Source organism: Dryas octopetala, chromosome 3 (assembly GCF_963921425.1).
Source record: "Dryas octopetala chromosome 3, drDryOcto1.1, whole genome shotgun sequence".
Classification (NCBI taxonomy): Eukaryota; Viridiplantae; Streptophyta; class Magnoliopsida; order Rosales; family Rosaceae; genus Dryas; species Dryas octopetala.
In genome coordinates, this window is record NC_141368.1 from 13,500,955 (window position 1) to 13,624,147 (window position 123,193).

General features: G+C 34.4%; 9 protein-coding genes and 4 pseudogenes across 15 annotated transcripts; 10 read left to right on the plus strand and 3 right to left on the minus strand.

Moving 5' to 3' along the window:
* The first annotated feature begins 30,048 nt into the window (after positions 1–30,048).
* LOC147291107 (E3 ubiquitin-protein ligase PUB23-like) lies at positions 30,049–31,350 on the plus strand. The gene has a single exon (XM_086235877.1). It carries the CDS (start codon positions 30,049–30,051, stop codon positions 31,348–31,350), a length of 1,302 nt encoding a protein of 433 aa, XP_086092003.1.
* A 4,734-nt stretch (positions 31,351–36,084) lies between these two features.
* Positions 36,085–46,629, minus strand: LOC147291108 (3-hydroxyisobutyryl-CoA hydrolase 1-like). Of its 4 annotated transcripts, none has more exons than XM_086236783.1 (15): positions 46,508–46,629; positions 46,340–46,405; positions 45,912–45,992; positions 45,650–45,718; positions 43,352–43,415; positions 42,519–42,598; positions 42,297–42,380; positions 41,112–41,196; positions 40,039–40,124; positions 38,812–38,933; positions 38,230–38,290; positions 37,948–38,046; positions 36,881–36,982; positions 36,760–36,801; positions 36,085–36,533 (listed from the first exon to the last, which is right to left on the minus strand). In XM_086236783.1, the coding sequence occupies exons 2-15, from the start codon at positions 46,376–46,378 to the stop codon at positions 36,396–36,398; spliced, it is 1,152 nt and encodes a 383-aa protein (XP_086092909.1). In that variant the 5' UTR covers positions 46,379–46,405; positions 46,508–46,629; the 3' UTR covers positions 36,085–36,395. The 4 variants fall into 4 exon arrangements, with proteins under 4 accessions (XP_086092909.1, XP_086092910.1, XP_086092911.1 ...); XM_086236784.1 differs by having other exon boundaries at positions 46,340–46,434; positions 46,508–46,585; XM_086236785.1 differs by lacking the exon at positions 45,912–45,992.
* A 2,139-nt stretch (positions 46,630–48,768) lies between these two features.
* On the plus strand, positions 48,769–52,198 carry LOC147291109 (transthyretin-like protein). 3 transcript variants are annotated; one of them, XM_086236578.1, is made up of 5 exons: positions 48,769–49,167; positions 49,944–50,001; positions 50,259–50,360; positions 50,995–51,151; positions 51,604–52,198. In XM_086236578.1, the coding sequence occupies exons 1-5, from the start codon at positions 48,941–48,943 to the stop codon at positions 52,059–52,061; spliced, it is 1,002 nt and encodes a 333-aa protein (XP_086092704.1). In that variant the 5' UTR covers positions 48,769–48,940; the 3' UTR covers positions 52,062–52,198. The 3 variants fall into 3 exon arrangements, with proteins under 3 accessions (XP_086092704.1, XP_086092705.1, XP_086092706.1); XM_086236579.1 differs by having other exon boundaries at positions 51,607–52,198; XM_086236580.1 differs by having other exon boundaries at positions 51,652–52,198.
* Positions 52,199–52,740: 542 nt separating this feature from the next.
* ATLEA4-1 (Late embryogenesis abundant protein, group 1 protein) lies at positions 52,741–53,633 on the plus strand. The gene is made up of 2 exons (XM_086236581.1): positions 52,741–53,189; positions 53,388–53,633. Exons 1-2 carry the CDS (start codon positions 53,112–53,114, stop codon positions 53,607–53,609), a joined length of 300 nt encoding a protein of 99 aa, XP_086092707.1. The 5' UTR covers positions 52,741–53,111; the 3' UTR covers positions 53,610–53,633.
* A 2,382-nt stretch (positions 53,634–56,015) lies between these two features.
* On the plus strand, positions 56,016–56,462 carry LOC147291111 (agamous-like MADS-box protein AGL80 pseudogene; annotated as a pseudogene).
* Positions 56,463–58,165: 1,703 nt separating this feature from the next.
* On the plus strand, positions 58,166–58,639 carry LOC147291112 (agamous-like MADS-box protein AGL80 pseudogene; annotated as a pseudogene).
* Positions 58,640–61,517: 2,878 nt separating this feature from the next.
* LOC147291113 (Heavy metal transport/detoxification superfamily protein) lies at positions 61,518–65,356 on the plus strand. Its single transcript, XM_086238555.1, has 5 exons — positions 61,518–61,683; positions 61,907–62,098; positions 63,996–64,000; positions 64,787–64,874; positions 64,986–65,356. The coding sequence occupies exons 1-5, from the start codon at positions 61,524–61,526 to the stop codon at positions 65,354–65,356; spliced, it is 816 nt and encodes a 271-aa protein (XP_086094681.1). The 5' UTR covers positions 61,518–61,523.
* A 2,514-nt stretch (positions 65,357–67,870) lies between these two features.
* Positions 67,871–68,746, minus strand: LOC147291114 (AT-hook motif nuclear-localized protein 23 pseudogene; annotated as a pseudogene).
* A 16,403-nt stretch (positions 68,747–85,149) lies between these two features.
* Positions 85,150–87,736, plus strand: LOC147291115 (uncharacterized). Its single transcript, XM_086238468.1, has 5 exons — positions 85,150–85,281; positions 86,191–86,598; positions 86,704–86,778; positions 86,864–86,935; positions 87,250–87,736. Exons 1-5 carry the CDS (start codon positions 85,237–85,239, stop codon positions 87,478–87,480), a joined length of 831 nt encoding a protein of 276 aa, XP_086094594.1. The 5' UTR covers positions 85,150–85,236; the 3' UTR covers positions 87,481–87,736.
* Positions 87,737–90,906: 3,170 nt separating this feature from the next.
* Positions 90,907–93,886, plus strand: LOC147291116 (pentatricopeptide repeat-containing protein At4g21300-like). Of its 2 annotated transcripts, XM_086237892.1 has the most exons (3): positions 91,078–91,981; positions 92,150–93,679; positions 93,755–93,886. In XM_086237892.1, the coding sequence occupies exons 1-2, from the start codon at positions 91,147–91,149 to the stop codon at positions 93,421–93,423; spliced, it is 2,109 nt and encodes a 702-aa protein (XP_086094018.1). In that variant the 5' UTR covers positions 91,078–91,146; the 3' UTR covers positions 93,424–93,679; positions 93,755–93,886. The 2 variants fall into 2 exon arrangements, with proteins under 2 accessions (XP_086094017.1, XP_086094018.1); XM_086237891.1 differs by having other exon boundaries at positions 90,907–93,679.
* Positions 93,887–96,384: 2,498 nt separating this feature from the next.
* Positions 96,385–100,220, plus strand: LOC147291117 (replication factor C subunit 3-like). The gene is made up of 11 exons (XM_086235878.1): positions 96,385–97,176; positions 97,316–97,426; positions 98,027–98,059; positions 98,154–98,329; positions 98,525–98,705; positions 98,802–98,938; positions 99,082–99,177; positions 99,536–99,605; positions 99,713–99,790; positions 99,893–99,965; positions 100,156–100,220. The coding sequence occupies exons 1-11, from the start codon at positions 96,385–96,387 to the stop codon at positions 100,218–100,220; spliced, it is 1,812 nt and encodes a 603-aa protein (XP_086092004.1).
* Positions 100,221–104,803: 4,583 nt separating this feature from the next.
* LOC147291118 (Sec23/Sec24 protein transport family protein) lies at positions 104,804–113,958 on the minus strand. Its single transcript, XM_086236864.1, has 11 exons — positions 112,906–113,958; positions 111,787–111,948; positions 110,913–111,055; positions 109,788–109,863; positions 109,533–109,708; positions 109,355–109,436; positions 108,556–108,633; positions 107,191–107,352; positions 106,804–107,067; positions 105,761–105,865; positions 104,804–105,146 (listed from the first exon to the last, which is right to left on the minus strand). Exons 1-11 carry the CDS (start codon positions 113,800–113,802, stop codon positions 105,006–105,008), a joined length of 2,286 nt encoding a protein of 761 aa, XP_086092990.1. The 5' UTR covers positions 113,803–113,958; the 3' UTR covers positions 104,804–105,005.
* A 5,570-nt stretch (positions 113,959–119,528) lies between these two features.
* Positions 119,529–120,456, plus strand: LOC147291119 (uncharacterized; annotated as a pseudogene).
* Positions 120,457–123,193: the final 2,737 nt, after the last annotated feature.

The window sequence follows — 123,193 nt, forward strand, 5'->3', positions numbered from 1 at the left end:
TCAACCCCCTGAGAATGAATCATAACATTGTTCAAGATTGGGATGAGAAGGAGTCACTAATCATGAATTTCACTGCAGTGTATGCCAACCAAGAGATACAAAGTGAGACGAATGCCCAACCCTGTCGCGGTTCGGTTCCAGGGAGGCAATATATTTACCGCTGGGGTCCATAGGGCGCTGAGGATTTTCGGTTGGTTTACTTTAGCCCTAATCCAACTTACACACGAAACATGTTTCGGCGGCGCTAAAGAATGTACTCGGAGTTGTTTAATCACATCTAGGACGAAGTGAGTTCGTACGATGATTTCTTCATCCAAAGGCCCGATGTCGTTGGGCATAACGGGTTATCCAGGGAGCAAAAGACGAGTGCAGCCATGAATCAACTAACTTATGGCATAGTCACCGATTATCTGGATGATAAATTCAGAATGGGCGCATCGATGAGCTTGATGTGCTCGAGGAGATTCTGTGAAGCTAACATGGCCGCGTTTGGAGGACGCTACCTTCGTGCACCAACTGCTACTGATCTTGAAAGGCTACTACGAAAAGGGCAAAAACGTGACTTTCCAGGCATAATCGAAAGAATTGATTGTATGCATTGGGTTTGGAAGAACTGTCCAATTGGTATGCAAGCGCGCTTTAAGGGCCATTACCCAAAACCCACAATCATTTTTGAGGCTGTAGCATAGTATGACCTATGGATATGACATGCTTTTTTCGGTATGTCCCGGGCCAACAAAGACTTGAATGTGCTTGATGCTTCTTCTGTCTTTAAGGACCTATACGCGGGGCAGGCCCCGAGTGTTAACTTCCTTGTCAATGGGAAACATTACGAGATGACATATTATTTAGCAGATGGAATCTATCCAAAGTGAGCAACCTTTGTTCAATCAATTAAGCAATCGGCTAACCACAAGCAGACATAATTTTTGACAATGCAAGCAGGTTATCGAAAGGATGTTGAAAGCGCATTTGGGGTTATGTAAGCCCGTTTTGCTATCGTTGCACAGTCGGCCTGATGTTGAACCTACACATCATGACAACCATCATGAAGGCATTTATCATCATGTACAATATGATCGTTGAAGAAGAGTATGAATCTGATTCGGATGACAATGCAGAAGAAGAGGCATTTGCAGTTGTTCGCCGTGCTGTCCAACAATATGATCGAATGCCAACGTCAGGAGAGCAGGGACCCAGTATCCTTTCTCTACTAGAAGTCAATTGCGGTGGACCCAGTACCCCTTCTATGTTACAATGCTATGTTTTTTTAATTCTATGTTATACCATATATGGTTTTTTAGTTTAATTTGTAATGAGCCGTTTCTATTATATGAATTATGATTTTTTTTTATTAAATTTGGATATTAATTTAAATTATTAAAAAATATTAAATATGGGGCTTATTTTAAAGATTCCATTGAGATAATTTCAATGGTATAATTTTTGAAATAAATAAACTTAATAATTTTAATTTGTAAGAGAATATATGAAAATATTAAAAACATATAGCTATTGACTTGAACCATTGTAAACAAAACATCTTAAGTCAAGTCAATAATTGACATAAGTTAAAATGGGGGTCAATTGACTTGTATTGACATGCCAGTTGACACTTAGCATTGCACATACCTCACTTCACATGTGTTATCGTGCGTGTCAATAGGTATTTTTAAATAAAAATAATAATAAAGGGAGGCCATTTTTGCATTATACTTTTCTCCTTTAATTTACACTCCTAATTTTTTTTATTCTTTATATTTTTCATTACCCGTATTCCTCAGTCTACCCTTTTATCTGTCACATTCTCTCACCTCATAATCAATAAAATAAACTCCCCTCAAAGCGACCACAATTCCTACCATCCCCAAACATTATTCTTCCTACATTGCCTTCGTCTGCAAATATCCATATCTTCATATTCTCATCGTCAAAAGCTGCTTATACCCACTAAATCTAGTAACAAATCAATACACTTATTACATTCACACTTTTGGGTTTGATTTGTTACCAAAGTTATTAAGACTACCACCCACTGAAAATTGGCGTATGAGGTGCTTTGGCTATATGCCAAAGTTTTAGAGCAACTTAATATAATGGAACTTTAAGGAACGTAACTGATTTGTTATTATTGTCTTTGTTGTTACACAAAATTCGATTGGTAGCAGGATCCAGACCTCGGTACGCTCCGACTGGCTTGGGTCAATGGTCCGCCTATTGATCCTGCAAATAAAGAAAGTTGATCAACCTCGGGGTCACTTAGTCATTGATGTGGTACCGGTCAAGTGGTGGTCTCCGATGGTTAAGTCATCTTAAGATAAAAATGAGATAATCAGTTTAGTATAACCAAAATGTACTTACATATGTGAACAATTGATAGTACTATTTATGGTACTGGTGTTGGTTACACCCCCTCATGTGGACAAGTGGGTGAACCTATTGTTGACACGTGAAAGATGGTTGAGGTGCTTTGTACAGGTTGACCCATTTGGGTTTGGATAATCCAGTGGGTAGTTCTCTTGGGAATGTGGTTCGGTTATCGGTCCTGCCGGTAGGTCACCAACCATCCATTTAAAAAGGTGAATTTTGGGACTAAACAATAAGGTCGCCCGTCGAGATGGATTTCTTGGGGCATATGGTCGGCAGTCTAGTCGTGTACCGAGTATGTATCAACAGTCTCAATTGAATATGTCTTGGGATGACTGACTTTCCAATTGCATCAGTTACAAAAGCAACTCCATCATTGGTGAAAATGTTTTCAATTGCTCTTACATGTTGGTGAAGGCTTTCGTTGAGATGCGTATCATGAGCAATATCTTTCAATGTTAATAAGTAATGAAACTAGCTAGTCTTCTTTGATCTGGTTAGGATGTTGCTTCTTTATTTTGTTAAAAAATCCAATCTTTTCTCTTGATCAAATAAAAAATATAAATCAATTGAAATAGGAGTTAATTCTCTTGGTTTGGGAGGGCCATAGTGTGGGTCATGTTTGGTGCGGCGCGAATCAGTGCTGCATTTATGGAAAAGTTAGATGTTAGTAATGAGAGAAGTAGGGAGAAAATGGTTTGAAAATAGTTTTCTAGAAAACTTGGCTCGAGCCACGTACTTTTGGCAGAATATTCAATGTTGTTTATGGAAAAGTTGGCTCAAGTCACTTTTGGCTGAAAGTTCAATTTTGTTTCTGGAAAAGTTGGGTCGAGCCACTTTAGGCAGAAACTTTCAGACGCGCATAAGACTTTAAATCTTCTTGTTTTTACGTTTCTAGCTGACGTACTCTTTAGGGTCATTTATGCATTTATTAGTCCCCTAATAATAGTAGGAAACTTATTTACTTTCCTAATCAATTTGTTAAAGTTTTCTTAGTATTTAAATACTGTTATGCGTTGTATTCGATGGTGAATGGTGATTAATAAAAATTGTGACTTTTCTCATAATTCTTTCTACCAACTTAGCATACTGTGGGATCAACAACGCATAGAGTCTTTTTTCCTTGGCTATTCTTGTTCTTGAGAATCAACAAGGATTAAGGTTGGTTTCGTTCGTGTCTTCTACCCATTTCTTATCACGCGCTGCATCAACGTTTCTCCTCTCAAAAACCCCTCCCATTTTTTCATGTATTTGGTTGTAGAAACCCTAAATTTGAAGGGAGAAACACTAATTAATTAGGTCCATATGATTGTGAGAAGAGAAAGTGAAAAAGGCCGGAAGAATATGAGAGGAATGGGTAGAGGAGAAATATAGTTTGTGAGTGAGAATAGAGGAAGAAGATGAAGGAATGGTGAATTTAATTAAAAGGGGGTAGACTTGGAAATATGGTGATTAAACATATAAAATGTAATTAAAAAATTAGAGGTAGTGCAAAAGTATAAAAATAGAGCGTGAAAATTGCCTCCCATAATACAGTACTAAATTGGAGAAAGATGAAAAGAGAGAAAGAACCATGGGAGAGAGAGAGAGAGAGAGAGAGAGAGAGAGAGAGAGAGAGAGAGAGAGAGAGAGAGATAGGGTATTGGGTGGAAACATAAACTATAGTTAGTGGGTGAATATATTAGCTAGTTATTGTGTTATTTTATTTAAGTGACTTTTTATTATTTTAACCTCTTTAAATAAAGTTTTATTTTTTAATAGATTTGTTTAACAAAGGGTATTTTAGGTTAACTCAATTTGGGGTAGGCCAATTGGCCAAGCAGTTGTGCTCCCCCCACTTCATCGGGTTTTGATCCCCCCTGTAGGCCTCTTTCCCTGATGTCGACACACGTCTCCCCTTCTCTTCCTCCTTCGACCACCCTTTCCCCTCCATCGATCACCACTCGCTCCCCATCTTCTTTATCTATTTCTCTTTCTATTGCTCCAACATAGACCATATTAGGTGACTGATGAAAGACAGATCAAGGGCAGGGGGTTGAGGGGGTCGCTAATGGACCAGTGCTAGCTACAAGGGAGACGCTGGTAGAGGGAGGCTAGGAGTGGTCGGCTCGTCCCTCTTTCTTGCTTTTTCTTTCTTAGTTTTAAAGAAAGAAAATATAATTTTTTAGGGTTATTTTTTTGATATTTATAAATATGGTTGGGTGTGCAGAAAATTTTTCCTAGGTATAATTAGGTGAGTATAGCAAACACCTTGTGGGAAGAAATGGATAACTTGTTTGATCGACCTTGATAAATTTTCCACCTCTTAGCATCTCAAACATCATTTCATGTTATTAGGTGATTTTTTATCCAAATTAGGTAGCAGATGATGTGTCAGTTGTTAATTGTTATAATAATTGATGTAAAAAGTGTAACCACCACCTACACTGCGTGGTTTAATTATGTGGTCCAATAATGTGGTACTTTTAGTATTACTCCCTTTTGTTGAGTAAAAACCCCATGTTTGGCGTGTTTGCATATTTCGAATAATTTTCAATTGTGGAGCATTGAAGCGTGGTATGTACGTGTGGAGAGAAGAGTTAAATGGTAGAATATCTAAGAAGATGTGCATGAGTTCATGTACCGGTATTAGGAGTGCAATTTCAATTGGAAAATCCAATTCTGGTCGATTTCGATATGAAATTCCAATTTTGGCATTACCAAAATCAATGCCGAAATTCGAAAATCTGAAAAATATTGGATATATTGGAAATAGAATCGATCTTTTGTAAATTCTAATCCAATTCGAATTAAATATGATCCAAAAAATTAGGAAACTTTCCGTAGGCATTCGAAGATTTGATCTTTTGCTATATGTTTCATAATTTCTTATTTGTTTCAAATATACACATACATATACACTAAAAAAGAAGACTAATACTATTCATATAATTATATGTGTAAAATCTAAATATTTGTGTATCATATAAAGATGAGTGTTAATGAAGTAATGAACACACACGCACGCACACACACATATATTTTGGGTATATGTGTGTTTGTTATATTCAAACAGATATTCAGGTGGAGCCTTAACCCGACACAAGATGAGACCCTATTAGGATAGTGGGAAAATTAGTCTGCCCAACATATGTTGTCAACCAAAAAGGAGAAATTCCCATGCATGGTTTAAGGTTATGCATCTATATATGTATCTATAGCTATTGGTTTGGTAGAAAATATGAAAATGTGAGAATTCCGAATTATTTTTTAAAAATTCTGAATTATGAACTGAAAATTCTGGTTATTTTTTTCAATCATATCTCTTTTCGGTCTTTTGATTTCATTTGTATTTATTTTGTTTCTATTATGTTTATACCCGTTTTTGACACCTCATGATTTAAGCCGTTGAATGGAGATTTTATGGATTTTTGAGAAAAATATGGGAGAAATTATGATAATTATAATTAATTATCTTGGACGTCAATCGGTGATTGGTGCATAAAAAATTAAAAATAATTAAAACGGAACCAATATATGCATTCTTCTACGTTATATATGAATCAGAAAATGAAAGGAATGACATGTAGTTGGAGTGGAATAGTGTTGCCTGTGTTGCTATGGAATCACTATATATTCTCATTGTTTTGTTTGGTTATAGATCTAGCTGGATGGTTTAGAATTAATAAAATTGATAAAGTAGTAGGTGCAGTCAGCATATCCTGGATTTTCAGTGGTTGCGAGGCTGCCATTGATAATGCCTTCAAGAGAAAAATTGCGAAACACATGCAGGGAGAAAGAAAGATTTCCAAACTGTAAAGCTAGTTCTCTCGATATATGATCGATATACCTTCACGTATACGTATCAAGAGGATAAGACATGAGAATTGCAGTGTTGTGAGTAGAGCTCTGATACCATGAAAGGAAATGAGATTTGAGAGAAAGTGAAAAACTATTTTATAAATTTTTTTTTAATGAATTTTCTGGTTTGACTCACACTTACATGTGTATATATATAATGTAACCCTCTGTAACTAAACTACTCTAGGAAAGCTGTTATGCATGTAGCTGTACATAACTGACTTCGATTAGGTTAGATATAGTGGCTAGGATGTACAGAAACTCATCATGTGAAGTGTGAACCTAGCCTACTCTATCATTACATGTAAGTAGTGTAAGTCCAACCAGAAAATAATTAATTTCTTCACTTTCTCTCTAGTCTCATTTCCTTTAAAAATTGAGTATTCTTATTCCAATGTTTGGAATGTTAGTTAAGGGTTAGAAAGGAATCATAAGTTCATAATCCTCTAAATCTCATAGTTATTCTATGAAAATAGAATTTATCAGAATTTAGAGTGATTTCACATTCTTACTCCCAATTAGATATTTACGAGGACTTTTAAATCTGTGGGTGTTGCACATAGATTTCTACTCAAAACAGTATTGTATTAAAAAGTAACTCTGATAAATTTCGTAATGAAATGTGTTACACTTGTTAAATATGTCATTATGTGAATGTACACACCTTTTTATTTTGACTTTGTGCATGTACACACTTTTTATTTTTTGGCCCCTTGCATGTACACACTTTTTATTTTTTTGGCCTCGCATGTACACAGTTAATTAAGTAATTGATAAGTTTGTCATAAATCCACATTAATTTTCGGATTTCATTTAAAATCTGAGTGAGTTAAGTTTATGGAAAGTATTTTATGTCACAAGAGTCTTTGTCTATACCAATGGCCCAATAAAACTATAAAAGTTAGTTTTTGGTCAAAGAGTTTCTATCTGTTTCCCTAATTTAAGTTTTAAACAGTTAGTCGACATCTGCAGCCTACAGCCTTGAGACAATGAGGTTGAGTTTTAATTTTATTGAACTCCCTTGTCACTGTTTGACAAAAAATAAAAAGTAGAATGAAAGAAGAATTGCCTTATCACTATGATGTCATATATACAATTCAAAAACTGAAAAGATGTTCCTTCCCACTCATAACATATTCTACTTTTGCATGAACATTAATTAAAAGCTAATTTCACACCTTTAACTTTTTATCCAGTTAATTAATTCTTAATATATGGTAGGTTTCCTCATGCAATTCCCAGGAAGCTTCGTTTGCCATATTTGTGATTAAACATGATACTTTTTTTTTTTGGGTCACTGAAACATGATACTTTTAAAGTCAAACATTATGTATGCATAATAAGTAGCTTTTATCTTCTGAGGTTGTTTATGTCGAGTTTACACTAAAAGAATAAAAGCAGATAATAGGTAACATTTCAAGATAAAGTTAATTGCTAGATGGTTTATTATACACCTCAGATGGTAGTACATGAATTATTCTATGCATGCATATATATATATATATTTTGCATTTCCCTCTCACAACATTTATCAAAGTTATATTGTCATGTACCACCCTTATATTACTAATTTATTAGAGAGAGCTACATTGTACTCGAAGTATATATACACGATCGAAAAGAAAAAGAAAAGAAATGTGCACCTAGCTATAACATAATTGTTCATCTTTTTACGCATGAACAAATATTTATAAAATAATCTGAAACTCAGACTGCACTGTAGAAGTAGCTTAATTTAGTGGAAAGTTTTTGAAAAATATTTTTTCAATTTATAATTGCCACATTTTTGTGATCGATTTTTTACTTGAATAAATCCCTGTATAATACATTAGAAAAATATGGTAGTAGTTTTTTTTTTTTTTGTAAAGCTATAACAAGGCAGAATAGTGTTGTTTTGGAAGAAAATGAAACCACTTAAAAAAAATGTTAGGTAGATTCAAGAAAAGGTATTAAGTTGAATCCCACTGAAAGATTTCGAATTTTTTCTTTTTGGGGAAGTCATCTAAGGACTTCTTGCTTCTGCAAAATTGCATTAAATGTCAATTTTTGCTCCAGATACTTTACATTAATTACTACAAAATAGGTGGCATACCCATTTGCGATGGCTTTCGTAGTATGTCTTCTCTTCACCCATTATATATATGCGGTTCAACCTGTACTAGAAATGAATAAAACTACTAGACACAAAAACTCTCTCTCTCTCTCTCTCTCTCTCTCTCTCTCTCTCTCTCTCTCTCTCTCTCTCTCTCTCTAGCTCCCTCTCTCTCACTCTCTCTTTTACTCACTTTCACTCTCTACCGGCCAGCAGCTTGCAATGACCATATAACTTTCTTTGAATTCTCTCCTCTGATACATATATACACACCTTAATTATAGTATCTGCCATTAGAGACTCGAGGTTTGTTTAAATATGGGAGGTGGTGATATGGAGGAACTTATGCATGGCCAAGCTCTCATGAACGCAGCCAACTCTCCCATCAAACTTCGTATACTTGTTATTGACAATGACACTAATTTTCTTGCACTAATCTCTGGATTTCTTAACTTGTTAAGACATGAAGGTACCTATTCTAAGGCACAGCCTTCTTTTTCATGATTTCTTATATGCATTAGTAAGATATGACTAGAAAATAGAAAAGGAAAACAATTACATTGTTCTTGTAAGCAATTTTCTCTCCAAGCTAGCTATACGTATATTTTATGGAGAAAAAAATCAATTTTGATGACTTTGAAAAGATCAAAGCTCAAAAAAAATTTCTCATCATCACTTAAAATATTTGTAAGCAAAGAAAAGTAAGTGATATATAAAGTTTTTCCCTCTTTTCGTTGATTTTTCTAGTGATCCAAACACCATCTTTAAGTTTTTCAAGTTCTTGCATACATGATCGAGTACAATTTGGACAGATCTTTGCATTCAACTTTGTAATTCATGTTAATCCATCCATGCACTTCTTTCATTCTAATTAGTTAATCTGAGAGCTCGATCTAGCTTTTCTATAAAAAATAAAAATAAAATCGAGAACTTCATTCCCAAATTTCTATTGGAGTTACAAAATCTTTTTTTCATTAGCAACTAGATAATGTTTAGTTTTTTTTCCTGTTATGGCCTTTTTTTTCTTTTTTTAGCCCTTCTATTTCACTCACTCAATCAAATTCAGAAGCCAGGCCGGAGTTGGATTGTTTAGCTCCACAATCTCTCTCTCTCTCTCTCTCTCTCTCTCTCTCTCTCTCTCATTCATTTATACATTTTCCTTTCATTTTCCAAATTTTGATTGTCACTCAGTCAATCGAAGTCAGAAGCCAAGACTAGGATTTTTGAACTTCATGATCTCTCTCTTTCTCTAGATCTCCCTCTCGATCTTTCTCTCTATCATTCATTTATACAATTTCTTTTATTTTTTCAAATTATGATTATATCTTGAATAATCGATCTGTACTTAGGCGGTTCTTTTTCAAATGAACCCTAACTTAATTATTAATGTTTACATGAATATAACTTTTGATATTATTTAGGTAGCTAGTTGAATTTGTACGTATTGACTAGTATTCTTGTCTTATTCTTTAATTTTGTACAGATGAAATAAGGTTTATTGATGGATATTCGTGTATACAATTAAGATTTTTTTATGTTATTAGTGAAATAATTTTATTACGTACGTACGTTTGCGCGCTATTGCATGATCGTCAACGGTGTTTGATTTATGCTTATTTTTCTTTAATTTAACATAAGTGCCGATTGTTTGGAATTAATTAATGAGTATCTTCAAAATCCTTATTAACCAAGGTTCACATATCTTCATTGACTCAATTTATAATGTGGTCTATGTTTGTATAATATTGTTGTGGTAAGATAATCATTCTTTTGCACTATATATGTTTCAGTTGTGACATATAGGAATCCAATCCAAGCTTTATCTGGTCTTCGGACTAGCACAACCTATTTTGACCTCGTTATGACTGACGTTTATCTGCCTGAGATGGATGGATTTGAAGTACACAAGAAAATTAAAGAAGAATTTAGGCTGCCGTTAATTAGTGAGTCAATTCAATTTAGTATAATCTCATTTCTTATATATATATATACACGTACATATTTATGTATCATATCCAAAGTGCATGTAGTTAATTGATTTGTGGCACATTTTTTTTTATATATTTTCTTACCGGCCTGTCCATGACTTCTAACTAAGTGTCCTTGCGGTAAAAGAGTTATAGGTCAGATTAATTCAAATCTAATTGAAAACGAAAAGTATATCCTTTCTAATTAACTTGAAGCTTGGCGAGCCTTTTGATAGCAAACATTTGTTGACACACTATATCTTTTACTGACATTAGTGGTTGTTTCCTTTGGGTTCTTTGCCATTTTAAAGAGAAAGGATTTTGTTTTGTTTTTTGTTTTCATTTTTTAGATTGGTATAGGGTTTTGGAGATTTGCGGGTTAGGGTTTTTAGCCTTCTAGTAAATTTAACTGAAAATTGGGGTTGAAGCTCTCTCTAACGCCATAATTTCTCTCTTTTCTTTAGCCTTTGTTATGATAGGATATACATTTTAAAAATTAGACCATGAGAATCTCTTGACATTGTATTACATCTAAGGCTATCGATTCATAACACATTAAAGCCGTTACTTTTTTCTACTGATTTAGCACCTCATTTCAATTTGATGAATGTAGTATGATTTTAAAGGGAAATCTATATATTTTGCCATTCATATTTGCAAAGTATATGATGTCTGAGAGATACCCATATACCCAATTATATCATTCATTAAAACATATATTTTCCTTTTCTAATGCTACATTATTTAATTAATTAGTTCATATATGTATGTATGTACCTATGTATATATGTATGCACTGGTCATATCTTTGACTGATCATGACTTGGTATTCGAATGCAGTGGTTTCGGAGGAAGACAGAGAGAGTATCATACTAAAGGCTCTAAAGGAAGGTGTTGCACATTATATAGTGAAACCAGTTTGCTTTAATGACGTGAAAAACCTGTGGCAATTTGTTGTGACAGCCAATGGGGGAAGAAGGTTTTCTAATATTGTTGAGGGGATAGCAAGTATTGGGGGAGGGGAATCACCATCATGTGGGGCAATATCTTACGATCAGGGTATGATAGCTGCATCATCCACTAAAAATGGTGAGACTGAGAAAGATGATGATGATGATGAAAATGAAAAAAAGAAGAGAAAAAGATCAACAAATGAGGAAGGCAAAGCTCCTGCTGCTCCAAAAAAACCCAAGGTCATCTGGACATGTCCACTTCAAGCTCGGTTTCTGGAAGCTGTTCATATTATAGGCCTTGAAAGTACGTAAGAGTTCAAAATTTGGCCATAGGGTTTTTTTAGATAATTAAGGAATTAACTAACTAATTACCAATTGCATGATTACTATTATTTTTCGCTTAGCTCGATTTGCCTTGCTAATTAACAACTAAATTCTAGAGGTTATTGTTTATTAATTTATTGATTTTCAATGTGTTCAGGGGCTGTTCCAAAAAGAATTCTTGAGGTCATGAATGTGGGAGGGTTAACTAGAGAAAATGTAGCCAGTCATTTGCAGGTTTGTTTTTATATATTGAAATACAAATTTAACTCAAAAGCTTAAGCTATTAGTTTGAAATTAAGGTTTCATAAGTTTATCATACTTATATTGGATACTTAGCTCAACTAATGTGAGACTAACTCCTAATGATGGAACATATGAACATGATTGTTTTTTCTTTTGTTTTTCAGAAATATCGACTGTTCTTAAAGAAAATTGCAGCGAAGATTGCAGGAAGCAAATCGTCTGTCGAAAAATCCCGGTACTCAAGGTTTGAATTTGGACAAAGAAGATCCATATTTCAACAACCAAGATTCGGAGCCAATCTCAGTTCGCTTAATCTGAATGCTGCTTCAATCCTCAATACTCGTCCTGGGATTCGTGCTAATGACCACGAAGCCTCCTGCAGCAACTCCGCTCCCAGATTTGAATATGCCAGGCAACCATATCAGCAGCCTTTTATGAGCAACACAAACCCTTTCCAGCCTGTAGCCAATTACTCATCAGTGAATGGAATATTTCAACCAGACAATAATGCTCAAAGAAATTGGACCAATTTTGTAGCTGGAGATGTTCCATATGGCCTTGGGAGCAATGTTACAAATGGACTTGCCAATAATTTTGGTGCAAACCCAATGCAGATGTACCAACAAAACATTCATCAAGCAAGTCCACAGCTTAATTTCATCACCAACCCATCTGGTAATAACTACAACAACAACTATGGCACAATTGGACCAATTGATCAGTACAATAATCCCATTAATTATGCTTCAACATGGAATGGGAATATGGGATCTATGATCAATGGTACTTCTAATAATGTGATGCCCTCCTACCCCAACAACAACAACTATGGTGGAATCCAAATGATCAATCAGAATCCGAATCCAATTGTGTCCAATGCAGGCTGGGACTCAGCAACTGGGGTCAACAACCAATTTGGTGGTTTGATGATGAACGGTATTCAAAATGATCCCAACCAGCTGAGTGTTTCAAATGCAATTTCCCGCTATGAATTTTCTGGAAATGAGTCTTCATCTGTTGGATTTAATGGTAATGCAACAAGCAACTGCCAGTTCTCACCAATATTTGCTGATCATGAAGCCTATAATCCACAAGTCAATGATAATAATTCATCAGCATTTGGTGATCATCGTCCACTGCAACAGCAGAAGCTGCAATATAATTCTTCATCTGTTGGATTTAATGGCAGTACAACAAACAGCAGCCAATATTTCTCACCAATATTTGCTGATGAAGCCATTAATCCACAAAACAACAACAAGAATTCAGCATTTGCTGATCCTGATCCACTACAACATCAGCAGCAATATGATCCTTCAGTGAATGCTTCCCACAACAGCTGCAATGTGATAGTGGAGAGTGGTTCTAGCTCTAATGATTTATCATCATTTCTGAACCGAACTGAGGATAACGGCCATATTAATCTGAGTGATACGTTTCTGAAGGACCTTATTTTGGAATCTCATGATCAGGTATATATGCTTATAAGTTTCATAGCACTAAAAAATAAATCTGTGAATATATATGTGCTTTTATTTTTTATTTGATGTATATTACACATTAAGTAATTTTTCAATTATTAATTGGTTCACAATTATTTTTCTGTAGGAAAAAGGAAATCAAGTCATGAATTCTGATGCTAATGCAAGTGGGCTCCAAGAGAATGCTCCCTTGAACAAAGAAATATCCCTTGGCCAGGTATATATGCAAGCATCACCTCAAATTTATATATTGATTAATGTTTTTTTTTTTTACAAATGAATTGGGTGGAGGAAAGTCTATATTTTCTTTAAAATGATTTGAAAACTCTAGGCTCACTTTAATAAACCGCTCAATGTACGTGATATCGTAGGAAGAATGCAATGGAGATTTCATGGACGACTTCGAGCTTGATGGAGCGATGAATTTCATGGATATGCCATTAATAGAAAACCTCTCTCTTGATGACGTATGTTCATTATGCCAGCTTATTTAATTCTCAACTTTATTTACTTTGTGTTTTTTCTTTTATAGGGTAATATACATAATGTGCATATATGTGTTGTGAACTAGTTCTGTATTAGTTAGGTTAAGTAATATGGCCTAGTATATACTTACTAGCTAGGTTTCTCCGTCTAATAATTTTAAGTCGGAGGTCTGGGATTTAATATAGTATCAGAACCACTACGTATTAGTCATTTATAAACCAGACGTACGCATCCTATTTTAATGAATGAACCATCTATATATTCATATGTATGACATGTTGAGAGTAATGTGGAGTAATGTCTCACATCGGAAAACTAGAGTTTGGCATATGTGTTTATAAGTTTTGAGCCTCTCCACCCATTGCTAATTGGTTTTGAGTTGGATGCTCTAATTCTATCATGGTATCAGAGCTTGGTTATCCGCATGTAAGGCTCAATGGCCACACATGCTCCCACATCACCCAATACAATTTGTTCATGTGTAAGGCTCAAAATATCGCCACACGTGCGGGGGCGTGTTGAGAGTAATGTGGAGTAATATCTCACATCAGAAAACTAGAGTTTAGCATATGTGCTTATAAGTCTTGGGCCTCTCTACCCATTACCAATTAGTTTTGGGTTGGATGCTCTAATTCTATCATGACCATCTAATTAAAGGATAGGATCACCACACGAGGGGAACAATTCAGTACTAGTCCCACACTGATTGATCCACATCATAGCTTGTGAGGTCAATTTCCCTTGATTAATGTTTGATAAAGGGACTTAAAGAGTCGTCTTCCTCAAACCCCCAAAAGACAAATTTATGACTTGCCACTAGATTAAAGTGCCTAATATAGTTATAATGACCTTAATACAAGATATTGAAAGTAGTGAAAAGTTCACTTACAATTACTTAACATTGGGTTTGTTTTTTGCTGACAGGATTGGGAAAATATAATGAACTCATTGTGGAACTGATCACCCGCTGAGAGAGTGATAATTAATCCTGCATAAAATCATGTGAAAAGTTCTAAAGCTTGATGGATGGAGAATCTGAAGTCGTAGTATGAATAAGAATGGAGTTTGCAACTTAATTAAGCTCTCCATGTTAGCTGTAAGCTTGACTAGTCAGCAGCCAATCTAATCAGCTTCTAGAAGTTAGTCTGTTACAGTTTTTGATTAGCCGGCAAGGTTGGTTACAAATGTGTTAGAAATTAGTTTTCTGTAACAAAGCTATATAAGCTCTCATACTGTAACATTTGGGTGTGTGTGAAATCAAAGAGAATTCTCCAGTTTATCTTTTTATTTTCTTGCACATTTTCTTAGCTTCCAATCATGAATTTTACTTACTCAATCACTTCATTCATCCTATATATTAATTTCTAGTGTGAACTGTTGTTGAATGTTTCTTAATTTTCTAACAGATCGACAACTAACCTAGAGTTAATACATGCAAGCTTATAGTACTACTTGGGAAAATAAATTTGGCAGACACTTATAGCCATATCTTGTTTTTATTTTTTTCTTTTAAGCTTTGAACATAGTTTTTAGTTCTTTATTGCATGTTGAAGATCTAAGCTAGCCTAATTTATATCTCAATGAGGTGGGAGATCGAGGAACACATGGAGATCATACATTCATATTTGAAGCTATAATTAATGAGTGATCGATGTTGGGTTGTAAAGGTACGTATTGAGCCAAGAAATAATGTTCTAAATGTAAAACTTAGACCTAAGTGCATGCATGCGATCAATGAGTATTTTTTTTAAAGAGATGTGGGCATGTTTGGCCATATCTACACTATTCATATGTGGGCATGTTTGGCCATATCTCTCACTATTCATATGTCTTTGCTAGCTTTGACAGAAATAGCTACAGTTTTTGGGTTAAAGAAGCACACTTCAGTATCTTCTAGATAATTCACTTGGGTGCTTCCTCAAACAGCAAAAGTACTTCTTACAAAAGCCCGTACTACTCCCAAACAGTTGGTGACATGAATAATGAGAGCAAGAGATGGAATTGTAAGTTGAATATTCCCAAGAGCATGCTCTTTGCGGATCCCCAATAGATGGAATTGTATGATGAATATTGACCACATGAACTAAATCTTCGTATTCATCCCCTTACAGATTTGTAGGTGTTTGACGTCCCCTTGAATCTTAGTTTGATCCTTGACGTTGAAGGCAAGATATTTACAGAAATGTCTCAAACATAACTAATTTTCCAATGATTAATGCATTTGATGATTTTATTTACTTCATTTTATGATCAATATACTACTACTTGGAAAAATGCATATATATATATATATATATATATATATATATAGGGAGTGCATGCGAAAAATTATTTTGTTTAACCGATACACCGTAAAGTGATGTAACCAATCAACAATGTCATAATATGGGTGAATGTTATTAATATTATACTTTACTAATATAAATATACCGTCCAATAATACTCTTACACGTTGGATTGATTACACCACGTATCGGTGTATCAGTTATATACAATAATTTTTCCATGCTAGGATGTCTCAAAAAATTGTGCCTAAATATATGTCATGGATTTTCCTTGTCGATCAATTAAAGTAGTTAAATTTGTTAAATAAATCTCATAATTATTTGCCGCATAAGTTTTTTTAAAGACTTGTCTGTTCTTTTTTAAAATCCTACAAAATTAAAATTAAATTACAAAAGAATAAGATTAAAAAAAATTCATCCCAAAATTAGAAAAACCTAAAAGTAACTATATATCTTTGGAAAAAAAAAAAAAACCAAACGACTTCATCACAGAAAAAAAGGGTTTAACTTTTTCATCACTAAATGTTCATATAAAGTTGAGCCCCAAGATTCTTCTAATTAATGATTTCATCACTGCAGGTTCATGTAAAATTGAGCCCCAAAATTCTTCTAACGACCGATTCATCACTACAAGTTCGTCCAAAAAACAAACAACTATCTCTTAAAGAAATTGAGCCCTAATTTAGAACCCTACGTCCTTTGTAATCACAAGTTTTATGTTTTCCTAATTGAAAACGACTCAAACAATTTTCAAGATAACATTATTAAGTTTTCTTAATATCAAAGCTTCTTGTTCTTTTTGTTCTGTATAAAATATTAAACAATAGTTTTGGTACTAATTAACTGAGCTCTGTGTCTTTCTTTTCTATTCTTTTTTTAATTAATTTTACTTGTTTGTGTAGAGAAGTACGTTGCGTGAGTTGGCTTGGAGTGGTGTACCATAGAGGTGGGCATCAAGCCGTCCGACCTGCAGCTCCGACTGCACTGTCGATCATTTGACCTCAAGCTGACCCACCCCGATAGAGGCAGCTTGGGTGGCGGGTCCGTTCTCTACCGCCCGCCAAAGCCGAGCCGCGAGAGAGAAAGAGAGTTGCAGATGAAATAGAGTGACATGCGAAAGAGAAAGTTACAAATGCCAGTCAATCTTCCTCCCCGACGCCCCATCTACCCGCAACACCCTTCATGGCGCCAGTTAATCTTCCTCCCCGCATCTTCTCTCTTCTCTCCTTTCTTCTTTCCTCTCCTCACTCTTCTCCTTATTCTCGGCCAAGCCGTTTCCGACTCCTCTGACCTGTCTATGACAAAGACCCGAGCTGACTCCCACCCGACCCGTGACCCGTATAGTTGGAAGTAGTTTGGGCTCCAAGCTGAGCAGCCCACTCGATGCCCAGGCCTAGTGTACCACTAGATAGGCAATCATTGGGCTTGGAGGCTTCTTTTGGTAATTAAGCTTGATGCCTTGATACTTGTAATTAAAAAGCATGATTAAAATATTTGAATTTATAGTAAATTGTTGATCAAATATTTAACCAAATTAATATACTTAGATTTTCTGGATGTTGAATTCTTTATTGCCCACTAGGCTACTAGAGGAAGGAGAAATTTTCAATAGGATCAATATTATACATGAACGGTATCAACTTTGATTGGCTTGCAAATAAGCTTGTGAACTCATTCTCTTCAAAGAGACTGAAAAGAAGTGTTATTGACGTAGAAGGTATGTGCAAGGTCCTACTTATGGTCCACTTGACGATATCGAAGGTGGATTGCAACCAAGAAACGAAAAATTTTGGTTTTCAAAATCATTATTATACTAATGGTAATCGAGAAAGCAATAATAAGCATAAGAATTCTTAGTCCAAAAGTTGTACGCTGTAACAATTTTTATTGCAATATCATAATAGTCATCGCTAATATCATAACAATCATATAGTTTGTGTTTTTCCGCTAAATTCTTTATCGCATCACTTATTCTAAGAAATGTCATATATAATCTCTCTTAGTGAATATCTCCAAGGATATGATAGTTCCAAAAAAATGTTCAACAGGCAACATTGCAAATTTTTGCACTTTCTTAACATACTTATTTTCTCCCTTAATACATTTAGACAACAAATTATCAATTGAAACCTCATAAATGTAGGTGAAAAACCCATTTTGGTTTAACTCTGAGAAAGAATTATGCTTCAAAAGTTGTTCAAGCGTCTCCAACACTTGGATCTTTTAAGATAACAGTTCACGTAACATTCTCGACCTGCTAGCTAAAACAAATTTATGAACATAAAGTTAAACCAATTCATTATCCTTTGGAAAATGTTTTTTCATTCCCACTCTTAGCCAAATAGCATTAAGGAGTAATGCATGATAGATGATCGTCACATATTTTACTTAAAAACTCATTCACACTCGTAAGTAATACAAACAGAACTCACCATAAAATTGTTTTGCAAGATACATGTGAACTAAAAGCTAAAGTTCTTCAACATAAGACGGTATCGAAGGTGGATTGCAACCCTGAAACGAAATATTTTGGTTTTCAAAATCATTATTCTATTAATGGCGATCAAGAAACCAATAATAAGCTCAAGAACATAACTCACATATTCCACACTCTTAAGTAATAGAAACATAACTCACCATAATCGTCAGAAATTTAATCCTCATTTTCAGAATAAAGATTATCTAAATAGTCAATCACGAACAAATTTATCTTTATGTTTACACCCTGTTGTGGTTTTGCCCCTTTGCTTGTCGGGCCCGGTCATAATGATTGTCTGCTTTTGTCTAAGTCTTTGCTTTGGCCTATGCTTCATAAGCAAAAGGTTTGTCAAATATAATCGATACAGTTGTTGCCTCTACTTCTTTATACTCACCGGACTCTGGCGAATAGACTTCTGCCATGTGTGGGCTCACTGTACTTCGACAGTGTGCGTCATTGGCAGGACTCTTCCTACTCGCCTCCCTATCTCGATTTTGCAACCATAATAAAGAATGCGGTCGTCTTTTCCTTGTGCAAAAATTAAATGAGTTCTTGCATTTTGCATGGTCGACTCTGTTGACATTTCATTGCTTTCAATTCTTAAATCATATAGCTTGAAAATATATACTTTTTGGTTAGTGGGTATGGAGTAATGGACAATCTTTTTCTTTTCCTTTGCTAAGCAAGAGCCCTTTGTGCTTTTTCCTGTAAGTACGTTTGTGTTCTGCAGTTTTTGCCTATAAAAATAATTTACCTAGCTACAATTAAGTCTTGATCTTGATTTTTGTTGATTTTGAATTAGTGTATTTACAAAAATGAGTTCTTGTATTTTGTAACTAACTTTTAACTAATTTATGTTTTCTTAAATTGGTTTAAGTTTATTTGTTCAAGTTTAGTTTTTAACTTGTAAGTAATATTTAGGATTAAATACATTTTTGGTCCACGAACTTTAGGCGGTTTCTCAATTTGGTCCACCAATTTTGAAACGTGACAAAAATAACCCCGAATTATCCAATTTGTGTCAATTCAGGATTTTCCGTCCAAATATCTTACGGAAGCTGACGTGGCCGTTAAACGTTGACGTGGCGCACATTCAGTGCGCCACGTGTCACCTCTTTTATTTTATTTTCAGATTTTTTCTATTTTTCTATTTTTATAAACTTTAAAAATTAATTAAAAATAGCTCCGGACTCATAAAAATACACGGAAAATTCCTACGATCTCGCCTTGACTAGTACTAATTTATTATGGGGCCAAATGACCAATTTGCCCTTTGAGAGTTTTCAGAAAATTTGGGAAGTTCAAATTTATTTCTAAAAAATTAAAATACTCTAGACTCTTTGGAAATTCATAGAATAATCTCCCGAGCTTCAAAAAATACGAGGTTTGCACCGTTGGTCTTCTAAAAACTAACACTACCTTTCTCGTGAACACTTACTACCCAAAAGACCTCCCTATAAAATAAATTTGAACTTCCCAAATTTTTTAGAAACTCTCAGAGGGCAAATTGGTAATTTGGCCGCATAATAAATTTGGACTAGTTAAGACAAGGTTGTAGGTATTTTTCATGTATTTTTATGAGTCCGGAGCTATTTTTAATTAATTTTTAAATTTTATAAAAATAGGAAAATAGAAAAAATCTGAAAATAAAATAAAAGAGGTGACACGTGGCGCACATTCAATGCGCCACGTCAGCATTTAACGGCCATGTCAGTTTCCGTTAGATATTTGGATGGAAAATCCTGAATTGACATAAATTGGATAATTTGAGGTTATTTTTGTCACGTTTTAAAATTGATGGACCAAATTGAGAAACCGCCCAAAGTTTGTGGACTAAAAATGTATTTAACCCTAATATTTATGTTTGTTTTGTGGCTTTGTATGTTGACTGTTGTTTTTTTTTTTTTGTTGACTATTATTTGATTAATTTGTTTTCTTTGTTTCTTCTGTTATTATGTTGTTATAGGTCATGGATATCAATCTTCACCCTGATGTTGAGTTTCCCGTGAATTATGTCAACACAACAGTTTCCCGATGGATCCCAAACCTCTATCAATAACCTTGTTAGCATTGTCGGTGCAGTTTCGTTATAGACCTTTAAGGAAAATACACCTGTGTTTCAAAATCATATACTAAATATAAAGTATATCCCCCTTATTTGGTAGATTTGTTTTGAAAATTATTATTTTTTTGACATTTTTGAAAATAACTTAAATATCATATTTTTATTTACATTTGAAATTAATATTTGTTTTTTGTTTCTTTAAAGCGATCTTATCGATTTATTTGCGGATGCCACTGGTTATCGATGCGGCATACTTGATATTCAACACATTAGGGTTTCCAATGGCCATGTTATCATTGGCTCATTTCGATTGAAACGTCTTCCTGACATCAAATCAATCCAAAAAAGTACCCATTTCAAGCACTTGATTACCCATAACTGCCTCTTTGAGTGTCCAGATCTTGCTATAAATCTCACATTCCTCATATTCCCATTTTTTTGCTTTAAAATTTTCAAACTCTCAAGTCCAAAAAGCTTCCAACTTTCTGAACTTCATAATTCTTTTTATTCCTCATCTTTAAAAACAACACTTTCATCTCTTCAACCAATTTCTTTTGTTCAAATGGCTCAAGTTAGAGAAATCGTGACTTCAAAGAAGATGGGTGAAGAAGCCAAAGCCTTCGACGATGCAATTGCCCCTTTGCTTTCTTGCAAGGCATTGGCTTAAGCTGAGAGTGAAGTGATATCATTCTCTGACTTTGGTTTCGCTAGGGAACCTGGTTTTATAGCAGCCTTGGGTCCTTATTTTAGGAACAAGATGCCCATTCTTGTGGAATAAATCATGAACACCCAATTTTTGGATCATTTCACATTTTATCATGGCGAGCTTTGGGGGACCTTAGTGTCACAAAAACCTCAAACAGTATAGCCTACCTCTGCCCCGAATTATGAATGGCTTTGCTGGTACAAACGGGTCGAGGCTGAGAAGCTCTTGGTATCAGGGATGCCATCACCTTGTCAACCAAAGTCTTGACCTTCGATTGCCCACTTCTTGCAGCGGCTTTATGTTTCTGGTCTTCGGCCATGAATTTCTTGTATCTCCCCCATAGGCTATTTACCCCAACTATTTTAGATATGGCCGCCATATTTGGTTTTAGACCACATGGCGAGTTTATTACTCCATTTTTGAAAAGGAGATCGACAAAGATGAGCATGTTAAAGTGAACTGGCGACATGTCTTTAGGAGGGACATCAAGGCTTCTTGCACAGTTAGCAGTTACGAACGTTCGCCAAGCATTATTACCAAGGGATTAGACCAGTGACTGATCATGAGCATTCAGCTTTCTTATTCTACTGGTTGAGTAAATACGTATTCTTCTCGAAAAGTAATAAGGTTGTGCAGGAGTTTGTCTGTCTGGCAGATGCCTTAGCATCAGGCAGAGCACTTGCTTTGGAACCCTTCGTGCTTGCGAGTCTTTATTGGTGCCTGCGAGATATAACGGTGAGGAAAATTGATCCAAATGGAGGTGGTCCGTTGTGGATGTTTCAAATTCAGAAAAAGATTTAAATATTTAATTGTAGTTATTTCACAAAGTTAACTATGGTTGCCCAACATAATAGATGTCACATTTTAAATAGAGTGGTAATGCTCACCACCAAATTAAAGTGGTAAGCAAATTTGCTCTCACTTCAGAATTCTGAAGCATCTCGTTTTCTCAAGCTAGCTTTTAGGCTCTACTTCTTGTTTTTAGCTCTGCTAGGGTTTGTTTTTCTTTGGTATTGATTTCCTTTGAGTTTCAACTATTGATTTTATATTCTCTTACCATGAGATTTGTTGTTAGAACTACTATTGTTACTTGTTTTAAGAATAATCAAGTTATTCATACTTTTTTTCATAAAAGTTCATTATTTTTCTGTTCATCCAATCACTCAAGAGATAATTCTTCGCACTTACGGTTCGAAAACACAGTCACTAAAACCTACGATTACTAAAGTCCTTGAGAATCAAGGCATGAAGAACCTCGGCAAGTTCTTGCTCCTTGCTTGTCGTACAATCGTTTGAGAAGTTAGTTAGATCTCGCGCAAAATCACCCAAACACATATCATTCTACAAACGGCTCCCAGCCGAAATCAGTGGCATGCCCGCATTTACATTAAAAGACGACAATGTTCTTGTCGACTTTCTCGATGATCTCTGCCGTGATTTTTTAGGGTAACAGCTTCCAAATATTCAGAAGAGAACCAGTGAGTCGATAGAAAAACGGTAACTTCTCTTCTCAGAAATAGTGTTTGGTTCTTGAAAATAGATGAATCCCAAAAGTTTTCGAATGGATAATATCTCAAAAATAACACTTTTATGTATCTCATAAGCATCTCTTATCAACACAAGCTATTTTTTTCATTTAAAATGATATATACTTTTGTGCAGAAAACACCGAAAAAGTTATCATCTCTCTCATTCTTTGCAAATTCTTTGGCTTTGGTTAGAAGTTCTCTTAAGAATGAGAGAGATGATAGCTTTTACGGTGTATATAGCATCCATCACCTGAGAAACGTTTACGGTGTATATAGCATTTATGGTATCTACCTCTTTGAAGTTCTCTTCTGAAAAACGTTATTTGTTCTTCAATAGCCAGGATCAAATGGATTAACATCCATCACCTCCAAGTCAGTCTCCAAGTCAGGTCTGAGGTGACAAACACACCATGCAGTTTTATTCAAAAAGAGGTAGACTGGCAACAACCTACTGAAAAACTGAGCAGAGTGTAAAGGAAAACGGAGAAAAGCGCATCACATTTTTAATTTTTATTTTGATGAAACCTTGAAAACCAACTTTTATTTAATAAGAATGGTTAGTTTTTAATTGTAAGGCCCTAAGCATTTTAAATCTCAATCAACTACAAAATGTTCATAAAAGAACTATGTTCATGCATGGTTGAGTCTGAGTGTCTTGAACATCTCAAAGAGATATTGCAAATGGTTTAGCTACCTGTTCGCTTTCGGGTTGATGATCCTGACCTTGCTGCTTACACTCTTAGTGGTTTGCCTGAAAAGTATAAGCCTTTCATCACATATGTGTAAGTACTTTTGAAACCAATCTCCTTTGATAAACTTCATGGACTTTTAATTACTAAGTAATTAATAAAAGAAACCTCCTTCAAGAAAACGAGAAAATTTTCCACTCATGCCTTTTTTTTTTTTAATGGAGGGCCATAGGTCCTAAAAGCCGGGCTAGCTAGGAATACTAAGAGGAAATTAAGTTAAACATAATTTTTTTTAAGTAAATATATATAGGTATAAACATAAAACTAAATATAGAAAATAACAATAATTGTAATTAATTTTAACTTTTTTTCAGGGAACCTCGGTGGGCGAATTAATTAAAGAAAAAGGAAGTACATAGAAGGGGACATAAACCTGACCTCCCAAACAAAGTATAATCCATGGCTAGAGCCAAAACCAAACAATAAATAAAAAACACTAATCAATTCTATAATTCGAAAAACCAACCAACTCATGAAAATAAAAGACAGGCAGCAAGCTAGACAACCAATGCAAACCAGAATGAGAAAGCCCATAATTAAGAAGCCAACACATTCGCTACCTGATTGCCTTCACGGTAAAAGTGAGAAACTCGAACCTATAAACCTTGCATAGCAATTATACGGATGTAGAACAAATGGCAGAACGGTTCATGCAACAACTCGATCACTAGAAGGCCAAGAAAAATGAACAAGCTTCAGCCCGGCCCAGTGTCAGAAATAGGCCCATGATATACCAATTCGAAGGGAACAACGAGACAAATCCAACTCATAGCCACAGGCAATGATCAAGGGCCTATTTTGGCCAAATTCCTTCGTTTAGGGATTCAAATAAGCAATTTAGTATTTTTAAATAAGTTTCCTAAATTGCACTTTATTTTCATTTTTATTTCCGTTTTAAATTTCGAACGTCTAGGGTTTTGAACGTATTTAAACAACCTTTTTGGTTGTTTGTACGATTCTTTATTATCATTTTTCAATCAGAAACCTTGAGATTTCTCTCATTTCTCTGGTGGACTCCAGATTCTTTATTAGGGTTAACGTTGGTTTTCCCTAATCTCTTTATTTGTGTGTTACGCTGCGTCATATACAATCTTGCAAACATTGAGAAACCTTCCAAGGAATGCTTGACAATATGCCAAAAGTAAGAAAATAGACAACCATGGTCAAGTCACTTTCTAGCCAGAGATGATGCCAACCATTTTGAAGTGCAAAATAAACTGCTCTAGTTATTGCTATTCCATGCCGCTTCAATTTCCATGCCAATAACCACAGACTTTTCAAAACACCCCAAAACAAGACCAGCATGGGCAGGACAACCATGGGCAACGCCCGCGTTGACCCATGCAAAGAACAAGAGGAACACACCAAATTACCTCTATCTTTAACCACATGTTAATTAATTTTAACTAATTAAACATAATTTTATTTAACAAAAACTAGACATGTGCATTATTTTAAAATGTTTTATTAATGCTTATATGTAGTAAATATGTTCGCTACTATCTTCAAACCTAGCCGAGTGTCCCTCTGCGGGGCAGATGAACTTATGTCATACTCACCCCTACTTTTGGTATAGATCACCTACGCATTGATTATTTGGATTGGATCCGAGCGGCCTTATAACTTATCAACTCCAATAGTTGTTATGATATTCTCAAAGTCTTCGAGCAGGTCAAGATGTTTCTGTTTTCTTATTTTGTGAACTCTAAATTTGCAGTTAAACTTGTTAACCCTCTTTATCTTTTGCACTTGCGAACTCTAGTTGTCATATATATATATATATATATATATCTTTTGCGAGCCTGGTTATTACTCTAATTGTATTTCTACTGTCTGACAAAAAAAAATTGTATTTCTACTGGGTTGTAATTTTGAAAACAATTGTTTTGTATAAATACTACAAGGTTACTACTCAAATATTAAGTAGCCTTGTGGGGTTGGTTTATATATGTAAATATTTTATATTTATTACTTTAAATTCATCGATGCTAATCAAACTCTTATCCAAACTGTTTGAAATTAAAAAAGAGCTTAACGTATTCTGGGGAACTTGAGACTACAATATATGCCTTGTCTATTAGGAGATATATATATATATATATATATGTTGTACGTACTCTTGGAATTCTTAGAGTGTGTGCAGTTGTCATGTATTGGGGTTTTGGGGCGTGACATTTGGGCACAAACTAGGGTACAAAATTCGAGCACCATAGTATTGCTCTAAAAAAAATTTGTGATTTAGAAAGAAAACCCATTTTACAAACCCTAAAGTAGCAATGTATTAATAAATTAATCCACGTTATTCATTGAGATTAAGTTTTGGTAGCAAGTATGTGTTACAAGTTTAGATAAAATGAAAAACAGCCTAAAATCAAAGAGAAAGATTTGATAAGAAATCCATCAAAGAATATAAAAAACAATATGAAAATTAGACCTTAGACAATTTGGCATCTTATTATCTTATTCGTTTCTGCTTCTGACCTTATTCTATTTCCACACATGCATGACATATTAAAACATAAGAAAATTTAATTTAAAAGTAAGCTTTGACTAGTGATTAACACGATGCCTATCCTTAAGTCTTAATTATTCTTACTTACCATCACATCTCTTTGATAAAATAAAAACCATCACATCTCTTATTGTTGGATTACATATAAAATTTTATTATAACACATCATATCATGTGATAACAAATTTCGTCTACTTATAATTAATAACCATATGATCTCACATACGTACACTCCTTTGCCACTACTTGGCCCAATCATTTTATCTTCTCTCTTATTACTATTTTTTCCGTCTAATTATAGCTTAAAAAATTAGTAACTTGAGCATCTGAGAGATGATGTTATATGATAATCCTCAAATGCTGGATTTTGGTTGCCTCTGATCATATAGGAAGACTTTTTTATTTTTCTTTTAATATTTATGGAAATCTAAATATTTACTAGAGATATTGAATTACTATCTTTTCAGTAAACAGATTAAATGAAGCAACATATATATGACCTGCATATGTATCTTTTAGTGATGCTAGCTCATCGGTTCAAAATCGATAAAATTAAAATCAATTCAATCTAATATTAATTAATCCAATATATTATGGGGTTGATTTTTGACGAAAATGGACAAAATTATCGAAACATCAAATTAAGAAGAAAAAACAAAAAAAAAAGATATATCATCATATAAAGTTGTATGAGACTTCTCACGGGAAAATAGGGGAGAAGTGGCGCGAGCGCTCCAAACCCAAATGTAATTCTATTCATTTTTAAAAGAAAAAAAAAAATTGATAGTATTATTCCAAACATTTGTAGGATACTTGACCTCTTCATAAAAAATTTCTAACTCTACCCCTAGGAGGAAGGGTAAGCAGCAAAGTTGGATAGCTAAACATCTCACTCCTTTGAATAAGAAGAATATATCTTGGAACTGGGTTTCTTCTCTGATCAAACAAGCATGACCAACTAAATATTGGATTGGAATTTTACAAAGTAAACCCGTCCACCGATCTATAGGTGTAATTAAGTTTTTAAATTTAAAATCTAATCAACTCGATCAAAGTCATCATCAAATTGGATTGATGGATTTGGATGAATTAGGTTGGAGTTTTAACAACACCGTACCCCTCATGTCAAATTAAACACCTATGTTTAAACCACACAGCATTACAACCCCAAAAGAACCAAAATCTTTGAGTTCTGCCAACTCGATCAACTTATTCAATTGATCAGACGTGGGCAACTATATTGAGACACCAACATTGTTTTATCCAATATATATTTCAGTCACCCTTAATTTCTCTATTAGTATAATCACAATTGTATTATAATCAATAAAAAGCGTACAAAGTTGATTGATTAGTGATCCATTCTAATAAAATTATGTGCAAATAATATATGAGTACGTTTAATTCTCATGTAGTTTAAATGTAGATATTTGAAGAAATATTAATGCAGTTCATACCCAAGCTTGTCAATTCGATCATGGCTCTTTTTTATATATATTATTATCATTACCATTTATATTAACATATTATTAGAGATACCTGATATATTATTAACTTAACTTTTAGTTATTCACTGTATAACAGTTTACATAACAATTCCATATTATAAGTAAATATACACATATATAAACAAATGAAATACTATCATATCCATTTGAATTTGAAAAATTAAGATAATTATTAGTACCTTTTTTTTTTTTGGACCAATTGGAAACCATTCATTAAGAAGCCACAAAGGCAGAAAATCCAAACCAAATACACATGAAGCACCAAACTAAAACAAACAATGAAACAAAGCAACATAATGCAGAAAAACATATATAGAAACTAATTCAATGGTAGTCCATCTGCTAATAGCACACCAAGCAGGGAAAATGGAGGGTTAGAAACCCAGTCCTCAGGACACATTCCCCTTCGAGCCAGCTATATATTAGTACCTTTAACATACTATATATTATCATATCCACTTTGTCAAACTACTATGATCATCAACTGTATTTTTGTATTAATCCATTTTTTCTATTATTCTGTCAAACTATCACGTTCTACCCTAATTTTAATATTCCTTTAAATCCGATTTTCACCTGGAGAGATAGAGTAGATGGTCAGCAAAACAGTTCAACGGCGCCTGACAGAAGCTATTGAATATAAAAATCATGGTTAGAATAATAAGAAACCATATTGAGAACATGTTTTGCCTCGCAGTCCTCGCCGTGTGTTTTGTAAGTAGTAGGAAATTCATGCATAGTTGAAAAATTGAAAATACCAATTTTCTTTTTTAATATGAGAAAATTAATCATAGGTTTTTAAAAATAAAAATAAATATGAAAATTAAGCCATGCATGTCTTGCGCAGCTTAAGATGTGACGTATGTATTGACTAGTGCATTAATAATACAGCAATATATACTACTACTGCTCAACGTTTCTAAAGTCAACTCCCCAAACGGTTGGCTATATTAGTCTATTTTAATTTGCACCCCACAATTCACATAATTTTTCCTTGCCCCTGCGTTATTAGGAAAAGAATCAAACGACGTTTTGTGTATTTAATTGAAATTTGAACTCAATTAACGTCCTAAACAAAATCAAGACCAACCCTATGTTATGAGTGTATACAAACGAGTTTGAGTTCCACTGTACGTATTTAAAAGAGAACCCCCCATTAATGTATCTTATTTTGAAAACTAGATAATCAACCCATCATTAGGTTAAAAATAATGCTATACTTATCATATTTTTATACCACATTTTTTTACCATCTCACGTATCATTACTTTATTAGACATAGTTTTTCTTTTTCTATTTGGATCTTTCTTTTTATTTTTTAGTATCCAATATATAAATGTCATGTAAGTTGCCACATAAGGTAGTATGAAATTGTGGTATAAAAAGGTGAGATATCTAGCACTACTGTTAGGTTAATCATGAAAAATGGACCAAGGTGGATACAATGAGACTTATTGCGCGCCTAATGAGTCATTATAATGCTGGCACAACCATTTATAAATTTAAAGATCGGTGTGATATATATTTTCATTAATTTACTAATGAGCCAATGAATTTGCATTTTGACACAAATTTATTTGTGCTGTCAATGAATTGGCTCCTTAATATATACATCTGACCTGAATAATTATTTCTTCACACCAATATATTCAAATTTGTCAATTCCATATTTGTGAACCAGCAATGTTTGTACACTTGGTACAATTGCAAGGAAAAAAATTGGACAAATCAACTCATATTATAATGTAATAATGATGGTGTTTATATATTGTCAAATTCGTGTCATGTTATACTTATACTATTATACTATCAATTTGACATCACACATTTACTTAAAATTAAGTCCACTTAATCAATAATTCAAATTAACAGTCTCACAAAGTTCAAAATAATAAATTAGGTCAGTTTTTTTCTTTTCGATATTCCCATATCTTGTCATTCAATGCTATGCTTTCGGAAGAGAATTAAATCTTAAACATGCATATGCTGATATGCCCCAACCTGAACCCACCAAAGACATGTATCAGTTACTCAATACCATGATGTTGCTTGCCATATATATATATATATATATATATATATATATATATTGCCAAGCAAAATAAGTTCTTCCAGCGCGCGGTGCAGATCTCATAATTATTAAAGTTTTGGATTCTAATGCAAAAATACACAAAATTTGGGGTCAGATAGGAATACACCAGAACTATAGTAGACTTATTAAAAAAATAAAAAGTAAAACCAAAAAAAAAAAACAAAGAAAGTTTCCGGCTTTCTTGTGGATTTATTGTTTAACAGCTACCAAATACATCCATATTATTTGACTTTGATTTTTCCCTCTTTTGGACTTTCCACACCCTCCTCCCTCTTACTTTATATGAAAGCTTTGATGTTAATTATAAAGTCACCTCATATCCCCAACTCCCTTTGGACCCTTTCACTTTGCATAGTTTTCATTTCATGCAATGGATGATGATCAAGAGATATTGGAGAGAAAAGCTTCAGATCCAGCCATGGAGGACTTTCCTCCATACCATTTCAGATGTCCCATTTCCATGGAGCTCATGAAGGACCCTGTCACCATCACCACTGGGGTCACATACGAACGTGTGAGCATTGAGAAATGGTTCTTCACCTACAAGAAGAAAACATGCCCAGCCACAATGCAAAGCATTGAAAATTATGATACAATTCCAAACCATACCCTCAAGAGGCTCATTGTTGCATGGCAAATCAAAGAGGATTCTAAATCTGCTTCCTCTTCATCAACATCTCCACCAAGGCCATCTTCTAAACACGATGAGATAAAAGTGCTTCTCAACACCATCATGTCATCCCCATTCAAGGTGAGTTCATTGAAAAAACTCCGGTCCATCATTGAGATGGGAGATGAGACGAAAAATGATTTCCTTCGATCCAATGGGGTCGAAGTTCTCGTTCAAATCCTTGACCAAATTCTCATGGAGAGCTCGGATTTTGTGACGTTCAGAGCCTGCGAGGAGGCTCTGAACGTTCTCCACCAACTTCCTATATCGGAGGAGGAAGAAGGGAAGAGTACGTTTGAGTTGTTATCGAAACAAGAATCCACCAGATCAATGTCCATCATGCTTCAGCGGGGAACTGCTGAGGCACGGCTTCATACAATTACCATATTCCGGAAAATGGCGAAAACCAATTACGATTGGAACTTTGTAACTCAAGATCAAGGTATAGATTTCTTTAAGTCCTTGTTGGAGCTTGTTTCAGATGAAATTTGTAGCAAGGCAAGTTCATGTGCCTTGGAGGTCTTGATTGAAATTTTAAGGGCATCAAAGAAAAACAAGTTGAGGGCAATTGAAGCAGGAGCAATTTGTGTGCTAATAGAGCTACTATCAGACTCATTCAATCGATCCAAGAGTGAGAAAATGCTGCAGGTGGTAAAATTGCTTTGTGAATGTGCTGAGGGAAGGCTGGCCTTGGTGGAACATGGCATGGGCATTGTTGCCATTTCCAAAAAGTTGCTGCTTGTTTCCAATGCTGCCACCAAGATTGGGGTGAAGATCATCTCGTTGGTTTGTAATTTTCACCCAACTGAAAGGGTATTGGAGGACATGTTGATTTATGGGTCAGTGAAGAAGCTTCTGGCATTGTTGCATATGGATGGCAGATCTTCTACCAAGGATAAGGTGGTGAAGATCTTCAAGATGCATGGCAACACATGGAAAAGATACCCATGCTTCCCTTGTGATTTGAAGGACTATTTGGGATTTATGAATGATTCTAGCTAATTAGAGTTTTTTTTTTTATCTTTCAATTTTTGTATTAAATTTCAAATATTACATCAATATACAATTTTCTCAAGAAAGTCTGAACTGGTAATCAGGTTGGGAAATATATTTGGAATAAGAAAGATTCTTTTATTCACAATCTGGAAACATGAATTTTGAAGAGTTGATTAGGTTGATTTTTATCTGAATATGTGATTGAGATTAATTAATAATCTAACAATATAAATATCTTATTTAATATAAAAAATAAAATCATCTGAAATTTAATATGATTTAAATATTGGTTCATTTGTGGTAACAGTATATTTTATTTCTGTTGATCACAAGGAACTGTGCTTCTCTAGATTTGCTTTAAAAATGTTATTTTTCTCATTAATATTGTAACGCGCACACGATAGATTCATTGCATAATTTATAGGTGGGTAAGAATTAAGATGACAGAATTTGGGGCTTCCAAGAAACCATGCCAAATCACACCCATAAGTTTATGGAGAAGTACAGTCCATGGCATATTCTTCAAATAAGCGACAGCTAATTGAGATCGAGAGTTCTGGCAACAGAACGGTGAAAAAATAAGCGTTCATATTTGGTATGGGTGATTTCAAATATAGAAATTTAGTTAATATAATTATAATTAAATTGTCTTATTGAATTACTAAGAAAACATAAATTAATATTTTTCTCAAAATATAAAACATAACATAAATACTTATATTGCCAAAATATAGATTTCATATGATTCATTGTGCATGGTTGTTTCAAATAGAGGGTTGCTATTTGCACACTTTTTTTTTTCTTTTTGCACACCCTTTCTTGAAAAAAAAAAAAAAAAAACACTCAAGAAAAAAGACCACTTTGACCCTCCCCTCACCCAGACACCCCATTCACATCTCCCCCCCCCCCCCCTAATACACACCTCATTTCCATCCCCATCCTTATCTCCATTTTTTCTTTTTTCTTCTTCACCGTCTGAGTAGATGGGGTCACTCCGCCGCCAACCTTGGCCATGCCTGCCATCGCTGGCCACCTCCCCGCGAGTAGAGACCACCAGCAGCTGCCAACCCAATCTACTAGCTTGCGCGCACCTCGTCTTCGCAACCGCCTACGCGCAGCACCCAGCCTCCATGAGCTCGCTGTCCTCCCACACGCTGCTACACCTCCGCCCGCAACACCTCGTCTTCCACCTCGAAGCCCAGAACCAGGCCCACGTTGGCTCCAACTCCAGCCTTTGCATAGCGGCGACTACTCAGCCTCTCGGGTCACCGCCTCCCCGCAACGCCTCTCCTTCCCTTTGGCAAACAACCATCAAACATGGCAGACAACCAACCATGGCAAACAACCAATGAACATCCACCATTAAAAAAAAAATGTAGTTCGACAGGTTCAGCGGACCAGTGCCGAATCGGGCTATTTCGTTCGGCAGTCATCCGTCAAATATAACAGAATTGTTCGGCGGATGAGTGACGAAACAGCCCAGTTCGGCACTGGTCCGTCGAACCTGCCGAATTGCAATTTTTTTAATGGTGTTCGGAGGGGAGGAGAGAGAGGGAGGGTGGTGCTGTGGAAGAAGAGAGAGATATGAGGGTGGTGCTGCGAGGAGGAGAGAGAGAGAGAGAGGTCGGTGTTGCAGGGAGGAGAGAGAAATGGAGGTGGTCGGTGAGGGAAGGAGAGAAGGAGGGAGGTGGTCGGGTGAGGGAGGGGGAAGGGCTGTGTTTTTTTTTTTTTTTTGTCTAAGTTGATGGGAGTGTGGTGGGTGAAGGGGTGTGTTGTGGTGAGAAATTTTGTGAAATGTACAAAATAAGGGTATTAGGGTAATTGGAGGGGTGTGTTAAAGAGAAATTTAAAATTTTAGGAGAAAATAGAAGATGTGTAAGAGAAAAGTGTGTACAAAAAAAAAAATGTGCAAATAGCAGCACGCTTCAAATATATATTGAACATAATTATTTCTTTAGGGTATGTGCATGTCAGATCATGTAATTCCGTAGCTCATCATTTAGCACGGCACAAATTAGATTGAAAATTGGAGGAAGATCCTATTTGGCTCCTTCCTTTTTTACAACATGATATACTTTCATGTTGTAAATATTAAATTAATACTAAATTAATATAGAGACCTAGAGAGCCAAGAGATATCAACATGCATGTAAAATAAAATTTACAGCAACCGCTCTAAGTCAATTTACATTCAACTTCTAAATTCCTAAGCTCTAGCTCACTTTAGGCCATGAACAAACCATAAATCCCATAACTTTGTATAGCTAAGTATATCAATGGACAATCCATTTCAAATTGATTATATCAACAGTTTTATAACTTTGATATATAGCTAAGTATCTAGCTAGCTTTATTGTCATAATCCAATTTTTTTAAATCATTACATATAAATGGAAAAGTATTAATTTGATGATGAAATTTTTTTGTCAAAATCACATTGATGTTTGCTCTTTTGGGACTTGAAGTCACATTGATTAGAAAAAGGCGCATGTCAGCTCCCGCGTTTTCAAAAATGGTACCACAATTCAAATTGAATATGGTGTATGGTTTAGAGAAATGTTGGTGAAATTTTCTCATCTGTCCTCTTTATTTTTAAAGTAATGTTGGACTGTTGGACGTACTTACTGTGTGTGAAAGCTATAATTAAGTTATGTTCTTGTAGGTCTAACCAGTGACCAAGACCCCAACTACCAGCTTGATATACAATTAGGACTACTTTCATTTCTTGTAAATTTACCCTTACTGGAAGGACATCGACTATAGGTTGCATGAATATATAATTGTGGTGCACCTCAAACAGAGGATCAAATCTTTTCTACTAAATTCAAGATGCATGTGAAGTGAAGCCATGGATGAGCCTCCACACCTATATCAATGTTAAGACACTAATTAAATTAAGTAAAGCGTTGTGACTTTGTGATGAACAAAGTTAAAGGACACACATTCAAGTCATTAGATCATCCATCAACGATTGAGATGTATAATGCAGTTTTTGTTTTTTTCTTTTTTTTGGCTGAGAAAAAAGAATTACAACATGAAATCATGAGTACAACCCGAAATGAGTCAAATGACTGTAAAGAATGTCCAAGAAAGGTAGCATCTGCCGTGAAGTTAGCATACAGAAAAATAGAATCAATAAGTTTTGAATCTTCGTCAACAACTATTTTCAAATAGCGTTCTCTTATTAAAGCTCATGTAGTTCAATACTTTCGGTTTTCTTCTTTCATATTAGATAAACTGAATTTTTTTATTTTTTATTTTTTAAAAGTTCTGAGACAATTTATTAAAGAATAAATTAAATCAAGAGAAACTTTCATTTAGGTCCTTTAGTTTTATAATATCCTGAATAAAACTTTATGGCTTTTAAAATTCTAACTAAAGTCCAATAATATTGTAACCATTCTATGTTATACAATATTGGTCCATTATTTTCTATTTTTTTCACACATACCAAGCGTCGAGTGGTCGGCGACCATTTTTTATTATTCGGCAATGTATTTTTATTTCTTTGTCAAGCCCTGGTTTCGGCTTTATATTAGATTTTTACTCTGAGATTTTGAGTTTGCATCCTCCACAAACCTCATTCTATACCCTAGGAAGGTATGAGGTTAACCCGTACCCTATACCCTCAAAAAATAAAAAAATAATGACATATTTCTTTGACAAGACAATGATCAAAGGATTTTATTTAGAAAAAATAAGGGCTTTATTTGAAAAGATCAAATAAAAAATGTTATAAGGACTAAACTGTAATTTTTCCTTAAATCAAAGAGTACTCTACTTCTCTTCTAGTAGTTGTGTATAAATGAGAAAGATAAAAACAAATATCCAAAAGCAAATATTAGATCAACTCAATTCTTTTGGAATACCGTAGTCACGTAACCAATGGCAACACAATCACTCAGCATTACTATGGACTCACTCAGCATGACCAAGCTAATTATTTGATTAATTAAAGCAAAGTTGCTAGCAAAAATTTTTGTGTTCCTAATAAACTTGAGTATCCCCTCAAAACGAAAAGACAGTCAATAGACTCACTCAATACGTACAAGAAGTTTCTATTTGAACTGGCCATCCAAGTTAAGCAGCAGGCTCCAGCAGCTGCTGCTAAAATATTAAATTGAGAACCACGACTTTTGGACACATGCTGTTCAAGAGGTTGGTTATTGGTGTGCCGAAGATACACATCTATGTGATGGAGGCAAGTTTTCAAATGTCTAAGCATTGAAATTGTAAAAATGATTAAATATTATATACAAATAACAAAAAGCAATTTGGGTTTCATTTTCTGACCCAAAAGTTTTAAGACTGACCCCTTAACACTCTACCAAGAACATCAATTCGTATTTACCCCCCAAAAAAAAAAAAAAAACATACATTCATGCAAGTAATGGCAACTTACTTTTTCTTTTCTTTCTAAAAATATAATTAAATTATCTTTTATCACTCTTTCTCTAAATTTAAATCACATCGCATCAGAAGCACACATAATATTTTATTTCTGTACTTATACCGGCATCTAACAAGCTTCTCTTAAATATGTAAAATCATAGTATTAGAAACACAAAATCCATAGGCTGCTTATACTCAACTAGTCAACTGGGTGATTAAAATTGCAGGATATTTCTGAGGATACCACAGCCTGTCCTTGCAGATATTGTTTACAAACAAGCTTGATAGTTCGAGTGTGCATAAAACTTCAATGCAAGACTGCACCTTAAAGTAAGTGTAAATTGCAAGTTGAAAAAAGGCTTCCCAATAGGCTTCACATTAATATCATCAGAATGCCTCTTTTAATACAATGTGTAAATACGCATCTTTATATGCTTTAAATCCAATTGTAAGTACTGATTTATTTCACCTAGACTAGCAGCCATGGGATTATGGAAATTTAATGGGGCTGATACAAGACCTACGATATGGCTGAATAGCAGGCATTAGTAACATGAATTAGAGTGGTGTGCCTATATGTACCTGCTGACATAAGATCTCAAACTAAATAGCCTGCACATGCTAAAAGGTTTGAGTAGGTAAAAACACCATGACATCACTCAGAGCTTCGCAATGGCAGTTACAGGCAAGTTGGATCTTGCAGGCAGCTTTAAGTCTTCCCATTCTTCATCATCCATCTTGGAGAAGTACTGCTCAACCATATGGTCTGTGATGAGATCCAATTTAGAAGGCTCCCACTGGATTGAAGACCAAAACGAAGGAAACCAAAGAAAAATTTAGTCCAAGTTGTAGAAATATATATATACACACATATTTGTACAATCCACACACATATATGCATGTATGCACACAAATATGTATACAACTATACATATATAAATGTGGGACAATTCTATCCTTATCCAACAATATATGCATACATTCTACATATGTATATATATGGGAAACAGAATGCCCATCTACCTTTGGGTTCCTATCCTTATCCAACAATATAGCTCTGCAACCCTGCAAATAGCAGCAAGGTTAAATCATCCAAAAGATAAAGAATAAATTAGGAAAGGAAAAATATGTGAGTAAGCTGAACCTCTCTGAAGTCCTTGCTGACTTCTCCTCGCAAAACATGACAAACCATTCTATATTCACGAACAAGGCATTGACCAACTCCCTGGAGCCTTCCTTCTCTAATCTAGAATTGCAATGCCAAAATTAATATCAAGTCTACAATTTGCAAGATTCAAGCTCTTACAACATAAATTTTCTTCATATTTGTCCTAAAACAATTAGGATGGTATGGAACTTAAATTTCTAGTTTTAGGTGACATTTAGAATACCTCATTCTCTGCTTAGGCAAAAGTAAAAAGAGATATTTCATAAATGTATATTTGCCTTTCCCAACAGTCTATTTGAGATGTTAATGTGGCCCTTCATGAGTTCATATCAAGGTGTATCACCAATACAAATATATAGGGCTGAATAATACTTGGGTCCTGAGTACTGACCAATGAGGACCTTTTCATCCTTAAAAGTTCATGTAGTCCAATAATATATTATACGTGTCATTTTTTAAATATTTACATGGGTTTCGGTTGTTGGGTTAGGACACGTAGGAAGGGAATGGGTGTTCGATTGCTTGTTTAGAAAGTTCTGTTTACTATAATGAGCATGTAGTAATATTATTGGACTCCAAGTATGTAAGGATGAGAATGTCCTGACTGGTCAGAACTAAGGATTGTTCTATAGGGCTGACCCATTAGTTTGTAATCTAGTTTGAGTTATTATTGAAAACTCTCTTTACTCCCTACAAAATGTTATCCATCTACCTTCAATCCAACAATAAGGAGATGACGACCATGAATGACTTCAATTTTTTGGTATACAATTATGAAAATACAAAGCATGACTTCATATCTTTAGAGTGAACTTATAAAACCCAATACCAAATGCCCTGTGCATAACAAGCCATCTATATCTTGCCTATGTAAGGAGAAGGCCAAAAACCCCCTTTCTTATGGAGCTGAGATGTAACAGATTACCGATAAGGCTTCAAAATTTAGGAATTGCTGCTATGTCATGCTTCAACACAAAGTAATCATATCATTTTGATACTTGAGAATTAATTCAGAGCAATTATAAAGACTGCTGCAAACATACCGATCTCAAAGAAATCTTCAAACTCATGGGCGATGCCTTCTTCAGTGATTGAATTGTTGAAGATAACCAATCATCCACCCTGTTCGTAGCCTCCTTCTCCTTCAATAGCAAGCATAAGGTATGGTCAAGTAAAGTTTAAATTCTTCACCAAGGACAAGTAGAAAACACTAAAAGTAAACTATTTTAGTACAAAGCCAAGTGACTAACAAACTTTCCAAGGATACAGAACACACTAAATATCAAACTAACTTTTCCAATATCTTAAATTTCAAATCGACTTACCAGCACAGATAAAATTTCTTCTACTGTTCTTCGAGAGAAGCACTTGTCAATAAGATCCATCCTGTAACCAAAAGAAATGAATAACATATTCCAAACTTGTGATTTTTTACGAATAAATAATCAGTTCATCAACAAACAATGGGTTTAATTGAACTAAAAGAATCATTCATTTCATGAGTACGCAATGCATAGCTACTAAAAGAATCATTCATCAAGATGTAGCTACTTTCCTTAATGTGCACGGCAAACTACCAATTTCATCAATAGAAATTTCTACATGCATAGCAATTTAGACATTCCAATGTGCTTCTAATTTTAATATTAAGAATAGTGTGCAATTTTAGGAACTAGGTGTTGGCCAAGGTTTTTTGGTGGTGATACAATTTCGTGAGCTGTGCTGCAGCTCCAAAAATGATTATATATTTTTGTGTATTCCATTGACAATTCTACAGTGACAAAATAGGATTCATGCAGAACAGTAACTTCCCTAAAGAGTTAGGATCAGAGACAACATTGCAAATGAATTACAGTCCAATAGATTCAGAAGGCCCAAACAAAAGGTATTAAAGAAGAAATACTAACCGGTGATAAGCACTTTTCGCTTTCAGAGCAGGATGCTGTGAGTATTCATCTATAATTGCTGAAATAGTGGCAAAATCACTTGAATCTACTTTGCATAGAGCTTCTTCTAACAAAGACAATCTCTGTCGACCAATGAAACACATAAAATGCACTCAAAATAACTAAGTAGCCTTCAGATAATTGAAGGGAAAATAACTTATTATTTAATTTAGAGAGAGAAATGAAATATAACCAAGAAAACATAACTGGTTTAACAACAAGATTTACAACATCTCTAAAGTATTACCAGGTCATGGTGACTCTAAATTATAATTATATTCTAGGGTCAAGAGTAAACTCTAAACTCGCAATAGACATGAATAAAGTGCATAGAGCTTTCTGATGGACAGTAATGCCTGCCTTCTCATTAAAAAAGAAAAACAAAAGTTCCCCTCATTTTTTATTATGTATAAGTTTAACACAAATCTAAACAGATTCCTTTACCCAAATTTCCTGCCAGAAGCTTCCCTTAGCAATAAGAAACCCCAACCCTGGTGTCCAGGTCACCTTCCTTTCCTCTCTGTCATGTCAGTTGAGTTCTTTTTGTTCTTTGATCTTAGGTTTTACCCATATTCTTTTGAACGTTCTTTGAGGAAGTTTCCTTGGAAATATGAAAGCATTTGTGGGTTTTAGTTTAAGATTACGCAAGAATTAACTTTTGTTTTCCAGACATTAACAGCACTGCAGAAAACTGCTCATGCCAGGATTTTGACTGCCATGACCAATGGAAATGCCATTGTTCACCCTCTTTCCAACCATTTTCACTTGAATTTTGCAGCTTATCTACCAGCAATTTCTCAGCACAATATTTCTTATAGAAGCCAATACTACAAGTTAGAGGTGTTTGGTGATATAATTGTTAATGTGAGAAGAGGGAAGTTAACAAAACTGAGGGTAAATATTTAAAGTAACAAAAGGAAAAGGAAAAGTTTATTGACTAAAAACACATGACAGTCAACAAAACTCAAGTCTGTGACTCATTGCAATTCTGCACCAACTAGGCATAAAAAAAGCTAGAAAATAATGTGCACAAAATTCCCAAAAGGAAGCAAAACCATGCTGATACTTGTTATGAAGTTATGATTCTCAACCATCATAATTCCTAAACTAATCAAATTATCATCTTGTTAAATGTCAAATATGATTATTGGTATAGAATAACACCAATAATAATAGGATGTAGCGTACCGTTGAGGGAACAAAGTGAGTTGCAAGACCACAAGCAAGCATTTCAGCACCATCCAATCTGGCACCTGTAAGACCAACATATTCTCCTGCCACATATTTAGGAGGGGGGAGATGAATAAGAGTACAAAAGAGTGTCTACAAAGTTCAATATCAAACACAATAATCGATACAGGAAGATCATTGATATATCATATGATTAAAAAAAAAAAAGCAACAAACAAACAAACATGAAAATAAAATTGAGAAAAGAGATTAAAAAACTATATAATCATTAGAAAAAAAAAATCCTGGATTTCACTACTTGATAAAAGATGGAGAACTAAAAGTAAAAATAAAATAAAAAATAAAAAAAGCCTCTAAAATAAATAACAAGAAAATCTATATCAATTAAAAATTTAATTATATTTTGTTGTGAGTCTTGTGACAAACAATAACTAGATAAAACAAAAAAAAATAACTTTTTAAATTGTAAATGAAAAAAAAAATAATGGTAGTATGCTTCTTATAATAACCAAAATCTTTTATCTTGTGACGAACACCCTTTTAATAAACAAGGCATATATAAGGTCATAACTCATAAGTTCGAGTAGTATTTTTAAGACTATATCATATGAGGCATCTAATTGTAATTTTTCTTAGCAAATATGATGGTAATATCTAGTTATAATTTTACTGGGCAAATATGATGGTACGAACTATGAAAGTAAAGAGTGTATTACATATGATTGTTGACTGCTAGACAAAGACAATACATTTCAACTGTTTAAAGAGTGAAGACTAAATTCAAATATTGCTCGCTAGCAATGTGAGGGTGAAATTACTAAAGAGGATGAAATTTATCCCTTCTTTTGGTAAGGGTTGGTATTTTAAGAATTGTTTTGTAAATTTGAGGTTTAAACTTTTACTCCTTATGATTTCCTTTTTTTTTCTCTGTACTTCCTGTTTACATTGGAATTGCTCCCATTTTGGCGCTTTTCAATAATCTTATATTAATCATACAAAAGGTAGTGAAGAAAAGCAAAAGATTCACTTTAGAACACAAGTCCAGAGATCGAAGATATAACAGGGATTACCAAAGAATCCAGGAAGTCTGGACAAGTAATAGGAGGCACCTACATCTGGAAAGAGTCCCAAAGCTGTTTCTGGCATTGCGAAGACCTGCATAAGGTTAATGAGAAATAAGAAGGACCAGCTACTTTAAAGAAGATAGCTTCCTAATTGCCTTCCCAAATGAAATAAACAATCTAAATGGATAAATTGGTAAATTGTCATGAAATGTATCACCGTAATTCCACTAGAAAACCGTAGCTTGTAACACCCACAGCAATGGTATAAATATCACAGTGCATAGATCAGATAAAAGTGGCGTGAAACTTCTTCAAACAATTGAAAAATTTTCTTGCTTTTCCATAAAGAATAAAACCTAGCATTTCTCATCTTCCCAATAAAAGTGTCAAACCAAAGACCCACATTATACATAAAGCTTGGGATTTTATTCATTCCCCCCTAGTCTTGCATAAAAATGGCAACTTCTGCGCCTTCCTTGTGTGCTTGTTATTTAAAAGTCTGCCATATAGTGCAAAAATAAAATTCTTAATTATCCACTAAAAAAATATTTCATTCTATACTTTAAAATGTCCAATGTATGCCATCAATCTTTTTCCACACATTTCAGCATACACCTTCTTTTATATCAAAGCCAATGGACTTTGGTCCCCAAACAGAAACCCTATGTTTTCAGTGCTTGAAGCTTGATCAGGTTCACAATGAAAAGATTTTCAATGTACTCATACAAGCATTGGGTGTCATATAAAGCAATAAAAGTTTACTTCAGTGTCTTGAAACCAACTGATAATTGCATAGCTTACACATGCAGCATTGAAATTTTGCAAATAGTGCACTCCCAATTTTCTTTTTTTAGGTCTGAAGGGCACTCACAATTATGCCTGTATAGTCGAGTCATATTCTACTGTGAATAACATAAGCAGAATTGCAGAAAATACAGAATTACCTGACCATAGTTCAACACAAAAAGGACAAAAAGAAAAAACAAAACAGAGAAAAACAAGCAGATTATATAAGCATACATATTTGAATTGCAAGAGCAAAGCATTAAATAACTAAGTGGGCTATAATAAACAAGAATCATCATTCCAGATTAAAAGTCAGGCAAAGATGCAATTTATAAATACTTCAAATCTAAAGGATGCAGCTGAATACTTTTTAACTTCAGACCAGAAAAAAGGTGGGAAACATACCGAATTCTCAGTTGCCACACGGAATCTACCATGTATTGAAGCACCAGCCCCACCTCCCATGACAATTCCATTCAGAATTGAAACCTTCAATGATGTTCATACTAACAGTAAGAAAAAATACATATTTCAAATATATGCTAACTTGACCAAGACTACATCTGATACCGAAAGTCATAATAGAAGTTAATATGAAAACTACACATAGAAAGTGAGCTGGGTCACCTGGGGTTTACTGTATGTTGCCATCAAGTAGTTTAAGATAAACTCCTGTTGAAAAAATTTGGCACCTAATCTCCAGTTTCCTAAGTGATACAAATCGGCAACATAATCATATCAGGATGGCAGTAATTTCTACTGCATCTTATAAATAAGGGTTTTTTCAAAATTGTAACCTAAACTTTGCCCCTTGTCCCAATTAGGTACCCAAAGTATTATTTGTCCCAATTTCATACCTAATTTTTTATTTTGTCCCAATTTGGTATATACTGTGACTTCCGTCAAATAGTACTAACATATGGCGTCAAAGTTAGGGGCATTCTAGTCAACCCAGGTTCATGAATAGAGTTAACTGACCCTTGATATAAGACTTGTGTAAGGCACATGACCAAAGTTTGTTAGTACTATTTGATAAAAGTCACATTCTATACCAAATTTGGACAAACTAAAAGTTTGGGTATGAAATTGGGACAAAAAATAGTTTTTTTTTTTTTAGGGGCGACAAAATAGTTTGAGTACCTAATTGGGACAAAGGCCAAAGTCCAGGTACTAAAATTGAAAAAAACTCTATAAATAAATAATAAAAGAGTTGATAAAATTCAGCAGTTTCCCAGTGAAAGGTGGCTAACTCAAGCTACAGAACCAGAAAAGGGAAATGAATAATAGTTGAAAATTGAAGGCATAAGATATAGATGACATGCACCTCAACTAGGCTATAGCTCATTAGTTGATGATTAGGATCAGTAAAGTTGTCTGATATGCAACAGAAGAAGCTAAAAACACAATTAGGTTTTTTTCTTAACAAAAAAAAAAAAGACGGATGACGAAAGGAGCTGTACCTTCATTAATATCACGAACCACAGCCGCTACATCACCACCAGCACAAAAAGCTCTTCCTTTCCCCTAAAACACACCAAAAACAAGAACAGATGGCATATAAGTCATATTGATTCCTTTCATTGTATAGCTGGAAAAAGGAGTATGCACATTCAATCATTAATTCGTTCAAAGCATTAGTGGATGAAAACGCAACCTCTATATCTTCCACAATACATTATACACCAAAGTAATATATGTTATAGTTTGAATTAACAACCTTGTGGCATTGCTATGAAGTGTGCAGAATTGAGACCTTGTGACTCATGATATCACGAAGTAGCTCAAATCCTTAGTTGGGAATGAACCAACAACCCTGGCTGAGATTAGTCAAGTGACTTGTCCAGGCTTTGTCAGGCTCGAGGTGAAAAAGATAAGTCAACAATCTTATTTATGTTTCACCAACCTCAAAAAGGTAATAAAATTGCAAGTTACTACAAATGAAATTTTGTGGTTTGTCAAAAAACCATCCTTGGAACTTTTAACTCAGTGTCAACGAATCCCTCAACTGTAGTCTTTTGGATTTACTACATGGGTTAGTGCTTGCTTATGGTAATAGTGTTAGAGATTGTTTGCTTTTGTGATATTGTGAGTGGTGGGGAATTGTTAGGTTGAGCTGAGGATATGGTGGGGTTGTAATGGTGATTTGGTTACGGACGCAGCGATAATTAAGTGAAGAAGACATGAAAACAATGAAAATAAAACCAGGAATATTAAGCCTGTTTTGGTAAAGGCCAAAAAATTGCTGAAATTCTCTTGCTCTCAGCCTTCCATCAGAAAAATGATCAAGATAAATTGCTATGTGGGGCTGCAAGTGGTAATAAAATGTACATTCTCGTTAAACTTATATTACACTTATCTTGGAGAAAACCCATTAAAATCTTAATTCAGTAGACCCTACATCTTCATAAGATTGTGGGTTCACCATATCAAGCCATGGACTTTGATGCTCATAGACTTTACACAAAACCCAAAAAATTTAGATATTAAAATGCAGCTAAAAAGTAAATGTAAGTACACAGCATAGGTCTGTCAAAAATAATGGTGAATAGATGCTTCAACATTAACAAACATTTTTTTTTAAGAGAAAACATTAACAAACATCAAATACCCCAAAGAAAAAAAAGCTCTATATGTCTTGTACTAGTTCTTTTTATATAACATGGAACTGAATTTAATAAAAACTGAGAGGTACAATCAAGGTGGACTAGAACTCTGCAAATAAACAAGCCTCAATATACATGAAACGGAGAGACCTTAGCAGAAAACAGTCAGAACGACACCCATCCAAAAACGAATCAGACAACCACACTCAAAAGACTTAAGAGACAGCAGCTTCCCCATCTAAATTTGAAGGGACAGTCGCAGAATTCAGAAGGAACTGATGCCCATACGGAAGCCCAAAATCTAACCTTATTTCATAAGCAATCCACAGACTCCTCATCCGTCCCATCAAAAATTAAACTGTTCCTTCTCATCATATCACCCAAAATAGGGCTAACAAGCACGCCACATCTCCACAGCACCTTTGCCCTCTCCCCTCCGCCAAAGGAGCAAAAAATCTCCACATATAAGGCGTTACAGGACAAGGACAGAACCCAGCTCAACCTAGCAGCTTGCGACAAATTATACAACAATCTCAAAGCCACTAGACAATGGAGAGATAAATCATCAATGCTCTCTGCAGCCCACCCGGGAGACAAAGAGAAGGGAATAAACATACAGAGATGGGGGGGGGATGACACTAAAAGTGGAAACTCTGGCCCAACTATCTTCCCAGAAATGAAACCCCTCCCCCATTCTAACTGCGGGAGAATGATTAGAGGAGAACACAGAAAGGCCCTGAGAGATGTTTTTCCATGGGCATCAGCCAAAACCTCTGACCACCTCAGTGGAGTCGCATCCATTGGAATGTAACTAAGTGCCAAAGTCTCCAGAGGAAATCTCCACAACCACTTCCCTACAAAAGGAAAGTTCCTTTTCTTCAAATTCCCCACCCAATCCACCTAAAATCCATGGACTAGACACAACTTCCAGCTAACCAAGTGATCCTTCTTTCCTTCACCTACTCCTTTGGTCCTTCCCACAAAAAAAAAAAAAATCCTAAGCTTCTAAATCCTTTTTGTCACCTTAACAAGCATCCAAACAATTGAGAGATAATAAGTTGGAAGGCTATCGATTATTACTAGATTCTTTCTTGTTTCTCTTTGATGCCGTTTAAAGATTATGCATGTGAAAATTAACACATGGAAGAAGAGTACCTTGACAATCACCAACTTGACATTAGCATCCTCCTCATAGGCAAGGAAAAGTTCCGACAGGCGAGAGATCTACAAAAATGAAACAATTAATAAACACCAATTAAATTCGTGTTTCACCAAAGCTTATATTAACTATACTCGATTCTAGTCATGAGGAACAGTAAGATGTCAAACTTCCAACTCAAGACATTGTAATGTACACAACCCACAGAGTGATTTAAAAAAATAAGGCAGTAAAATATCTTTTCATCATAAGGCATACCATTTCAAAGGAAAGGGCATTCAATTGCCGAGGCCTGTTCAATGTCAATGTCCTCACAAACAAATTCTGTTGTACTAAAACCTAGCAGATAACAAGAACAAAGAATAAGCTTCAGAAAGAAACACACTAGTTTAGTTGAGCACATAACGGAAAATGTTCAATTATATGGTAACCATGGAAGTAAAGCGTACAAAATGATCACAATTACTCAATTCAAGAGAATAATTGAAATTGGAATTTAAACATTAGATATGATGTAGACAGGGTACATGAAGCTCAAAGCTTTATTCCTAATTTTAAAAGAAAATATATATATACGAATTTTCTGACAAACCAAACAGAGCATAGTATGAATTGAGTTACAACGGAAACAAATACACACACATATATAATGTAAAGGGTATGAAAGCTTAGAGAATTGATTATACCGAATCTTCTTCGTGTCGGCTAGAGTTGAGAGAAGCCATGACTGTACTGGAGATGAGCTGAAACAACTGAGACACACACACAGAGACAAAGTTTTCTATGCTGATTCAGTGAATATTATTTTGAATTGCTCAATCTCTATACATATGGTGTAGAGATTGTAAGCATACCTTTTCAGAAGATAAAACCAACCGATTGCTGTTGTCGTCGGAGCTTAGCGTCAGTTCATTTCATCTAATCCAGTACAAATAGTAGAAACAGTTGGGTTGGGTCAGAGACGTGGCGTGGTGGATGTCATTATTTATGGGCAGCCATCATAATGTATTAATGTTATATAATAAATAATAAACTTTTATTTTTATTTTACATTTTAATTTTTTTTTGGCCATTTACATCTCTAATTTATTAATTTGTTTATAAAGCTAAATCAGAAAATATAGTGATAAATCAGGATATGCCTTGAAAAAAAAAATGATTAACCGGTTCATTTTTTAGTTAGTGTTAAAAAATTGTGTAAAAATTGACACTTAAAGAAATGTATTTTGTCTTTTGGTTTTATAGACATGTGAAAAATTAAATCACGAACACATAGTACAAGCATTTTGTTATTGTGTGATATTTACAATCAATCCAATTTTATTGCGGATCAGGGGTTTTGCTAAGTGACGTGGTTTTTTTTCATTGAATTTTGTTGAGTTTGTTGTTGTATACTTGTATCTGATGAGTTTGCTACATCTATTGAGTCTGCTGCATCTGCTAAGTTTATTGCATTGGCGGGGAATAAAGGCGCCGAGCTAGGCCGGCGAGTGGGGCTGCGACGATAGGGCAATGGTTGGGTGGGGAAGAGAAAAGAAAAGAAAAAATTACAATAAAAAAAAAATTTATATAAAGGGTATTATGAATATTTCATAGGCAAAAAGGTCATAAAAGTATGATTTGGAGCTATGAGGTCAAAATAGTTTCAGGAGTATTAAAAGGGGTTATTGAATAAAATTTCTCATTTGTGTTTTTCTTTTTTTAGTATTATATGATTTATCTGATACATTATACATCATTATCGACTATTTATCAACTACATCGATACATTAAAATTAATAGACAGCTTTTCAATCATTAATTGATGATAATAGATTAATCCACCATATTATTGCATGAAGATTTATAGATCATTAATTGACACATTATAAAAGGATGAGGGAGGAACAACTTATACCTTTCACATGTCCAAAATGCAAGTTTTTTAAAGGGTTTCCAAAACTAGTCATGTTTGCAAAATGATTATCTCTATACACTACTTAAAAGAAAACCAAAAACATTTATAGGAAAATTTTCAAGTAAGAATGTTTTTACTTTAAGAAAAGTAAGAACATCATTTTACAATTCAAGGATCGAAACCGCTATTTTAAAAATCATTCAAAGATTACCTATACAAAAAATAAGCCAAATAGAAAAATTTTTAGCCAGTTTATTATAACTAATATCATTTCAATTTTCTCTGACCATTTATATATATACAAGCTCATTCAAGTGTGGACGTCTGCACGTTCGCATTTGACACCGAGTGCTCGGTAGTGTAAAATTTTACAACTATTGAGCACTTGGCGCTGGTTGGTTGGGGTTTATGTTATGGTTTAGCTTCAAAATTTTAGGCTCCACCTAAAATTCAGAGCTAAACCCTGACATAACGCCTTCACCAAATCCATTTATATCTTAGGAGGAGATAAGGTGAAAAAATAGGGGGTTACCCTCAAAATTCGGCGAAGAAAGCAGCGCTTGTCTGTTATAAAAAAAATTTTGTCAAGCACTCGGTGAAGCTACCGAGCGCTTTATAGGGCATTCGCATGTTCGCACGTCCGCACCTGATCGAGATTCGATCAGGTGCAAACGTACAAACATGCACACCTGCCCGAGCGCTCGAAACTTGGAAGGGTGCGATAAATAAGGTTGGAACTTATTTATATATACATAAATGATTATCCGCTCACCTTAAAGTAGAGAATTTCACGCTCACCTAACCACCCAGCAATTATACAGCGGAGAATTCAATGATCAGGACCTTCTATTTCTTAGGTCCCTGTAAAAAATCAGTCAAATCCGTAATTGTTTGATCATTTAAATTGTGCAGATAAATACAATCTGTCAGATAAAGGGTAAACAATGTTGATAGTAATATACTGTCTAAATAGTTTCTGATTTGACTAATTTTTTGTAAAGATAATATTTGAATGATGCCCTAAAATATAAATATTTTAATTATTAAAATTAATTGCTGGTGATTATGTGAGCAAAAAATTCTTCCCCATGGTGAGTGAGTGAATGACCATTAGTTTATATATATAAATAAAGTGACATGCGAGTCACTTGGAACTTGGAAAGGGTGCGATAAGTAAGGTTGGAGACTTGGAGTCCATTTATCAAACTTTCTTTTTTCTTTTTTAATAATTTCTCATGCGCTTTGTGACTCTTTGTCCATTACCATTTTGACTGTTAGAGATCGACCTCCTTCTCCAGAGTCCAGTCTCATACTATCAGCCACAGCAGACGGATAGCTTGAACTTGAGCAGCAACAGAAGAAAGATTAAGAAAAAACCAAAAACCAAAAAATGGGATTGAAATTTGAGGAGTCGGAGTTCTTGGCATGCTGCGGAAGCACCCAATTCGCCAAAGAAATGGCCAAGGCATCCCCTTTCGCTTCTCTCGACGAAGCCGTGACTGCGGCCCGAGACATTTGGTTCAACAAGGTCGACGTCAATGGTTGGCTCCAAGCATTCTCAGGTCACCCTCAGATCGGTCACACCCCTTCTTCTTCTTCTCACTCCACCTCTGCTCAGTTCAGTTTCATACCCTCCTCTTCCTTTTTCTTTTAATTGTCAATATATGTCTCTTTTTAATTTGTTCAATGAAATATGAGAATTTTGTATTTTTCTGAAGGAATCTAAATTGGGTCTGAAAGTTTGAGATGATTGCTGGATAACTAATATGTACTAGTCACCTGACACTATGGTTTTTCTGGGTTTGAGTTTATGGACATAATAGGTAGCTTGAGTTTTGACTCAACAAAACTGTTCTGGGTTTTCATAGATTGAGTTGGTTCATGAGTTGGTTCATGCCATCAATGAGTTTGCTTTAACCTGCTGAAACTTACTGTGCTTAGTCATTTATTTGACCTCTTTTTCTGGATTTAAAATCTAGTTTTGTTTAATTTTTATTGGTGGCTCAGTACTGCTGGACACTAGTTACTTAGTGCTTTTAATGTGATTAGAAAATTTATTGAAGATTCAACTTCTATCCTCTGTTTAGTTTACGTTTGAATGTTTTGAACAAATAGGTGGCCAATTTCAGTGCTTAGTTTCTTAAGCCAATTTGTGTTTGATTTGGGTTTTACCTTCAAGATGAGGCCTTCAAAGTTAAACTTTTTTTCAGACCCCTTGAAGTTTTAATAGCTCTATGCTCTGCAAAGAATTATACTAATAAAAAAGGCAATTGGAGTACCATTGTTCAGTGCTAATTGATGCTATGTTAACCACTTATTTTTCCATAATTTTTGTTGTTGTTGTAAATATAGCTCTTTATACTCAAGTAATTAGTCTAGAAATCTTTGTGTAGGTGGAGTAAGGGAGAGCAGGCAACTGCTTTAGCAACTGCTACTAGTTCTAGCTCACAGGTTAGCATGCTTCAGCAACTTAATGCGTATATTTGAAGTCTTTATTTCCTCTCTCTCTTTCTCTAATTGTCTCTCTCCCCCTCTCTCCCTCTCTCTCTTAAAAAAATCAAATATATTTAAGCTATATCCGTACTCACTTCTTCCTGTTTAAGTTTGCAAAGCAAAAACCAAAAACTTTGATGTTTCCATTACTGTTTATTTCACTATTATGAACAATTTTTATTATTATTTAATCATGGTCCACCTGGCTTTGGTAGGAACTTTCTGAATGGAATGCTAAATATGGGCAAAAGTTTGGGTTTGTATTTCTTATTTGTGCATCTGGGAAGAGTACTGATGGGATACTTTTTGAATTGAAGGTAATTTTTTAACTAAAGTTTGTCTTTTAGTTAAATTTTCTAAATGCTAAAGATTCTTTCTGTGATCATGATGATCATGACAGAATAGCTTGCAGAGATATACTAATCATTAAGTGAATGATTATTTATTGAAATCAAATTCATGCAAGAATTTCAATTTATATTGCAGTATCATTAGGTGTGCACTACATCTTTTTTTAGTTTTCACATTCTGGCTGAATTAAAATAAGAGCAATTTATCATTGTTTTTTGTCTATCAAAAGTTTTATGTTCTACTTGTTGCCAAAAGAAAGTGCTTACAACAGACAAAAGATTGCCTGCATTTTAGTAATTGCCCTAACAGCTGCAAATGTTGTTCTTCTATTAGCAATTGCCCTAACAGTAAATGACCAATGCTTGAAGAGCATTTGATATTGTCCTTAATTTTTTTTTTTTTTGTTTATTAAAATTTTATGCCTGGTAACTCATACAGTAAATGTAAAAACCCTGTGAGATATTCATCAGACCTTGTGCTGATGTTTATTTTATGATGCACATGGAATGAGAGGAAAAGGATACCACTTTAGCGGGGACCATGCTCTACAGACTTTGCATGGATTGTTTCTCAAATTAAAAAATTTATGTTTTTTTGCAGAAACGATATCCGAACAGGCCCATAGTTGAGTTTGAGATTGCAGCCCAGGAGCAGATGAAAATAATAGAATTACGTCTTGCAAAGCTCTTTTTAACTAAAGAAAATGTTCCTTCAACTGGCAACAAGAATCCCATAGTTGTTGCGAAGAAAGTGGAAGGTACGTTTAATTTCTTTTCTAGTTCCCTTTCAAAATTGTAACATACTGTTCGGATTATGCTTATGCAGTTTTGGGCATTGCTTGTTTTCCTACATTTATAAGTTAAGACTTTTGTTAGGATTGCTTGTTTCAGGCATAACATGTTTCTAGGTTCACATAAATCGTATTATGGAAAGAAATGAAGAAGCTGAGTGACTGACTGATATTTTCTTTACATTCATAACCAATATATCCCTCTTAAATTTCAATCCAAAGCTATTTGAACTGCTCTTGGAATTTGTGCCCATTGCTGGCTTTCTGGCATATCCAGTAGGTTTCTCCAGTTGCCATGTAACTTTAAACATTTTAGAGTTCTAACTCATGAATCACTTTCTCCAGAGAAACAACCACTTTTCTTTCTTTGCATTTGCGGCTATATCTAAGTCAATGTTATGATGTTTTCTGAACCCTAGAAGATCGTGTGAACATTATTGGTGGGCATCTAACTGCTGGTTCTGCAGCTTCATCTGTACAAACATCTCGAACTTCAACTCGAACCCGTCCACCCATCACAACCCATGTCTTGGATGTTTCTCGAGGATCTCCAGGTGCAGGTATTGAGGTATGCTTAGAAATGTGGAAGGGTCTCCCACCTCGTCCTGTGTTCAGTGAGTTAGATGCAGGTGGTTGGGTATTTCAAGGATTTTCAACTACAGATAATGATGGGCGAAGCGGTCAATTGATGAACATAGTTGATGTAGTGAACCCAGGGGTATACAGGATAAGTTTTAACACAGGTAAGTACTGCCCAGGTGGGTTCTTTCCTTACGTTTCTATCGTGTTTGAAATCAGAGAGTCACAGAAGTTGGAACACTTTCATGTTCCTCTGCTGCTGTCGCCTTTCTCATTCTCAACTTACCGTGGAAGCTAGACTTTCATGTAGGTCAGTTGACAAATAATCTGTCAGTAATTTTACTTGAAATGTTCTGGTTGAAGATGTATGTAGTCAGAAGACTGCTTTGTTGATACGAAATAAAAATGCTTGAGAGCATATCAATTGTTTAACAATATCATCCTCCATGTGATATTTGCTTGTTTGGAATATGAGAAATGAGATAATGTTAATGGCAATTTTCTTTATTTTGGAGAGTTACTCTGTTCAAGAGATCATTGCATCTGGAACCATCCGACCTGGCCAACGTTGGTACATTACCTTGATGTGAACTATGTTCCTCCGAATCTGGCCCCTCTCCTGTCCCCTGCCCATGCCGATTTCAAATGTGGTTGGGTGGGTGACCATAGAATTGCCCTAATTATTTGCACATTTCCTCTTTCATCAAGAACAGAAAACTTAATTGGACTTGGTTCATTGACCAAAAAAACAAAAAATGGACTGGGTTCAAATTTCAAATCATATTCTCACTGAAAGACCTTATTTAAGGACCTTATATATTACATGGCCAAAAAAAAGGACCTTATATGTTATTACAGCAAGTCTGGCTCTTGAACATTGAGTCACACCATATAAAAATTTAGAGAACATTTAGGGACACCATTTTGTAGCAGACATATCTAATGGTGGAGAATCTATATCTTAAACAAAAAATATGAACATGTCTAAATCTAAGGTTAAAAAACGAATATGCATGACAGGCGGTGTCCGAACCACAACATTTTCCAAAAATTCATCTTAAAAATCGGATCTTGAATTAGCATTCGGGGAAGAGATTTTATTTAGAGTACCTTGATTGAAGTCCCTTCAGCATCACCCACAAGTTTGTAATAAACTTTTGTATGCTTGACAAGTGTCAACTATACATTCATATCAGAGAGAGAGAGAGAGAGAGAGAGGGAGACTGTGGGTGGTATCAAACATTCAAACCCATATATATGGTGCATTCTTGTGTTGCCTCATTAAAGCATTACATAGTGCAGCTCATTTAGGTTTGTACAGGCAGTTTGAAAGGAGAAAAAGGCAAAAATGCAGGCTGTTAAGGACAAGATAAATGAGATAGGCGCCATGCGCAAGGTCAAGGCAGAGGCCAGGGCCGAAGAGAAGGTATATTATATACAACAATACTACTTTGCTATTTACATATAAATAGTTGTTGAATATATTTTATGGATGAGTACTATTATTTATATTGTTCATGTTGTGTATCATCTCTCTAATAGAGGAGGTAAGACATTCGTAAGTGAGTTTCATACAGATTAATTCCATTTTTATGGATTTCAATAATATATGCATGGGACGCAGGCAGAGAAAGACATAGCGAAAGCGAGAACAGACGTAGCTCATGAGGTGAGATTGGCAAAGGAGGCAGAGGCAGCAATGTCGCTGCATGTGGCCAGAGCCGCGGATATTGCGAGAGCCGGGGAAAAGGCTGCGGCTGAACATGAAATGGCAAAGCATGGGGGGCCTGATGCTCATGTTGCTAACACAGCCGGGGTGCATCCTACAGGCCGGCGCCATGGCTAATAACCAAATGTTCTAATTTCTCTATCATTTAATTTCTGTATGTTTGTGTACCTACCCTAAGTATTAATTAATTTGTATTCTATTCAATATTATTGGAATATTGCATGATTTGTATTGTTCTTGCATTAATCTCCATGTAATTTTCTTTGTTAATTTCTTCCTCATAGGCTTTAATACCATTTTTCATTTGATTTAGACAATCATCTATGTTGTGTAATTATAGTAATGTATTCTATTTTTTTCCTTTTCTTTCTTATAACAAGTTAAAGTTGGGGGGTGTACTCAATCAAGACTTTTAAAGACTTTTGTTAAATTAAAAAGTCAGGAGGTACTCAATCAAGACTTTTATATACTTTTAAAAAGTCTATGAAAGTCAAGGGGTACTCAATCAAGACTTTTTAAAAGTCTATGAAAGTCATACGGTACTCAAAATGTCAATGACTTTCACAGATTTCTCAAATCCATAGACTTTGAAAGACTTTTGGCATTAAAGTATACATACCAAATCTTTTTATTTCTCTTCCATTCCCCCTCAAGACTTTGAAAGACTTTTGAGAAAAGGCTTCCCCTTTTCTCTCTCCGCCTCCTTTAGCATTGCATGCGCGCGTGTATGTCCCTTCCAACATTGATACACCTATTCCTTATATTGTCCCATCATTATGTCATTACATATAAATAGATCTGTCATATACGGTTCTAACTCCAGATTTCAGTGCTCTAGAAGTTAGTTTTATGGGTTTACAACATGTCAATTATAATATATTGTTCCACCCTTTTATTTTTTGTATGTTTACGTTGAGAGTTTCAAGGATGACTTGAGTTAGATTTATCTGTTAGATACAATAATAAAGAGATTAATTCAACATTATTTAAATTTTTGACTTATATGTTAAGTAGTAATACAACATTATTTCTTTCAAATTTTAAAACTTATATGCATTTCTCATTATGTATTATTTTATTTTTTAATTTAATTGTCTTCACACTTAGAAGCTCGTTTTCGTCAACGTTACCTGAATTTAACATTATCCATGTAACATTGAATAGTAAGTTTTGACAAATATTGAAAACCAGTTTTAGATCATTCAATATATTAGTAGTTTTCTTAACAATCTTGATTTCTTGGAGATTATTTTTTCATCAGCTTGTCATTTTTTGTTTGATTTCACTACTTTTTCATTGCCCTTCTGTTTGATTTCATTGCGTTTTCATTGCCCTTTGTGATATACGGATGCTATTATCTAACACTATTTCACAATGATATTTGTATCAAAAAGTCATTGAAAATCTATCAATGTCTATGAAAGTTTTTTAATAAAACTTCATGAAAGTCAATAAAAGTCTATAAAACTCTTTGAAAGTCTATCATAATTCTGAAAGTTTGTCACTTAAAAAAAGTCTTTAAAAATCTGAATTGAGTACACCCTCCTTAGTAAGTTACAAAGAGTCTTTCCACGCCTAGTTCCAGCATTGGGCCAACAGACACAGGAAAAAGTAAGATCGTAATTTATGTTGAGGAAGAAAAGAATCAATCAAATTCTTGTTGCTGATGTGGGGTATAATTGTTCTAACACTAGAACTACAAGCCTATACTTTTTATTTGCAGAAAAAATAAAATAAAAAACATAGCTTTGTCTTTTAAATTAATTTTATGGAAGTTGCAATAAACTTTGAGGGTATAAAATAATTATAAAAGCTAAAATATCATCGTTACGAAAATTAACTAAGTCAGAAATCATTTAGTCATCTAAATAGACTAAATGTGATCAAATAAATGAATGTCCACCGTGTTCTCGTAAAAACACACAAATGATTTATTATAATTAAATGGCCCTAAAATACTTTGGGAGATTTTTTTAAGTGCCACCATTATGACACAATTAACAGGTTGAGATATTATGGGTGCGGCCCCGCGATGACTAATGGGGCCGGAGAATTTTGCCTCCTTAACTCACTATTAGTCAGATCTTATTATAATGTGTAAAATAAAATTCATATTCTTAAACGAATTAATGCACCCTTTATTATTAAAATCCCTTAATGGTCTAACCAACCCATATCCATTTGGTATTTACAAAAATTGCATATCTCTGAATCTACATATACTATGCCTTTTTTAGGGCATGAAATACGTACATAGAGAGGTGGTGGTTGGTGTCTCTAGTAATTCAAACCCTTGGAATTCAAGTTCAATGAATCAACCTCACTACTACTCATATCTTCTTATAATGTTCATAATAAAATGCATATTCACAAACAAATTAATGCACCATTAATGGTCAAACCAAACCATATCCATCTGGCTCTTTACGAAAATTGCATATCTCTAAGTCTACACTCTACATACATATTGTCTTTTGGGGACAAGAAATTCCACACTTTTGAAATATCATTCCAGCTGTGACCATGGCAAGACAAAAAGTGAAGCTTGCATACATCACAAACGATGCTTCAAGAAAAGCAACATTGAAGAAGATCGCCGAGCTCAGCGTCCTCTGTGGAATTCAAGCGTGCGCAATCATTTACAGTCAGTTCGACACTAAACCTATTGTTTGGCCGAGCCCCTCTGGAGCCCAACAAACAATCACAAGGTTCAAGCAGATGTCGAAGAGGGATCAGAGAAAGAAGATGCTGAATCAGGAAAGTTTTGTTAAGCAAAGACTACTCAAAGCCAAAGCAGAGTTGAAGAAGCTGAGGATAGAGAATCTAAAGAAGGAGATCATGATTGCGCGAGGGCTCATCAGTAAAGGGCTGCACAATCTGAGCGTTGTGGAATTCAATGAGTTGCGTTTGTTGGTGGAAACGAATGTTGATGAAATTGAGGAGAACAAGATTTTGTTCCCAAAACCATGACAATGGTTGACAATAATGAGAATAAAAGTGGGGGGGAATAATGAGGTAGAATAAAAAGATTATTTGTTTAATGGGCAAAATGGGTATTATCAAATTGGATTGGTGTGATGATTGAAGAACTTGGTGCAAATTAATAAGATCGACTACCCCTCTTCTATGTTTCTAGCATTTTGGTTTTAAATCTTATATATCAATGTGTTTGATCTGCACGTTGATTAAATTGTTGAGAACTATACGCTCACAACGGATGCGAAAAGTGTCTAAGAAAATAACTCGTTAGGCTTCCACCATAAATATTTAATAAAAGAGGGAAATGTACCTTGGTTCACTTATTATGGCAGTTTTTTCATGTTAGTCCACAAAATTAATTTTTAGGGTTAAATACAAAAATCGTCCATCAAGTTTACAGTGAATCTCAATTTGGTCTATTAACTATAAAAAGTATCAATTTGGTCCACAAATTTTTCAAGTTGTTTCAAAGCAGTACAAATGTTAACTTCCATCTGAAAATTAACGGAATTGGTCACATGAAAATGTGATAAACGAACTAAAATATCTCTGAAAATGTGGTCATTTGCTGTGCACATGACCAGTTTTCGTTAAATTTTTTGATAGAAATTAATATTTGTACTACTTTGATACAATTTGAAAAGTTCGTGGACCAAATTGATACTTTTTATAATTAGTGGACCAAATTGAGATTCATTGTAAAGTTTGTGGACTATTTTTGTATTTAACCGTAATTTTTATCTCATGTTGTGGAAATCATGTCAAATTACATGGACCAAAAAATGTAATTTTATATTTTTTTAGCAGGTACCCCACACAGTCGTTGGAATCATTCAATTTTTTATTATTTTTATTTTCATTCATGGGAGGAATTGTTGCAGGTGTGGGGGACAAATGCTTTACCACTAGGGCTAGAAGTCTCTATTTTCTTTTTCAAAAGGCGTTGTCTCTTAAACTAATTAATTTTATGCAAGTTGTAATAAAAATGCCAAATTAATGTCAGTTTTTGTAATGCTAGTAATACCAAATTTCAATTTTGGTTATTTTGATATGAGTAATGCTAGTAATACCAAAATTCTGGCACCACCTGTACGTGTACCACATCTATGATAGAGGTGTGGCATAACTATATATATATATAAGTGATTAATATCTCTATTAAAGAGATGGTACACATGTGGTACAACAAAAATGGTACCCTAATATTTTTCTTTTGATCATGTAGTTTCATAGCAATTGCATTAATTTACTTTTTAATTTTAAATTTTCTTGAAGACGAAAAATCTAACGTGATGTGAGTGAGCATTTTGGACAGTTCAAGTGATCTTTTTAGAAAACCATCCAACTATGTACATAATGTGGTAGAGGAATAATACTAGGGCATGAGCTCTGGTAATTCAAACCCTTCAAATTCAAGTTCAATGTATCAACCTCACTACTAGTCATATCTTCCTATAATGTGCATAAGCAAATTTATATTCCCAAACAAATTAATGCACCCTTCATTAATTAAAATCCATTAATGGTCTGACCAACCCATATCCATCTGGCTTTTTACAAAATTGCATATCTCTTTTTTTTTTTTTTGCTTGAGCAAAATTGCATATCTCTAAGTCTACATATACTGTCTTTTTTGGGGCAAGAAACTCCACAGAGACTACCTTACAATCATCTCTAATCCACCATATCTGACCATGACAAGACAAAAAGTGAAGCTGGCATACATCAAAAACGATGTTGCAAGAAAAGCCACCTTCAGAAAAAGGATGAAAGGCTTCATGAAGAAGATGATTGAGCTGAGCGTCCTTTGTGGAATTCAGATGTGCGCAATCATTTACAGTGAGTTCAACACTCAACCTGAAGTGTGGCCGAACCCCTCTGGAGCCCAACAAACGATTGCAAGATTCAAGCAATTGTCTAAGATGGATCGATGCAAAAGGATGTTGAATGAAGATAGTTTTTTTAGGCAAAGGATACTCAGAGCGAAGGAAAAGTTGAAGAAGCTGAAGAAGGAGAATCTAGAGAAGAAGATCATGATCGCGCAACAGCTAGTCGATGAAGGGATGCAAAATCTGAGCGTTGTGGAACTGAACGAGTTATGGTGGTTGGTCGAGAAGATTGTTGATGATTTTGAGGAATACAAGATTTTATCCCCCAAAAAAGCATGACAATGGTCGATAATAATGAGAATAGAAGTGGGGTTCGGTGAAATAATGGGTTGGTGAAATAATGGGTACTATTAGATTGGATGGTTGTAATGACTAATGAGTAAAAATCTAGGTTCAAATTAATAAGATTACCCCTCTTCGAATTTTCCTAGCATATTATGTATAAATCTTATATATGGATGTGTATGATAATTTGATTTGTAAGTTGATTAAATTGTTTGAGCACTATCCTCAGATTGGATGGGCGCCTTCCACTATGCAGCCGGAAAATGAGAGTCAAAACTCATTTTGGGTATCAAATGGATCACATATACACACAATGGGCCAGAATGTGTGACCCAAAATTACTTGAAACTCAAAGTGTGACTAATATATGGGCCACACCGAGACCTAAAGTGAGTTGAGACCCAAAAATCCCTTGCCCACTTGACACTCACATCAGGAGAGAGGAGGTGCAGCTGCTACAAACGGTCCAAATCGCTCAATCAATATTTTGTTTCTATTTTAATCATTAAAAAATCTATAAAACTCGAAAAAATATCAACGGCTATATTCTCAAAACTCTATATATATCATACAGCATCTATGGTTTTCTTCACAAGCATCAATCTTTGATACCAAATTCAAATATATTCAATATTGATCTTATTTTAAAAATTTTATTAAAATAAAACTAATTGTTTAATTTTTATAAATATATCACTTAACTAAATATAAAATACTAAGACAAAAAAAAAATGAATATCAGCACTATTTAGTGACCCATAGCCCATTTGGGTGGTATCACCATAGTGTAAGGGCACAACTCTCGCTCCATGGTGTAGCCCTCATTCACTGGGAAGGACAAGGCCTTTCTCATCAGGTGCAATGCGCACTGTCAAAAGGGCCAAAGGGTTGTCATGGACTCCACTCTTAAATTGTCTTTTTTAATTTTTTAAGTGTTTTATGTCGATCATTTGAAAATAAATCAAAATTGTAATAAATTATTTTAAAAGTGGCGGCCTTATTAGTATCCTTGCAGACTACAGGGCTGGTCTTTCGAGACCTCAACTGGGGATTGTTTTACTTATTTTATTTTTTTGTTGAGTGCTTATATTTTTATTCCTCTATCTTATTTTTCACTTACTTTATTTTTATATCCTTTATTAAATTTCAAAAAATATAATCAAGTGCAAATCAAGTGACTCGAGATGAAAACAACAATCAAGAAATTTCATTAAACTGTCATAATTCACAATACTTTTTAAAATTTAATACATGGTGTAAAAATAAGATGATTGATAAAATAAAGGCTCAACTACATGTACATCCACCAACTATAGGGTTCATTTCAAGTTGGTCCACAAACTATAAAATATTTAAAATTTTCCCATTAACTATAGGGTTCATTTCAAGTTAGTCCACGAACTATAAAACATTTCAAATTTTCCCATTAACTATAGGGTTCATTTCAAGTTGATCCACGAACTAACAAAAAACATATAGAATGGTAGACAAAATCGGGTTGACAAAAAAACCGAACCGAACCTGATTATTTATATATTTTATTATATATTTTATTATATATTTTATATTATATAAAAGTTATATATATTGAATAAAAAAGATGTTAGGTGTTTTTTGCACATGATGGGGTTCGAACCCATGACCTTGTGAGGAGAGTCAAAGTATGAATTCCCTCTACACCAATTAACCACTTATGAAATTCAAGTACATGCAATATATTTATAAGCTTACTCATACTTGAAATATAATAATTTATAAAATTAAATATATTTTATATATCATTTTTTTTTAAGATATTATTTTAGGTCTCTATTTAAATATTATCATTGCAAAAAGTCTAAAAATATTACTAGTTTATATTTTATATAATTTATAGTTTCTATATTGTAAAAATATTACTAAAAGTCCAAAACTATAATTTATAATTTATATACTAAAATTATTAGAGTATAGGGTTAATTTTTAAGGTGTAAGGTTTCAAACTTTATAGTTTAGTGTATAAGGTTATGGTGTAGAATGCTAATTATAATTTTATAAATTATTATATTTCAAGTATCAGTATGCCTATAAATATATTACATGTACTTAAATATCATAAGTGACTAAATGATGTAGTGGGAATTCACACTTTTACTCTCATCAAATGGTCATGGGTTCAAACCCAACATGTTCCAAAAATACCTTATACATTTTTTATTCAAAATATATATAATAATCATTTTTTTTTTTCAAAAGTATGTGGGTGGAGTTAGTATTGGGGGAGTGACAATAGTACATTAGTACCACTCATCTTACGGTTCTTACCTTGTTAGGTAGAAATTTTGGATTATTTTTTAGATTTTGGAGAGGGAGATAGACTTCGAATTTGAGACATTATCAACATTGTGGTGAGAAATACTATTACCACAAGTTAGTATGTAATTCAATGAATAGTTACACTTCAATTTATTCTTTAAAAAAAAAAACTCAATTTAAAATAAGATTATTTTGTTTTACAGAATCAGTTTCCTAGCACCCAGCCACTTAATTGTTCTACTTAGCTAAGGAAAATGTTCAGCAAAACCTGAAAGGGAATAAACCCACATCTAATGGATAATCTGCCACAAGAATTAAATTAAAAAGAATCAATCATTGTTTTCTCCATCATCAATTTAAGTATCAAAGGCAGGTGAACTACCTCCTCAGCAAGTCCCAACCAACACCATGCCTTGAGAAGCAATGCAAAACCAACATTTGATTAACTAACTGCTCTTAATTTCTTACCCTTTTAAGCATATTAAAGATGGGGTTTCCTTGTATCTAAACCATTAATTCCAAAGTGGTACTTGTTTTCTAAATCCCTCTTTAGCTGCTCATCTGGGTTCTGCTGCGCGCTAAAATGGCAGCAGGAAAAGATGAAGTCAAGGAAAAAGACAAAGAAAAAGATGAAAAGAAAGGGAATAAGGAGAAAGATGGAGTAATCAATGCCGTTTACAAAGTTAATCTACACTGCCCGCAGTGTGCACGTGAGATCAAGAAGCCTCTTATATCTACCCAAGGTACATATATCATCATGCATATATTCCTTGTGTTAACTCTTCATCATATATGGTTTTCTCTATATATGCACGATTTGGCTTGGAGTCCGGATTTCCTATATAACTTTTTAGTGTTGATTTTTTACATATGTCTAAAATTATGCCATTAACTTCCATTTGATTTTATTTAAGGCACATAATTATTAATATATGGAGCATTATGTAAACATTGATTATTTACCAGGGGTTCACGATGTGGAGGTTAATATGGAGAAAGGTGAAATTAAGGCAAAAGGCGTTTTTGACCCAACAAAAATTCAGAAACGGCTGGAGAAACTTTGTAAGAAAAAAGTTGAGTTGGTATCACCCAAAGTCCAGTTCAAGGAAAGCATCACAACAGAGAAGAAAGTAGTAAAGGAAACCAAAGAAGTACGTGGTGCTCACTCTCACCTATTTTATTGCTTAATTGTCCCTTTTAACATTAATATATGCAGAATTATTTGATTATAGAAACTATTTAGAACATGGCCAGCTTTTTTCTTTTCTTTTTTATTTAATTTAAAAAAAAAATTTATTAGTACATGGAAGGGAAATATTAGAAATTTTGAAGATGTTTTTAATGCTGATCATCGAGTGTACTAACCAAATTCTTGGGTGTACTTTAAACTCCTGATCCTCTCTTATAGGTTTTTTTTTTGGGCAAACCTCCCGTATAGGTATAGTTTCTTTTTTTTTTTTGTTGAACATATGTATAGTTTAAATTGATGAAATTTTGTTAGAATTGGTCACAAAATAACTACATTTGAAGGAAATTTTGCTTGAATTGATAGTTTAGAAAGGAAATGTACATTCACATAGCTAAAATTTCTAGAGTAGTAAATTAAAGTTTTAAAACCTTTTTAATTTTTCTTGGGATTAGCCTAAGGTCCCGTTTGGTATTGCTTTTTTAAGATTAAAATTACTTATTTTCAACATTTCTAAGCCAAAGTCCGTTTGGTAAGATAAGTAAAATCAGCTTTTTTTCACAGCAATGGGCCAATGACAGCAGTTTTTAAAATCTATCCATAGGCTGCTTTTGAAATTCTCTTTGACGGGAAGCGGAAAAGAACCGGCGTATAATTAATGAAATTTTATAAAATACCAAGAATGCCCTTGTTGATTTTTACAATTTACATCACGTATCCTTTTATTTTACACATTCTTCCTTGCAACGTGAGTTCGCCATCGTCTTTCTTCTCTTCTTCTCTTCTTTTTTTCCTCTTCTTCTTCCCAAGTTCTTCCACACTGTAGGAGCAGCAAGACCCAAGAAAATCTCTCGTCTTTTTCAATTTTTCATTCTTCCCTTTTTTGTTTAATTTAGTGGTTAATATATTGCTTCTTTTTTTTTTATCTCTTCTACACGGTAGCCACATATTTGTTTTCTTGGTAATCCCTCTTATGTATGAATTTGGAACTCCAATCGTTAACTTTTTAATTTAATTTTTGAAATTTTAGTTATATTTTTCTTTTTCAGTTGTGTTTGTCTCTCAAATCTCCAATTCTGACAAGTTATATATAGTTTCTGAGATATTCATCCCATTGTTGATGATCCATGAATATTTTGGGTTATTGATTATCCTTTGTGGATTGGCTATGGGCAATTGTTGTGGGTGTTACAATTTACCCCTATTGTGGTTTGGTTTATGCTGATTGTTATTTAATTGGTTTTCTTCTGCTATGGCCTCCCCATGTATGGCCTTTGCTTTGTGTTTTCCTTGGGTTTTTGGTTGTTTCACTTTTTGTTGCCTTTGAGCTTTTGGTTGTTTTATTCATTTTTATTTTCTGTCTGTTATGTAATCTGCATTAGTGTCATTTGATGCCAATGCTTCTGTTTCTATTTCGTTGAAGAGGAATTTGCTTGTAGGTAACCAATTTCAATTGGCTTTAGCTTATTATATATATTGTATAGCATTTTCTTTCCGAAAAGGCATATGCACTATTGGGGAGCACATCAAGTCCTTGTGTATGCAATATATATGCACCACCTTTCATGTGTGCCTCTCTTTCATGTGTGCTAGAGAAATGCAAGATTGAATTTACTTTTAGCTTTAAATGGGGGTGACAGACATTTCTTTTTCCATTTTGTATATAGATGAAAGAGAGGCAAAAAAAAAAAAAATGCTAGATCTAGGTATATAGATGAAACATTTCTTCATGTGGTAGACATTGAAGAAGAAAAAAAAAAAAAAAAGAAAGATTTAGGTAGACAACATGTTGGGCTTGCTTATGTTTGGATTTTTGAATGCCATTTCACAAAAGTCTGAGTGATGAGATAATCAATTCGCATTCTTGAGAAATAGTTATAGTTAATTTTTTTTTTGTTGAATAAATGTTGAGAAATTTAGTTCTTACGAAAAAAATTTGCCATGTAAATGTGTTTTTTTTATTGAATATGAGAAATTTAGCGTTATGTCTATTTTTGTCATTATACATTGGTACAACACTTTTAACAGTAAATTTACCAAACACTCAAACATTATTTTTCATACCAGCAACACTTTTTAAAACATGATTTACCAAACGCTCAACCGCTTTAGATTACAGCTGATTATTCTCACAGCATAACTAAAAGTGATTATTCTCACAGCACAGCAATACCAAACTGGGCCTAAGTGGTATGGGTGGGTAGAGTAAGGGTTAGGATTAGGCTAGATCTAAGGTTTGATTCTCTCCGATATAACAAAAAAAAAAAACTTTTTTAATTTTTTTCTCTGTTGATTGGTAAAACATGTGCAGCCAAACATCATTTGGTTAAGCACGGGAGTTTCACATAGATCGATACCTGGTTTATGCTTCTTTTTTTTTTTTTCCTTATTGAGGAAAAGCGGAAATTGTATTTTTCCGTGAAATGTGAGGAAAAGTATTCTTTACCACTAGAGAGTCATAGACTCATAAATCAGGGCTGATTTTGAGATTTAAGAGGTCCTTAATTTGCAAAAGTTTAAAATGGGATTTTTTTTTTTGGGTATTAAGGCTTTAAGTACTTCCTCAATCCTCGTCCATATAACTGAGGAAATTAATGCAACTACAGATGAGATACGTACATGTGAGGTTAACCACAATTTTGTTTTGTTTGATTTGGAAGGCAATATCACGGACAACATTGGTGAAGGTACACATGCATTGCGACAAATGTGAGCAAGATCTGAAGAAGAAGTTACTAAGAAACAAAGGTACGTTAATCAGAATTTCAAAGATCTTAATTGAATATATTCATGTTTAATTAATTATAATATTCCCAAGCATGCATGTCAATATATATAATGGTGTATATATATATACAGGTATTCACAATGTTAAAACCGACATGAAGGCACAAACCCTAGCAGTGGAAGGGACAATCGACCCGGAAAAACTAATATCATATTTACGAAAAAAGGTGCACAAACATGCAGAGATTGTGCCCCCAAAACCAGAGAAAAAGGATGAGAAAAAAGAAAAGGAGAAGGGTTCCTCAAAACCAGCAGATAAGCAAAAGGAGGAGAAGAAAGACAAGGAGAAAGAGAGTAGTACGGAAGCAATTGTAGAAGTTAAGGAAGAGAAAAAGGTGGTGGAGGTTAAGACAAGAGAGAGCAATGCTCCATATTTCATTCACTATGTCTATGCTCCACAAATGTTTAGTGATGAAAATCCAAATGCTTGCTCTATAATGTAAATTGGTAAGCAGGAAAGAATTAACACACATATATATATATATATATACATGTTTGCACCTTGATGCTGAGCGCTTGGTGACCACAAATAATAATATTATTATTATGCATGGTTAATATAGTTATGATTATTATAATATTATAATTATTATTATAAATTAATCTGATTTAATTCTTTGAAATCTAATGCTTATTACAAACCTATACCAACACAATAATGAGAAATAAAATGCAAATTTTTGTTTCACACTTGAAAATCACAACAAAAAAGCACGAAATAGATGTATGCATATAATAAATTTACATGCATTCCAGACATACTTAATTCTTACACATCAAACTCAAGTGTAGATACATAGAAGAACTAGTTAGCATAGTTTTCATACCAACATAAACTGTAATGGTCCTTCCTTCATCGGAATGTCGTGCATTATTAAACTTCATTTACCGGCAGAGTTGATCGCGGCTAATGTCCATTTTTCTTATGCGCATGATGAGATCGATGTTCAAAAAGTCCCAAGGAAAATTTTTGGGTGGAGAGAATTGTAAGCAATATCAATTCAGTCTACGTACATCAGAAGAAAAGATAAAATCAACTTCTCCAGCTCACTTATGAGCTCTAGCAAACTGAATTAACAGACTAAACTAGAAAAATCGATCTTATCTAAAAGCCTCATTATTAATTAGTTTAGTCCAAAAAAAAAAAGCCTTAGTATTCATCTATAGCAGCCTTACTCTTAATCTATGAAGGAATTGCTCTCGTAATTGATATATATCTTATATATCTTGAATGAATGAGAACATTGATCCTGCTTCTCTTGTCTGAGCTTGTTTGATTAGTCATGATTTAATTTTCTGAAATATTCATTCACTTGCATCTGGCTTGTAATTTGTTCTCTAATTAATTTCTTATATGGGGCATGATTACAAACTTCATTTTCTTATACTGGCCGGCACTCTATTCTATTTATAAATGCATGAAATTAACAAATAAAAAAAATATAATATAATGGATTATAATTAAATTAAGCATTTAGAGAATGCATATAAGGTGGTTATGGGGTATTTAATTTGTATAGGATAGTTGAGTAATTTAAGTGGGACAGTAGCTAATGAAGTATGTCAACAGACAAAAAAAACTAAAGTACGTTTTTCTCATGCATAGAACATGTTTGTACTATAAAATGAAGGAAAAATTCTTGAAATGGAGAAGCTCTCATATAATAAGAGTATCTTAGGAAAAGAGAAAAGTGTGGACAACAAAAAACCCTCATCTTATTATAATAGTAGTATAGTTTTAAGGAAAAACCAGTGCTACTGTGGTTGATGATATATGTAAGATAATTAGTGCAAGATACATGCATGGGATGATTTAGTTAAAAAAATTGATTTGATCAGTGTAGGGTGGAAGTGGAGATGTGTGAGCTATTCCTTCCAATTTTTTTCTTTCTCATTTAATTAGGTATGAAAAATGGAAGGGTAAGAGACTAACTAAACTTTTGTCATGAGTGTGGAGCAAGTGACCTATTACTGAAGCTATGAGAGCTTTTTCCTTTCTGATTATTAATTTATATTTGTGTTGTTAATTTCAGCTTTGTTTTCTTTTAGTGGCCGGGAGATGGGAGAGAGAAGTCTCATATCCGAGGTACTTTAATTCAGAAATTAAAGAAACCCATGGCTCAAAGTAATGTTAATTATTGTAGGACAACATTTCATATTAGTCTAGGATTATTATGCCAGATAGCGTATAGCAAACCCAAACCTAGCTAAGCTACTAGCTTGTGGTATTGATGATTACGGAATATGTATATATGTTTCATGTTCTATGCACTCGCAGAGTGAGAGAGAGAGAGAGAGAGAGAGAGAGAGAGAGAGAGAGAGAGAGAGAGAGAGAGAGAGAGAGAGAGAGAGAGAGAGAGAGAGAGAGAGAGAGAGATTGAGCTTGAGAGAGTAGTTATAATTTTATTATCTAGCTATTTGATAATTGATCACAGGACCACAAGATTACAAAATTATGCATTCTTGGAGTGCAAAGCTTAATTTAATTAATTATATATATATATATATTCCCACATATGGAAAATGCAAAAGTTTAATAATTCTCATGACAAAGCTCCAAAATTTAATTAGTAGACAATACTAATATTAAATGATTCAAACTAATTATTACTATTGATTAAAGCCTATGAGTTTCTGCATTTTCAGACAAGTTATATCAATCAAAATTAAGCTAATATATTCTCTGAAACCATTTCTAATTAAGAAAAGGGAGTTCCAAAATCCGACTTCCATCAAATACATTCCACATGGATATGATCATCAACAACAACACATTCAAAAGCACTTTAATTAGGAATTCCAAATCTAAAGTTACGAGACAAGAGACCAAAAAGAAATTAAGCAAGAAAACAATTGTACAAGAGATGGGGGTGGTGGTGATCGATGATATTAATGTGAAAGGATCGATTGATCTGACCTTTGTGACCTCATGACCTAGCTAGAAAAAAACCCTATCATCAATAAGGTTGCCGTCCACCAGAGTTTCCGGCCCAACCATCAACCTGCAGCTGAGGCATGTTATTGAGTGGCAGATTGAAGAAGGGAAGCCCCGAAGACGGATCCGGAAACGGGTTGCTTATTCCTCCTCCCCCGCCGCTGCCTCCGCCGCCATCTCCGCCACCTCCTCCTGAGGACTGCGACACAGGCTGCTGAATCTGCAGCTGCTCCTCATCCTCCAAGGGCAATCTCTCATAAGCCACGTTGGTAAATGATGAAGCTATGACAATGACAGGTCCAGATGCTATAAGAGCCCCCACAACATTCCCACCCACCACCTGGCCTTGCCCGCCTGCCAAGAAAATTGTCAGGCTGGTGGCGCCAGGTGGTGCCGGTGGTGGCAGAAATGAGCCTGTCAACGACAGAATCTCAAACCTTCCGTGCAGTGTGACCACTGCACCAGCCGCAGCAGGTTGGCGCAGGCTCACGTTGGTTACCATGCCGCTCCCGCTCAGCACGCAAATCCCACGCTGCCGCTTCCGCGCGTAGGTGCCAACAGATTCGAACACATCACAGCCGCTGCTGACCTCTAGAATATGAGCCCGCAGCGTATTTGCGCTCTCCCGTGTTATGATCACAGGAGGTTTTGGCTTGTTCCTGGACCCTGGGGGTCGACCTCTGGAGCGTCGTCCCCCAGAGTCGCCTGAACCAGGGTTTGGGGTGACAAGGTCAAGCCCTTGATGATGAGGGTCGTGATCATCATCGCTGTGGGTGGAGAAGAGATTGCGATTGGTGGTGTCATCTTCTGAGTCCGGCGGTCTTTGAAGGTGAAGGTCAGGGAGTTGGAGCTGCTGATGAACAAAGCGAGATGCTGAGCCCAAGTCTAAGCCAGCCATACACACAGAGCTAAAGAGAACAGAAAACAAGAAAAATATAGTAAAATATATGGATAAATTTTAATATAAGGGAGCTTAATATTTTATGGGTTTTTTGAGAAAGGAGAGCCCCATAATTTCAAACCCTAGAACGAATAGAAAAACAAAGGGATGGAATCGAGTGCAGAGAAAGGGAAGGGTACGAGTCTTCAAGAGAGAGGTGGGAGGAGGTGGAGAGAGAGAGAGAGAGAGAGATCATAAAGTGGCAAACGCAGCCATTCTCAACATCTAAAGTATGTCAATTTAAAATATATATCCATATAAAATATTAACAGAGATAAAATATTTCACTTCTTTAGTAACTTTAATTTTTTATCTTTTCGTTTCTATTTTTTAATGTGTGAGTTGAATTTTCTTTGTTACCACTGTGCATGCTTGAAAAGAACACTCGACCGATGATGCGCTGAAAGAGCAACGTTAGATGGAAACATTTTCTGAACACTAATATTAGTCATTAAATCTGTTTTATCAAATAAAAAACTGTTGTTGTATAATTTGTATTACAATACATGACAGTATCATACTTAGGTAAAAAATTAAAAAAAGATTTAAAGTGAGTTTATATTTGAATACATGAAATTGTGCCACATCATTTTGTGACTCTAATAGTGCTCTTATCTGAATACTTGGATCATAATTAGTTAAAGCATTCTCATCTTTATTAGAAGTGTTAAATGAGTCTGGACTAGAATGAACACAACATGGCCACTGCACAATTAAAATGGCCACAACACAGCACAAGCATGAAGGGGTCGAGCCAGCAAGAGCACAACGCAAATAAATTGGTTAGGCCTAGCTAATCGAAGTTTTTCGCCCATCAGACACACCACAATAGGAGTACAAAACGGACCAATCATGGCACGAGCTTGAACACCAAATTAATGAATCTAAACTAGGTACAACCCATTTGACATTGTTATTTTCTTCTTAAATTTTGTGATTGCATTGTCCTGATAAACTTAGGGGATGGATAATAATTGCAAATGGACCAAACCAGACTGATGAAAATTGCATTATTAAGCCTTTATTCTAGTTGTGAGGCCACTACACAAGCACGAATAGGTTAGAAATAATGTTTGGATTAAGTCTTAATTATTTAGAGTAAACATAAGCACGAATAGGTTAGAAATAATGTTTGGATTAAGTCTTAATTATTTAGAGTAAACATAAGTACGAAATAAATATTAAATGAGGCAATACGATCACAAAACCAAGTTCAAATATACTCAATTTAATTGGTTCGACTAGCATGATCTACATGAGTGGTTGGACAGCTCTTTTCCTGACAAGTTCATATAGCTAGTCGAACAACATTAATATATTAGTTCAACCATGGACCATACCTATAATTAATAACTTAAAAAAAGAAAACTAGAAAGTGGCCGGGTTGATTAATGGATGTTAAAATTACTTTATTTTTTAATATTCTAGCTCTCCCCTTGATACTCTTTTAAAAAACGAATATATATATATATATATATATATATCTTCCAATCATTTATCATGTGATTGATTTCTCTTGTACTATTCTCATTTTTGTAATTGAAGTTTATATTTATTCAAAATCTACTTTAAGAGAATAGCTAGATTTCTAATTACCTTTCTGCATGAAGAACTTCCACGAACTAAATATTTATTAAGACAACTTTATATATATGTTTCAATAACTTTAAAAAATTATATGGGTACTTTAGTGAAGAATTTTTTTGAATAAATTTATTACTCAATGATAAAACAAAATAGCTTAATTGCTGAGATTAATATATATAAAAAAAATTTCCTAAATGTCAATATCAAAATTTTTATAATTACTACTAATGAGTTTTTGTTATTATTTTATATGCATTATATACATATATACAAGATTAATCATTTAAAACTAACTAGTTAGCAAGTTAATTAATACGAAGTTAACCATATATATACTTTTGGGCCCACCACAAAACTAATCTCATAATCCGAATCGTCCATTTTTTAGGTTCTACTTCAAAGATATCATTGCAAAAAATCAACTAAATCAGAAATCATTTAGTTTTCTTATTGTGATCAAATAAATAGACAATCATTGTTTTTTATAAAAGCATATAAATAGTTGTTATATATATAACAAAATAACTAAATGACTTCTGATTTTGGAGATTTTTTACAAAGATAATTTTTGAAGTATGACCTAAAAAATGGACGATTTGGATTTTGAGATTACATTGTGTGGTGGGCCCAACATGATGATTATCTTTCTATTAACTTGCTAACCAGTTAATTTTAATTAGAGCACTCCTCATACATCCATATATATATATATATATATATATATATATACAAGAATGCTCTAAAACTAACTAGTTAGTAAGTTAATACAAAGCTAACCACCATGTTGGGCCCACCACACAATGTAATCTCAAAATCTGAACCGTCTATTTTTTAAGCCCTACTTCAAAGATCATCCCTGTAAAAAATCTTCAAATTCGGAAATCATTTAGTCATTTGATTATAACAACAACTATTTATATGTTTTTATCGAAAACACTGATCGTTTATTTATTTGATCTCAATTAGATGACTAAATGATTTCCGATTTAGTTGATTTTTTATAATGATGATCTTTGAAGTATAACCTAAATAATTGATGATTCGGATTATAAGATTAGTTATGTGATGGTCCCAAAAACATGGTTAATTTCGTATTAACTTACTAACTAGTTAGTTTTAGAACACTCCACTATATATCTATATAATATATATATGTGCAAGTGTGCAACTGCATACAACTTTGATCTTTAATTAGATCAAAATTCAACAACTAATACTAGACCGAAAAATTCAACAACTAATACATACATATATATATATATATATATATATATATAACTTTTGCTACCTAGTGGTGGTGGAGTTGTGTCATTGATACATCATCATCTGGTCATCATTAATAACTTGTAGTCTGTTGTTGTGATCTAAGTCCTACGTACGATTAATAAGAAGGATTAGCTTAATTACTACTTAATTCCTTCACATGAGCACCATCTTTTTCAGAGGCATCTACTAGCTAGGCTTCCAAATATAGGGAAGATTTTAAGCCATATTGATTCTTGTGCTTTAAAGAAAAGAAAATTTAAGGTTAAAATTAATGGTTTAGGTACAAAAGCAAATGTAAAGTAGAATATTGTAACAAAATATAAATAATTAATGTATTATGTTTTTTTTTTTGGCCAAATTAATGTATTATGTTTACCTATACTCAACCATCATACAAGAGTCTTTAATACAATTTTTTTTTCCTGGTTCCATTGGAAACAATCATATTTGATTCATACTATTAATTATAATATCATTTCTTCAATGTCTTAGCTCAAAACATAAATATGGTGGACTTACTTTAGTCCCACTACCTAGTATCGATCTTCTCCTTTAACATAACCTTTCTATTTGTGAAAATTTAGAGGTAATAAAGTGCATGGGCACTCAGGATTTTTTTTTTTCACTTGAGCTAATTAAGGTTTTTCTGGGGCGACTAGACTTTTTGGGAGAGAAGAAAAAAATATTGAAATGTCACTTCAGGTGTTCCAAGTCAATGCTTTCCTTTCCTAAAAATTTGGGTTCCCTGTTATATTAAAAGAATATTTGAAGTTTACTATCTATTTGTTTTATAATCTTTTATTTGATAATGAATCTAGCAAGCCTACCATGCTATCAATATTCACAATTAGAACTTCGTTATTCAAATGACAGGTGTGAAAGAAATTAAATATTCAATACCAGGTCTCAAAGCAAAAACAACATGCATACTATATCACCAACAATTAACTACCTAAGACCTTTGTATTGAACTGAATAAGAAATTAATAATGAAAATAATAATGTATATTACAGATTTGAACTATTTTCAATCATTATATATTATGTTATTTTGGATAAAGCAAAATGTTACTTATAAGATATATATAAGTGCTATTTATATGTAACATAAGTGTCTATCACATCACAACCTGTTTTAATTTATTGCAATTCATTTTTGGTGCACCAGTCATAATGGAATAATTAAAAGAATCTAGCTCATAGTCATAGCTAAGTTGAGATATTTTCTTTTTGGCCTGAAGTTGAAATTTCATTACGACAAAGATATGCTACTTCTTTTTTTTATTCTATATATTCACTGTTTTCGATCTTCCATGATTTTTTTTCTGAATTGCGTTATTTTCTTAGTTATGCTTACCATAATATTTTTGTTTTTTAATTTTTTATTTTATTCAAATAAAATATGAACTTTTGGGAAGGAAATATGTGGGTGGACAATGACTAGAATTTCTCATGCTTTTATTGATGATATAATTAATATGTAAAAGGGGAATCAACAACTTCCAAATAAGCCTGGCCAAAAAAAAAAAAAAAAATCAACTTCCAAATAAGAAGCCAGCAACCACAAACTGTTGAGCATTGTCTCACAATGAATGGGCAAAGCCTAGCCTTTAACAACCCCATAAGAAAGACTCATCGAGTCTCTCCATCTAATAGTTTAACCTTCTAGGATAAATATCCAATATAATAGTATAACAGCCATCACCTGTAAGTTACTCTCAACTGGGACCACACATGAGCTCCTAGATCACCACAAGGTCGAAGGACAATTTTTCCACATGTATAATCATCTAAAAGAGGGGCCTTACGTGAAGGGTTTATTAAAAAATGTTGCTCGATTAGAGAATTGGTGCAATCCCACATCGAAAAATTAAAGAGTCATCAACTTGTACATAAAAAATTAGACCACACAATAATGCTGAGGCCTTTTGGTAAAATCATACCCGTTTAATTTACAACTTGAGTGACTAAATATATTGGAGAAATATCGGTATGTTTGATGTATGAAAAGGTCCGCGAAGGTGCGTTTATCGGACTCATGTACCGGTTTTCACCCCAAGCAACACTTGAGATTTAGAGTCCCTTGCGATCAATTTAGAAAATTTGGTGAGCTAGTGCGTTTGGACCAAGGTGGAGCTAGCAAGCATTTCGATTAGAGAGATTTTTGAAGGATGGCTTAAATCTCGTGAAGGCCTGAACAGTGAAAATAGGGCTCGATAATAACATTGACGCAACATTACATCAAAAAAGTGAAGAGTCATTAATTGGTATATAAGGAATTACACCACACACTAACGTTGAAACCTTTTGAAGAGAAATCGGCATATGTATGTGATGTGTGTGGGTTCGCGAATTACGTTGCCAAACTCATCTACCAGCTCCTGCACAACAAGGGAGTGTTACACATTTGACTCATATATATTGGATGGGCAAACCCTTTACTAAGGCCATAAATATTCATTAATCCCTACCTAATATTTTAAGGTTTTAGGATGGATATCTAATGAAATATTTAAGCTAAAAACTATGCTAATGACAAAACTAATTATATCCTAATTGCATCTCCGATTAAGAATAAAAGAAGAATAATCCCATGAAGTTTTCAATTTCAATACAATTATTGAGATTGTATGGTTGTTTCGCACAAGTTTTTCTATAACCAAGAAAATGGAGAGACTGAGAAAGATCAACGGGAAATTTAATTTTAGATTTATTTTAAAAATTTTATAAATAAGAGTTGAACATATAATGTAAACTTGGAAAGTGTGTTGAGTAAAAAACTGGGAGGGCAATTAATAAAATTATCGTTTCAGTCCTAAGATTTTGGTAAGTGCTCCCAGGGATTCCGGGCACTAAGCCCTACATGTTCCAAAAGCTATCATAAAAGTACCACCAATAAAGTTAAGCATATTATTATTTACACTATAAATTAAAGCACAGATGAGTAGAAACATATAGATAATGAATAAATAAGTAAATAATTAATAAAATGTATGAGAAAAGGCCAAATGGGGTTGCCCAAAAGGACCAAAACCTACCTTGGATTTTGCTCATCCAATCCCATCTATTCTTGGATGCGAGATTTGACCAATCCAATCCAATCGTAGGCCCATATCATTCCTGTCCACTTCATATTTCACCATCACCCCTCTCTCGTTCCCCAATTCACAAGGTCACATTTTTCTTAATTTTATAGATGAACACAATTCATAATGTACGTGTAATAAGGTCTAGGGACAGTTTTCTGTAGATATTGACAATTAATATATATTTTAAGCTTCGTGCTTCTTGTGGAAGGTTAATGTTATTATCAAAGTAAAATAATTAAGTCAGTGCTAATTAGCTTCAAGTGGCAAGCCAAAATCAAGCATCGCATGGCTAACTTTGCAGATTGATGACTAAAATGACCCATCAACACTCAATTAAGATGGCTAAATTAGCTTGGAGGAGCCCGTTAATTCTATCTCTAATCTAGTGACGTGGGGTGGGGTGAAGAGTGAAGGTATATATGTTTCAGGTTGGATCAGTTCAGTTGTAGGAAAAAATTCAATTGGAAAGAGTACGCGTTTAGATTCTCTACTAGTATCTTTTATATTGATATTATATTTATAATTAAAACTAGGTCATTTCATATCATGTAATACTAAAACAACATCATTTTGATCATAAATACCATATCATTGATAGAATTAGAGCATCCAACCCAAAATCAATTGGCAATGGGTAGAATGACCCAAGATTTATAAGCACATATGCTAAACTCTAGTTTTCCGATGTGGGACATTGCTCTACATTACTCTCAACACGCCTCCGCACGTGTGGCGAGATTTTTGAGCCTTACACGTGAACAAATTGTATTGGGTGATGTGGGAGCACGTGTGGCCGTTGGGTCTTACACGCGGATAACCAAGCTCTGATACCATGATAGAATTAGAGCATCCAACCCAAAACCAATTAGCAATGGGTGAAGAGGCCCAAGACTTATAAGCACATATACTAAGTTCTAGTTTTTCGATATGAGACATTACTCCACATTACTCTCAACAATCATCAATTCATCCCATAAAATATAAGTAAATTAATGATATTATAGAAAGTTAGAAATAAAAAATGCTTTTCTATGTTTCTATTATTCTATATATGTTGACCTATATTAATTAGATTGATTCTCGGCTTAACACTAAATTGTTGTTCTCAACCAAGGTATTAAATTTCGTTTTTTTAGGGTGCCGAAATCGAAACACATGTTTAATAATTTACTGAAATTTACCGAAATTTCAGCGAAATTTACTGAAATTTACCGAAATTTACCGAAATCTATCGAAATCATCGAAATTTTCATATTTTCTATTTTCTCCAACTTCATAAATTCATCAAAAATAGCTCGAGACTCCAAATAATTCACCGAAAAATTCTACGGACTCGTATTGATGAGTACTAATTTCCTATAACCTCAAAATAGTCAAATTGCTTTCAAAAAAATTATGAAAAATCCTACTCTTATAATTTAATTCTGAAAAAAAAAAATAATCGCCAAATTCTTGAATTTTCATTTTCTAAAATTCATTTCCACACAACTAAACTCTAGAACCACAACCAAAGGTCTAAGTTAGTTAAAATAAATTTAAAGAAATTTATAATTCCTTTAAGCAAACCTTAAAACAAATTTGAAAAATTTAAGTAACAAAATTACCATAAGCCAAAATTTGGGTTGTTACACTTAGTGAAGACAAAGCTTGGCTAGGTGAGAGGCACGGGAAAAAAGGAAGGAAAGATAAAAAATTAAAAAAAAAGATTGAAGAGAGAGGTATAGGGAAAAAAAGTAAGGAAAGAAAAAAAAAAAGAGAAAAAAGGAGGGGGGGTTTGGGCCTTTGGGCAATTGGAAAGAAAAAAAAAAGTTTGAGATTTCATTTAGTTATTTTAAACCTTAAACTTTAATACATTTCTATATAAAAAAATAATTAAAAGTATCATAAAGGGCTTAAAACCTAATATCCTAAAGAATATAGAGTATATAGGGTTTAATGTATAGATTATAGAGTATAAAGAGTATTAGGATATATAGAATATATAGAGTATTATGGTTTAGATTTTAGTGTATAATTAAATTATACAGTATAAAAAATATAATAATTTTGTTTATTCATTATACTAATTTTATTTAATAGTATTTGCTCCAGCGCGCATTATATTCACCTTATATCACATGAAACCTACTATATAATTTGATTTCTTTAATATTTTTTATCAATTTAGTAGATAATATGTTAAATAAACATATGGTAAAGTTTCATTCAAAATTTTCGTATTTTGATAACAATTTTTATCATTTCCGTTTAATTTTTGTCAAAATTTCTATTGAAATTTCCTCGAAACCAAAATTGTATTCCTTGTTCTCAACGAAGAAAAAACTAAATTGTTGTTTATTGAGGGAATTGAAATTCAAAATGCTGCCCTAAGGCTCTAACATATATAATAGTTTATTAATGTTTTGTCTAACTTTGACCACTTCAAAGGATTATTAAGCACCTAAGCATCTTTTAATATTTCTTTAAGAGCAAGTGCTCCTATGGAACCTAATGACATGCAAATTTGTCGTTATGGATTAAAATATTCACAACTTTCATTGATTATCTCAACAAGGACAAAATTATCGACCAATCAAAATGCGTCTACGGACACAAGAAAAGTAATTAACAGTCCCCTAATGTCTCATCAAATCCGGGGTCCCCACCACGTTGTGCTAATTGTAAATTATAATATTAATATGCAACCTAATCTTCTTCCCATATGAAATACATAATAATGTTGTGAGATTATCAATTAGATCATACTTGGAAGGCAATTAGATCATGGCTCCACCTAACTTTTGTGCGCATTTTAAGCAAGTCCAAGGTTTAATTTCTTTTTTAAAAGCAATCATGGTTAAGCTTTGTACTTAAAAAGATGGTCTCTAGCGCGTGCACAATCGTGGTGATTGTAAACCATTCATTGTTGTGAGATTCACGGTAAAATTTAAATTAATAAAAAATTACTAGCCACCTACGTGAGTACTCATTCCACATTAGAAATAACCCCATTAGTAATACTAAAGTGTCGATCGAATAAAAGTTGATGTACCTATTGACAGTGACAGATTTTGAAATTTCTCTATGTGGGGATGTGTTGTCGTGCCCCTTTGTATATAGAAAAAAGGGAACTGCTTCTGAGATATTTTACCAAACACTTCCAACCCAAGTCCCAATCCTTAAGAAAAATTCAGGGAAAATAGGAGTAAGTATAAACGTGAAATTAATGGTGAACAAATAGCTTAATTAGTAGGGTCAATTGAACTTCAAGCACGAATTATTTCTAACACTAACTACATTGTGCCTCTTCACTTAATATCTAATTTTCTAGAATAGATGTTTAATATGGTATCAAATATGTTAAAAATAATTAATAATTATTTGGTATAGTAGATGACATATAATTTCTTTTTTATTGAAATAAGTTTGATGTGAATTTGAATCTTATGAATAACAATTAATTAATATTAAAAAAATAAAAATAACATAAGAACTCGGTCACTAAAATATAATGACCACTTGTGCAAGTATAAGTCACCCAAAAGAAGAAATTATGTGAGGGAAAGTGTTGAGTGGTTGTCTTAGTCTTACAATAATTGAGCTAAGTGTGTAATAAAGCTAGCTATGCACATTGAGTCCACCTAATATTGCTTAGTATAATGAATACTTGATAAAATGCTTTAATAATCAACTAGACTTTCGGTAAGACTTTATATTATAAGTACCAGCTCAAGCTGCTGGTTTTAAATTAAGAATAAATAAATTGGATCTTTATTAAATATAGCTTATAAGATTGACTATATTGGAAAGAAATTTTTTGATCTTGTAGAAGGAACTACATTAACATATCTAGTTCCATAATGAAACAAGAGGTACAAATTAATATTGTTTCATGAACAAAAGTTTAATTAATTATATCACAAAGTAGTTATTATTTCTTATAATGGAAAAGACAATTGACATATCAAATGTGTATGATCTATATATCTAGTGCTGAAATAACCACTTTTCTATTTAATATCCTTTATCTACTGATCATTAACAAGAGTTGATATGATGGAAAATCCTCAACTGCGGGAAGATTCTTTGAGCAATCATTTATGGACGAGCACATCCCTAATTTATAGTCATTATTAGTATGTATTTTATAATCAATTTTTGGAGACTAAAGGCTTAATTAGATCATCTTGCTGCAAAGTAATATATATATATATATATATTTTTTTTTTTTTGGGTTCTCCTATCTTAGTTGCCGACAATATAAGAGATATTAAACAAGGAAAGTAACTATGGCCTCATTATTGATTGATTTCCTGGAATGACAGGGTCAATGATTTTATATAATTACCTGGTTTGAGGATTCTCCAAATTTAAAAGTATTTTCTCTTTTAAATTCTACCTGCACTTGAAATTTGATGGTCAATTACTAGAATAATTATTATATACCATTTTTGTCGTCCTCAAGATGTTTTGTGGGTAAGTTTAATATATGACAATGGACGATGTTAACTCAATTAATAATTGCTACCTACATCCATCTTTTAGTATCGAAAAAGATGGATGTAGATATATAATGTGGCAGAAACAAAATGTTCTTATTTTCAGGCATTTCTGCCCCTAGTGGGCATATATATATATAAGCTGGAATTTTTGCCCTGTTTGCCCATCATAGAAAGTTTTTCTTATCAAACGGTTTATATTGATAGATTATCAATATAGATTAGTCATCAAATTGATTTGAGAAATGCTAGTTGCTTTTCTTTTTTTTTCGAATAGTTAAATTCACTATATATTTATTTGATAACAATATATATTAGATAACTTAATGACTTTTTATTTGGTTAATTTTCTCCATAACTCATCTTTAGAGGGTAGTATAGAAAATAGACGATTATAATCATGAGACTAGCTACCCTCTGAATAGGAAAATAGACGAAGAGACCTAACATTCTTCGATTGCTATTTGTTTGAATGTGACCTTTTAAGTTAAGGACAGCTAGAGCTAACATTTGAAATGAAAAGGGCCGAGGGCTGTGATTTTTGTTTGAATGTGACCTTCAAAATAAGGACAGCTTAAGGCCAACATTTGAAATGAAATGGGCTGATCTGGCCCGAGGGCTGCGGTCTAAACCTTGATTATTATGTATTCGATCGAGTCTGGACAACAGAAAGTGGCCAAAAAAAAAGAAGTCTAGACAATAGTAGGAAGGGTAGGATAGAAAGAAGAGAAGGATACTCCCTTATGTATATGATATACCTATGAATGAGGAAAAAATTTAATTATTCAGTGGCTCATATGCAAGAGTGAGTGCACTTATGATTATAACAATAACATTTTAAATGCTTGGTGTATGGTTCCATAATTTACCCTCACTATCATTAGAAGTTATAGGTTTTTTTTTTTTTTTTTTGTTAGGGCAGAGAAAAGATTGAACTTGGGTACATAAGGGGCAATTCTACCCCCCTTCCAACTACATTAGAAGTAAGGGTGGTATCGATTCGGTAACCGAATCGAAATTACACAACCAATCACCGACCGACCACCAGCGGTATGGCCAACTTTGCCACCAACATCGATATATACCGACAAGGTCGGTTTCGATAGTTATTAGTTCAGCGAGGTCGGTTTCAATGTCTGGGACTTCACCCTCTTCTTTCTGCAACTCTAACTCCAGCACATTCAGTCACCAGTCTGCTGCAACTCCAACTCTACATGGTGCCGGTCCGACCACCTAGAGATTCGCCTGCAACTCACCACCGCGCGTAGCTCACCTCACCCGCGCCTAAGCGCTGCCATCGCACCTACTCCTCGGAGCTTCGTAGCTACTAAGCCCGAGCTCACCGTCCACCTTCAAGGAAGAAGAAAAAGAAACATGTCGGTCGATATCAGTCAGTATTGCGGTTCAATATCCCATACTGGGTTCGATACCGACCACTGTTGATCGGTATGAATAACCGACCGAGAACTGAGATCACACCGAAGCTGAAAATACCGAGTCAACTGATCGATTCGAATTGGTCAGTTTCTCAGTGTTTTGGTTCAAAATCCCACCTCTAATTAGAAGTTATAAGTTGTTAAGTAACAGTCCAATGCCCTTTCCGTTTTTATCTTTTCTTTTACAAATATAGAGCCAGGAGCAAAAAAATGTATATGGGTTTTGGCTTGGGATCACATACTTTAATTCAAGCTTGAGCTAGTTTGGGCCCAATGTGTTGTTTTTATTATTAAGTAGTTTAAGATTCCAAACAAGAGTAGAAACCTTTTACTTGGGTACAAGAAGAATCCATAGATGTAGAGTGATACTATTCAGACAAAAAAAAAAAAAGTGATACTATGATTTATAGACACCCGAACTTTAATTCCTTTCGTCCAAAATTTCATTTTTGTCCTTATAAATTAAAGAGTAAACAAAAAAGTGTGTTACTTTCGAGTACTTTACAACTTCAAAAATTACTAAAAATGACATAAGTTAGGTTGGTTTTAAAACTTTCAAGACAAATTCACATTTAACGTCGGATGTTTGAATGCTAAAAAACAAATTTGGTGTAATTTGTGCAACTGCACAACTTAAAAAAAAAAAAAAAACCCTCTGTAAAAGCTATAAATCTTAAATCACAAACCAATTAAATCACCTAAACTATAATAAAATACACTCTTACAAACCTAAATCACTTATAAGTCATAATAACTAAAAAAAATAAGTACATGATTTTAAAGTCCTTAATGAGAAATCAACCTACCTAATATTTTTGAAATGTTAAAAAGGTACATCCACCTAATAAAAAGAAAACCCACCTTTTAAAAAGAGACACTCAAATTGACAAAAAAAAAAAAAAAAAAACGCTAAGTGCACATGAGACGTTGTACGATATCAATAGCCACTGTTCGACATGAACTCTAGATCGATAGTTCATGTTTGATGAAATTTTGCAACGACGAACATGACAATAGTTGATGTGACAACATAAGGGTGATTTTTTGTGTTTTATAAACTTTTGACATGTTTATATAAAAAAAAGACATAAGATATATCTATAAATATTTATACCTTTTCTATTGTTGTTGTTGAACAATGAGTATAGCCATTGTTTTTAGAGTGATTCTATTGTAAAGCACGGGAAAACAAACACACGGTGTGCTAGGTTATGACCGAATTTTTGAAGGTGAGTTGCGTTATCATTGTATTGTTTTTAGGTTCTAAATAAAAATCTCAAAAATATCATTGTAATTATACTTTTTAGCCATTGCAACTGAAAGAATAAAAAAAACTAAAGCACAATATTTTTGTTTTTAAATCTTTTTGACTATTTTGAAAAGTTGTTGAAGATCTATGTGTAGTTATTTTTTTTTTCCAATAAAAGAAAGAACTAATTAGTAATTACAACTTATAAATGAAGACATGGGGATTTCTGGTTTTTTTTGTGGTTCGGGTGTTATCTCCTCTTCCCGTCGAGGATCGTAGCAATGGAGGAGCTGCTCTAGGGTTTGGCTGTTTGGGGACCTGATGGGCTTGGGCTTTGTTTTCGTCCTTTTTGTTGGGCCCTATGTGTTTTGGGCTTGTTTGTTTGGTTTAATATTTTTGCTGTAATGTTTGGGCCTTTGGGCCTTGTTCTGTTGTCCAGCCTTTTGGGCCTTTGGCAGTTATCAATAGAATTTCTCATCTTGACCAAAAAAAAAAAAAAGAAGGCATCGGGATGAGAGAATGGTTGTGTACTTATGTGAAAATAATGTTGTATATTTAGAATTAAAGCATAAATTCAATTTAGACACATAACTATATAAACTATTTCAACGGGGTCCATGAACTTTAAAATATTTCAAATATACACCCGATCTATTATCTAAATTGAAAAATGAATTTATGTCAATTGATTCGTTGAGAGATCAGTTAAATGACAGCTTGACTTTTGCTGACCGGGATTACTTGACGACGTGGCGCTATCTCAGCAAACATTTCCAGCCAAATAAGCGACACGGGCCCACAATTTAATAATAATAGAGAGAGTGAGAGTTTGTGGGCCCATGTCAGGGGTTAGGTGGACCCGTGTTGCTCATTTCTCGCCAAATGAGCGACACAGGTCTACCTAACCCCTGACACCGGTCCACAAAGTCATCATCTCTTTCTCGCTCGTTGAACACAAGTGAGTGATTTATATTCGAATTTGGAGAAAACGTGATATTTTTTGGAGACTAAATGGTCAAGAGAGCGTTCGACGAGCGGGAAAGAGGTCATGAGTGTGTGGGCCCGTGTCAAGTGGACGTGTGTTGCTCATTTGGCGGGAAATGTATGCTGAGTTGGTGCCACGTCGCCAATTAATCCCCGTTAGCAAAATTCAAGCTGACATTTAACTGATCTCTCAATAAATTGATGAACGGAATTTCATTTTTCAATTTACATAATAAATCAGGTGTATATTTGAAATATTTGAAAGTTTGTGGACCCCGTTGAAATAACATATATAGTTATGTATTTAAATTAAATTTATGCCTAGAATTAATCTTGTGGTCTTCTTAAAAAAGGAAAAAAAATTAGGGGTAGAACATTTATCTCCCTACCATGGCGAGAGTTTCATTATACTCCCTCCCCTAAAAATAATAATTTAGAATCCACCCCTTTATGATGTAAGTAAATTTATAAAGAAACCAGAAGAAAGAACCACAAATGGGGCGGGCGGCTGTGTTGGTGGGGTGGGTTTATTTTTTTTTTATAGTTTTTTTAATTTAAGTGTAAAATACTTTTTTTATTACAAAGTGTAAAATTCTTAAAAACAATTTTTTGTTTTTCTTTTAATTCACGGGCAAAATGGTAAATTTGGAAAACTAAAATTCTAATTTAATCGAAAATTAGGCGGTACGTGGCACATTGTCATATATAGATAACATTGGGTGAGATTTAGTGAAAAAAATTTTAGGGAAAATTTTGCAAACATGATACGTACTTTGGGGTTAATATTAGTTTAGGACATGCGTTTAAATTTGTGTTTATTTAGAATATATATTTAAAATTTGTGTTATTGTAGGACAATCCGACAACTTCGTTACATTTTCTATTAAAATGAAAGATAATTTGGTCATTTTATATTTTAAAAACAAATAAAATTTAAAAAAAACTATAAAAAAAAGTTACTACTAAAAAAACTAACGAAAGAAAATTAATAAAAATTAAAAATTAAAAGGAGAAAAAATAAAAAACAAACTAAAAGAAGCAAAAAGAAAATAAAAAACAGACCGATGGAAGACAAAAATAGAAAAAACTAAGGGGGGTGTAATGTATATAGATTTATAAAGATTTTTGTAGACTTTTTTTTAAGTGACAGACTTTTACAGAATTTACAGATTTTCACAAAGTTTTACAAAATTCTACAGAGTCTATAGAAATTCTTAAAAATCTACAGAGGAGAGATCGAATTTATAATAACTTTGAAATACATATAAAAGTCTTTCAAAGTTTATTACAATCTATCATTAAATGAATTCTATAAAATTTAATGACTTTTTAAATACACATAGACTTTTACAGATATTTTAAAAGTTTTAATTAAATACCACATAACTTTTATAAATTTTTTAAAATTCTTAATTGAATACATATAAATTTTTACAAATTTTTTTAAAATTTTTAAAAATCTTAATTAAATATTATATAACTTTTAAACTCTACAAAAATCTTTTAAAATCCATATACAATACAATCTACTAAAAGAGGAAAAAAGGAGAGGAGCTGACGAGGTTGTGAAGGGGGAAGTAGGATCAACGGGGCTGGGGGAGGAGGAGGAGGGTGCAATGGGGTGGAGGTGAGGGGGGTGCGAAGTGGGTGTGACGGGGCTGGGGGGAGGAGGTTGCGATGCGGTGGAGCCATGGAGGTGAGGGGGTGGAGGTGAGAGGAGCAAACAAGTCATTGATTTTTTGGGGGTTTGCAGAAGAAGATGAAGAAAGAAGCGGAAGAAAAAAGCAGGAAAAAAGAAGAAAAAAGAAAGTTGCAGGAAGAAAACAATGGGGTGGGAAATGAAAAAGACGACCAGCCTTCTTTTTTTATTTTTATTAATTTTCTTTCTTTAATTTTTTTAGTAGTAATTTTTTTTTTATAGTTTTTTCTTATTTTTTTAATTTTTGTTTGTTTTTAAAATATGAAATGTCAATTTATTTTTTATTTTAACAAAAAAATGTAATTGAGTTAACGAATTGTCCTATAATAACTCAAATTTGACATATATATTTTAAATTAATACAAAATCAAATACGTCCCCTAAAATAAGATTAATCCCAAAATTTGCAAAATTCTTACAAAATTTTTATGAGCAGTGTAGTTTGGTGGTATTTGTGCAAAAAAGTCAAAAAAATAACTTTTAACCATTACCTTTCTGGGGGCTTACCTCTCCAAGACAAAGCTGTAAGACATGATTTGATGTGAGAGTTTAGAGCATCGAGGACAATAAATTTACCAATGTAGCCCCGCTGCTTCTCTTCTATTTGACCTCATTAGACTAACACAGAGTAGCTCTGCAATAAGTGAGAGAGGGAGAAAGATGGGCAGGAGAACTGCTTCAAGGAACGAAGAAATGGCTCTCATGGTAAGCTTCACTTTATAAATTAATCTTTTTGCCAAATTTTTTTTGTTTATTTCATTTTAAACATATGTTACATTTTGTTATGTGTTCCTTTTATTATTTTTAAAGTTTTTCTTGATTATTTTATGGGTATGGCTTAGTTGGGTTGCTGCAGATGTCATGTTAGTACAAAAAAAAAAAAAAAAGGTAAGAATGTCATGTTTAGTTGTCTAAGCATTTGATGTTTTGGGTATAAAATATTTAATATTTTTTTTTCTGGAGTATTCGTGCCTATGCTTGGTGGTCAACACGACATTGCATATATAGTGCCTAGCATGAAATGGTTTCTTTTATTGTCATTATTTGTCTTCATAATCATAATTAGTCATGTGATTTTGATAATATTCAATTGTAAATGCAAATTTAGTGCTCTTTGGGTAGGTCAAGCTAGGAACCCAGAAACAGTATGTGAAAGGTCTATGGAAATCTAGTATTTAATGGAAGTTCTTGTTTTAATTTATTTGTATTTAAACAGAATAACAGAGAACTTTAAAGAAATTATGCAAGGACTTAATGGATGCTCGATTACATTATTAGTAATTCCCTCTACTTGTGTAATCACAAGATCAGTTTTGTTGTACATAATTGATTGGTGTGATTTGTGAGAGGTAATAGAAAAAAGTATGAACTTCAGAGATTGTGCATGTATGAATGTGGTGTGCATTTGTGCCTAAAAGATTTTCTTGCATTTGCAGTTGAAAATGCATTTGTTATTTAGTTTTGCTTTTGTCAGAAATTACTTGTGCCATCACTGATGTAGAGGTGTTGTTATCTTCAATGGAATTGGCTTTTATTATCTGGAATATTCAGTGATTCAAATTGTACAGTTCTAGTTCATTTTACTAATGATTGATAATGGTATTCATATTAAAGCTTGAAGGCACAAATCCCTCATCCGAGAGAGTGGAACCGCAGCCTGAAGGTCCACATTCTTCTCTCGAGATATTGGAACAGCAGCATGAAAATGCACACCCTGAAATGGAGAAAACAAACTCAAAGAGTACAGTGCCAAAAAAAACTACCAAATCTTCTTCGAAGAAAAGGCCAAAGTGCTATGGTCCTGTTCTTAGGCGTTCGTTACGTTTCCAAGATGGTACTATGCCAGCTGAAAATAAGAATACAGAGCCTGTGATTGAAGATATAATAGTTAAAGAAAGCGAGAAAGAAGGCGAGCAACCTGATCATTTGGAGGAAAATCGGTATGGGCCAACCTTAGGCCAGAAATCCATGGAAGAAAAAATTGACTATCTTATACAACTATTGGAAACAATGAACTCAAAGGTAATCTATTCACCTTGCCATGGAGATGGTTAGATTTTATGTGTAGTTATATTTATTCAGTTACATTAATATATATATATATATATTTTTTGGTTTTGAAATCAGGCAAGGAATAAAAACTCTATCTTCTGTGAAAGCCCAGATTCGATATACAAAAGCTTGTATGCAGACTCCCAAAAGGTTATTTTCATAAATGTCATGTACGATCTTGTTTTTGTCTGTTTAATCTTCAAGGGTTATCTATCATTTCCCCCTTTCTATGCAGATTGAGGCTTTAACAGGTGAAAACCATCAGCTTTCTTTGAAGTTGGAAATTGCTCTTGCCAAACTTGAAGCAGTATGTCAATTTTGCTACCTTGAAGTTCCATGGCAATGACAATAGACATATTTCTTCTCCGGTTCATGATTTGTGCATCTCTACCTATTTTCTTTTCTTTTTTTGGCTAATTGTAGGTTTGTCAGTTTTCATTCATCGTTAAAGTATGACACCTGATTAACGAATTCTAGAAGTTTATAAACTATTCAGAAATCCAAAAAAGAAAATGAAAATGAGGGATAGTTTTGTTATGTTCTTTAAATTTTAGCCCTTTTCATTTTTCTCTGAAGATGTTGAGTGATCTTTGAATTTATGCATGCTTTGCTTGGATGTAGTATGAGAATGGGACTCGTGCATATTCTGAAATGACTGAGAAATTGAAGGATGCCATTCTAGTCTCACATTTGGCCAAAGCTACTGAAACGCTAGTAAATGTGTCAGCTCGAGCACGTGGAGCACATGCCCCTCGGGAGGAGGTGCTTTCACATTTTCTTAAACAGAAACGACAGACTGTTCAAGCATCCAAAGCTGCAGCTAAGAGAACAAAAAATGTGCCTAAAAACTGAAGTTCACCAGTTAATTATTCTGATTGGTTTAGCCAGTCTTCTGTAAGAAATAATGAAACATGTTGGTTTAGAAACTGTGTTATGTTTGGATGGACATTGGGTGATAATGTTCTGATTGGTTTAGCCAGTCTTCTGTAAAAAAGGAAGAACCATGTTGGTTTAGAAACTGTGTTTTATGTTGGTTTAGGAACTGTGTTTTATTTTTATGGGGACATTGAGTTATAGTGTTCTGTTGTATCTGTATCGTTGGTTTGAGCATTTTAGAATTTAGACTGATATTATGATCAACGTGATGTATGTTCTTTTGAAGCCCTCTGTGTGTTTCATATAATGTATGTTCTGTTCCTCATCTATGATTAATTGAATACTTACGTTTGACAATGCTAACTATGCAAAAGAAGGGGACGATGTTCCTCTCCTAGTAGATATCTTCTTGGTCGTCCATTTTTTTCATAAGCTGGGTTTTGTTGATTTAATCCTCAGGACTGAAAGTTTGGTAAATTTGTAGTCACCGGAAAGTATACTCCTTGTGGGAGTGAATTTCTAAACTTGAATCCTTATTTGGAAATGATTACAAGGAGTATTCTTCTAAACTTGAATCCTTATTTGGGAAGGATTCAAGTCACTTTGAGTTTCATGAGGGTTATAATCCTAATAGAACATAGAGTTCTTAGATCCCTCACATTTTTGGCTAATAGGTCCCTTTGCCATGTATTTCATGGCCCCCCTATCTTTACACGAATTGGGGATCCTGTAGCTTTTGTTATTCTTCATGGACCTTGCACTGTTAGTTATTCTATGGGTCCTTTCTTGTTTACTATAGATCATTACAATTGTAAAATCATGGTCCTACATCCTATATTTTTCTCTTATTTGAGGATAAATTGGGGAATGTTGTAATACGAAATCTCCAAGTAGCTTGAGTCCAAAAATCTTCGGTCCTGAAAATATAGAAAACCTTTGGAGGTAAGGGGACACCAGTGTGATGCTGGCCAAAGGCTCTTCGACGGTCAAGTTAGAAAACAAGATCAATTATCAACTTAGAGCATTGTCTTAGAGCTTTGAAATTACTTACCTTTGTGTGATCTTATGAGAGTCTATTTATAGGAGATGATTTAAGCCCTATGGCCTTAGGATTGTAAGTTGGTTAGACTTGTAATCACCGAGAAGTATAAACCCTAAATCCTAAACCCTAATCCATATTGGATTGAACTCCTATACTTGAAACCTTGTTTGGAGAGGATTCAAGCCATTTAATTCGTATGAGAGTTGGTTTCATAGTAGAACATGGAGTTCTTAGGTCCCATTAGTCACGGGTGGTATGGAAATACCTTCGTCAGTTCGCACTTGGATGCCTCCATGAGTTTTGGGTGCATACGTGGATGTATCCGCGAGCTCGGATAGGTCCTTAGGCACGGATGGATCCATGTTTGGATGCATCCGACCCCCTAAGTGAGTGTGAGGGTAGTTACCCTTTGCTCTATATTTAATGAATCTTTTAATTCGTGGTGATCTATACCTCCGGTCTCTTTGCGTGTATGTTGTTGGAGAACGTCCATAATTTGTAGATCTCTCAAAACATAGATTGTATTCTTCTAACATCATGGGTCCTATATTTTCATGCCTTTTTCCAATGGATCCATGAGAATAGATAAGTCCTCTCATTTCTTTATGAGAATGGATAGGTCCCATGCTAAAATAAACCATGGTACTATGCTAGAATATTTCATGGTCCCACAAGGAAAAAAGTTAGATTTGGGGAAATGCTCTCTAATGTTAAAGTTGAAATTTTCTCTAAATCTTATTTTTGTTTGGGTTTCTAGTCCAAAATCTAACTATTGAAGGTTTGAAGAGAGTTTGATAAGCTTCATCCATTTAACTTGACTTCGGAAAATTTTTAAAGAAATCTTAAATTTGGGGAGATTTTAAGGAATGGTTGGAACTGTGTTTTATATAATTTTTTCCAAATCTAAATTTGGAGAGAAATTTAAGTAAGGACTGGAGATGCTCTCATATCACAGGACTCCAGCGAATGAGATAATGCTTGAACTCTCTCTTTTGAGATTGACTTGGATGAAGACAAGGAAATGTACTAGAAACACTTTTAACATGGAGGAATGAACAAGACTCAAGATTCGATGACAATTACCTTGTGGCCTTTAAAAATAAAAGAGAAAATGATCCAACCTCAAAACTAGGCCGAAATCACTCATTTTATTTTTATAAAAAATAATAATTTGGGCCTCTTAATTATTAAAAATAATAAATAAAAAATCCCAACTCTCTAACTTAGACCGGGCCATTTGCATGATTTTACCCAGCCTCAAAATAGGCCTTTTTGTAACCTTGGTCATCCACATTCGCATAGCTTGGGTTGTTCGATCAAATTTAGATTGAGTAAGATTGGTCTACCAAGATTCTTGATTGGATCAATTACAAAATATTTACATTAACTATAGTGTTACTTTCAATTTGGTACATGAGTTTTAAAACTTGACAATTAGGTACACAAGTTTTGCTCTATTTGACAATTATATACCTTCTGTCGCGTCTCTTGTTAGATCCGTCGTTTTTTGCTTACATGTCTATGTTAAATGCCATGTGGCACTAGCATGACACATCTTTTCGACATTTTGGATTCCAGCTTACTCTTTTCCGCTCATTAAATGAGTATTATAGACATAAGAATGAACTGAAATACCCATCTGATTGACATAATAGAGTGAGTTGGAATCCAAAGTATCGAAAAGATAGGTCCTAGTAGTGTAACGTGGCATTTAAAAGACACATAAGTAGAATTTAGTGGATCTACTGGGAGAGTGACATAAGGTATTTAATTGTTAAACAGAACAAAAGTTGTGTACCTAATTGTCAAGTTTTGAAACCCGTGTACCAAATTAAAAATGAAACTATAGCTAATGTAGATATTTTATAATTGATCCTTCTCGATTCTATAGGCAAGGTTGATCGACATCAACCCACTAAAGACAAGGTTGTCTAGATTAATTTTATGTAATTAAATTACACGGCACCAATAAGGTTGGGCGATCAACCTAGATGAAAACTTGGGTGAAATAAAAATAGAAGGTACAGGGGGGCTTCTCTTTCTCATTCAATTTTCTTTCGGATTGCCTTGCCATGGCCAATGTCCATTTATGACCCATACAGTTAAAGACCAAAAAAAAGAAAAAAAAAATTTAGAAAATCATTAATGTAATTTGGTTTTTTTTTTTTTTTTTTTTTTTTTGTCGATAGTGTGATTTGGTTCATTTGTATCTTTTTAACAGGTTCTGTAGAACTGAAAAATTTCAAAGAACAAACGAGACTACCGAAGATGGTTCATACAGTACAATAGACAGAAAACCAAAGAAAAAAAGGTATCTCAGGGTTTCTCTAAACAAAGATAATTCATACAATGCAAAAGAAATGTACAAGAAAATTATATGTCCAATCTATAGACATTTCATACACATTACACCACAAAAGTCTATACACACAAGCTGCAAATACTTCTGTAATTTAGAAGGGGATTTGGCAAGCCAAGTTGAATCCATCTTGCAAGCTTGTAATGATCATTCTCTTATTCAACAAGGTAGACAAGTTCATGCACACGTTGTTTGCAGTGGGCTTATCAAAAACAGCCTTGTGGGTACAAAGATTTTGGGTATGTATTTTCTCTGTGGCAGCATTATGGATGCCAAGAACATGTTTTATCAGCTTGATTTGCGATTTACTTTTCCTTGGAACTGGATGATTAGAGGGTTTAATATGATGGGTTACTTTGATTTGGCCTTGCACTTTTACTTTAAGATGTTGGGTTCTGGAGTTTCACCTGACAAGTATACCTTTCCGAGTGTAATTAAAGCTTGTGGTGGTTTAAATAATGTAAGATTGGGTAAAGCGGTTTACGATACAATTCAGTGTATGGGTTTTGAGGTGGATATATTTGTTGGTAGTTGTTTGATTCAACTATATGCAGACAATGGTTGTATCCATGATGCATGGTGCTTGTTTGATAAAATGCCCCACAAAGATTGTGTTTTATGGAATGTGATGCTTCATGGTTATGCTAAAAATGGAGATTCAAATAATACTCTCAGAATGTTCTTGGAAATGAGAAGCAGTGAAATTATGCCCAATGCAGTCACATTTGCTTGCATTTTGTCTGTTTGTGCCTCGGAAAAAGTGATTGGTTTTGGTACTCAACTCCATGGGCTAGTTGTTTCTTGTGGGTTGGAGTCGCATTCTCCAGTGGCTAATACATTGTTAGCAATGTACTCAAAATGTCAGTGCTTGTATGATGCTCGTAAGTTGTTTGATATGATGTCACGTACTGATTTAGTGACATGGAATGGAATGATATCTGGGTATATACAAAATGGGTTTATGAGTGAGGCTGCACATTTGTTTCAAGAGATGATATCTTCTGGTGTCAAACCGGACTCAATCACCTTTGCAAGTTTTCTTCCGTCGGTTGCTGAACTGGCTAGCGTCAAGCAAGGTAAGGAAATTCACGGTTACATTGTAAGACATTGTGTGCCTTTGGATGTGTTTTTGAAAAGTGCACTTATTGATGTATACTTCAAGTGCAGAAATGTGGACATGGCACACAAGATTTTCAACCAAAGTACCAGAACTGATGTTGTCATGTGTACTGCTATGATTTCAGGGTTTGTCCTTAATGGGAAGAATAATGATGCATTGGAAATTTTTAGATGGTTACTTAAAGAGAAAATGAGACCGAATTCTCTAACCCTAGCATGTGTTTTACCAGCTTGTGCTGGTCTGGCTGCTCTGAAATTGGGAAAGGAATTGCATTGTAACATCCTCAAGTATGGGCTTGATGGAAGGTGTTATGTGGGAAGTGCCCTTACAGACATGTATGCAAAATCTGGAAGATTGGATCTTGCTCATCAAGTTTTTCAAAGATTGTCTGAAAGGGATGCCATTTGTTGGAACTCAATGATAACAAGCTATTCCCAGAATGGCAAACCAGAGGAGGCCATTGATCTATTTCGTCAAATGGGCATGGAAGGTGCCAAGTATGACTGTGTAAGCATTTCAGCTGTGCTTTCTGCATGTGCAAACTTACCGTCACTTCATTATGGGAAAGAGATTCATGGTTTCATGATTAGAAGTGCATTTAGCTCTGATCTTTTTGCTGAGAGTGCACTGATAGACATGTATGCCAAATGTGGAAACCTAGTTCTTGCTCGCTGTGTGTTTGACATGATGGAAGAGAAAAATGAAGTTTCCTGGAACAGCATCATTTCTGCTTATGGGAATCACGGCCGCCTTAAGGACTCTCTTGTTCTGTTTCATGAAATGTTAGATAATGGAATCCTGCCTGATCATGTCACCTTTCTTGGTATAATATCTGCTTGTGGCCATGCAGGCCAAGTTGACGATGGAATTTTCTACTTCCATTGCATGACCGAGAAATATGGGATCCCAGCTAGGTTGGAGCATTATGCTTGCATGGTAGATCTATTTGGGCGTGCTGGACGTTTACTTGAAGCATTTGAAACAATAAAGAGCATGCCATTCTCCCCAGATTCTGGTGTATGGGGAACATTGCTTGGAGCTTGTCGAGTCCATGGCAATATTGAGCTTGCTGAAGAAGCATCTAGACATCTTTTTGAATTGGAACCACAAAATTCTGGCTATTATATATTACTCTCAAATATACATGCTGATGCTGGAAAATGGGGGAGTGTGCTTAAGGTTCGAAGTTTGATGAAGGAAAGAGAAGTTCTGAAAGTTCCTGGGTACAGTTGGATTGAGGTCAACAACAGCACTCATATGTTTGTTGCAGCAGACAAAAGTCACCCACAGTCTGCTCAGTTATATTCATTGCTCAATAGTCTTCTTCTAGAGTTAAGAAAAGAGGGTTATAATCCTCAATGTTACCTTCCAACGCACCCACAAACATTAGGAATGTAATTACTGGAAAGTTTCATCATCTCCCATAATCCTAGCAACTTCAGGATTACGAATATGGTGCTGGCCTATGAAATATGGCAAGCAAGAGATAATAAACATTTGTGTTTAGTTATATCTATTCAGTTCCATTACTTATTTAAAACCCTTTTTCTTTTTCTTTCTTTTGTGGTTTTGAGATCAAGCAAGGAATAAAAACTCCACCTTCTGTGAAAGCCCAGATTTGATATACAAAAGCTTGTATACAGACTCCCAAAAGGTTATTTTCATAAATATCATTGTTTCGTACTCTGTCTAAATCTTCAAGGCTTATATTATTTCCTTTTATATACAGGTTGAGGCTCTAAAAAATGAAAACAATCAGCTTTCATTGAAGTTGGAAATTGCTCTTTGCATGAAGCAGTATGTTAATTTTGCTCCCTTGAATTTCCATATCAGTGACAATAGACATAAGTGTCCAATGTATGATTTGGGGAACACCCTCTGTTTTTGGTCATTCTGCATTTGTCAGTTTTCAACGTTAATGTTTAAAATGCATAATACATGTCTGATTACCGAATTCTAGTTTATAAAACTATTCAGAAATCCAAAAAATATATATATCTATCAAGGATAGTTTTGTTATGTTCTTTAAAGTTTAGCCCTTTACATTTTCTCTGAAGATGTTGAGTGATCTTTGAATTTATGCATGCTTTGGTTGGTTGGTTGTAGTATGAGAATGGGGCTCGTACATTTTCTGAAATGACTGAGAAATTTAACGATGTGACTCTAATCTCTAATCTGGAAAAAGCTACTGAAACGGTAGTAAATGTGTTATCTCAAGCAGCATGCCTAGCTCCTGCTGTTGAAGCACCCCAAGCTGCAGCTAAGAGAAAGAAAGAGTTTACAGGAAATGAAAGGTACTGAAGTTCACCAGTTAATCTGATTGGTTTAGCCAGTCTTCTAGAAGAGGAAGAATCATGTTGGTTTAGAAACTGTGTTTTATTTTGTTGGATATTGAGTGAATGTTCTGTCTGTATCTTTGGTTTGAGCATTTTGACTGTGATATTGTGATATCAATGTGATGTCTGTTGGTTTAAGTCCTGACATCGGGTTCATATAATGTTTAGATGTTCCTCAAGTCACCTATATTTTTGTAGGTTCCTCAATGACTGATAGAGTACATACAATTGAGAATGCTTGCTATGCAAAAGAAGGGAGGCAACTTTCCTCTCCTATTAGATCTCTGTTTGTCAATCTTTTTTGCAAGCTGCGTTTTGTTCATTGGATGGTTACGGTCTTCAACTATCCTTGAATGACATGGAAGGGAATGTAGTCCAGGCATATATGGCATGCATGCATTTCTTAAGTACAAATGTCAAGGATTTTCAGTGGTCGGTGACCCGAGATTTGTGTTCCTTGTTGAGAATTTAGATCACATTTGGTGCTTTGTCTAATTATCTGTATGGTGGTTTATGCCTCGTCACAAGTTTTGTTTAAGTACCCAATACTAATCGAAAAAAGAAAAACAGTTTACTTATGCATCTAAACTAGTTTATAAATGCAACTGATAAACGATCATCCTACTTGGCCACACAGGCTTGTAATAAGTGAGTTTGCCTCGGTCATCTCTCTGATAATGTCAAAACCAGGCTGCATTCTTTGGGTGTGAAACAGATTCATCCTTTTATGAATTTCTGAAATTGGGGTAGATGGTAAAGGAAAGGACGTTGAGCTGGTGTGAAGGTGAGTTTTCTGGTATGTAGAAGTTGTATTGTTTAAGCTTGTGGAAAATAGGGATGAAATAATGATAATAACAATAATAATAAAGTAAAAAATATATATATTTAACTCAATCCTGGATTTAGTCTAATGTTAAACACTAGAATCTACATAGAATAAAATGTCATTCTCCCCGCAGATAACATTTGATATTGGTTTCCCAATGTCTCTTGTATGTGTGAAATTTGGTTTCCAGCAGAATATTGTTGTATGCTTCTCTGGGTTGAAATTAAACCAACCTAATATGCCATAATTTTAGTATTTCTTTTAAAGGTTTTGTTGGCACTTGGAAAGATAATTGTTTTATCAAAACTAGCAAACGTTTACCCTCTTTTTCCAAGAATAACATTTTGAAATAAAACTTCTCAGTTTGGTTCGTATAACACAAAATTCACAGCAAAAGTCAACCAGCTAGCCTTTCCAAGAAATTCTCTTTTTACTTGTAACATCTCTTGTGGAACAATCCTAGACACAAATTTATCATCTTTATTGAATTTTGATAACTTCTGAAAATTTAATTTGTTAGAAAAAGTGGCTAGATTATTTAGAGTCATACATATAATCTCACATCAGCTATGCAAAGAATCATCTTTTGGGTATATAAAGAATGGAACCGCAGACACTAATGCCAATTTATATTTTAAAACTTCGTACTCTAGCGGCACATATGACTAAACTGATGAGAAAGAATATCGACATATGGGGTGTGACTCATGAATATCCTTTTGCACAACATTTATCTTGTGGCACTCATTCATCTTGAATAGTTAATTGATATGACAAACGGGTCAAGCTTTACTCTTTGTTTAATTTCCAAATCAAAAAGTTAAATTATAAACAGTGTCTGGCATGTTCAAGGCACACAAGCTCCCAAACTAATAGCAACAAAAATCCAGATAGCTCATTGCATTGCTTAGCAACGTACCCTACATTTTGCTCTTCTTGAATCAAATATCGTATATACTATATATTCTCCGGCTGCATGCTTAATTTGACCCTGAAATGTAAGAAAACCATGCATAGTCCTTAACGCCATGAACTCATAATTTGCTTCATGAAATCCATCGCCGTCTTTGGAATTTCCAATCATCACAACACATCACCATCACCACGTACCAAATCCAAAACTTGATTTCTGACAATGCTCATAATCTCATCCTACACCAAACAATAGAAGTTAATTGCATCTGCCAAATCAATCCAATGCCAAGCCCTTCCTTAATCCGACGCTCTTCGTCCCTCCCCCGCCTCTCGAAAACCTGGCCCTCCCAGTACACTCTCCCGGAAGACCTCCCTGCTACGAACCGCTCTGCATGCTCGACTGCCACGTCGAAAATTAGTACTTTTCGCAAGAAATTTGGAAAACTTATCATCGGGAGGAAGAGGGATTCGGACTTGACTGAGAAAACTCTGGAGGTTCACAATAAGATACAGGAGAGTATCCCGGTTCACAACCATGTACAGCAGATTAGTACTCTCGAGCATTATGATTATGGCCGGTTCCAGCTGCATAATCATGATGAGAAATATAGCCCCTATTACATTAGGGGACTCACGCATCCGAGCAGTAGTACTGGGCCTCGGACTCCGGGGCAAGAGAGTCGTGCCCCAAGTGCTGTTAGTTGGACTTCTGTCTCCACCTTCTTCATCAAAATGCGAGATTGGAGCTCTCGCATTGGTTCAAAAAGCAAGGTGTACAGCAAGAAGCTGAAACCTTCTGCTTACAAATGGTCCGGTACACCACCAGCACCAATTGAGTTGTCAGCGAATTCAGAAGGGTCGACTTTGGTGAACGAGGAGATCATCATGAGCAGTAATGAAAATAATATTGTTGAGAAGCCATTGAGGGAGAGAGTCATAGGAGCAGCTGCACCAACAAATGATCCAAAGGTGATGGAAATAGACAAGAAGTTTGTGTGGGCAGACAAGCACCAACCCCTTTGCTTGGAAGATTTCATATGTAATAGAGACAAAGCAACTCAGCTGCAGGCTTTGGTATGCAGTATCACACCTTCTCGATCAATCTTAATTGCTTTTTTTTTATTTATTTGTACTCCTTAATTTGCTGTGATATATTTATTCATATTGAAATTAAAATACTTGATGTCTATGTGAATTTGTGTATTAATTACAGGCAAGAGAAGGAGGATGTGGGCATTTCATATTTGAAGGACCACCAGGCGTGGGGAGGAGAACTATGATCTGGGCTATGCTTCGAGAGGCTTTTGGACGTGACACAATACATGTAAATATTATGTTATCTTCAAGGATCACTCGCATACGTACGAAATAGGATTCGTTGCTTATTTCTTTCCATGCTAATTAATATTGTACTTTTGTTCAAAACGGACGGTGTGATTTTGGAGTTTAGGGCTAAGTGATTGGACTCATGATTTAGTATTTAGGCTGAAATGATAATTAAATGAAAGCCTAAGACAATGAATTTGTATGCATAAGAAAGCATCCGGACTCAATCATTATATCAAGTCTTTCATTTTTAAAATAAATTGTGATTAGAAATTAAGATGAATCTGGATCCTCCTCCTTAACTCGGTTATATATCATTGATTTCTAATCCAAGTGGTTCATTACAAATTCAAAAAAATTTCTTTCATTTTGTTTAGGGTTTAATATATATATATATTAATAAAAGTAAATGATATATTATAATCCTTGAATTTCGAATTAATGAACGTACTACTTGAATTAGAAACGTACGAGATGGATAACCAAGAAAAGAAGAGGCTTGAGACACAAAAAGATCTACTAAGACTACTATATTTCTTTTTAATTAATTCATCTAAAATTTTTAATGGTACCATTCCGTTTTCTTTGAAATTCTCAGGCCAGGGAGGAATTCAAGGCATTTAACTTGAAGGTAATTTCCAAATCACTTTGTTTCAATGCATTTATATATATACTAATAGAATAATAACTATATATTGACCCTTTTGGAATTTTTATTTCCATAGGGTGAAATGGTAGGTAGTATTGAAGTACATGTAAAGCACTCCCCTCAACATGTAGAAGTGAATCTTTCTGAACTGAAAGGCTATGAGAAGCATGTGATTGTTGAACTCATGAAGGAAGCACAAACACATAACAAGATAACCAACAAAGCTATTCCCTGCGGCCCTGAGAACTGCCGAGGAATATATTTATTTGGAGGGTAATGTTCTTCTGCCAAATAATATGCTTATGTTGCCAGACTATGAATTTGAAGCACATATACATATATAGCCAGATTCTCAGTCTGTACGTAGCCAAAAGAACACTAATTTCTGGTTATTTGGATCTCAACTCATGTATAAATAAAGCCTTGCCTACTTATTTATGTTTGTGCAGCAATAATCTTATATGAGGCAGACAAGCTCTCTACAGATGCCCTACTATATATAAAGTGGCTATTAGAAAGGTATAAAGGGTGTAATAAGGTCTTCTTCTGCTGCTCTGATGTCTCAAAGCTTCAGGCAATCAGATCACTTTGTACTGTTGTTGAGCTTTTACCGCCTTCAAAGAATGAGGTTGGAAATTAATTACTAGTTTATATTTATATAGTAATCCTAATTAAAAAGAGTTTATATATTATAAGCTTCTTAATTAATATTCTGCATTTTCAGCTTGTTGAAGTTTTGAAATTTATAGCTGAACAAGAAGGCATAGATTTGCCACATGAACTGGCTGAAAAATTTGCTGAAAATTCTAAAAATAATCTTGGTCTGGCGATTCGATCATTCGAGGCTACTTGGAAGAAAAGGTAAGAAGAAAACTCCCATCTGTTGATATATATATATATATAATTTTATTGATTGTGAATTATTTCTTATCTGTTTGTTTAATTTCCATCATTAATTTATGTGCTCTTGCTGTGGTCTGCTACGGCGTACGTACATATTGCAGTTATCCCTTTAAAGAAGATCAAGTAATTTTCACAGGTTGGGAAGATAACATTGCAGATATTGCCAAGAATATGATCCAAGAGCAAAGCCCCAAACAGTATGCTCTTTTGAATTGTTGAAATATTATTTTTAATTCCCCATAAATTCAATGTGGGTTAAGTACGTAAACCAACAATTCCCCATTACTAAATGGGGAATGGATGCCACTAGCATATAAGAGTCAATGGTTACCTTTCGCGATGTACAAACTTTCTACATATGTCGGTTATATATAAGCTTCATTTTACGATGTGCCTATAAAACTCAGTGACTTTCATATACATGTTGATAGTTGAAGATTATATTAACCGGCACGTTCAAAAATTCCTCCTGGAATTCAAATACAAAAATTTGCAAGTTGAGATTTAATTATCAAACCGAGAAAACAATTGAAATCATTCCATATCTTTTTGCAGGCTATATATTATCCGTGGGAAGCTTCAAAATCTTATAGTGCATGGTGTAGCTCCCGAATTCATTTTCAAGGTAAGCACTTACTTTTATTCCCTTTATAAGTAGCATCTGTGTCTAATTGAAGTAATTATAGGTACTATATATGCTAATTAATTAACCAAATATTCATAATTTTGCAGTCCCTGGTAGAAGAACTGAAGAAGCATTTGGATGAGAATTTGCAGTATCGAATTGAGAGCATGTATGATGAATACAATGTAAGGATATGCAAAGCTTTGTTTTGATAAATTTTTAATTTCTCCCTTAAATGAGTTATGATTAATGTCACCATAACATCTTATATTTTCTCTTGTATCCAGAGGAATGATGAAAATATGTTTGAGTGTGACAATCCATCCAGAAAGAATATTCAACAATTCTTGAGGATTGAAGGTACAACAACTGATTCAAGTAGTGAATATAAGATAATTAAGATCGATATATTCATAATTAAAACACTGAAATGATCACTGTTTAATCAAATAGTTGAATATGAAATTATCCCATAATCTCTTGTCTGCATGACATGTTTAATTTCAATATTCTTGTTATATAACGCAAGTTTATTTTCATCTTCTCCCAGAGTTCATAGCCAAATTCATGAGCTGCTACAAGGGTTGCACAAATACCAAGATTTATGCACCATGATAGTCCAAGTACAACTCCCTCAAAGAACTATTATGTATCTTAATGTCTTTGTGGTGAAATGCAGAAGGCACACGCCTTTCACTTTTTACCATATTTATATAATTGGTATTGCTGCTGGTGTTGGAAAACTATTTGTTTTTCTTGCAAAACTTGTGATCATGGCTTATAAACTAAATACACACAGAATGCTGTAGAATTTAATAAGGTGTGGTATGACCAAAATGTTTGTCAGAATATTCTGAGAAAGAAACTACTGTGTACTTTCTCCATGATGTAAATTGATAACAGGCACGGAGCAGGGTGGGGTCATTGGTGGCATGTGACCCCAATAAGTCTATTGTGTTGTCCACATGTATTTAATCTTGAACCCATATACTCTGTTTCAAAATAAAAATATAGACGTACCCCTTGCAAATATGCAAACAATATTTATGAATGTGGAAAAATGATAATAAATAAAATATCTTACATTTTCATGGTATTTCTTGCAGCCAAAAAACTTCCTATTGGATGATAATTAATAATATTTCCCTGCCATGGAATTCCAATTTGGCTGCTGTTTAACATGTTTAGTTGTATTTATGGTGTTTTGTTTATGATTGGCTTGTTGGTATTGTTGAATGCAAATCACATTTTTTATTTTGTTTAGCATGCCTCTATTATGATAAAATCCTGGTTCTGCCACTGATAACAGGTGTGGTTTTTTCTTAAGCAATGTATATTATCAGTTACAGGGACGAATCCAGGATTTTAAAATGGGGTGGGCTAAACTTAGCTTACGAGTGAAACTCGACCGTATAAATGAATTTTATTAGCAAAAAAAAAAAAGTTACACCTAATTAGGGGAAATATAATGAGCCTTACTCTAAAAATGCATATCTAAACAAATGAAAAAAATCGCACAAAAAAAGAAGATAGCAATACAACAATTAAATATGCAATGCAAATACAATATAATACTATCTAAGTTGGGTCATATGTTTTTTCAAATAGCAAAAATCATTAAGTATCGATACTATTAGAAAATTCTCTTTTAATGTGGATGATCATACAATAATAACTTGTAGACCTATAAGTATGAGTAACTTAGTTAATACCTTGAAAATGAATATCTGCACATAAAAGATATACAACTTAAATTTAGAATTGCATGTCTATTGTTTATATGTTCCCAATTTTTCAAATCCCAACTTGATAGGTTCCCAATTTAGAATTTTATATTGTTTTATATGTTCCCAATCAATTTGTAATTTAACCATCACAATAATCAAGCTAGAGTTTAATCAAAAAAAGAATCAAACCCTAATTTAATTATAAAAAATAATCAAAGCTCTAATTTTAAAATTGCAAAAATTTCTAATTTTAATAGATAGTTGAGCCAAAAAAAAGTATAGAGATTGGGTGCAAATACATATATAATACCTTGGCGGCTTGGCACCCCTTGGAGATTGGAGGGTTGAGCTATTTGTGTGGGGCCGGGGAGATGAGTTTTGGAGCTGCAGAGGAAAGAAGTTGGAGCAAGTGCGGATCTATGGGCTGTTTTTGGGGGGAGTGGAAGTAAGTAAAAGTAATTTTTTTTCATTAAACAAAGAGGCAGTAGCTGCAGCATGTGAGAAGTTGTTCCTCAGCAGAAAAAAAAAAAATACTTAAACTGTGGGTAGTGGGCTACTGTGCATGGGATGGAAATTGGATGGGCTAAGCTACCTAGGTAAGCTAAAAAACCAGAAAAAGAGCATGGGCTGCAGCCCATGCAGCCCACAACGTGCATTCGTCACTGATCAGTTATATGAAAATTTTGACACCTATATTGGCAATTATATTTCCTTATATTTTTCTAAGGAAAAGGGTTTAACATAGATAATTTCTAGAACATCCTTGACCCATAGCAGGAAAAAACTCCAATAGGACGGACATATACGTTCAATGTGTCTGTCTCTCTTATCATGTGATGAGAGATAAACACATAAAATATATACGCCCGTCTCATAAAAGTTTTTTCTCTAGAAAGCATCCCTAAGACAATGGTAAGCAACTATTTGAGAAACCCCGAAGTCCAAATCCTCTCTGAATGTAGATATTATGTCCCCACTTAGCTAAGACGCAAAAGCCAAATTGGTGTCTTTGAAAATATGTTTGAGATGAACTTCTTCTATAAGACTACTTAGCGAATGGATATATCTTCCACAAATACACCAAGGGACTGTAATTCATAATCGAGTCAACAATCAATGTTGGAACCTCACTCAATTTGAATCCGCGTTCCAGAGGCAGTTCAACGTAAACTATCTCTAAGCGCCAGACATGCCATCAATAATATAGAGGCATTAACTGTTTCAATTTTTGGTTACCAACTAATGTGATAGATGATACGTCATATTCTTACTAATTATAAATAAATGAAACTCAGAGCGGATCCAGATCTGAACAAATAAAATACTGTTACATTAATTAAAATCTAAAAATTGGAATAATAGTTAGTGTCTCTTGTTGATGCAAAAATCCGCTTGGTGATGCAACAACTTAAAGTGGATAATCTAGCTGATGAAGAAGCCTTGTTGGAAGGTGATTAGGATGGTTAGACCTTGTTGAATTGCTGGTTGATGTTGATGAGATTTTCCTGCATGAACAAAGATCAACGGAGATAGGATTGGTGTGGTACCAGCCAAATATACTCCGATCGATGATAAAGTCAATGAAGTATAAATGAGGGTGTTTGGGCAAGAACAAGTGATGAACTTGAAAGAATATGAAAGAACAATGTAAGATCTTCTGGGTTATTCTCAAGTTCTTGTGTATAGTTCCTTCCTTTGTGCATATAAGTGGGTTTATATAGGCAAATGCAGAGGTAAGGGCTAAGTTACTAGCATGAGGATGAACGGATGAGGATATGCCACGTCATCAGTCAGGAACAACAGCATGCACAACTACCAAGTGCTTTTGCATTCAATGCTGCATTGAATGCAAGCATGACTTGGTCAAGTGGAGTGCCCTAATAGTCATGGCTAAGAGCTTGGTTGTCAAGTCTGACTGATGGTCATGTCAAGTGCACTTGAGTATGGCGGTTCATCCTAACTGGATATTCTAGAATAGTGGTAATATGTCATGCCAAGCCGAACACATGTACCAATGTCTCCATATGTTGATATGAAATCCTTGAGTGATCGGATCGGGAAGACTTTGTGGATGAGTCAAGCTGAACTGATCAAGTGAAGGTGTAGATATTCTTTCAAATATAAAACAGCTGTGATCAAAGATAGGACAACACTTGGATCCGAGTTGAACTAAAGATGGCCAGAAAAGATGATCTCTCAAATTTGGTGAATCTTGATATCAGTTTGGATCGGACATGGATCTCCTGAAGATAAGAGCCGAACCCAAGTGTACACACTGTTTGTATTGTTGAGCTGGCATAATGACATGGATAGTTTGGTCTGACCAAGTTGACCGTTGAAAAGTCAGAACAAAAAATGAGGCTGGATGTGCCATGTGTTAGTTTGTGATTGGTTGTTGAATCCATGTGTAGTTATCCACAAAGACCTCTAATATTACTTTTTAACTATAAGTTATCAAAGAACAAACAAGGTTTATGGCAGCAGCAGCCACTGGCCTTGCAAATATTCCTGTTATAAAATGATGAGCAACAAATTATGAAGAATAACACCTCAAAATGTAATTTAAAGGAAGTGCCTTCCATTTATTAATTCCAGCAAGCGGGGGAAGCAAGAAGGGCGCCCAATATGCACACTCCATATATTCACGAGGGCCTTCACCACAAAGGAGATAATGACGGTTAAGAATAACGGATTTGGATCATTTATTTGTTTTTACTTAATTTTGAATTCTAACTATGCATTATATATTCGATGATGTTTTTTATTGACTTTTAATCCTAAACATGTATTATACATCCAAGTGTGTGAGCAAAAGAGAAAATGAATTTACAAACACTTTTTGAGTGTGTTTGTGCGGGAGAGAGTTTATATTTATACATTTATTATCGTTAGATTTGTAATCAATGACTAGTATTAAAACAAGTAAAAACATTAGTGGGATAACACCTCAAAAAGACAACCTCATTAGGATGATCTCACTACACTAATGATAAAACTAAATTTGACATTCTGCCTTATTTTATTAAATAAAAGTGAAAATGGAAAGCATTAGACTATTAGTGAACTAAAATTAGACAATTATTTTAAAAGGCAACAAAAACATAAAAAAAAAAAAAAAGATAAGAAATCCTACAACAAAATTGGTTGTTTATTCGAGCCACATCAAGAATAAGAAAGATTGCAGTTGTTGAATAACCTATTTGAAAAGACTATAGATTTACCCATAATACACCTAAGTTCGATCCCCCTTTCCCTTCAACAAAAAAATAAAATAAAATAAGGATTATCTCTAAGTGAAAAATTGTGAGCATGCCTTTTAGTAAACACATATTTTACAATTCAAAACAAGGGACTTGGCCAAACCCTACTCTGCCAAATTCGGATAGAACCAATGCTCCGACAGCGTTATTGATCAATTCCATGATGAATACAATTTCACAATTCAACATGCTTGGAGAGTGTTGATACATGTTAGAACTGGGTTTTGCATTCAATGGCTACTTGAACATTCTAATTGGATAAATTCATTTAATTTTTATCATCCAAACAAGCGTTTGTAACTTTGTATAATAAGGAGCTCAAACCAAAACAAAATTTGAATTGAGTGATATGCACTACTGTACAAGCAATTGGAAAACAAATGATACAAAACTGCAGGATACCCCCTTGTACATTATTGAACTACTAATCTCTGGAGATGGTCCAAGAAGACTTCAAAACCGACATCATCTGTAAAGATGATATCCCCTCCCGGATGCGGAGCTTCACTGTTGTAAGTAGCAGAAGGATTCAACTTTGCCAAGAGAAAACGGGCCTGCATAAGTACATAAATGAAGTAGATTAGTGATAACAAACTGTACTTTAAAATGCATAGATGTATTATATTTGTCAGGTTTCGTACATTACTATGAAATTGTCACCTCAACAACCAAGCATCTAACTAAATACCCTAGTAGGTGATCAAATGAAACACAAGTTTACAGTTATATAAATTTTTTTTTTTTTTTCGCGGCGAACAGTTATTTAACTATGACTCGGTGCCAAAACATGCAAAGATGACAATAGATTACTCAAAACATCAACACCTCAGACACAACATTGGAAAAGAATAAATAGGTCCTCTAATTATCAGTGCTCAGAAATCTAATTCTTATCAGTCTATAAATCATCAAAAGAGACATGGTCCAAAAGAAAGCAACGCAACAAAGGGGCCTGCTCATATATTAGGGACGAGTTGCTATGCCACAACTGCAAGTCTGGAAACAAAACCTGACTGGCTGACTTCCCTTATTAATTGAGGGCCCAACTGAACCATCAGGGGCATAATTAAGGAGGGGAGAGGAATAAAAGTTAGCCACGGTACTGCAGAAATACATGTTGTTTGTTTAACATCAAGCAGATTAAGATTATAGACAGTGCCGGAATTACCTGAGAACCATGCTGATCACAAATCACTACGCGAGGTACTGGAAATCTTTCCTTGATTATACCATCTGCATCATCGTGAGGAGCTTGTAACAATTGAGCAAATGCCTGCAAGCAGAGATTAATTTTAGTGGACTTATAATATTTTTGAAGAAAGAGCTTTGCTAGCAATAGCATTTAACCTTCTACTACTGCCAGAATTAAGAGCAACAATTTTCTTCCAGGATCTTTATTTGTTTGATGTAAAAGTAAATAAAAATAAAACAAAACAGAATCTTGCTGACCACTTGCAAACCATCATTAGATGGGATAAGAGCAACAAAATATACGACCATGCAACATAAAGACACTATTTATGGAAGGCATTTACAAACAAATGGTCACCCAAATAAAACTAAAAATACTTTTTATGAAATGGATACAAGGACAAAAGATATATAAACCATCACCCCAAAAGCAAATTGTGAATCCAAGATAGGTAATGTCCTATGCACAAATAAGTAACATGAGACCAAGAGATAAGTAGGTCACATTTTTTCTTTTGGAAGATAAGCCACACCGGTCATGGAGTTTTGGTCTCTTTTACCCCAGAAAAAATACAACAAATACAGTTTTAGACAATTATCGGAGGCAGTTGAATATTTGCTATGAAAGCGCAAGACAAGGAAATTTCCAGGACTGCATAGATCATAAAATAATCAAGGGGTAATAGTGCCAATACTTGTTTATATACAGGTCAGTCTACTATCTCTAGGCTGGGTCATCTCTAACCCAAGGGAGTAAATTCAGTAACTAGTTGTAATGCTTTGTTAACTTTGGATCTAAAACCAATAATCTAATGTATGTCTATACAAAATTAAATTGGGTCAGAATTTTTTCAATAGCAAAAAGAACAAGACATCTAAATCTTTCAGTTGCTGGATGTCTGGGTGCAACACTCTTCATATTGATGTAATGGAAAAGCCTTCACACATTTTAGGCTTGAAGCATAGACCCCAAGGAAAATACATGCTGTTCAGATCAATTTCAATGTTGCAAAAGATTACCTGATGTTCGGGCAGATCCTGATATCCTGCTTTTCGCCACTGAGCAATAGTTGAGCCATGAAAAATAACAACAGTAAAGTAGGAGTCTAAAAGCAGAATCCTATCAGCCGCAATGGCAGCAACATCAAGAAGTGCTGGTTCTGGGCCTGAATGAAATGAATATGAAATCAATGAAGGCTGAATCATCACAACTGAGTTGGCAACATTTTCCCGGTTTAGGATCATTCTGAAGTATGCAGTCTCATCTGGGCTGTTGTTAAAAACCTGTAACACAATTTCACCTAACTTTAATCACAGGATCTCTAAAATAGCATATAACAATGATAATAACAGAGCTGAAATTTAGAAGACGGCCAGGAAACATGAAAGAAAAATAGACGTATATACCTGGACAAACTGAGAACGTCGTAAATGAAATATAAATTGAGGGAAAATTGAAAACCGTGGAGATAAGCTGAAAGAAGAAGGGGTGTCCTTTTGGTAATCTCCAAATCGAGAACACATATGTATCAATGTTTTATCCAACCATCTTATAGGGTCAAACTCTGCCTGCATACCACCAATGGAAACAATTCATGAAATGGCACAAGATTCACGAATATTTCATTCAATTCATATCTTAGAAAATAAAATGTGATGTAAAAAATATAAGGTTCTGAAAAATCACTTTTTATGATATCAACTCAAATATTATGACTAAAATGATCAGACTTTTTAGAAATTCTTTACCACATCAGATATGTAAATAAAAATGAAGTACTATAGCAATATGCCATTGTTAGGCACTGATGCTTGTCTCTGCTCATTTCCTTCATCAGTCACCTTGTCTCATAGTGGGTATGGTATAGAGCACAACTATTTCAAAAGCAGAAATTACATAATCAATAATGAATTGACGGATTAGGGGAATTTGGGGAACAGTACTTAAATTGTGATGACACAGAAGCTTAGATACATTGACGTCCAAGCAAGAATAGACAACAAAACAAAGTATAATGTAACATATTCCTGACTACATGGAAGGAAATCACATGGTTAAACGCACTGGTTCAACAGCTGTCTGAGAACACTGAAAAAACGCTGGAAATTCACAATTGTTAAGGCAAAGGCAGGGTTGTATGCATGCTTCACTCTTGACTTCTGTTTACAGAAAATCATGATCTAATGGGAATTCTTCATAAGAAAACATGATGGTTCAAAGTGTTTCAGGTCACTTATAAATTATTAGGTTTGAAGGGTCTTCAATACGATGGTTCCGTGCAATTTAAAAAGTTGTACAAGAGTTTAAGTACAACTAGAGAATAGGGAAGAAAGGTGGTACTCTTGGTTTATAAATCAAGTTGCAACCTACCCACGAGAAAATGAGGCACAAAATCCATATAATCCCTGGATAGCTGCTACAGCTTAATCCAGAAACTATGAAACATTACCATCTTAACTTCATGATATTCATGTTCCAAGTTTAAATTTTCTTCTTTTCCTAGTATTAGTATGTTAAATTCAGCTTGTATTTACCCTTGCTTGTGTGTATTTGTGTGTGTGTGTGAGAGAGAGAGAGAGAGAGAGACAGACAGACAGGCAGACATAGAGAGAGAGAGACAGAGACAGAGAGAGATCAGGGGATGTAAAAAATCAGCAGCATCATTTTCAATCGGAAATTTACAAAACATAAAACCAAATATTTGTATTCCACAAATTTAGGTTCAAGACCTGAGATTCTAGCATAAAAAGGCATGTAGTACCAAAGATTACCTCAGTTTCCATTTTGAAAGAAACTAGGCGTGCCATGACTACAGCAGCTGCTTCTTGGTCAAACCCAGCAATCAAGTCCTATAGTATAATACAGTCACTTCAGATTGCAATTTAAAAACAACAAATGGATACTTGAGGAAAGCAAAACCATATTCGAGAAGCAGCAACAAGTAGCATGTAATCCCACATTGCATCAATACCAATACAAATCTGTACAAGAATAGATATCTCCATTCATAATCACTAAAAACCTAAAGCAATGAAATTAAGGAGCTAAAAATGTCCAAAGGAAAAATTACAAATCCAATTAATTTAAATGAGAGAGAGATCTGCATGCTGTATTTCCAGGCAGTTTCACAAGGGAAGAAAAAGAATTTCCTTAAAAGTATGACATGGAGCAAAATGCCCATGGGTTGCACCCCCTAGGCTCTTTTGAAAAAATGATTACTTCTCAAAGAAAAGAAAATATGGACATGAAATGTCAAATAAAATATACTTGAAAACACTGTATATGGTTGTAGAGCCACTTACTGCAACACCCACATCTGCAGCCTTTTAATAACTTATTGCAGACTTTTCGTGCATGCTTTTGAGGTGGTGGCAATCACACCTCATCGTACCTCTCATTAATGTCATGGTTCTATATCTGTAAACTACTTTAACAATAAAGGTGCCTAACTCAAGCCTCTTTCATAGGTATAATATTTTAGGTCGATGTCACTAACCCTGCCATGCAGTTAATAGTTTCTTTGCAAACAAAATAAATTATCCATCATATATTGAGGACAGCAAAACTTGCCTGTATAATTCCAGGTCCAGCAACCCATCTTCTCGAAAGGGTGGTAACACGAAGTCTCATTTGACCACTATAATGCTGATAACTGAGGCAAAGTATCAATAATAAGTTAACATATTTCCTTCTATCATAGGCACAACTGAAAAATAATTACTCAAGTTTGTGAGCATGGAGATCATACTAAGTAAGAAATTGGAAGTAAAACTGATTGCTAGCGGGTTGAACAGTGGCATCAGGGATTTCCTTCTTAACAATTTCAAAAATTAGACACAAAGATGTAGCTTTGTCGAGGCCACACATCTTCCATGCACTTGTACTCCCCTGACCAACAACCGTGTCGGAGCACAAAGGACCTTTCTGCACAATGTCACCAATACAAAGGTAAAAAAACACATCCACCATTAATGACAGATCATTGAAATGCTATGAACTATACCTTTTCAAGAGACGCACAAGGACCAATAATGCCCTGAACTTTGACATCTTTTGAGCAGTTTATCTCAAATATACCACTGCATAGAAGATCAAAAACCAGAATGGCAAACAAGATTTATCACATGTTTAAGAACCCACAATTAGAACAGACAAAGAAATGAGAAAAATTAAGCTCAGCATCAGCAGTCCGTCCATACGTCCACTCGGAGTCTGGGACAATACAAGACCATTCTTCTAAGGAACATTATATGAATACTTATTGGAGTTGATGTCAGGATATGAAGCATTTTGTTATAACTTAAATTAATGCATTTGCTTTTCAAAATAGTATCTTATGATCAGTATCTAGCTAGATGTAGGCAATGCAAATATTAATAGCAAGACAAATTACTAATTTAAGGTAACATGCTTTTGATAAACTGGGTGAAAGCATATAGAGTCACTGTGCAAGGTAATGTCAGGCAAAAGGAGACATTATGTTGCAATGCACATAGCAAGCACATACATAGCATCAAATATACATTCTAAGAAAGCAAAAGTACAAAGAAACCACATAACACGTCAATGCAACAACAAGAAAAACACATATAATTTTGTTGAAGTAAATTACAAAATGTGTTTTGAGAATAAATTGGGGGTTTTAAACAATCCGCTACGTGCACCCAGTCATTTTGGATCAGAAGGAGCTCTTCTTCCGAGTCTTTTAAGGAGTTTAGGAACCGTCTTTTACTGTAATTTTATAGGTGTTGTTGGTGTTCTGACCTCCTTTGAAATTAACCTCTGGTTATGTTCTTTTTGTATCTCTCTCTCTATCTCTCTCTCTCTCTCTCTCTCTCTCTCTCTCTCTCTCTCTCTCTCTCTCTCTCTCTCTCTCTCTCTTGAATAAAACTTACTTATCATAAAATAAAAAATTACCAGCGAGAAGAGTCAGTTTTTGATTCTCACCAAATTCAAATATTCATTGTAAGAAAGCAAAAGTATAGTGAAGACATATAAACATTGACAATACAAAGAAAAAAAACAATTGTTAAATGATTTTTTTAGAACAGCTGGAAAAAGTTCATAGTGAAACTTGATAAGAAACAGGAGCAATTTTTCATTTTGAGATTGACCCACGAAACCATACTTTGATGATAAACCAAGCTCATAATCACCCGACTGGAAAACACGTTTAAGAGAATCCTTAAACACCGAATGGCCAAAACTTTCTGCAAGCACAACCAGTCCGCCAGTCCTTTCAACTGCAATTTTAAGTTCAGCAATCCCCACCTGAAAGAGAATGCATCATGCAAAAGAAACATGAAATAACTTTAAGCGGATAGGAAAAAAAACACACAAACAAATAAGTCCCTGAATTTAATCCATGGAACCCAAGCCCACAAGCTCAAGAAGCCAAACAAATTATTTAACTTCAAATCATGGGATCATGACTAGTCCGCAACGCACAACATCCTCCCCTTCCATCCCAATCAAAAAGAACATATTACCCACCCCCTTTGGTAATAGAGAAGAAGAATTGGCTTCACTGTGGAACATAATTAAATTCCTTACTTCCCTTTGGGCTTCCTTGTCTAAATATTGTAAGGATGTCCCCTTTAGTTTGATATATCTGGATTGGTTTGCTACTTTGGACTAAGTATTTGTTTGGTTTGGTATGGTTATGGTTTTGTTTAGTCGGGCTCTGTTTGTTTCTTAGTTGGAGTGCTCTCGTTGCCCATCTTGTTCTATTATTTTCTTCTCTTACTTTAATTAAATTCTTGTTTCTGATAAAAACAAACATGCTTATTACACTTTCTTTTAATAATATATACATAAATGTACTATACATAAATGTACTATTGATTCATATAAGGGAAAGAAACGAAATTAATTAGATAATCCTTCTTAAGCCAATAGTGAACACTAGAGAAGTGATCAGCTGACCATTAGCACTATCTATTAAACACATATCTGATAGGTAAACACTACAGAAACAGTAGAGAAAAAAAAGTGGAAAAAACCTGGTCAAGGGCACAAGCAAAAAGATCAAGCACATGTCCTTGATGTACAAGCTGCTTTGAAAGCCCCTCATAGAATTTCACGGCTTTATGAAAATGCTGGGCAGAATCTTTATCCAGGTCCTTATGAGAACGAATTGGTTCAGATAAGTTTTTCGACACAATCTGGAAAATATAGACAATGAACAACTCAGTAGATCTTCAATAACTACTAAAAATAACTGCTAAAAGCCATTGAGGTATATTAACAGTAAATATTCAGAAAATAGGTCCAAAAAAAACATAGAGTTTACAACCACTTATTTATTATACAGGTAAGCATGAATTGCCAAAATGCTACAGTAAAAGAAACATCAACTGCTACATGGTTAGCCACCTAAAAATTGTCAACGCAACCTGTTAAATTAAATTTTTGAAGAAAAAAACTTCTAAAATCAAGAACTCCATAAATAAAGCATATTGCATATAGAATAGGCATCCCAAAGATAAAGACAAGTTAAACAGTCATGGAGGTGGTATGTCCAACCATCACATTGGACCTTTAGACCATATCAATGGAAGAAAGGGAAGGGAGAGAGGTGACGAATTAGATTGGTCAAGGTAGTTCCACTTGCAGTGTGATACCCACTAAGGGCAATAAAAGTAAAAAAGATCAGGAGTTCAGGGCATCCTTAACCCCACAGTTATTTGTAATGTATGTTGAGCACAATAACAAATATGCTAAAATGTCATAGCAAACACGCACTACCAAAATCGCATCCCATCAACTGCCAATCTTTCATTAGTAAGCATTTGTAGTAGCCCTGTTTTTATTTTCTCCAATCACTGTGGCAAAGTAACAAAACTATAAGCACACTGAAGGACCAAAAAAAAAAAAAAAATGGTTCTCTTCTCATGAATTCTAATAATCCCAACCAGCAGCAAAACTGAAATACCTTGTGAGGCAATCCATAGTAATGGGCCACAAGCTTCCAACCAACCATGAACCACACTACAATTCTCTATCTAATCTATATCTAAGTTTCTAAGGTAACAATATTATTGATTACTAGCAGTGATCTTTGTAGCAAAAACCACTAGTATCCAAGTTTCTAAGAAAACAAAAATGGTAGAAATTCTTACAGCGCCCTGGCCTTCCGTGGATGGCCCGCCAATAAACGCCATTATCCTGGCTCCGGACCCAGGCACGCAAGATCCCAACAAGCTGGCGGCAACACTGAGAGCCGTGCTGGTGCACCTGGTGGCCCGCTGATCCGCCGGCACAGGCCAAGGGTCCTTTTGCAACTCCTCCAACACCGAATTCAGCGCAAACTCGCAGTCGGACGCCGGCAACAGAAACCGCGCAATGCTCTCGGTGGTCAAGCCGTCCCGGGGACCAGCAATAACCCCGGTGGCCGGCTTCGGCTTCTTGAGAAAAAAGCTCATCTGCTCGAGCAGCTGATCCTTGTTGACTTCCTTCGACCCTTTGAAAACATAAGTCTTGGGAATGCTCGAGAACCCCAATTCGTGGACGTGGACGAAGCTCCCGAAGGTGATGAGCCCGACGAGGGAGTGATCGGGGAGGAGACCCAGAGCCTGAGACAAAGCCGACTTGAGAAACGAGAGCTCCTCCTCGATCATACACGTGTCGACGACGAAGATGAAGACCGGAGGCGAGATGGGTTTTTCGAGAGCCGAGTCGTACTCGATTGTGGTGTACTGGGGGAAGAGCTCGGCGGGGAGGTTCTCGTCGGAGATGGAGGCGTAGTGGGGGGGGAAGTGGTTGCGGGTGAAGCAGAAGACGCAGATCCAGATCTTGGCGGCGTAATCGACAGTGGAGAAGGGGTTGAGGACGGAGCGGCAGGTGCGGCAGCGGAGGGGGGAGTAGGGGAGGACCGGCATGGAGGGGAAGGGCCGGATTGGGGTGTAGACGGCGGAGACGGGGACGACGCTGTTGGTGGCCTCTTGCTTCGTGCCTGGGATCACGTTCCACGGCATGCGGACGCCGTCTTGGGATTCGAGGTCCAGGAATTCACTCATTTTGGATGAGACTGAGGAGAGTCAGGTGTGTGGTTTGAGAAGAATTGAAGGTTGGTTTGGTAGTTGGTTATGGTGGGAAGTGGGAAGTGGGAAGTGGGAATTCTCCGTTTCTTTTCTGTCCAGAAAGACCAGAAAGGAAAAGGAGGAAGACGAAGGAATGGGCCAATGTTAAGGAATGATGAAGCCCATTTGGCTTATTTGGGTTATTCGAACTGGATAGTGACTAAAGAATTTCTATTGTATACAAACTAAACTACTATAGATAATTAGGCTCGAGTTTTCTAAAAAAATAGTTTTTAAATAAAAATTGATGGTGTTTTAAAATTTAAAGTAAATTATTATAAAGTTCAATTTGGACTCCTATTCCCTCTTATATCCATCTATTTAATTGAATTTTCCAGCCGGTCCACCTTATTTTCTTTCGGCCCACTTCTAATTTTTCATCCCTTCTCTGTCAATCTCTTACTCCCTCTCATTTCTCTCTCCTCACTCACGCCCAGCCACCCTTCATCCTCGATCTGTGTCGTCTCACGTGGGCTCAGAGGTTGAGCAATGATGCTAGGACGGCGTTGCGATGCCGATCTCGGAGCAGCCAGGTTCAGTGGCTTCGCTGCCACTGTCGAGCTATTGTTTTGAGTCCGATCGGCAATACCGAAACAATTTGCACTACCTTCGATGTTGGAGTCGATGTCGTTGGCCTCAGTGGCGTAAGAAGCTGAGGCCTTGCCTACAGATCTAAGACACTGCGACTTTGGCTATAGCGAATGAGAACTTGATGGGTTTGGGTCTTCTGTTGTGTTGGGGTTAACTCTTATTTTGGGGGTCTGCGTTCTTGTTTTTGTGTTTTTTTTTTTAAATTTTGGTCTTGTGGTCATGGTGGTAGTGGTGATGGGGTTAACTCAATGTCTGCAGATGATGTTTGATTGGTTCTTCTTCTAAACTATAAACTGTTGGAGAGTGAGAGAGAGAGAAAGAGAGAGAAGAAAAAAAAAAAGAGTGAAATATAGACTGAGATTGAAATTGAGAACTTGAATGGGAAAGATGATGCCCAAGTGGGTTTGGAGTCTTCTTTGATTTTGAAGAGAGATGGGATTGAGCTACCCAACCTTACAGTGAAGGAAAAGAAGGAACTTGCGTCATATGCTCATAGCTTGGGGAAGAAGCTCAAGTCCCAATTGGTGGGCAAGTCTGGTGTTACTCCCAGTGTTGCAGCTTCTTTTATAGTTTTATATAGAACCTTGAGTCCAACGAGCTTCTCAAGGTATTTGTTGGTTTGTTAACTACATTTTTTTTTTTTTGAAAATTTGTGGTGGTTCAGTTATTACCCAGTTGGGGTTTAAGGGTTTATGTCAAATTTGAGGGATTTTGTTGTGCTAGTCTGAAATGTTTGTGCTGTTATTGATGAGTGCTTCTCCTCTGCAAGTTGCATTTTCTTGGATTTGTCATAGAAATGGATTCAAGATAATTCATTTTCTTTTGCTTTTTTTTTTCTTTTCTGTCATACTAATGCTTTTCCTTTTTGGTTTCTGAATTTAGGAAATACAAGATTGCTGATTCTTATGGTTTTTGAATGCATAGGTGTAAGATTGTTGATTATAATAGTTGTGAAATGCATATGTGTTAACTTTTTTTCTCTTTGAATATCTAGTATTAATGGCTTTTGGTAAATAAATTTTGAAATCTCAAATTGATTTGATCTAAGTCATCATTCTAATAGGTGATTGTTACTGTTGTGCAGTAGCAATGGGTGATTGCTACTGCCCGGCAGTAGCAATATGTGATTGTGCTGCCGGGTAGTAACAATATATGATTGTGCTGCCGGGAAGTAGCCATAGGTGATTGTTACTGACGGACAGTAGCAATATGTGATTGTTACTGTCAGACAGTAGTAATAGGTGATTGTTACTGTCGGACAATAGCAATAGGTGATTGAAAAAGATTATGGATGCTTCATCTTGATTTGTTGTGTTTTATGATGATTATTATTTAACATATTTATGGAATGAAAAATACCTAAAATATGATTTTTTTTTTTTTTTAGTACCAATTGGCATTGAAATGAAGAAGGAAACAAAAATTGGTTTAAAAAAAAAAAAAACACTGTAGCATGCTACAGTAACGTCGTTACTGTACCACCGGATTTTTTTTAAAAAGTGGGCTGCTACAGTATTTCACTGTAGCGGGTGGGCCGGATGAACAGTAAATTTTAAAAAATGGACTTAAAAAAAATAACCTTAAAAATTTATAAGAATTGTTTTTTAATTCATTATAAAATTTTTTAATTTATAAGAAATTTTTGTAATTCATAACAAAGTCTTTTTAATTTATAAAAAAATCTTTCTAATTTATAATAAAGTCCTTTTTTATTTGAAATGTATTTTCTCTTTTAGAATATAGAGTGAATTTTATAGAAGCTGCATGTTAAGTTTTAGAGTCCATTAATTATAAGGTACTAACAAAGCAAAATATTAACCAAAACCACTCAATCTATTGTTATTAATTTGCGGACACTATATATCTACCAGCACCCCAAAATATAATATGCGAACACCTTCTAAAAGAAACACATCACAACCAAACCAACTACACCTTATTGTTAAATTTGAACAATAGGTATAGTAGAGGTTAAATAAAATGCTTGTCATGTATCCTAGAGTAATTAATTCTAAGTTTTAACTAAAACCTAATATAAAGTCGTAAAAAATAAAAATAAAAGGAGTTGATTAAAAATCTTAAATTACTATCGATTTTATCAATTTTAATTTAAAAAAAAAATTTATAAAATGGACTGAACTTTAAGTGTTCTAACAAACCATATAACCCTATTCAATTATTCATCACTGTACATCCCTTTTCAATTTTATTTTCCCTAAACACTCTCATTTTACCCCAATATAAAATACATTGAAAAAAGTTAAAGAAAAAGAACAAATAGAACCAAGCCACTGTTGCACTAAAAGAGTTTTATCGATTAAACACTGAGCCCAACCGTTATTTGTGGTTCAATAAGCAATTTGAACTATTTGTAAACCTAAACCGAACAAAACAAATGAGATCTTTGTAATGTATCATTCTCTCCTCCCAAATTGAGTTATATATATAGTTTTCGTTTTTTGTTGGGATATATTTTGATGAGGATCTTGTGAATGCCTAAATAATTCTCAATAAAACATTTTGGATAATGTATGCCTAAGCTAGTATTAATAATTGATCATCACCATGATGGCATGCAGACAACAAAAACCATCTGCATCAATTCCCATTTAGTTTAGGACAAACATTCAAAATATTAACAATATTATTAAAAAATTCAAAATATTAAGTACATTTGAAATGTTTGCTTCACACAGTTGGACTCCAAAGGACGTTGAGCCCTCCACTTGGCTTCTGCTGTGGGTCACAAGGAGATCGTTCAAGCTTTACTGTACAAATATGATGGTGCGTGCTTGCTTCACGAATGCAGCCATGAGAGGGCGAGTTGAGGTCCTCAAGGAGTTGGTGATTGCAAAGCCTGACTCTATCCAAAGGGTTGTGAATGGTACAAACAGTTTTGCACTTATGTGTTAATTAAACATAGCCAGTTGGAGTGCTTGAAACTGTTGGTGGAAGAGGTGGGTGTAAATAGCAACTTCATCAACTCAAGAGACAGTGATGGTGGTAAGACCATTCTGCAGTTGGCTTTGACGCTAAACCAGACTGAAGGTAAGCCTAATCTATGCACACCCATTTAAGAATATATTTTAAATGTACAAGGATCAAATGTAAATAATAAGGTTATTTTATAGACATATTCTGGTGCTCACTTTGCTAGTTGAATATATTAATCATCTAAATTGTCTATTTTTAATTTATTTTCCCAAAGTTATCTTGCATAATATTATGTTATATATTCTTCATGTTGTCCAAGTGTCCATTTTAACCATTAATTATTTAAAGTTTTATTTGAACATTAATGACCATAGAGCATACGTAACAAAGTTTAGGATTAATTTCAGTTCAGTACTTCAAGTTTGTTTCAAATTTCAATTTAGTACCTTATATTTAAAATCTTGCAATATCATACCTCATTTTTCTAATTTGTTGCAATATCATACCTCCGTCAGTATAACTGTTAAGAAATCTGTTAAAAGTTGAAGTGTACTTACATGACACTCCTACAATGATGACTACATATCACGTGGACTGATAACAGACCACGTCATGCCACGTACGTGGCATAAAAATAATTAAAAATCTAAAAACATAGCACATCACGCCACATAATTATTTTTAAATTTTTAGATTTTAAATTATTTTTTATGCCACATGCATGACGTATCATGTTGTCAGACCACGTGACATTCAATCAACATTGTGGGAGTGTCACGTAAGTGCCACATCATTTAACAGATTTATTAACAGTCATACTAATAGAGGTATGACATTGCAACAAATTATAAAGATCGATGATGTATAATATTGTAAGATTTTAAATATGAGGTACTAAATTGAAATTTAAAACAAACTTGAGATACTTAACTGAAATTAACCCCAAAGTTTATTAGTAGTTCACAATGATCTAAGCTAGCCAACAGGGCCGTGCCTAAGAATATGGGGCCCTGTGCAAAAATAAAAAAATGAGGCCCTTTTTATTTCTTGTAAAATGTGTATAAAATGATGTTTTTTTAATAAATTAAGGTTGTTTTTATGGCTATTCTCAAAAAGAAAGTTGTGCTTATGGCAATGAAATAAAGTTTAAGAAATGAGTTATTTTCATTTTTATTATGACAAATATGTAGTTTTTATTGTCAAAACCAAATGTATGAGAACACCAAATTCCATTATATGTATCACCAACCAAAATCTGAGGAATAAGAAGTTAAGAACCCACTATTATTTAAAAACAAAACCCAAATAATCGTTCAATAAACAAGAAAGCCCTTTTCATATCCCCATTTTATATACACTATAAACTCTAAAATTAGGTGTACTTTGGCAGAAACCTAACCCACTTATATGATCAATGCTGGTGTGAACATACCTCCAAATTAGATGCGATAGGAAACATAAAGCACAAAGGATGATTGCAAGATTTACAAAACGGATCTGGATCCTCTCTTAGATATTCTAATTTCTTAATTTTGTTAATTTTTTAATTATAGAGTGTTATGTGTCTTTTATAACATTATATAGTGCACACTCATTTAGAGTTATAATTACTAAATTAAAATAATTAAAAATAAAAAACATGTGTAATCCAACCACATAAAAGTAAAACACTTAAAAAAAAACCATAAGCTTAGCCCACCCTCCCTCCCCAACCTCTGACCCCTTTCTTTGTGTTATTAGCTATTTTTAATAAGCTTAATTATGATAGAACATATAATTATTATTTTTTTAATCAAGAATATCTTGGATTATCTTTCAGACACCAAACTAATTTCTTAGGCCGATCAAATGCTCCAACAATTAATTTTCAACAAGAAAAGTCTCATCTGTTTGTTGAGTTGGACAAATATAGGCCGCATTTCGGCATTTGTATAATTTGAATGTTTGGGTCAGGTGACTCACATCCAATATGGCACACACAGATTGAGCCCGGATCTAAAAAGCCCAAAAGTCAATTGTTAATAATCCAAATTTGGCACACCTACATTTATTTTTCAGTTGTAGTGCATGTTAAGTCTTTTGTATTTGTTTTTCAAAAAGCAAAATTTACAATTATATTATTGGACTTGTGCAGACCGTGAGATATCTACTTTCGCTACCTGTCATAAACCCAGAAGCAAATGATTTGATCACATTATTATATGTGTTGGATCAGCACATCCCTGGAGACTCCAGAAGCCTCCGATTTCAATAGATGTTGGGGGACACAAGTGACATCAGAAGATCAGAAAATAACAACGACCACCCTCACCAACCACCATCACCATCCACCACTGTTGGTCGCAACAAAGAAGTTGTGGATGAAGAAGGAGCAAAGACAAGGTGGTGGCTAAAAATGGTGAGGAAGTACTTGAAATACCCGAAAGATTGGCTGGAAAAGACACGTGGCATGCTGATGGTTGTGGCTACCGTGATCTCAACCATGACTTTCCAAGCTGCAATTAACCCACCAGGTGGTGTCTGGCAAGACAATTATACAAATAGTACCAATTTAATTGGGAATCGAGTTTGCTCCGAAGGTTCTATATGTTTTGCTGGAACTGCAATTGCAGGCTATATATCTCTGGGAAGCCGACTTCCAGATATTCATAAACTACAACACCATTGCATTTCTTTCATCTTTGAGTGTCACTCTTCTGGTTGTTAGCGGATTTCCTCTCCATAACCGGGTGTGCGCGCATGTGGCTCTTATCAATGGTTATGTGTGTCACTCTCACCTTCATGGCGCTTACCTACCTTCGTATTTTGATTTTGGTCACCCCTAATAATCGCATTTTCGATAACCTTATAAAGTTGTATAAAGTATGCTTCTGGCTTTGGATTTCATTGCTTGTGATGGTTAGTGGAATCCACACTATTCGCCTTTTCCTTTGGCTTCTGAGGTGGTTGCGGCGCAGCTGGTTCAAACATAAGATGCCTAAATGTCTCAGGAACATGGTCAGTAACAACTCCATCTTTGCACCTACAACAAATAACGAGGAGACCAATGTGCATGTTGTTGTCTAGACTATCCTTGTGTATTTTTCATTCTTGTTTGCTTGTCTGTGTTTGAATAATTAATCTAATCACTTTTTTACTATTTATGTACTATAATTCTAATAGACTAATCGAGATCTACTTGCTTAAGTGGGTTACACTTAATACACATAGATATAAAATATAAGAAAATGTGGTAAAATAGTTTTATTTTGAATGAAGTACTTACCACTGCATGTTTTGGGTTTTCAACTTAATTTTGCATGAATAATGTAACAAAGTTTCTACCTAAACGTGAAAAGCTTTGTATTAATGTCACTAAAAAGTAATTGATCTATTAATTGTTAAATTGGCTGTTGGTCCAATTAAGCAGATAATCGCCCAAAAAAAAAAAAAATCACCATAGATGGGATAATCTTTTGAAACAAAGTTTTTTTATTGATTATGTGAAATTAAGTTTTCAACAAGCTTTTCATACCCAAATGCTCTTATCCCAAGTCTCCTCCGGTAATAAAAGTTGTTAGGTTGGCATTAATTGTCCTTTTTCCATGGCATCAAGTTGGCGTGGATGATGGAGCTGGCGACCTTGGGTAGGAAGGGACAGCTGAGAAAGAGATTGATGAATTATGGTGAATAGTTTGACCATCATGCCTACTTGCTCTGCATATTTAGTTATTTACAGATGACAAAAGGGTGGGGTTGAGTTTGCATTATCGTCCCTGCTTTTTGGAGTATACGTGGGGCCTCGATATTTCTTTTTGAGATATTTTATTCAGACTTTTTATCATAAATAATTTTTCAACTTTTATTAAAACATCAAATTGGTCCACAAAATTCATTTCCACTCGATGTCATCCTTATCTTTGTCATCAAACATTAATTTTATCTCTAAACACATTTTGAAAATTCGTCAAAATTAACTCGGGATACAAAAATTCTTCAAAAATTTCGATGAATTCGTCTTGATTATTACTATTTTTATATAAAGTCACATTATCAAATTAAAGTTTAATATTCTCCAAAAAATTTGGGGAATTAGTTTGAAAATTTCAAATTTTCTGCACTTAGCTGTGAGCCTGTGACACTAAAGGTAATTGAGGTATGCTCAATAATCAATATCCCATTTATGGATAGCAAAGAAATTAGCTTATCCTGACAACTTTTGTACGGAAGAATTAAGAAAGCTAAATAAATATCATAATTGACAAAGACAAAGTTTTTGTTAAAATGAGAATTAGGATTAAATATCCAGTACGTGTAACTATTTTTTTATTATTTTTTTTAAAACATAAATGTTTTATCCTTTTTGTTGGTATCTAACCCAAATGACGTACATAACCAGTAGTTTGGGCCACAAATCAGGCCAATACTCTACTATATAGTGACCCCTATGTTGTAAATCTCAAATGGAATCCAAACATTAAAAAATAACAGCTAAATAAACTAATTAAATTGTCATGTAGTCATAATTTAGTTCATAAAAAAAAAAAAAAATGGGATGAATGTTCGAATGCTCAAACAAGCACTTGGCGAGAGTTTAGGCAACTTTTCAACTAGTATTGAAGTTTAAATGCTAAAAGAAAATTTAGTATTTAAAGTGAATATAATATGTCCATTCAGTATATAAACCAAAATGACCCCTTTTTTATGTAAGTTCTGGAAGAAATTTTCATAAGCAAATTTCGAGCCCAAGCTAGGTTTATGAACTGTGAATTATTTGAACAATATGATTGCCTACTATCAAAGAATAAAATTTCGGGTTTCGAGAAAATTTCGATGGAAATTTTGATCGAAATTTCGAAGATTTTTAAATTTTGACAAAAATTAGACGGAAATTGCTATTAAAATACGAAAATTTTGAAGGAAATTTTACTATATATTTATTTAACATATTATCTACTAAATTGATAAAAAACATTGAAGAAACTAAATTTATAATAAGTTTCATGTGATATAAGATGAATATAATGCACACTGGAGACAAATACTGTTAAATAAAATTAGTATAATGAATAAATGAAATTAATATATTATTTATACTCTATAATCTATACACTAACCTCTATATATTTTATAATCTATAATCTATATTGTTTAGGATATGGTATATGATATTAGGGTTTAGACCCTTTAAAGTATTTTAAATTATTTTTTATATAGAAATATATTAGAATTTACTAGTTTAGGGTTTAAAAACAACTAAACAAAACTCCAAAACGACCAAACGAAACCCCAAACCATTTTTTTTCTTTACAATGGCCCAAAAGCCCAAAATCCCAATCAACCCTAAACCTTTTAATTTTTTTCTTTTTTTTTTTTAATTTCCTTTTTTTTTTTTGTCTTCTTTTTCTTTCATTCCTTTTCTTTTTATCTTTTTTTTTTTTATCTTTTTCTTTCCTTCCTTTCCTTTCCTTTCTTTTCCCCGAGTCTCTACTGTTTTTTCTTCTTCTTCAGTTCTTCTTCATCATCTCTCTCTCTCTCTCTCTCTCTCTCTCACTCACACTCTCTCTCTCTGCATCTCCATCACCCTCACCCTTACCTCTTTCCCCTCATCTCCCCCCTCGCCGTCCCCTGCCGTCGCCCCTCTTTCTCCGTCGATCTCCCCCCTGCCGCCCCCTTGTCACCACCCCATTTTTCTCCCAAAACCCAGCCTCCTCTCCAAAAACCTAGCATTCAAAAACCCAAAACCAGTTCTTGATCTCACTGCCGAAATTTTGAGGATTTCGGCAAAATTTTCAATAATTTTGACGAAATTATCACGAAATTT

Bases quoted from the DNA above. Each gene is read 5' to 3' on its own strand.
- LOC147291117 (XM_086235878.1), top strand. From the start codon at position 96,385: ATGCCAAGCCCTTCCTTAATCCGACGCTCTTCGTCCCTCCCCCGCCTC. The intron at 97,177-97,315 runs GTATGCAGTATC...TATTAATTACAG, and splicing joins CAACTCAGCTGCAGGCTTTG to GCAAGAGAAGGAGGATGTGG. The intron at 99,966-100,155 runs GTACAACAACTG...ATCTTCTCCCAG, and splicing joins ACAATTCTTGAGGATTGAAG to AGTTCATAGCCAAATTCATG.
- LOC147291116 (XM_086237891.1), top strand. From the start codon at position 90,907: ATGTACAAGAAAATTATATGTCCAATCTATAGACATTTCATACACATT.
- LOC147291118 (XM_086236864.1), bottom strand. From the start codon at position 113,802: ATGAGTGAATTCCTGGACCTCGAATCCCAAGACGGCGTCCGCATGCCG. The intron at 111,949-112,905 runs GTAAGAATTTCT...TATATTTTCCAG, and splicing joins CCACGGAAGGCCAGGGCGCT to ATTGTGTCGAAAAACTTATC. The intron at 105,147-105,760 runs GTAATTCCGGCA...GTACTTATGCAG, and splicing joins GTGATCAGCATGGTTCTCAG to GCCCGTTTTCTCTTGGCAAA.
- LOC147291107 (XM_086235877.1), top strand. From the start codon at position 30,049: ATGGATGATGATCAAGAGATATTGGAGAGAAAAGCTTCAGATCCAGCC.
- LOC147291113 (XM_086238555.1), top strand. From the start codon at position 61,524: ATGGCAGCAGGAAAAGATGAAGTCAAGGAAAAAGACAAAGAAAAAGAT. The intron at 61,684-61,906 runs GTACATATATCA...ATTATTTACCAG, and splicing joins GCCTCTTATATCTACCCAAG to GGGTTCACGATGTGGAGGTT. The intron at 64,875-64,985 runs GTACGTTAATCA...ATATATATACAG, and splicing joins GAAGTTACTAAGAAACAAAG to GTATTCACAATGTTAAAACC.
- LOC147291108 (XM_086236783.1), bottom strand. From the start codon at position 46,378: ATGGCTTCTCTCAACTCTAGCCGACACGAAGAAGATTCG. The intron at 45,993-46,339 runs GTATAATCAATT...GTTATCTGCTAG, and splicing joins GCCGACACGAAGAAGATTCG to GTTTTAGTACAACAGAATTT. The intron at 41,197-42,296 runs GTATGTTTCCCA...AACCTTATGCAG, and splicing joins GTGTGGCAACTGAGAATTCG to GTCTTCGCAATGCCAGAAAC.
- LOC147291109 (XM_086236578.1), top strand. From the start codon at position 48,941: ATGGGATTGAAATTTGAGGAGTCGGAGTTCTTGGCATGCTGCGGAAGC. The intron at 49,168-49,943 runs GTTCAGTTTCAT...ATCTTTGTGTAG, and splicing joins TCTCACTCCACCTCTGCTCA to GTGGAGTAAGGGAGAGCAGG. The intron at 50,002-50,258 runs GTTAGCATGCTT...TGGCTTTGGTAG, and splicing joins CTACTAGTTCTAGCTCACAG to GAACTTTCTGAATGGAATGC.
- LOC147291115 (XM_086238468.1), top strand. From the start codon at position 85,237: ATGGGCAGGAGAACTGCTTCAAGGAACGAAGAAATGGCTCTCATG. The intron at 86,599-86,703 runs GTAATCTATTCA...TTTTGAAATCAG, and splicing joins TGGAAACAATGAACTCAAAG to GCAAGGAATAAAAACTCTAT. The intron at 86,936-87,249 runs GTATGTCAATTT...GCTTGGATGTAG, and splicing joins CTCTTGCCAAACTTGAAGCA to TATGAGAATGGGACTCGTGC.
- ATLEA4-1 (XM_086236581.1), top strand. From the start codon at position 53,112: ATGCAGGCTGTTAAGGACAAGATAAATGAGATAGGCGCCATGCGCAAG. The intron at 53,190-53,387 runs GTATATTATATA...CATGGGACGCAG, and splicing joins AGGCCAGGGCCGAAGAGAAG to GCAGAGAAAGACATAGCGAA.